The sequence below is a fragment of the Rhopalosiphum maidis genome, chromosome 1 (assembly GCF_003676215.2).
Source record: "Rhopalosiphum maidis isolate BTI-1 chromosome 1, ASM367621v3, whole genome shotgun sequence".
In the NCBI taxonomy this organism is placed as follows: Eukaryota; Metazoa; Arthropoda; class Insecta; order Hemiptera; family Aphididae; genus Rhopalosiphum; species Rhopalosiphum maidis.
In genome coordinates this window covers 88,434,361-88,578,539 of record NC_040877.1, presented here as the reverse complement: position 1 = coordinate 88,578,539, position 144,179 = coordinate 88,434,361, and the positions used below count along the sequence as shown (strand labels likewise).

General features: G+C 30.0%; 5 protein-coding genes across 12 annotated transcripts; 2 read left to right on the top strand and 3 right to left on the bottom strand.

Moving 5' to 3' along the window:
* Nucleotides 1–24,828: 24,828 nt before the first annotated feature.
* On the top strand, nt 24,829–38,182 carry LOC113557013 (forkhead box protein J1.2-like). Of its 5 annotated transcripts, none has more exons than XM_026962283.1 (6): nt 24,829–24,914; nt 30,960–31,072; nt 35,841–36,057; nt 36,122–36,297; nt 36,373–36,508; nt 37,154–38,182. In XM_026962283.1, exons 3-6 carry the CDS (start codon nt 35,847–35,849, stop codon nt 37,552–37,554), a joined length of 924 nt encoding a protein of 307 aa, XP_026818084.1. In that variant the 5' UTR covers nt 24,829–24,914; nt 30,960–31,072; nt 35,841–35,846; the 3' UTR covers nt 37,555–38,182. The 5 variants fall into 5 exon arrangements, with proteins under 5 accessions (XP_026818084.1, XP_026818082.1, XP_026818083.1 ...); XM_026962281.2 differs by lacking the exon at nt 24,829–24,914 and adding an exon at nt 26,538–26,970; XM_026962282.2 differs by lacking the exon at nt 24,829–24,914 and adding an exon at nt 26,538–26,974.
* Nucleotides 38,183–38,382: 200 nt separating this feature from the next.
* LOC113557703 lies at nt 38,383–43,529 on the bottom strand. Its single transcript, XM_026963261.1, has 7 exons — nt 43,513–43,529; nt 40,715–41,012; nt 40,467–40,622; nt 39,192–39,337; nt 38,937–39,057; nt 38,712–38,828; nt 38,383–38,604 (listed from the first exon to the last, which is right to left on the bottom strand). Exons 1-7 carry the CDS (start codon nt 43,527–43,529, stop codon nt 38,383–38,385), a joined length of 1,077 nt encoding a protein of 358 aa, XP_026819062.1.
* LOC113555936 (multiple inositol polyphosphate phosphatase 1-like) lies at nt 43,033–50,586 on the top strand. 2 transcript variants are annotated; one of them, XM_026960566.1, is made up of 10 exons: nt 43,033–43,188; nt 45,995–46,178; nt 46,399–46,530; nt 46,595–46,773; nt 46,870–46,995; nt 47,109–47,241; nt 47,331–47,431; nt 47,504–47,613; nt 47,708–47,914; nt 49,382–50,586. In XM_026960566.1, the coding sequence occupies exons 2-10, from the start codon at nt 46,013–46,015 to the stop codon at nt 49,632–49,634; spliced, it is 1,407 nt and encodes a 468-aa protein (XP_026816367.1). In that variant the 5' UTR covers nt 43,033–43,188; nt 45,995–46,012; the 3' UTR covers nt 49,635–50,586. The 2 variants fall into 2 exon arrangements, with proteins under 2 accessions (XP_026816367.1, XP_026816366.1); XM_026960565.1 differs by having other exon boundaries at nt 43,034–43,188; nt 45,695–46,178.
* Nucleotides 50,587–70,673: 20,087 nt separating this feature from the next.
* Nucleotides 70,674–74,888, bottom strand: LOC113557436. The gene is made up of 5 exons (XM_026962960.1): nt 74,774–74,888; nt 74,336–74,597; nt 73,916–74,200; nt 72,632–72,919; nt 70,674–71,689 (listed from the first exon to the last, which is right to left on the bottom strand). Exons 3-5 carry the CDS (start codon nt 74,156–74,158, stop codon nt 70,682–70,684), a joined length of 1,539 nt encoding a protein of 512 aa, XP_026818761.1. The 5' UTR covers nt 74,159–74,200; nt 74,336–74,597; nt 74,774–74,888; the 3' UTR covers nt 70,674–70,681.
* Nucleotides 74,889–77,432: 2,544 nt separating this feature from the next.
* Nucleotides 77,433–127,643, bottom strand: LOC113555769 (hemicentin-2). Of its 3 annotated transcripts, none has more exons than XM_026960299.1 (12): nt 127,231–127,643; nt 85,537–85,723; nt 84,899–85,359; nt 83,111–84,286; nt 82,436–83,019; nt 81,918–82,070; nt 80,775–81,069; nt 80,518–80,692; nt 79,611–79,780; nt 79,288–79,458; nt 78,924–79,106; nt 77,433–78,838 (listed from the first exon to the last, which is right to left on the bottom strand). In XM_026960299.1, exons 1-12 carry the CDS (start codon nt 127,268–127,270, stop codon nt 78,660–78,662), a joined length of 3,774 nt encoding a protein of 1,257 aa, XP_026816100.1. In that variant the 5' UTR covers nt 127,271–127,643; the 3' UTR covers nt 77,433–78,659. The 3 variants fall into 3 exon arrangements, with proteins under 3 accessions (XP_026816100.1, XP_026816101.1, XP_026816099.1); XM_026960300.1 differs by having other exon boundaries at nt 79,605–79,768; XM_026960298.1 differs by having other exon boundaries at nt 77,434–78,838; nt 79,605–79,780.
* Between the last annotated feature and the right edge of the window lie 16,536 nt (nt 127,644–144,179).

Below are 144,179 nucleotides of genomic sequence, written 5' to 3'. Positions count from 1 at the left end.
TCGTTATCTTAAAATTAAATTTTCCGAAGAACCGATTGAAGAATTTTGGATATCAACGAAAGAACAATTTTCAAAAATATCAGAAAAATCAGAAAAATCTTTAATAATTTATTGCGATTTTCGACTTCATACCTTTGCGAGTTAAGAATTTCTATGCTAACAAATATTAAACCTAAGAAAATATAAAAACTTCTAGGATTAGAAGAAGAAATGAGAGTAGCACTGTTGTCTATTCGTCCTCGTATTAGTCTAATTACAAAAAACAAACAAAGCCAAGTATCACATTAAATTTTTAATTATATAATATATTATTACCAAAGATTAAATATAATTCTAATTAAAATTAAAATGTCTTTTTTTTGCTTCTTATTACTTTATTACTACAGTGTTCCATTAAAATATATGATTATAAGAAATCTTCTGTAAGCATAAAAAGGTTGAGAACCCACAGGGCCATAATCATGTGACTGTTGGGCGGTTACACTACGCGCATTTGTAAAGAAACGCGCCAGGCTCGCCTCAAGTGCCAACAAATGTGCCTCGGACGATTTTGAGTCGTTCGTTTGTGGCAACGTTTGAAATAGGTAGCTACCTAATAATTGTATATATTCCCTCTGGTGCATGGTTAGTTGGAGCCCGTTAACTTCCCTACCTACCAGCACGGTCGTTGTGTACGACTGCTCTCTCGTACCTTCCGTTAATCCTAAGACCAAAAGTTGCACGAAATTGTAGCGTACGTCCTCGTAAACGTGAGTTTTACGCGATTTTTACGGAACGAACTTGTTTACGTTTACGTTCGCGTAAATGAATAATCAGCTGTTTACTACGCCCACAAAGTGTTCCAAATATATCGTAATATTATATTATTATATAAATATATATATATATTATATTATTATATAAATATATATATATATTATATTATTATATAAATATATATATATATTATATTATTATATAAATATATATATATATATATAATATTATAGTACTATATATGCATGGGACGAAAGGTTTGGCAGGGTGGTGTTATGTTATACAATTACTTTCTACAGCCGTTTAAATGGTTATTCGCAGTTGCGCGGAATTATCCCCACGTACCAGAATACGTATTACGTAATCCTAACTCGGAATTCCTAGCTAACCGGAAAACACACTCCTGGTTAAATATCTTAATACTAACACAATATAAGCAATTAATCCGAGGTACCTATGTGTCTGCGTGAAAAAAAAACTCTTACCTTTACGTTGACCGGGTGATTCCTGTGGGGGGAGGCCGGGGAGCTAATTTGACACGGCTACGGTGGTAAGTGCTCGGTGATTCCGCGGTGAGTACTTTGTATGTACAATCCTGTTGAGCTAATATCGTCCAATTATGTTGGCAAACTATGAAGGGCCAGAGATGAGACAAACTGTCTACGTAAATGCGTCTATGATGCCACCGACCGCTGAAGAAATGAACACATCACCGACCGACCCATCATCGAATTCATTCGTCCGACAGAAAGGCAATGGGTATCAACGCCAAACATGCATATTAGCGCGATGGCCATAGAAACAGAGAGGCAAAGAACGGTGGATGATATGGAGACGTGCCAATGCCAGCACCGATGAAAAATAAACGGGCTTCGCTTTAGAAGCGCACCAAACGTGTTTTTAAGCGAATGATTATCTGCGCTTGACGGTTGTTAATAGTAAATAATATTTAAAAACGTTTTTTTGTTACCTATGTTATTTAATTGGTTTTTGCATTATTAATCGATATAGTATTGTGATGTTCTTTAGTATACCGTCATTATCAAGCGCAGATAATAATTCTCAGGAATGCACGTTTCGCGCGCTTCCAAAGCGAAGCGCGTTTATTTTTCCTTGGTAATGGCACGGGCGTCTCATCCTCCGGAATTGGCGTTTCCGTTTCCATGTTCATGATAGCCTTATAAGTGTTGGGTATCGATAATACCCATCGCCTCCTCGACGGACGAGCAAACTCGATGTCCAACTCATGTGATGGGCTGATTTCTTCAGTGGGCGGTGGCAACATATACGCATTAACATAATTAATTATGCCCCTCATTTGAGGCCCAGCATAATTTGATAGCATAATTGGACGATATTCGGGATAGCTATTTGTCCGTCTGATGTCTGATGATTTAATCGATGAGTCTTGTTGCGGATACTTCTTCTCGATCGGCTTGACTGTATATTTTGCATCACTTGTCATTTTGTTTTTTGTTTTTTGACTTTTAACTTTGATTAAATATTCAATCTGAAAATTATAACCAATCTGAAAGGCTGATCGAATTAAACTGAACAATTCCACAAAAATATATCACACAGAATTGTTTAATGTGTCAACAATCTATGTTGTCACTGGCAACCATACTTTTTTAATTACTTTATTAAATTGCGCCCATTCGGTCAAAATCTTATATAATAAGACTTCTCGTGTATTTCCATATATATTGTATACGTACGTATACGGTATCTACGACAACCATCCGTGTAATATGTTTGCTATTACGTACACATTTCCGTACGCTCAAATTTGCTCACTGTTTCTCAACTTTTTTTTTTTTTACTGCGTTAGACGTTTTAGAGACCGGTGAGTACAATTTTTATTATTTAAAAGCTTAGTTGGTGCGTCTACCCTGTGTATAGGTATATTCATTTCAGTCGCCCAATTATATATTTACGCACAACTCGGACAGCGACGTTGATTATTACCCCCGAGCATGCGTGTAAAAAGTGGTATTATTATTATTAATATATAATGTGAAAAAATGCAAAAATATATATTATAATAGAACGAAAGAATAAAAAAAAAAAAATAATGCTGATTATCAAACACATGTATATAAGAATCCATTACAAAAATAAAATAATATGAAAATTGCAAAATAAGCTCATAATTGCATTTGAAAATATAAAAAAGTATATTTTAATAATATGCAATTGTTCAAAAAAAAAATGTTGTTATAAAAATTATTTACATTTCAAAATATAAATAGGTATGTAATATGATAAATCACAACGATACTATTGCAAAATAAATCCAATAAAATTGGTATAGCAATGATGGCGAAAAATATACGAGTTGTATAATAACAACACTTGAAATATTACAAAAATATGATTAAAAATAAAATCGATTAAAATAAAAGCATATACAAAATCATATGTGGATATATAGTTATAATGATGATAATATGATTTCATTATATTATGTGTTTATATTTATATTGAGCAGTAAATTTCGCTGATGACTTATGCATTTTTTTGTGGTGTACTTTTTAGATGTTTTTCATAAATCAAAATTACTAATAAACAAATAATTTATGAATATTAAACATTGTACAACATAATTTTCATTGTTTTTAAAATACTTTGATGATTTTTGATAGAATATTGGACTCTAATCGAGACCGAAATCGTTTTAGAAAAATAAAAAATGTAGATTTATTGTGGTCTTTTTTTCTGTTTAGAGAAGGAAAAAGGTCTGAGATGAGAAAAAATTATATATTATTATATTAATTATACGGTCGTAACAATAAGAATATTGCTTGTACTTGATGTGGGTATGTATGAAAGCTAATAGCTATACAAAAGACGCGAGTGAAATGTATCTATGTATCATAAATCTATTCAATGATACATAATTCATAACATTATTTGTATAGCATAAAGAGTTATTATTTTTTCAACTTTTAATAACTAGGGATTTACTACTAATTATATATATATATATATATATATTAATGGTAAAATTATTAAATTAATAGATATTTATCTAGGTATATGACTATGTTATGAATGCATTTTTAAAATAGAACGATTAAATAGGATTTATACATTTTTTGTTTGTAAAACTGGTTTTAACCGATACTAAATTGGGAACAATTAAAAAAGTTCGAAATAATATCTGAACGCTAATAGAATTTTTTTCTTTACCTTATTATACGCATTTACGTCATTTACTCCATACGGTTTATCGCCAGCTACCATTAATTACGGTTACGGCTGCCGCCACCACAACAACACATCTTTCTGCCGACACTGAGTATTCGTCTCCACAGTGCCGACATGAAAGACCTTCGCTTAGGTGTTTGCGGTTCTGCTACTATTTCCGATGTGTCGTTCCCGGTTTCCGTCGCTTCTTCTTCATTGATACTTATTTCGTTTATTTCCTCTCGAATTGATACCGTTATATTTTCGTCCGATGTTGTGATCATTAGCGAGTGCGAAGACAGCCTTAGTTTAGAGTCTGATGGCGGCGACTGTTGTTTTAAGTCTGATAAGAAAGACCTGCGTATAGGTGTTTGCGGTTCTGCTAGTATTTCCACCGCGTTGTTCTCTGTTTCCGTCGCTTCTTCTTCGTTGATACTTATTTCGTTTACTTCCTCTCGAATTGATACCGTTATATTTTCGTCCGATGTTGTGATCATTAGCGAGTGCGAAGATGGCCTTAGCTCAGAGTCTGATGGCGGTGACTGTTGCTTTAAGTCTGATGATTCTAATTGTTCATTACTCGTTGACCCCTTTTGCGTCGAGTTCGATGCCGACCATAGCAGGTCCGAGTACGATGCCGATTTCAGGTCCGAATCCGATAGACCATCGTTCGACGACCATTTTGATTCCGTTAGTAGTAACGGCCCCAGATCTAACTCCGCCTTACACGCCCGCATGAATTTTGACGATCCGGGCGGTTCATCGCTTGTCCACGATGACCAAGAACTCGATGTCAACTTTTGTTCGGAATTCGATAGCCATGTCCGCACCAAGTTTGATTTTTGTAATTGTTCGTCGTCGCTCGACCTTACTGACTGCGAGTGCGATGACGATCTCAAATCCGAATTCGACGATCGTGCTATGACTGACGGCTTCAATTGCTCATCGTCACTTGACCACTTCAGTTCCGAATGAGGCGCCGACCTTAGATCCGAGTCCGACGGTGGCCTTAACTGTGAATCCGATGGCAACGTCTGTTTTATGTCTGATAGCTGCTCTAAGTCCAACGACTCCATGTATACCGATTGTGATTCCGAAATTGACGTGTCTAGGAATTTTCGGCGGACGGATCTTGTTGCGATTGTTTTTACAGCGGGCTCTAATTGCATTTCTACCGTGTGCAACTTTGTCGATTGATGCATCCACGGCAACCGGACCGGCAGTTCGTCTTTTTCATCGTCGTCGTCTGTAGAATCGTCGTCTGAATCACGTGTTGCAGAAATCGATTTGCCGCGAATTTTCATTAAGTATTTCGATTGAATCGCTTCCGAACGTATATGATCGAGTAGCTGATTCAATCGACTGGTTTCCACTACCAATGGTCCGTTTGTAGTAAGTTCCGTTGTCATTTTATCTCTATTGCATGAGTCAGTTTCCATGTTCGTTTGCGCATTACCGGTGGTGCTACGTTTTGATATCGACCTTTGGGACGCGCACCACATGCTCCCAACTGCCGTTTCTGAGTCATCCGAATACCCAGTTTGGTTTTCATTTTTGTTTGTGTTTTGCATGACTATCTATACAATTATTTTTGTACGAGAGAATGAAAGGTAGAAATAAACTAATACTGACGACTAACGTTTTGTGTCGTATAATTCGGAACCAGACACATATATTATTATAAACATTATAGTGAATATCTCCTGGACAACAGGTCAACGTACAAAATTCAGTAGGAGTTTTGTAGATTTTTTTCAAAGGAGATTATATATATTTACTTCATATGCAATCTGCTCGATGTCAATAATTTTTATACTTTATAATTTTAATTATACGATTACGTGTCTTAATAAGTTAGGTAAAATTAGATTAGACATATTTTTTTATAATTGTTTTAATCAAGTTAATTATAATTTATTTAATCAATAAAAAGCATACGCACATCTGATTATCGAGAAATAACATTCAGATTGTATTATTTGTTATTTCTTGTATTTCTGTGTTATAAATTATAATATAGCTATTATAATATTATACTTTGTAATGAATTTATTTTTGTAAGACTCAGATATTAATTCTAAAAGCAAGTTTACACAACGGACCAATTTTTGGTAAAAATTAGTCCAACTTCACATACCTATTGGCTATTACTATAATAAATAAGTAAATTAATACTATAGTACATAAAATAATACAAAATTTAAATTTTGATTAAGGAGGCACATAAAAATTAGTCGTAAAACGAGTATTAAAAACAGAAATATGTTAGTTTATTTTTGTAAATTTTTGAGAACGAGTTTTTTATTATTTAATAATTTATGATTAAAATATACATCATTGAATTTACATCTAGTCGTACGAGTGGGCAAACCAAGTTCGAATCCTAGAAGTTATCAACTGAAATGTTTTATCCAAACTCATAGAACAAGTGTCTGATTATAATAAAATACATATGCAATACCTGAATGAACGATAGAGCGATATAGAATTTTCAAGAGAATAATATTGTTTAAGTCTCAACATTGCCGAGTTTAATTAATCTCACGGATTTTGAATCGATATAGGCTATGTGTTTACTTTATATGAATCGTCAACAGACGACTTTAAACCGAGATCTTCAATTCATTAGTTGACTAGGTGGTAGGAATTCAAAAGTTTTTAACAATAATATAATATGCTGTACATAAATATTATTATAATTATTAACTTCTAATATAAATAATGTAATGTTTACAATAAAAAAAAAAACTAGTAGAATTATAAGAAAAATAACAAATCATGAAACGTATTCGTGTTATATAATCTGTTAAATTATTTTGTTATAATGTTTTGATTTAAAACTGTTACTGAGTTTTGCCCGTTTGAATTAATAAAATATGCGAATTAGTCGTAGAAACATTTTTCGCATACCTAAATCATTGAATTCAAATTTAGCACATCTGTTATAGTAACTCACTCTTCACCAAATGTACAGTTGAACGGTTAAATGAAAACTATATAACGATTTTATTTTTATTAATATTGAACTAGGTTTTTTTCTTTTCACTGCTTCATTGAACTGCCTGATAAGTTGATAACTTATTTTTACGACAGGTATTATTATTATTATTATTAGTAAGAGTGCATAACAAATAAAATATAACTAATAGATATTTATAAGTTATTACTAATATTAATTATCAACTATTATACAATACGGAGTCAAATTATAGTATTCAAAAATAATACTCATACTTTTTCCATTAACAACACATATTGTTTACTTTTAGTAGATTTGAAATAATTATAACTCAGGTTGGTCGTTGGATATATACACAGTAAAAGATTGCATTACAACTACAGACACATATTTTTCAGATTAAATGCATAGTATAAACAGTTATTAAAATCTATTTATCTATATATCATAGGTAAGTTCTAACTTTTAAGTTAATAATATCAAAAATACGAATACCGATAATTCCTGGGCTTAATTGCTATTTTTTTTTTATTTTATCTGTGGAATTTGTACGAGAATATTATTAATTATAATATTTATACTAATTAATAACAAAATTATGTTTTCAGTTGATCGTACAATGCAGCTCAGAAGAATTATCAAAAAAAAAAAAAGGAGTGTGGAGTTCATTTAATAAAATAAATTAAAAAAAATTATTAGGTATTAGGCTTAATTAAGAATAATTCGTTACGTTATTTGCGTTAAATTATTAACAACCCCTAGCAGTTCATGCATTCATGCATTCGGTTAATATTTATATGTTATAATAAGCACTGAATTTAATGTTATTCATTGGTTGAAAGTATATAGAATTCGTTCGAGCTGATAAAATCTTTACAAAATGGATTTAAGTCATATTTTTTTAAAAACAATTGATTTGTTTTTATTTAAGAATGCAGGCACTGCGAAAAAATGCACGACATTCCAATCTTAGTGTTAATCTGTGCACTGTCTACTATGGTGCAGACACATTTTAATATGAAATTACCCATCTGGCCATCTAAATACATAAAATTACGTTGTTAATAATATTTTTATTACAATGGTGTTTCACACAAGCAATAATACAATTTGTGAATACAAAAAAAAAGGCATACATCTATAATACAACATACATTTTCAATACTCGCGGTTGAATCCTTGTAATTATTATAGTTACACATAATATTATAATATATAAAAATTCTTGGCAGTTTATTTTTATTCGTATAAATCGAAGTTAAATACAAATGTATAATAAAAAAACTATAAAATATTTATAAACTATTTCTTTATTTTAATCAAAGCTTGGAATAAAGATATAGCCGATATAGGACGAATCATACGACATAAAATACATACTAGTTAAGTAGTTGTTTGTTCCTATCAACTACAATATGATACACAATGTTACAAATTACCTACTTTAATTACAAGTATTTTTTTTAAACAGTTTTGAATTGTTATCATTATTATTAACAACACCAACGAGTATATTGTATTAAAAGATTTATATTTTTAAATTGAAGTTTTTATTTCATTTTTCATTTTTTGTCACGTAAATATTTATATAATTTAAAAATATTTTAATTATTGATTTGTGTTTTGTTATTAAAATAATTATCTACAGGAAAAAAATGTATAGTTGTTAATAAGTATTATATTATAATAATATTATCATACTTGTTTATATCGATTGTAAATTGTCAACAATACACGCGCTTTATCACCAGCAATTTCGTTTCAAAACACACAGACCTGTATATACTAGTATAATAAATTACACTATAATAGTATGTGCATGATAGTGATTGATTAGTATTGAATTACTGAACTAAAAAGATTGTTTATACTTGTTAAATTGCAATGTATTTACTTCGGTGGGTGTTACCAGGTCTATCAACAACTGCAGTGATCGGTGTTTCCGAACAAATTCTGTTGAGCTTATTACGTCTCGACTTAGGTCGATTGATACATCAACTTAGGAATGAAGACATGGTGTATAAATGTTAGTAAAATCTTTATTATACGTTAAACTTGATACAGAAATACTAAACATAAGGTGTTGGTGATCGGTGTTACGAACTGACTTCAAATACTGATAAGCAAGACTTTGAGTGGTGTTACGACCTGCGTCTAAATGTCTCTTGGATATCCCTAACCGCCTGCAGAGCTTTAATCTTGGTCACCCTTACATACGGTCGATTTGCAATAGACTGGTGGTTATGGCGATGGTTACTCCGTTAACACTACGGGCCTGGTATCAATATTAATATTGTCGTAGTTCGTATCGATATCCGTGTTCACCGCGAGTTTCAACTTTTCTGAGAAATGGACGACGTGTGAACATCTCTAAATGTTCAAATTAAATGGTATACTGTATATTGTTTTATCGATATCCGTCCTAGCTTTCACACTTGTGTTATTGATTTATGAAACGGGCTATGTGTCACCAAAGTAATATAATATTAATAAACAATATTAAGACATAAGAGTTTCTATACTTTATAAATTATGTAAATTATGTGCATGTGTGTGAGTGTATGTTTTTTAAATATTTCTAAGACCTATGTTTTAAGACACTGATGCTAATGGAGAAACTACGCTATGGTATAAACAATGTGAATATTAAAAAAAAAACAAATTCTAAAAACCCTAGACGTGCATTGAAATACTCATATTGTAAATAAAATAAATATCTATATGGTTTAGTTATCATCACCACTATAATACTCAAAAATTAAAATTATGGTCTCTGGTCCGCGCGGGAGTGCGGGAAAGAGTAGGTTACAGCGACGAGCACGACACGTTCGTCAAAAGCCACCGTCTTCTCGTCGTCTTTTTATTACCAATACCGTGAAGTCACGTAATTATTATATAATTTTGTAACTTGTAATATTATTATCATGAAGACTAGAATAAGGAGACCAAACTCCGCTTATGATAACATCCTGAAATGAGTCGCACGATTAAACGGCTATAGGTGGCGCTGCGTAAACTATAGGGTTGCTACTTTAACCCGCGTATAGTATAGAGATTATTCACGCTATTTTGGTTATTTTTGTAAAATATATACGTTATTTCGAACCATGACCCTTAATACATTTTATAGCTCGTAAAATTACAAATTCATACATGTGCATATTACATGTATGTGTTGTACTCTACATAGAAGTAAGTATCAGACCTATTTTATTCAATTCCCGACATCCGTAAGAGAATATATAGGTCATAGACTACTAGAGAGTATTAACTAGATGAGTAATGAACCGTAGTGCACAGTGTACAATAAGTTAATCTGTTGTGAAAAATATTGATAGTGATAAAGGATTGATTATATAATAATAAAACATGTTTAATGAAATATATATTATACACGGACATGAATGAATGCGTAGTTTTACGAGCTATAAAATGTATAAAGACTCGTGGTTCGAAACAATGCATATATTTTACAAAAAACGCGAAAAACGTGAATAATCCCTATAGTACACGGGTTAAAGTAGCAATTACTCAGCGCTACCTTTAGCCGTTTAATCGTGCGACTTTCAGTACGTTTTTTCATACAGGCGGGCGTACGAGTTTGGTCTCCTTATTCTAGTCTTCATAATTATTACTATTGTTATCATTTGTGTAGGACTTATATAATTATTATTGTGATAGACCTTTTAGTGTTAAGACGATATTAACATAGCATTTCCTAATTGGCTATTTTGCCCTTCGATATTTCATCGTATAATTTGTACACGACTATTTGAAAGAACGTGTACTCGTAAAACATACAATGGTTAAATATAAAATTACATGGCCATATAACCTAAAATAAAAATTGGTAAAAATTCTGATACATTTTTAATAATGATTAAGTATAAAGAAAAATTTAAATGCATGCAATCACGTATCTCTGAATTCTGATTGTTGTGATCTAGAAGTCGTATTTTAAGAAATTATGTTTATAATATTTTTATTGATATCGCAGTTTGTCATCTGTTATACAACGATCATCACTCATGTCAGAAACGATTCAAATGGTGTTACTTGAAAGTTGAAATCAGACTACTAGAGAAGCGTCACTGACACTGTAGCTATATATCGAAGTTCAATTTATTTGTAGACTATTTGTCTTATACGACTTAATGTCTCTTACAATATGCAATCGTTGTAAATATTTATATAAGTCCTTAATTTGTTACTATTGATTAATATCTTCGAAAATACGAAAAAAAAAACAGTAGTTCATTGTGTTGATATGATTTTCAATTTATTGATATTTATCTGTATATAGATTAATAATACAACAATTAAACAGTCCTGTATAATATATTTATGTCCCATTTTTTAGTATAGTTGTTTCAGCCTTTCAGATTGTTCATAACTTCCAGCTTAAATATTTAATCGAAGTTAGAAACCGAGAGACAAAATGACAACTGATTTAAGATACACGGTCAAGCCGACAGAGAATAAACATCAACCGGAACAAGACGCATCAACCAAATCGACAACGGACATCAGGCAGACAGACATCATTACCTCCGAATATCCCGAATATCGTCCAATTGTGTTGTCAAATTATGCTGGGCCTCAAATGAGAGGCATCATCAATTACGTAAATGCATATATGATGCCACCGCCCGTTGAAGAAATGAGCAAATCACATAGTTGCCACGGGACGGATGAGTTGGACATCGAGTTCGCTCGTCCGTCAAAAAGGCAATGGGTAACACACATAAGACCATTATGAAATTAGAAACGGAAACGCCAATTCCAGTGGATGATACGCCCGTGCCAACACCTAGGAAGGCTAAACGCTCTTCGCTTTGGAAGCGCACGAAACGATTATTCCTGAGAATTATTATCTGCACTTGACAAAGTATACTTCTGTTGATAGAATAGCTATTAAAAACTTAATATGCAAAGGCCACAATATCACCAATTCCATCGTCATCTGGACGTCAACCTATTACAACAGAATTATTAATAAAAATAGTACTACTTTTGAAAGTTACATAATACATAATATATTAATCATACCAATCAAAATTACAATTATTAAATTAATTTAACAGATTATTCACTATTAGTAATGTATAAATAGTGCTAAATAATCATAAAAAAAACTTTAAACACACAGGTTTCCCAACTCCTATCATGGAAGTTTCTAAACTTGTGTAAATCTGTTATTTAAAATAACTACATTTAAAAAGATAAAAGGTAGATTTTGTAACTGTATTGTTCTATTATACATATTTCCAATATGTAAGCACTCAAATAGTAATACTTAAAAAGTAAGTTTTTTTGTATTTATGTATTATGCAAAACTAAAATTTTTTTTTAATTGATGAATATGCTACTATTGCTACTATAATAATTATTTCAACAATATGCACTTTTACACTTGTACAAAGTATGTTATTAAATAAATTAAAACATCCTATTTTTAAAACGATTGAATATTTGTCTGTTTTACAACATATTATGTAATATGTAACTTTAAATAGGGACCTTGCATCTATATTGATTTATATTATATAAATTATTTGTTATTTTTTAGCTGTTTCAAAAATCAACGAGTTTTCAAATAAAATATCAGTAACTTTGAAGATATATAAAATACTTAATAAATCATTAATTGAAAATAATCATGTCATCACACCAAGTATTTCATATTAGTTTTACATTAACGACAATTTTTAAAAGTGGTAAGTTATAAACTAGATTGTATAATATTGCACAGTTATAATGAAATACATTTGATTGTTATAATATATATGTACTATCTTTTTGTCTCATCACTGAGTTGCAACTTTACATCGATATTCGTGATTTTACAAATGATATTTTATAAGAAAATCCTATAATTTACTCGCGGACTACGGTTAATTCGTTGTCATGTTAACCAAAATACTGATATATCGGTTAATAAACATTCATTTTGTTTTTATACTTAATTATTGTTGGTTTAACAATATTTTTGTACGAAGATATTTTTTTTCAATAATATTCATAAAACACTATGAGTATGAATTTATAGCGATCTTCTACAGCTTTAACAAAGTCGTGTAAAAATTAAAGCCAGCTTATCGCCTTGATAAAATTAATTAAATAGAATTAAGATTTAAATCATTATTATAAGTTTATCCTTATTTTATTCCTTAGTTTATCATTATTATTAGTTGTCCCTCGACGACTCATACCATAACTGCGGTAACAGTTAGTGTTGTAGAGCAGACTATTCCTTTGGTACGGGATTGTAATGTATTTTAATTCCCCGTTAGAAAAGCAAGGCAGGAATTCTCCAAGCCAATTTTAAGTCTTTAAAATAAATTACCGTATTTTTTGGGGTTCCGATCGTTTTGTAGATTCTATTCGGCACAAAGATGTCCAAGATGAATGTGAAAGACTCTTCGAAGTTTAATAATTACGGCGGGTATAATAATTGGATTATGCCGAAGCGCCGAGTTCTCAGCTAGTACTTTACTACGATCAACCGAACAGACTCCAAGACCAGATAACGTTGAACGTCCATAATTATTAATGTATGCGGCCGACTTGACGCTGGCCGCGAATTTCTTTAACATATACAAATCTACACAATTGAATACACAATTAATCGTTTTATTTGTTGTTATAAAATAGAATAAATATTTCGTTAGACGTTGTTATTCGCATTTAATGTTTTACGCGTTGATTATAAATGGATAAATTATAATATTATAATATTATCGATGACTGTAATAATATTATAAATATAAAAGGTAAACTACGATTATAAACAAATTTAAAAAAATCATTTGTATAGTTTATGAAAACAATGTCTAAAAATGAAAAAAATATTAGCACTCACATCAATAGTGGAATGACGTTTTATTGACTTATATATATTCTTGTAAGAGGTAGGTACACCTAGAAGAAAATGCTTTCCTTCATACGCAGGGTGGCTTATGTTTATAATATGCGTGAATTCTGCTATATAATACATTTTATTATATCAAATCATCGCTGTTGGTTTGATCCAAGCGGAACAACTCTCCTTCGCTATAGCGACACATATGATCGCGTAACCGTTTTTACTAATTTTCTAGTTAGATTTCCGATATAACCGCGTGGACGTTTTAAACCAATATTATTGTACATCTCGAATTATCATGGACACTTGGTCTGATATCTGTAGACGAAACAATTCAAACCGACACATACACATAGTATGTATATCGAGAAACTAATTATATCCGTTGTGCGTACCGGACTATACAGTCTTGTAAAAATTTGTGTCCAACAAAAGCAGCCGAACGAAACTTGCAAACACAAATCATAATATTATATCGCGATGCAATATAGTTTCAAGTAAATGTGCGCTGATTGAATATCGCGGTATACTAGTACTGTGGTGAAGGCAAACTTTTGAGGGTCGTATGCACTCGTAAATTACACGAACCGGCAGAAAGTTGAGCGATCGTGGTCTGTAGTTGCGGTATAATGATATCCTCCACCTACGATGCATACGATGTATTATTACGCAACTATATAAAATAATACGAGACATCAGTAATGTACAAATGTTGGCATCCCAAAACGAAATAGACGATAAAGATAGTTGATTTAAAACAAAATAATGTTTATGTTGAATTAATAGCTCTCATTAATTATTTTTTATATTATTATATTATTATTATCATCGCCGTGGCTGTATACATTATGAGCATTTTTAAATAGATAGAAAAAAACAAAACCAATAAATACAAATGTTTTAAACATGTACACAATATTATATGGATATAATATGCGTATTAGATTAGTAAATTAAAAATCGTTAGTAATTTTTAGAAATTATAAAACATTGATATGAAACAAACAACAACGACGACCAAACATATACGCGTCGTCATGATAACATTATATAGTGCGTTACCTATCAATCGAGTGGGATTATAGCCAAAATACGAATGCGTAAAATAATATTTATTTTATTAAACTGACTTCAGTGCCCCTTGCAGTCATATTGTAATATAATATATATAAACTACTATTTATTTTACTGGAAGATATTATATACATTTTCACACAATTAATTTTTCCATTTTTATTTCGGGGGTTCGTAATTGACAAATATTATTGTTAATCACCGTAAAAAACCATGTAACGCTAATCCACCATTGTATTATAATATGTTCAATTATAAAAACAATCAATTTTTTTTGGAAAAAATTTTTATGTTGGTGTAGTTCAATCGAAATGACTAGTGTATTAAATTATAAAATGAAATAAAAACAAACCGTAAAAAAGACCATCTAAAAGGATGAACAACAGATATACAAATAGTACAAATCAAAATCTTCGTTTAAAAATATCTAAATGCTGGCCGATTAGATTGAAAAATATAGGTAGCTAGTAATACAGTCGACGCTATTTTCGTCATTTGGGAGATTTTCGAAATTCTCGGACGATATATTTTTCGAGTTCACTATTAGATTAGTATTTAGTCTTTTTATGTCTCTAAGCGCAAATTACACATTAACTTAAAACTACTAACAGTATTGGAAACCGCCTCTAAATCCTACAAACGCTACCACAATTCACTTCATGATCGTTCAAACATTCTTTCGAAAAATATTTCCAACCCAATGTCTGGAAACCCCCAAAAAGGTTAAAGAAGACGGGGTGCCTACTCCTTAACTAACTCATAAAAAAAAAAGAAAGCCGGAGCGTCGCTAGTAGGCGGCTTCTCCACTCAAGCCCTTCTGTTATATTTTGTTTTTCTCTTTCTAACCATCTATCATGCTTATTATACTAAACATTGTATAGATTGTATAAGTCAAATAAACGTTAAAAACAAAAAAAGTATTAGTTCGAAGTGTATAAGTGTGGATCTACGCCGCATAATGCAAAACGCATTCAACCATATAAAAATAAAAATGTTATACACGGCTAGAGCCTATTATTTCGGTTTTGGTGAGTTATTATTCTTTTTGGTTTTCATTGAGTAAGATTTAATTCATTAGATTTTAAACGTCACAATATAATTAGTTTAAATCACTAATAACACTTTTATTTTAGGTTTTTCATTAATGCTCGCCGGGTTCTCGGCAATGAACCGAATATTTTTATAAGACCGCAGCGGAATCAGTGGTGGAGTTGGTCAGCCAAAAAAATGGCCAACTCCCATTTGTTGTCCACACATGGTCGCCCGAGGACGTTCCGGTCGAGGGGAGTATACGGGTGGATGTTCTGGCAGGTTAACCGGACCCGCACCAAGCAAAGCACTTGTGCGGCTGCTAGGTGCGATGATATAAGGCATCCGCAGACAACTTCCCTTTCCCCAATCGTCGAAGACATCGGCAGGATGACGGTGACAAAACCAGGTAAGGATACGATACAGAGCACGGACGGTGCGCGGTAGTATGTTGTCCGAGCACGTTTTCCGACCACTCGCAGACAGACGGTTTGGCGGGCGCCCGGCAGCTTTCGATTCGTGTGCGGAACGATGGTGGACGTTGACGACGACAAACGGCTAACGGTACCGATGTGGGCAACGATCCCGCCCCGGAGGTACTCTTGCATGAGGCGAAGGCAACGACTCGCTACGACAGAGGTGGTGGAGACTAAAGCCTCGCCTTGCCGTCTAGTGGTAGTCGTATCGTGCGTCCGAGCAAAACGATCTCGTGTCACTTGTCTGTTCGTGGGCCGGTCGGAAAATGTTGTGAAGGTGACCAGTAGCCTGTAACACATTGCATTACTTATAGTTAGTGATATAGGTCGACTGACCGTCTCGGTATCGCTTCTAATTTAAATTTAACACTATTATTACAGTTATCTACTTAATACCTAATGTATAAAGCAGCTGAAACCACTACCTTAACTTTAATTTAATGCAATTTTTGATTATTTTGTAAAATGGTACTGAAAATTAAATTCCCTAAAGCACTGACTAGGTACTATTTGTTCAAGAAACCACGATAAAATAAATGTATGAATTTGTTTCTATTATGATAGGTCGTGTCTTCAGACACAAAATCTACAAACAAAGGCAATTGCATCTAATGTAATATGTAAGGTTAAATTAAAATACTGTGTAGCTAGATTCAAAATAATGCAGAAATAATAACTCAGAAACATAACGCTATGAATCATAGTATTTTTTTAAAAAAATTTTTATAATATAATTATTTTTGTTTAGTTTACTATTTTCATAGATTAAATTAAATAATTTGTAATCGTCTACATTAGAATAAAATATTAATACTTTGCAATATCTATAAAGATTTGGTTAGTTAATATGTTTCAATTTTACGTGTATTAAACATAGCTAGAATAGAAAAATAGATCGTATAATATCACAGTTCTATAAAAAAAAAAAAAAATTTATCATGTTATAATATTCGTCATCTGTGGCAAACGACAACTGACGACATTCGTCGGAGACGATTAACAATTCTATAATAGTTTTAATGAACTGCAGCCGTTAATTCGTTGTCAGTACATGACGAGTTATCTCATTTTCATTTCGTGCGGTTTATTTTAATAAAATATATTTATACTCTCATTTAGAATATTACAATGAAGATCGATATGAAGAAAATTTACAGTTTCTTCGGTGGCGGTGCACCACTATACAGTATACGTACATAGACCGTAGATTGACACAACTCGATTTCCCGGGAAGAGTCGACGATAGCGTAAGTTTTTTTCTTATTTATTTGGGGGAATTAAATTTACTTTTTAAACTTAAAATGAAATATATTAATTTATGTGAACAAACCGCTACCCGGATGATGTAATCGATGTCGACACATATTTTATTCTCCAGGGTTCAATGAAAAAATAGTACACAATGCCTGCTTATTTTACTCATTAGGACAAAAATGTGCGAGGTAACAACGATGTATTCGTATCATTTGCGATTACATTTTATAAAAATAGAATATTATGAGCAACTATTAACATATGCGCTGTGCGCTTGTGCCTTAATTTAACGTTTGTTCTCTGTGAAATTTACACAGTCGTGTGTCCGTATGAGTACTTTATATATTGATGACTAGCATTGATAAATAGTTTTATCGTTTTCATTATTAAATACAATTCAAATCATTCGTATTGTTAAATTGTATTTATTTAAATTATATAAAACTATAATAATTATTAAAAAACCTTATAAAAAATACTCTAAATACATTACCAGGTGCACCGAAAGCACTATTACCCGATCTACGCGTGGCATGTGATGTGTATATTGTTAGACCGTTACAAAAAGTCATTTATTCTTATATAATTGTAGATACTTTATTGGTTAAAAGTACATTTTTGCCAGTACTAGTTATCTATATAAACGTATGCGTATCAGAAAAAAATGTATAGTTATTAATAATTATTATATTAAACTAGTTTATATCGACGGTAAAATGTCAACAATACACGCGCCTAGTCCACCAGCAATTCCGTTACAAAACGTATACAGACCGGCTGTATATTATATACTAATAATCATTATACAATTTCAGTGGTACATAGAGATGAGTGTTTGTGCACCACTCCGATGACCGTCGCGACGGGCGTCGAACGTTCGCGAAGTTTGAGCCTCTCCTCCCTGGCACCCTCATCGAGCGTCACGAGCCGCGGCCAGCCAGCCGACGACGCTACGTCAACCAGTTTTCTTCGTGTGCACCTCCGCGCTTGGTCGGCCTAAAAACATCGCGCCACCTGCCTATACGTTCTCCCGGACCCGTTATCCGAACACATTTTTTCTGTAAACCGTCTGTCGTCTTGTTGTGTGCCTTTACATCGTTTAGTACAATTTTCACGTTTATGATCTAAGGTTGTGCCTCTTGCGGTGCTCGGCCGTTCGACCGTCATCGCGCCATCACCGTTCGCGCGTGCCGTTGAAGTGCCCCCCCCCCCGGTGTACTTTACAGCCTTCTGCTCGTTGTTACGACGAGTGCTTAACTTAACCGCCCCGCGATCGTACGTTTTTTCGTGCTCACTTGGTTCTACTCGAATAAATTATTTCATCATAGTTCTACCCGCGGCCCGTCATCCACCGGTGCGCCGAGCGTACAACGCGTCGACTCAGCGATTGCCAGGAGTGCCAAAAGAGGCTGGGTCTTATGAGCCGTTGCAGTTTCAGTCTGGTTGGCAGTAGTGTTCTCCGCCGCCGCCGCCGCAGACCAGGCGTCAGCAGCTTGCTGTGGTCGTATTACCACCGCGGACTCGGATAAGATTGTTGTTTTTGTCGTTCCTTATTATATTATATATTTTGTCCGGCACCTTGTATGATCATACCCTGTAAAATTGTATAAATAATACAAAGAATTTAGTGACACGTTAATAGTGGTGGTTTTGAGGGTTAGGCAAACGAGGCAGTGCCTCACCTAACCTAAAATTTGTAGTAAATAATATTCAAAATGTGAACTTCTTGGTTCACTAATATCACATATTTCGCTAATAGTTTTTAACGTATTTATGATTTTATTTGGGAAAAAATTTATCTTCATAGTTCATTTAATTTTAATATATTATATATCATAATACATTAATACATATATATTTTTCTATATCATTCTGTGTTTATTACCAAAAAAATCGATAAGCCTATAATAAATACACAAAATAACTAATAGGTACGTAAACGTCGTTATTTCAGCTTACTTCCAATGACGTCAAAGAGGCACTGTTTAACGTCGCCTCTGAGTTTGTACTTGTGTAAATCGAGGATATTGATATGAATAAAAATATACCTTTAGAAAAAAAATTTCCTAAAAGCTAAAAATATTATAAATTTCGATAAGAAAAACCAATGTAAATGATTGAAGCAAAAAATTATGTTCAGAAAAAAATTTGCCTTATGGGCTAACAATAATTTTACAAAAAAAGTCGAAAAAAGTGTATATAATTGAAAAACAATAAACTGGAAAAAATGTTTGCCTTATGCGTTAAGAAATATTTAGAAAATAAGTTGAACAAAAAAAAAAAAAAACAAGGATAATTAAAGAAAATTAAAGGGGGAAAACAAAGTACATCGGCAGAACAACACAAGACTAGGTGTGATCCTAGACGTCGAACCCTTTATTATAATACTTAATAATTTATTATGTTTTGTATTTTTTTTTTTTTTTACTTAAAAATCATGCTTTTAGAATTAATCTTGATGTTCAGACGACGATTGAATTGGTGATATTGTGGCCTTTGCATATTAATTTTTAATAGCTATTCTATCAACAGAAGTATACTTTGTCAAGCACAGATAATAATTCTCCTGAAGAATCGTTTGTACGCTTCCAGAGCGAAACCCGTTTATTCTCCATCGTTGATGGCACGGGCATGTCATCCACCGGAATTCGCCTTCCTGTTTCTACTTTCATAATGGTCTTATATGCGTTGGGTATCGATGATACCCATCGCTTTTTTGGCGAACGAGCGAACTCGATTTCTACCTCATCTGTCTGATGGCAGCCATGTGATGGGCTCATTTATTCGGCGGGCGGTGGCATATTATACGCATTTACATATTCGATTATACCTCTCATCCGTCACATTTGATAATTCATCGTCGAAATATAATCGTTAAAAATGGAGAAGAATGGTCCCAATAACTTCAATAGTATACTTGCAATCAAAACAATTGATATTAACTCTAATGACGCGTTCAGTATGTTATTTAATGCTTGGAATTAACAATTTGAAGAAATTTATTAATTACTTTTAATATTTAGCTATAATTTACTATATATAATTTTTATTTTCTATGGATTTATACTATATACCATATTATCTTTTATTAAGATTCATATTTTAATACTAAAAACAAAATATACAATTCAATGCAGTTGTCCTGTTAATATTAAAAATACATTTATCTCATTAAAATTGGCTGATAAGATATTATTTTACTTTTTATTTGGTACATACTTTATAAAAATATATTTTGTGTTTTTCTACTCTAAAAAATAACAAGTTATAGCGTATTTATTTTTCAAGTCTTTCTGACTCGCTCATAATTTTTTTTGTGTCTTTTAATTATTCATTCTACATATTATATTTTACACTTCATTATAAAACCTAACAGATTAATTAATATATTTAGTAATTTTAACTGCAAAGAACTAAATAAAAGCTATTATTGTATGAGAAATACATTTTGTTGTACACGTAATATAAACTATAATAGGTACTTAATAAATTAGGTTAACCTAACCTTTTACTCATTTAGGGCTACATCCGAATTGGTTCCCGACATTCCAGGCAACACACATCTGAATTGGTTCCCGATAAAGACTTACGAAAAAGCAAAATACGATATAATATAAATGAAAACATATATTTCCCATCATTACTAGTACATAATATGAAACAGATATTAATTCGAAGTTCGAATAAACTACAAAACCTAAAGTCTAAAAATAAAAAAATATTCATAAAAACAGAAATGGACAAATATAAAAATAACGAAATCAGTAAATTTGAATTTTTAAAAAATGTTTGTTATAAGTTTTTACATCGATAATAGAAAATAACACCTATAAGAAAATAAAATTACGAATTAAAAAAAATGATATACCTATATTTATTATATTTATTTTATATTTTTAAATTAAGATTTGAATTTTAAAAAATGTATGTTATAAATTATTTAAAAAGCCACAATTTTTAACAACTCGGGAAACAATTCGGATATACCCTTTATAACAATCCGGGAACCAATTCGGATGTACCTTTTGAAACAACCCGGGAACCAATTCGGACGTTTCGGAACCGATTTGGACACTCCGTAATTTAGTTCTATTAGACATATTGATTAGAAGAATTATAAAGATTAAAGCAAATCGCAAAGCATAACTCTTCAGCATTCATGTTCTTTTGATCATATTCACACTACCATTACCGATTAAAATAAAACAACAATTGAAAATGTTTAGCAAATAATGTCCATGACGTTTTGTTAATTAAAAATATTATATTTCAATAATAAGTTCACCAACTGATATTACATAAGTGACATTTTCAAGCTTTGTCATGAGACTTCAGCTTTGTTTTCCCGTCTAATTTATATCAAAAAAATATATTTCTTTCAATAAATATTTAATGTGAACTTTACTATATTTAGTTAAAACGCTTACGTAGGATCAAATTATATTTATTTACCATCAATCTTTTAAAAAATATTAATTAATTTAATAGCCAAACTGCCTTTAATTATGAATATAAATATTATTTACGCATGTATACATGTATTAATCCATACTGTATAGTACATATTATTATATTATATATACTAAATATACAGTTTTATCATTAAAAATGTAGATAATAAAATAGTCAGGTATTTTAATGTTGAATTATTTATGTACTGTCACACAAACATAATTTTTTTTGTCTACATAAAATGTTTACCATTTACTTATAATACATTGAAAAAGCTTTTATCAAATTGATTGAATATTTAATATTATGATATTATTTTAAACCTTGTACCTATTTATGTAAAACATTTAGAAAAATTTGAAAATAATATATTACAATAATAGTAATTGTACATATTGAATCATTATATCTAGTTTTTAAACTTTACTATGATAGGTACCATACAATTCTTGTGATTTAACATTCATTTTTAGGAGTTAATATTTAAAATTTAACATTATTATATTATATTAATTATTTAATACTCGTACATTCTTAATTAAAATTTGTAATCATTGACTATTGTTATGACTGTTATGAGTTTCTTAAAAAAACACTTTCAAAAATATTAAATAATTTAATCAACACTATAATATAATATATGTTATACTATATTAAGGTAGGTAGAGCTATATTTGAAGGTATTGATTTATTTAACTTTCATTAAGCTTCTATATTAATTAATAATTAACATGAAATAAAAAATCACAGTGCCGATTTTATTAATATTAACAATTTTGATGTTAAAATGGCTGTCATAATGATAGTTATAAATAGTATCGTTTATTTTTCAAACATTTAGTTCTAAAAATTGTCAAGAGATGGTAGCATATACCATCGTTTAAACATACAAATTATAAAAAATTATAATCAGAGCATGCTAGGTGGCAGCTGCTTCGTAAAATTTACGAATTATTTACGTATCATACCTTTTTCGTTAATAGTTAAATTTAAGATACGTTGGGTAGTAACTCCTATATAACTGTGTATAGTTAAGTCCTAAAAAGAAATAAATAAAAATAAAAATCATTGATCTTTTTTACTTTAGGGGGAAACTAGTGTTTAGTATAGCCTACATAGTGATGTATGAATTCCCAGGAATTTTATTAAATTTTTAATTAAATGTATGGTCGTTTTATAGCAGTTTCAAAAGAATATTACAATTTGTAAGAAATAGACTCAAATATATTTTTTCCATTTCTATTTTTTTCTTGGTAGTATTGAAAATAAGATTTTATTATAATAATATACACATGCAATGCCTAAATGAAAAGTAGAGCAATAAATGATTTTCAAGCAAATAATATTGTTAAAGTTTCAACACTGTCGAGTCTAATAAATCTCGATATACACATGGCTCTTGGATAGATATAGGCTATGTATTAAGTATATCATAAAAAAATCAAGTGACGAGATTATACCAAAATCTTTCATTAACTATATTTGTACACTGTTCTATGGCGGGCAAGGTGATATATTAGCTCAACAATTATTTATTATAAGGTATTAGACATTTTTATTTTTATTTTTATTTTTACTTTAAATACAGCTAAGTTAAAAATAATGATACTTTATAGGATTTATCCTAAATAAGGCTGAAATCAAGTTAAAATATTATTTTTCAGATTAAAAGTTCACATAAAAGATTTGCAGTCCTGCAATTTTTTTGTGTATTAAATGAAAAAAAATAATTAAGTAGATTTTATAGATGAATTTTTTTTAATTTGTATAAAATACAAACATTTTTCAAGGCATTACATTACATTATACTTATAACAATTTGATAATATTGACTATATTAAATTTCAATAATTTTGTAATAAAAAATATGAAATATTTACAATTTTAATAGTTATAATTTTATAAAGCTTAAAAATGTAATTCAAGATGCTTGCTCGACACGTACAATACATCAAAGGGATTTTTTGGTGTTTGTATCACAATTTTATGGTATTATAAATATATTCAGGAAATTGTATCATTTTTATAACCTTTACACGTATTATAAATGATACAAATCTCTTCTTCCATTTATCAATTTAAATAAAATTAAAACCTAATAATGGAAACAAAGAGGTCAACCTGTATATCTAATATATTTATTATAACTTATTGTTTATAGTATTTATAGATCGAATGTAGTCATTATATTATTGCATATTATAAATTATAATGTTTATTATTCACGAACTAAAACGTTTCGGTTTACCAAACCGCTATGTATACTTACATGATCGAATATTTCTCGTGATAGCACGGAAGGTAATTATTTTTAAGATTACGGGGCTTAATATCGGCTAGGGTGAACACCTATTGCAAGGGACGAATTTGTTTTAGTGCCAAACCCTTGCTGCACGTTATAAATTGGAAAAAATAAAGCAATTGTCTGACATGTAATTAGGGGCTCGTACTGCTCGACTTAACATCAATGCTGCGTAACGGTGGGTGCCAGGTGATATATATTATTTTTCCACTTTCAAATTCACTGGTCGAATGTCTGTTTTTATTATTATTATTATTATTTTTTTTTTAAATAAAACATACACCTGGAATCGGTGGAATAGTATATAGCCGTTTAATAGCGGTAACTATTTACAACCTACAGCTGATTCGATTCGGGACGCTGCCACGGACATTTTAGTTGCTATAATATGATAATAATTGTATAATATTATAATTTGAAATATTGTTGGATACGGTATTGAATTAGAATTAGTAGTTTAAACTAAAACGTTCTAAGAAAAAGTTAACATAAAATCACGCGTAACTCGTGCAAATACAATTGTATAAATTATCACGTCTACGTATAATACAATCGATGGTAAGACTTACAAATTAATCAGTATATTATAAGTAAAAATCGGTATAATGTGTGTTTAATATATTAATTATTTTGTTATAAAATGCAATGTATCTCATGTATTTTGTCATTTAATGATACTTATTTTATGTATCCGCACTTAACTCATTACATATTGGATTCAAATGAAATAAAGCGAAATTCTATAGGGCAGGTTCACGAGTCATAGAGACGAGTGATCTAAAATAACTCAAATAATTTATGTTTAAATTACCTACATATTATTGTACAAACAATTCTACTCGGTTAATAACGTTTTAGAGATTTATCACAATAATGATACGATGTGCGATCAAACCATAACTTACCGTAACTATAATACTCTTGTGGATCTCTTTCCTTGAGCGAATTTTTTGTAAAACGTGTCCGTCTTCATGCCTCAGTAACTCTGTAAATGGTAAATATATTATTTTGAATATTATTTTATTTATTATTATGTATTGTTAAAGAATTGATAAAGGTATAGTCTTATGTAATATATTAGGTAACCATTTAAAATCAGTACAATATTATTAAATAAAGTATATTAAAGTAATTGCAAAATTATAATTTGTATACATAATATAATCTCTTAGTTAACGAATAACTACAATCAATGGAAAAATCAAAATTATAATTTTTATTATTACAATATTATTAAGAATGACGTGGTATTCGGGATATTTCAGACATAGCCGAATGTAGTAAATGGTGTATTTAAAATAGTCTTATTTGAAATTAAATGTCCATTTTTTACATCTGTTAGTCGATTTTATCATCTAAGTAACTTGGTACTATAACAATCAAGTTCTAGTGTTTACGGCGTTAGTCTAAAGATTCCAGGCCACAATGATGTAAATCTGCTTCAGAAATAAACGTGGCAAGGCATTTCCATTTCTAACTTGTGCTCACAAATGTTAATTATTATAAGATATAATGTTTTTCCACTGTGTTTTAAATAAACACCATCTAAATTACTTGTTTATAGTATCGATTCTTTGACGACGTGCAAAGTGTGTTATAAGTCATAAGTAAAAAAAACTCTCGAGCAATAGTGTCATTCGTGGTGTGTACATTGTGTTTGACGTTCCGCGAAAGAGATAAATTCGCACGTAAACAACGACAAAGGTGTTCGTTCTTTGAACCCGACTTTTCACCAAACAGGAATTCGCCATAAGCCACACGACGAATCGTGACATTATTATACAAATCAAATAATACACCGAACATCGGAAGAACGATTCACCGGCTCACCGCGCGTTCTCGATAAGATGACAATAATAATAATATGTGCGACATCTGACCGAAGTCCGCATCTGATTTCTTTTTTTTCACGTCCTTCTCGCGGCCATTCCTCCGCCGCACACACATCACGCGAAATGTATTCGGCCGAGCTTCGTACGGAACGCCATCGTCACGATATAATAATAATAATAATAATATAATATCGAATACAGTCGGGCGCGAGGAAAGGGGTTGTTGCCGGTTAGACCACCACATGCGTTCGGCGGCGGCGGCGGCGACGGCGACTTGGTGGGGGGCGAATACGAGCCCTGTTCCGGGCCGATAAACGTAGAATGCCCACAGACCGGTCGGAGGTCGCGTGCGGGCGTTCCAGTTAGTAACAACGGTATTCTCGGGGGTAGCACGCACCGCAGCGCAGCATACATAGTGCACAATATATTATTGTAACGGAAGTTTTTCGTTATTTTAATTATTTTTTTCGCACATCATTCGAATTCGCGTCCCGTAGTTTTTCTTGAAACGTTTCTTTTCGTCGGGCTTTCGCCCCTCCTCCACTATCCGCCATCGTCGAGTCGATCCGCGACGCGACAACGCGGACATCGTAAGTAATCGTACGGTTACAATATTGTAACACTGCAGAATCGCCGGTCGGTCGAGAATTTGGTCCCGCAGATACCGCCGGGAAGATTGGATTTTGAGCCACGTAATCGCGCGTTGAGTCCGGAAGAAGATTGCGTTTAGACGACGGAAGTCCGAATCTGATGAATTGTTCCTCGAAAGTACAAACAGTACAGTAGGTATAATAGTTGTACCTATGATATATTTAGTATAATGCCTACGCGTCGTTAAATTGTTATACTGCACATTGTTACGCGGGTAATACAAACATGTGTAGTGTATAAAAAATACGAATGATGACTATAATAATAATGTTAAGTAATGACAATGTTTCCGCACGTTATAGACGTGAATATAAATTTTATATTAAAATGTAATAATACCTACTACCATTGATTATAGAACAGACTAAATAATATTCTATAGTCAGTGCTACTGCTTTAAATTATTGCGAAACTCTGTACGCATCAGCTCGGCGAGTCGATCGAACGACTACCGAGCTGCAGACTACAATTTATTTATTCGGCATATTATATTTTTCATGTATATTGTAGGTATGTATTACGTTGGCGCGACTATCAGGTGTATGAGTTTGTTTAACACCTAACGATCAAATTTTTGCAACGTTATAGCTGATTAGTTCCAAAATGTTAACCTTAACAGTAAAAAAATTATTTTTCTTTTAACAATATCGACAATTATATTCAATATTATTATTACTATTTTATCGATTTTAATTAATATATAACTTATACTATGAAAATGTATTAATATTATGATACTAATAAATTATTTATATTAATAAAATGTTAAGGGTTGTATGAATCTATCTATAATAGGTATATACATAGGTATAGTAAAAAACAAGAATTGTATAAAGAAGAAATAATACGATGTTTTTATTAACTTTTAATTCTTTAAATATTTATAACGATTAAACTATCGGTGTAAATAATAAATATTAGGTTAGACGGAGAGGATGAAATATTGAAGTATGTAGTTAATTACAATTTTTATTTCAAAAGTGGAAAAACTAATGTTTAATATAATTTTTGAAGAATATCATCGTATTATATTTTATAGACTCTTGTTGTCTTTAATACTAACTTTTTTGTTATTTTAAATATATTATATAATATGATACATAATTTAAGATGTATTTAAATAAGCCAAGCAGCTATATATTTAAAAAAAATAATACTTTTTATTTATAATATTTATTTATTGAATACATTATTTTATAATCTTTGAATAGGTAAAATGTAATAATATCACAGGTGCAAATGACATCTAATAAAAAGGTCGATTCGACCATCATGGTCATAATATTGCGAATAAAATTACGTGTAGTGAACACGACCTTAATCTACTCGCATATAAAAATTGCAAGAAAACACGCTTAAAATACAAAAAAAAAAGTGAAAAACAAATTATTGTTGTATAAGATTAATGTAGTTTATAATAATATAAATATGTTTAAAAAATAAAAAAAAATAAAGACTATAATACCTATACTATATTGTATAGTACCTATCAAACTATAATTTTTTTATAAATTAGTTAAAGATAGTAATGCCTTTAAAATAGAGTTACATAATAATTATAGTACTCCCTACATATCATCTGTAGTTGTACCATGATGTATAACGAATTAAAATATTCATCATCTGTGACGCAATAATGACTGCTGACAGATGACACCTATGTTTATATGCTCTATTATAATTATTGTATAGGTACATCAATTGGCGATTGTATAATAGGTATACGACGGTAGAGTAAAAAATAAATTATATCAAATAAATATTACACTATATTATGATAGGCACTATTGAGTTTACAAGAATACGCATTACCAATACAGCCTTGTGCCCTAATTAATTTTTTTCCAATTCGTGCACAGCGAAATTGTATTTTAATTGATCTTAAGTTTTCAATATACTTATTCGTGTATAATATTATACACTATAATATTTTAACAATTTATGGATTAATATGTCGGATATTATTATACTTTTATGTAAGCACGGTGTTTATAATTTATGTATTCACAGTTCGATGATGGTACTTCAAATTGAAAAAAAAAACGGCGAAATAACAATTTTATCAATTTTACAAATTATTTTTAATACGATTTTAGAAAACACCACGTTTAAAAAAAAATCTATCAAATGTTGAGATACTTGCACCGAATGGTAAATATAATAGGGTTTTTCTTATCTCTACGTTATATTAACATTGCACTCGTATTAAATTGAAACAAATATATTTTACTCGTATTGCGTGTAAGGCACAAACAGATCAAAGCGTGTTTGGTTGATAAAGCACTAAACTCCAACCGATTGAACAAGGGGGCATAATTAGAGAATGACGGCCACACGTAAAAATATATTCCAAAAGTCCTGCTGAACCGACAATATATAGGTACACTGTCCTTGATATTACAGACGAAAATAATACGTTCAAATGTACGACTATTCCTGTATCGGTTTATAAATTATTGACCTGTTCCGTATCCCGTAACAGTATAATGTACAATTATATTATTATCATTGAGTTTAATCGATATCTTTAAAGTTTATTTTAATGACATGCTCGCGCTTTATTTAACGAGTAAAATGATTGATGATAATTTATTGTCGAGCTGCGTATACAATTACATCGATACCACTCCAGAAGAACACTCTTAGTACAACGCAGTGTTTGATTTTAAAATAATATCGTTTTATTCGGAAAAATAACTCGTCGCTGAAACCAAATCGTTAAATTCTGAATTCATCAAATTGCGGCAATGCCGACCCACTATAATATTTTATACTCTGCGCGCATTCGCTGTGTGCAAGAATCCATTAAAACCTCCGTGTGTGTGTGTGTGTGTGTGTGTGTGCGTTTTTATTTTTATTTTTAAAAATTGGATGTTAAATTACTCGGTTTTTATTTTTTGGTATACATATAATATTATGTACCAATAAACATTACGTTTTAGGTAACCAAAAAAATAGATAAAAATCTGTTAATTTCGACATTCGCATTAGTCGGTAAATCGGTGGCGGCAACGACGGCTACGGCGGCGGCACATGTAATGGGTGTATATATCGATCGTATAGGTGGTCAGCGAAAGGGTCACAGGGGGTACACCTACCTCGCGTAGATATTGTATCCCTCCAGCAGCGGCAACTTTGGCGGTGGCGGAGGAGGTAGTGGTGGCAGCGGCGGCGACCAGTGGAGGTCGATGTCCATTCAAACGGACCGGCGGCGGCCATTTGCCACTGAATATTACATAAGACTCGAACAAAAAAATAATAAACCCCGTATTAGTCCTAGCGGCGAGTGTTTGCGCATATATATAGGTATTGAAGTATAATTCGAATAATGTTACGAATATATTTGCGTACGACCACAGACTTTTCAATATCGCGTCCTACATTTCTTTTTTTTTTTGTTCACTGAAACACCAGATAGTATATTGATTCAAAGTGTAGTACGAAATTTACTATATGTACTCAATCGTTTTCTATAATATATATATATAACCCGATAATAAATGTTATACATCATACGACATTCTATCGAGAATGTATTCGAAAGAATATTTTTATAACAGTTCCGTTTGGAAATCTGCACAAATTACTGTTGAATTAATAATGAAAGTATTTATAATTTAAATGGCAGTTCTATCAATTTTACAAAATTATTTGTTAATTAATTAATTTGACGAAACATTTTTTTCGCTGACAGAAAAATTGACAGGCTGCTAATAATGTCGAATTAAACAAGATTTTAAGCAAAATAACAATGCTGTTTGTAAATCTGTAGATGAACAATATGACAATTTTGTCGTTAACAATGCTTTTGTTGATTCAACTGTTAATTTATAGAATACTGTGTCTTTTCGCAAGACGTGTATTTAGGTTTAAGCACTATAATTTTATATCGTAATAACAACAATAATAATAATTTTGTACTGAAATTTTAAAAATATACACGAGAATACTATGTATATAATAGGTACAACCCATCGGCCTTCATGTATTACTTGTTTAGGATACAGGTGACTAAAATACGCACACACTATATAGTTTATCCCTGTTTACTAAATGTACGTAAATTTGAACGTGATATTTATAAGTCAGCTATTTAATTTAAAAAAAAATCTATTTTCAGGGAGACGTGGACAAAACATATAAGCTCATATTTTGAGGAAATGTGTTAAAATAAGAACCAAAACATTTTTTATAATCTACACAGACGAAAGAAACTGAACCTATTCCCGAATAGTAAGTACCCACTGTCTATGAAGTAGTAGAATTAAAATAAAAATCATAGAAAATAACTAAACTACTATTTCGAGAGAATATTATAGTTATATTGATCTCGGTTAAATTTCCCATCACATCACATTGCTCCTCAATTCTAGATTATCTACTGAAATGTTCAATTCCGACTTTATTAAATACCCTAGCTTCATTGTCTAACTAAAATCCATTAATCAGTCATATTATACAATAATTTATTTTTTTAAATAACATGTAAAAACATAGAAGATATAAAATATTATATACGTATAATAGGGCAATAGAGCCGAATATTATGTTATTATGGATTATGGAAATGTACGGTATAATTATTAGGTATAATCATAAAAAAAGTGTCATTATTTTTATAAAGTGATAATTCTAAATTATACATAATTTTGATTTCCTACGAATTTTAAAAATATATTTTTAGAATTTTAGATATTGATTATAATTCGTTAAAAACTTTTTTTATTTAGTTATAGTTTTTTTAGTTAGCAGATATATTTTGGGTGGAATTTATTTATGATATATTATTGAAAAGCATGCAATTAAACTTCTATTGAACATTTAAGAAAGATAAAATTGTTTAATACTTTTTATGCTTATTATGAGTAAATAGGTTTAATATCAATATTAATAGCTATTGACATAATATTGTAAAAAATTATATTACATGCGTATATTTCTGTAAATAATCTATTGAAATTGTACAATAGTTTTTATTTAATTATTATGATTGCTATTGTTTTAGATTTTAGATTGAAATTGATAAAAATATGAAGCAATGTAAATTTACACATTTATTAAAAATAACAATAAATATTAGTCATCTTATTTAAATACATATTCGTATGTCTTAAAAAAAAACATATATAAAATGATCAATAGAAATACGAAGTAAAATAATTATTATTTATAATTTTTATAATATACAAACATACTGTACAATATGGTGTCAAACATTTAATTTATAAAATTACAGTAACTTAATTTTTTATATTGGTATGAGCATTAATATTATATTTATTTGAAGTCTAATTATTTTTAAATATTTGTTAACAATAATGTAAGTATGAAAAATCGGTGAATTTAATAAAAGTTTAATGTTTCTAATGTTCTTATAGGTATTAAGTGCTCTCTAACAAACTAGTAGTATTAAAAGGCAATAACCAATAAATCTAAAGTGAGTGCCGGCAGCAGTAAAATAAAATGTAGGATAATTTTCCACTATAATATTTTTAATTAATTTTAACAATTCTTCAAATTGAGTAATAACTTTTTGCCTATTACGTCATATGCAATTAATATAATTTCATATTTCTCATGTAAGGCTTTCAATATGTTTCAAAAACGATAAAACATTTTCATTGGTTTTCGCTGTAAAACAATAAGTTTCTCAGTGCAATAAAAAGATTAACACATACGACAAGTGATAAACTAAGCACTATTTTATGTACCTGCATAAAAATACAGAGTGATTCACTAAGCATATTCACATTCATTTGTTCTTTAATAATGCATTTATTCGAATTTTAATTTTTAAGCGCACTTAAAGACTAAGTCTTATACTACTTTTTATAAAAAAAAATAAGGAGTATTCTTAAGTGATACAATTTTCATTTTTCAAATAAAAACCATTATATTTACTGTAAATTGACAAACAGTTGACTATTTTAAAAATGTTGATGGTTTATAGATAATTTTAAATTTAAATGAGTAGTTTTTGAGCTAAATTAACTTTGTGTACCAAGGATAAAATGTCCATGATCATAGCCTTAGAAGATATGTGTGCAACGATTATTTGAAAATTATTGTAAATAATATTAATCTATTAACATTTTATAACTTGTAAAAATTTATAAGTGCTAGATCAAATATTAAATATATTTTTTATTTTTGTCAAACATTATCAAGAACTGTTATCATAAAATATAAGCTATACACATTTTAATTACTAGGAAATAAGGTTAATCGTTTAAACGATTTAAAAAAAAAACTTAATAATAACTATACACGATAACAAATTTTGGCTCTTATTCGAGTAAAAGAAGATTGTATCGCGCCAGGACAGTTCACTCCTTAAATAAAACGAATAATTTAAGTATTTTAAAGACGGTCTTTTAGTATACTAACTTATAAATTTCAAAATCAAAATTTGAAAAACTAAAAATAAATGTAAGCTTGATTAATTAATTCCCCTATATATAATAATATCATAATATATTATGTAACGCACGTCCGCGAAAAAACATTATTTAGTTTTTAGTTTGTGTTTTATCTACATTTTTATTTTTGTTTTTTAATAATCCATTGTTGGTTCAAACAAAAAGAGATATTTAAATAGATAACCGATAGAAAAATTATTTTAATCATAACGTTCGTGACAGTTGGCTACGTATTATATCGTATTGGCAATTGGCTGTTTATTTACATTTCGTCGGTACACAACGATACGGCAAACACACAGGAAAGGCGTTTATGTTTTATTGTTATGCGCATAAAGTCAGGTGATGTCCGAGAAGTCAATAACGCGAAGTACGTGGCAAATCAGAGCAACCGCTCGTCGGGAGTATACGACCTATTATACGATACATGCGAGTAAACTTATAGATTTTATTCCGAAGACGTTCGCGTACGACGGTATAAGCGTCAGCAGTTCTCGATATCGTTATAATCGTATGGGCACAGCGTAGTGTAATAATAATTGCAGTTTTATTTAGAGAAAAAAAAAAACGATAATATCGTCTCCAGTCGCGTCTTCCGCGGTGGCGCCGCCGTATGCCTAACCGCGTATAGTATATTATATTATTACGAGCACGGGAGACGACGGGTAGGCAGTACTCGTGCGTAGGCGGTTTGTGCGCGCGAAAATGTTTTTCGTCCATCGCAATAATATACGCGGGGCAATACATGAATATAATAATACAATATATATATATATGTATGTGTGTGTGTGCACGTCGAAAAAGCAGCTCGACGCGAACCGAATACAGCGGGCATTAGATTATCGACGAAAACCGGGCGCTTGCGCGCGAAAAGCCCTTTTTCTCGTCCGGACACGCCCACGCGCCCGCCGCCCAATCCATTCCGTGCGCCGGACAAGGGTATATGTAGTCTGACGGAACAAACCCCTGAATTATTTATCCCCCGGGCCGAAATTCATACGCACGTAGGTACGGCTTACAATCGGTCGGTTGGCCTCGCCGTAGTATTACTCTGTACACACACGCACACATATAAATATATATATGTGTGTGTGTGTGTTTTATTCGATGACAGTTTTCCCACGTAAACATACATATTATATATATATATATACCTACGTCGTGTTCGTAACCGCGCCTGCATAATAAAACGCACGGGGTTTGATATTTCTGTCCATCTTTCGAAACTTATCAAGGGGGATTTTTGTTAAATCGATACGCGCGCGCAGTGCCATCCGACTGCGATCTATTATAATATTATATGTTTACCCGGCGCAGCAGGCCATTATATAAAATATTATACAATACAAATTACTAATAATAATATTATTTCGTTCACGAATCACGCGAGCGACATTTCTTAATGGCTGAACAAATTTTTCGTAAATCAAACTTTGGAGGGGGGGGCGGTTTGTATATTGTCGTTATTATTGTTATGATTGTACTACGAGATAAATGCAACATTACGCAAATCGCCGTGTTCACGATAACACGCTGATTCAATATAGTTCACTGTATTTCATTGTAACGCTCGACCTCTGTTCACGTTACGATAATATCATACAAGTCTATCGGCGATCGCGATAATATATTTATTATACATATAATTACAATATGAATACGCGACGAAACACACACACGTTCAACGCGACTATAGTTTCTAAAAAATCATCTAATATTTAATGAATTGAACGTCATATATTATTATATAGCTAAAGCTTAAAGTAAGTTAAGGTCGTTTGTTTATACACACGTACACAGGACAATTGAGTTAAGCTGAGCCGTTGAGGTCGTAAAATTTATACCGAAACATCATTTTGTGATTCGCTTCGGCATTGATATTGCATGAGTTCAAATCAAATAAAAAAAATCATGTTAGACATTGAAATTCAATGATTGAATAATATTATTTGCTCATGTTTAAACAAAAAACGTGCATTTTTTTAAAGTTTTATTGACATTTTTAGATTATTTATTAAATTTTCCGTGCATATTTTGTAATAAATGTTCATAAATGATTTCGAAAATAAGCACACGCGTACAATGGTGAGTTGTGTACAGGTTGATAAGTTCCCACATCAGAACGGTTAAAGGGCTCGTGACGCTTCCTATTCATAGAGAAATCATTTTTGTAAAGCCAATAATACGCACTGGGTAGGTACAATACAATCGTTTCTCCCCTTCAGAAATACTGCGGGCACCTTTACGACGCATAATAATATGTAAACCATTATCGGAGTGTGTCAAGTGATTAATAATCCAACAACACTCAGGTAAACGAACCCCTTTGCATGTATAGAAGGGGGAAAAATCGAAAACGAACCTGCCCCGATATCCTGCACGCATGTGCCCGGAAGTTGGTTGTTAATCGGTCGGAAACGATCTTGGGGGAACTTGATGATCACCCCCTAGACAAATGAGCACCCCTGGGGAGAAGTTAACGATTTTTTTAAATCTTCGACAGATCTAAAAACAAGTGTAAGCAATAAATAAATAAATAATAAAAAAAAAAAAAAATAGAAAATATTCGTTTTTGATTGCAGTAAAACATGTTGGACGTCAAGAGGTCGATTTCCATGCTTCCAGCACCGGTAAACTCGGAACCAGACACGGATCTGACCAGTCTGAACTGGTTGCATAGTTTAACAAATATACTTTCGGTGCCATCTTTGCCGACTCCTCCCGATTCACCTAATTCGCCCACACGTTTAGCAGATCAGAACCCCAAAAAACTTCCGCACAAAATCCGTTTCCAAATGAGTATGAGGATTGTCGTTTAATGGGATTATTTTTTCAACTTTGATTTATCGATTTTTCATTCCAGGTTTGGAAAGTGCCGAACAGTACAAAAACAATGGAGACAAAAAACCGCCATTTTCATATTCTACATTGATTTGTATGGCTATGAAAGCTAAAGGGAATAAAGTTACGTTAAGTTCTATTTATGGTTGGATCAGAGAAAATTTTTTGTACTACCGTAACGCTGATCCCAGTTGGAAGGTAACGGTTTATATTTAATCAAACATTTAATTAAACGTAAATATTTTACATTTTTTGTTTTTTTTTCTTCTTAAGAACTCAATCAGACACAATTTATCGTTAAACAAATTCTTCGTAAAAGTGCCGCGATCTAAAGACGAACCAGGTAAAGGAGGATTTTGGAAGTTTGACGTCGATTGCTTAGAAGGCGGTGCTCGTCGTAAACGAACAAGTAAACAGCATAACTTATAATTATTTATAAAAAATATAAATAATCTATAGATGGAGGGCTAGATATACGAGTGTCGGAAATTGTTTTGATGATTCACTTCACTTGATGCGTGACAGTGTTGTGTTTGTTAATTATAACTTATTTAAATAATTAATAATTCTAATAGCAATACTCAAGTCGACTTAACTGCGATAAAGTATTGCCATTATTATTATATATATATTTTAACTGCAATCGCTTATATGTATAGATTTTTGGTTCATGGCATTTATTTAGAATATTATGCTATACTAGGTATATGTGATTAGACATTAATTGTAACAATACTATATATCGTACCAAAAATATTACTCATTAGTAATATTCTCTAAAAATAAATAATACGAGGAAGCTCGTACGTTTTTGCAGTGACAAAATTAAATATCTATATCTCCGATTCAAGTCTTGATAAATTAAATATTATTAAAATGTATAAATTACAGTCTAAAATATTTTTTTTTTGAAAATTAACATCCTAATAATTGTTAAAATAATTCATAAAGTAAGCGTTAACTGCAACACTCCAATATATAAAGACGCCACGTCCAACAATGATCATTGCACGTATACATGTCGAACTTAACCATCGATCGCGTTGCACTACAGGTAGCCGGAGGCGGGCAAGTCGGATGCAGCAAAAGAACAACGCGAGCAAGAAACAACACGGAGAGATGACCGTCGAGGACGAAAAAGCGCTCGAGTTGGCCGTCCAGTCGCTGGAAGAGGAACAGCGACATATGGACAATAATTTGGACGGTTTCCACCAGCATCCGTTGATACTTCCTGTCGACGAGCCGATGGGCGTACCCGAGTTGGTCTACAGCTGTTCGATAAACGCAGCCACCGTGGATCCGTTCATGTCTTCTGTAGTCGATTACACGATAATCGACATACCCAACGACCATCAGCCACAAATCGCCACGGACGAAGAGCTAACCATGCTCACGAACTTGACGTGGGATGATTCGCAAATGGATCTACTCGATTCGTTGCTAGACTCGTTGTAGACAGGCTTTAATAATAATTATTATACTGTGCAGTTGGTATGCGTTATTGGATCCTATATATTATATACTATATCATTTTCATTATTATACTATATATGATGTTATAATACCGAATCCATTCCGGCATTCCGTTTCGAGTGTTTTGACGTGTCAAAGTGAAACTAGTCTTTTTATTTTTATTTTACATTTATTAATTTTTTTTTTTTTTTATTACCATTGGATTTAACGTAGAACGAAACGGCGAGATCGAAAGTGTGATACAAACTGTTTGGATAGAGCTTGATAACTTTAGTGTTTATTTAGACGTTTAATCAACCACAACCGTAGGTGAGTCTCTGAAGACAACATATAGATACCTACCTATCTTACCAGTTTGCAACAGACTTTCCGTTTCACCCTGTATCGCGAACGAGAATATATTTTAAGTACTAACGACTTGTATAGAAAAGTCACCCAATTAATCCTATAATATCGTATTGTAATAATATGTTTATCTTTTCTTTTTACGTACCTATATGATATGCATTACTGTATGTGTTTGTTGTATTTTTATGTTTATCTTCGTTTCAACGATTTCTCGATGTGTTAACAACAAAATAGCGATTTAAATTGTATTATTTTTTTGAATAAGCACGAAACTATGTAATGTTTTAACAAACAAAAACTTAAAAAATATATATGATTCATAAGTAATTATATAATATATATATTATAAATATATATATATATATATATACTAATAACTATTATAATTAATAAAAATCGTAATATAAACTGTACGTAAACAATATACGTAATATATATATATATATATTATAATCTACAACGTTATGATATTATTAATGTCGTTAACTGTAAATAAGCGATTAACGTCACCGTCGACCAAGCCATACGACTCGTGAAACATCCGCCGTTTAGTACTGCGCCCAATGTATTCGCCGTTTCTTGGATGGCTTTGATCTGTTCGCGATCTAATGACGAACGCTGTGCATACGTAAGCGCGTTGACGGCAGACAATGACAAATGCGATAGCTGTTCTATTGACATCGCCTGCGACGGACACGTTCGAACATTTATTTTTCGATACACCATAGAAATCGCAATGATCAGACGCTGTCCTGCATGTGATTAGAGAGTTTTTGTCGGTATGTGCTCACCTGTAGTACGTTGTTCGATAAACATTGCATGTTAGGAGCGGACAGTCCTTCAAAGGCGTCGGGCTGAATATCACGCACAGAATCCAATCCGACTATCACACACCCGATCAATGCTACCTAATAACAGAAAATTAAAAAAAAAGAATAATAACGCAAAAAAAATAAGTCTTTTTAATTTTGCTCAACGTCATCGCTTATAACATTATCACATAAGTAGGTGCCTACTTGTATAGCAGTCCATCCCGAAGGATCACCGAATGCGTCTCTGTTGGTAGCTAGTGAAGCAAATTCTTTTATGATCTCTAGCGGACAATTGACGAGATTTGATATATCAGCCGCCGCAGCCCTTATAATTATTTTTGTCACATAGTATATTTATAAAACATACTGTTTTTATATACGTTTTTAACATTTCTAACACTAGTAAAGATGTTATATATTTTTTTAATATCACTATTTAAGAAAAAAAATCACTATTACTTGTATGCTATTGGTTTAATCGCAGCTATATATGATTTATTGAACTCGCACAAAACTTGACCTAAAGCAGCTAAGTCATAACTGCTCAAATCAGAAGGTCCTTTGTAACTCCATTGGTCTTCGATCGCTTGTTTTAAAGACACGAGCTGGACAAAATTACACCAATCAATTAATAATTATAGCAGTTATATTAAATGTGTGCATTTATATATTTTGTTGTTAGGTATAAATGAATTTATTTAAACGAAATTATATTAAAACTTAATATTGTCCTTCAAACTAAGCATTTTACTACAAGCACTTTTAATGAAGTTATTTTTTATTTTTATATAAATTGAAATATTGAATTATTTTTACCATAATATTAACCATTATAATTGATCAATTATTACGAATATTTTAAGATAAAAAAAAATGATAAATAATTTTAAAACACAAATTTAGTTGTGGTAACTTCGCTAAAAATAAGATTAAATTTAAAACTATTAAACATTACATACATTAGGTGTAAAGATATCTTACATATTATTATTTATTACTATACATTTTTTTTTATATTGTCATAAACTGGCAAAATAGTTCCAAAATTTATCAGTACATCTTTAAATTTTTAGATTATCAAATATTATTAATTTTATATTTAAATTTTAAATATTTATTATACTTAAAAATTATTATTAATTTCTAAGTGTCTATGTACAATGAAGTGTATTGTTATGGAGTAAAAATATAACAGAAAAATGCATCTCACATACTTTATGCATTGACTAGTTTTGTCACTTTTATGTTAATCTTAGTAGGATATATATGAAAAACCTAAGTTTTTATTCATAGTTTATATTTAAGAAAGATGACCTTCTAGATGAGTAATAGTAACTGCCGACTGGTAATGATATAGACGATATAGTATTAATGTTTCATAAATATTGTCTTGTTATTTATTATTACTACTCCGTTATTAAACATAATTGAACATCATTACTAATTACAGTTAATTAAAAAAAAAACTTAAAAAAAAACCACTAGGACAATAGATATTAGGCTTAGTTGAACAATAAAGATATTTTCTCAAGGATATTATTTTTCTAAAGCAATGTTATTTAAATTTTAAATTCGTCTACTTATACTACTATTTAAATACAAAATTTCAAAATACTACAATACGTATATATGAGTATTAAATACCTATGACTTTCTTAATTTTAAAAATGTTATTAATCATTATTTAAGTATGAGTACCTACATAATGTGTTTGTCATTAATCGTGTGGCAAACCTGTTCTTTAGAAAAGTTTCTCCATTTCCCGAATGATGATATCGTGTCGATATCCGTCAAAGACAAATTCATAAAATCTGGAGCAGGTATTCCGGTCGATATCCACCCTAACAGCTGTAGTTCGTCTTCGGGAATATCATTGGCTGTTTTATAAACCTAAACATTATGTTACACGATTATCGTTTTATGAACTACCGTTAACAAAACAAAACATAAAAAATATTAATTATCATATTTGTTTGTTTCACTTTCACTAAATCTCTCCATAACAGTTCAGCGATTCCCGTTTCCAATGGATGTTTTCCGAGTACAACCAAACACATTTTAATCTGTGACTGATTGTCAACAGATATTAAATCAACAATGTCTTCCTTAGACAACTTTCCGTTATTTTTTATCAAAGATTCGCCATCACACACCTGTTTTGCCACGTCTTTATGTACTACCGATAAAAATGAAATAAGCAAATACGCCCATCGTGCAGACATCGTATTACTAAACTGCATACAAAATAGAGAAATTACAATGTATTTATTTAGTATCTGACTATACTAGTACGATATAACCAACGCTCCTCGGACAGACATCGCGTGCAAAAATAAGGTTGACTGTGTAAATAATTAATCGTTAGTTAAGGTTTATTTTCAATAATCGAATATTTCAATTGGTAGGTCATTATGTTTTTTTTACTGATAGAATATTTTTTTTTCTCAAAATCTATTTTAATTATTATATATTGATTTGGAAGTATGTCCGACACACCACACACATCACTGTGTGAATGCGAACTTCTCATTAAAAATGAACATTCGTGTTTGTTTAATGTATACTTATACTGATGAGACAAACCTGAACAATATTCGTAATAAATAATAATTTGATTAGTATAAAATCAGTCAAATTAATATTATTCAGTAAGTCGAATCTGTTGATAATTATAAAATTTTCAATACACCTTATAAAAAAATAATCTCTTTTTAATATCCATCGTGACACATGTAATATTTTAATAAATATGTTAGATTATGGATTTTAATGCTTTCAAAGTCTTAAGAATGACTCGCACGCATCTAAAAATGTGAACACGATATAATATGCCTATATTATGACGAATAGAAACTATAAAATAGGTACGCCATCCTACAAAAGTAATAATACTCTTATCGTGTATATAATTATATCTATATAATGACAATTGTTTTTTTAAGTAACAATAAGTATTTAGGGAATTTGAACACAAAAGTTAAATATTAAAATATAATAATGGTATCAACCGAAACACGTTTACCACGAACAAAATTTACAATGCCTACAATGACAAAAATATGAATCACTTATGAATCCTATTATACTAAAATTATTTTTGACAAGTAAAACGTAACAGTATGTTCGATTAGTATTATTAGGAATAATAAGGTGCGCTATTAAATATGGGAAATATGGTGTGGACATAAAGACACCACTACAATACATCACGGAAACGTTTTCGTTTATTTTCTAGAGCAACTAATGCATTTTAAATTACTTAACATGATTCATTTATTATTTTGATTCAATTACGCGATAACAAAAAAGTAGGTTATATACATTTTCCGAAATTTGAAAACAAGAAAATGGAAGCATCAAGAATATTGATTCACTCATAAGTAGATTGTAATAATTATTGGTTTATTATGGACGCGCAAGACTTGAATAGCTAGGACTAAACATAATTCTTTTTACACGAGGATATAATGTTAGGTTTTTTTTTAAATTACAATAATTTTAGATTAATCTTTTCATCCAATCAAATATTCATACAATACTATACGTAGATAATATTATGATGGGTAGGGATTTTATAATTTGTGATGCAATTTTAAATTTACACGAGCACTAATATCCATGTTTTTGAATACTATGGAAAATGCATTTTGCTTATAAGCCAATTTTATTATAGTATGAACGTTATGAATACAGTGTTATGAAATAATACATTCAATCGTTTTTAAAATAAATATTCTAATGATGAGTAGCAAAATGTATAGTAATTTTACTTAGGGTAAACTAGTTTGGGCGGCGACGATTTCAATGGCATGCAATACATTAATAAGTTCTATATCAAATTCAAAACAATCATGATAATTTAAATATTCTATTTGACGCGAAATAATATTTTATTAATAATTATAAAAACTAATAGACGTGACTGTGATAGATATAGCATATACGTAGAACAGTAGTAGTACAAAAATTAACGTTAAGGCCGCCGCTATATACAGGCGATCAGTAGATGCCATTACTGCAGTACAACTTATGGTCGTCACGGTTGTAACTTGTATTATACATGCGCTTGTCTAGTTGTTGGTTTTTTTTTTTAATTTTCACCTTTTTAAAATAGAAATAAATGCATAAAAACGTAACGTAAACATATTTTTAGTCGACCTGTTGTACCTATGCGTATAGGTACGTTATAGCTAGTAACACATACGGGACCAGCTGCGAGTGCATAGTGCAGTGAACTCGCGTCTAGCTGTTTGGAGGGGGTTTCGGACGGCAGGCGAAGACGTAAGTACCAGTACACTGCGGAGAACCAGTCTCGTTTTGTAAGCATTCATCTCACCGTGGACAATGATGTGTACTAAACCCAAATAGTGTCGTAATAATTATTAGTATTCCGTCGTGACGATGTTCGTATAAAAGTTATATTTTTAGTGATATCCATCAACATAATTATTGCAAGGTAAAAATACTAAAAATTACTTAGATATTATTCAAATAGGTGATAGTTTTTAATAATTTGTTTTGTGTAGTATCTACCTACGTGGCTGAATTACACGCAGAGTGCATATACTCAATTATAACCAGTTGACTTGTTTGTTATTATTTTTAATGTTTATTGATATTTGTTATAACTATTTAGACTTTTACGTTATTGTTGGGTAGGTACGTGGATTAAAATTTGGAAATTGACTGTATTTAATTCAAATTTAATTGTCTGGTAATGGAGATAAAAAAAAATGTAATAGCCGGCTACCGCATGAATAGCCGTGAAATTGATATTTACTCGGTTATCACCGGCATAATGACATAATTTTGTAAATATTTTAATTTTTTTTAACGAATCAGCTAAAGCACAAAATATGTTTATAAGTTTGTAATCAAAAAAAACGAAAGTCTCGTGTATTAATACATGTTTAAATACATAATTTATTTGAGCATATACAACGTATGCATATAAATTATAAATAGGTACATGACTATACAGTTTATTTTTATTTTGAAATATTTTGTAATTTGATTATATTTCGCAAATATTTGAAAATATTTATTTGTTTAAATATGACACCGAGAACGTATTTATTTATTTTTTTAATTTTCACTAGGAACTAAATATATCAATGTAACTATCAACAACATTTCGGAATGCTGTTATTCTTTCAAGCAGTATATTTAGCTGACCACAAAAATTTCTTCAGCTATTGTCATCCACATTTAGGTTAAATTACAGTTTCTTTAGATTACTTTAAGTGTATCAGTAAATCATATTACTATAATAGTGGTATGTCACTAAAGAAATCTTGTAGAAAAGCATTCAGTTATTCGATCGTAACAATATAATAATAGTACTTGTCTACCTATTATTGCATCTGTAAATAAGTATACATTATTGGATATATGTATTTATATTATACGAATAATAAACATATAATATTAAACATACGTAAACAAATGAAGTATCAAATAAATAACGTTAACAGTAAAAAACATTTACCACGTGTGCATATGCAACAGTTAACGCGCATTAGGGAGCGGGTTTATATGCACCTAAAATATTAAGAATATATGTTAAGTAAAATTAAAATTCAATGCAAATGTATTTTAGTCCATGATTTATACTTAACGATATACTCCACGATTAAAACAATTATATTATTTTATAATTTGACATTTTAAAATTTAAAATTAATTAATATTAAAATTATTGTTAAAATATTAATTCACATTAAAACGTTGACATGCATTTCTTAATCTCGGAGTTCTTATTAAGTTCTTACTAGATTTGACGAATCGAATTAAATAATAATTGCGCATTTCCGCATCAGTTTAATACGAATTAAAAATGTGTTTATATGCACCCAACTCTCAATGCTAATGACGAACTCAATTCGCATTAACTCGTTAACTGCTGCATATAAACGTGTTAATTATAACAATGATTACTAATTATGACTATTATATGTTTTTTTATCAAGCATTTTTAATGAATTTAAGCTGATTTATCATAGATATTGTATGAACGCAGTAGTCAGTTCTATAATATAAAAAATGAAAAAGATTTTGAATAAATCTCTGTAAGTTTAATTTTAACTTAGTTTTACTTTAAATGTTTGTTTATAACTAATTTTAGTTTAAATTAAAATGTTTAATACATATAATATAGTCTATACTATAGACTTTATAGCAATACACCGCTGTTTAACGCTATAGAATTATAATAATGTCAAAAAATAGCTTTTTGTGTGACGTAAAATATTGAAATTATGATGTTTAAAATATTCAAAATTTGAATTTATACAAAAAGTGTACTATACGATTCAGTTTACCAAATTTACTGCTATTATTCTATAACAATATTTCATATTCAATACAAACGTTAAGAAAAATTTTATATGATCTTATCCATAAAATTTATATTATATAACTTTATATACCTCTATATTACTATGCTAATGCATTCTACATATTTAGTACGTGTATATTATTTGTATCGTCATATCTTGCTTATGTACATTAATTGTCGAGCCGTAATAGTTTTGTACTAATGGCTAATTAAAATAAAATAAAAAAAAAAAAAAATCAATGTACCTAAAGGTATATAAAATAATAGAGTTCGTGTTAATAAAACTAATGTGAAATTGATGGACAAAATAACTGCAGGCACTTCCTATGACCTTTCTCCACGTACAATATACAAATTATTGAACTACCGAAAATAATTTTAAATTTTGCTTTGATTGCCATTGATGAACATACGTTCGCCAATTAGTTTTGACGTAAACTATACAGCGACCGCTACAACAATAATAATATTATTAGACGCGTGTGACCAGCTGTGACGTGTATTTGTTGTACTTCCCACATGGCCACATAATATTATAGTATAGGTAGTTGCGGTACCCATATAAATATAAAAAAAACATAGTTTTACCAGCCGCATAATGTTCGATTGTTTTTTATTTTTTCAGTTTCATACCGTACCGACACCGATATAAACGTTTATACCGTCGTTTATGTTATACAATAATAAATACTAATCCGCGTACCTACGACGTGCAACAATGACATTACCGTAAATTCATAAATTGCCGACTTGCCGAGGTTTTTTTTTTCTATGACCATGTATTAATTTCAATGTCTTTGTCCGCAACTCTATATGCAATATTATACGCACACCAGGATCATCTGAAATGACATTGTCTTTAAAACGTGAAAGCATACGACTAGTCTAGAATTTCAATTTAAAGAATTAAAAATAATTTATATAGTTCACCGACCCGTGTACAATGAAGGGTCAATCATCAAGAGTACTGCTGTTGCTCGCGTTCTTGTCTGCTGATTTGTCCGGCGGCGATTCGTGCTACGAACCAATCGACCAGGATCCATATCTGTATTTTTCGCATAAGACTGCATATCAGCTGATACTAAACTCGAAGTTCAAACCAGTGCCTTGTAAGTTTGTAGATTTTCGACAATAACTAAGTAACATAATATGATTTGTTTAAATTTTTTCTTTTTTCCAATCGTCGTTTGACTCGTCAAAAACTTGTTTACATTGTATAACCTGTGTATTATAATGTATAATATTAGAATAATAAATAAATAATTATTTTACGAATATCAGAATATGCGTGGTAAATATAATACTTAATCAATGCGGTTTTCAATTTAGATTGCCGTCCGACATTTGTATGGATGTTTATTAGATCGGGTACCAGTTATCCGAATACTAACGAATCCTTGGCCATTCGTCAGTTGCATCAATTCAAAGATAGAGTGATAAAAAATCACGAAGAACGTAGAAGTACATTTTAAGGTATTTAACTCTTAAAGTTTAACATTAACATTATGTTATTTAAACTATACAGATGGACATCTATGTAGAAACGTATTAGACAGCCTAAAACGTTGGGAATTTGAAATTAATCCTACTTCAGAAAATGATATTTCACCTCAGGGTAGAATGGACATGCAGCTACTTGCAAAAAGGACAAAGGACAAAATGAGTGAAGTTTTAGTAAAAGATATCAACAAAAATACTTTCAAAGTAAATAAGTCATTATAAAAGTATAATTATACTTGAAACATTGTAATCGGTATAGGTATAGTATTATATTATTGTTCGATTGTTTTTGTATGTTAGATTTATGCCAGTGAAGACCGGAAAGTTATGAATAGTGCTGAAGAATTTTCTAAAACCATGTTCGGAGATGACTTTAGATACAAAGTTCCAATTGAAAAAATTGAAAACAACTCAAGTTTTATTGGGGTATTAAAAAAATAAATATATACAATACCTATATAAATATATGTGTGTGTGTGTGTGTAAAATACTAAATTACGTTTTACTTGTAATTTAATTATGAACCATAACCTATACAGCTAGAAGCTTGTCCTAAATGGACTGATGCAATCCAGAATTCTGAAGCTTCGCTATTTCGTAAATCACCGGAATACATTGAAATGGTGAGCCAAATAAGTAAAAGGCTGGGTTTTCTAGACAACATAACCGACAGTGAGTGTACTACGGACTACAATATTTGTGGAGAGATTATTATTTATTTTCACAAGTCTTACGTGCTTTTTTAATATATACAATTACAGGTATAGTCCACGCGATGTACGAATCGTGCCGATATAATAAAGCACTCGTGGTCGAATCTTACCCGGCATGGTGTGGCCTGTTCACTAGACAAGAGTTACAGGTGTGTGTGTGTGTATAAAAAACCGATCCAAGTTTTATTACAGGTTTTAACGTGTTTAATTTTCGTGCTCAGCTTTTAGAATATTACGAAGATTTGGACTATTACTATAAATACGGTTACGGTTCTGAAATTAACACAAAAGTGGGATGCCCGATCGCTAAAGAGTTGATGGGATATTTAAAGTAAGATTCTTAAAGTGCCTATAGTACATCATTAATTATGGGTAACTGATTAGTGAAATTTAATTATTATTATTATTGGATATTTTTTTTTAAGTGCTGTGGCGAATAACGATTCCGATAGACCTTCGGCTGTATTTAGGTTTGGCTCATCGGCTGGATTGTTGACTACGTTATTGGCTTTAGGCGTGGCCAGAGACCCGATTCCTCTGACCCATTCCAATTACCACGCTCAGTATCGTCGTCAGTGGAGAATGTCACAAGTGGACCCATTTTCCGGTAATTTTGCCGCCGTATTTTACAAGTAAGCACGATATCATGTTTGATTTTTAAATAAGTTTAGACCAATCTTGTTAAGTTAATATGTGAGAAAAAATACTGCCATTATTTGTATACATTATAGCCGCGAAAGCGTATTTTGCAAAAACATCACATAAATATTATTGTAACAATACTTTATGGTAATAAATAATAATTGTTGCATACAATAAATAGGTATTATCAGTGCCGTAGCCAGGGGTGACACTATAGGGGCACGTGCTTCTTAAAAATATACATATTTATATAATTTATTAAGGTAATAATCTATGATAACGAAAAATTATTTGTAATATGTATTCATAAATGTCAAGTAGTAATGATAAGCACGAATTTTCGATGAACACAAGTGAATCTCATTTTTATTGTGAACACGATCATAGTTTGATTATTACGTATATCATTTAAATTTATTTAGCTGCTTCATCATAATCTTCTTTATTTTTAACTATCCAATTTTTGTGAATTCAGTTATAGTTTTTTTTTTTTTTTGTCATATAGATTTGATAAAAGTTAAATGTCATGATATTGTGTTCTTGTTAGTAAACAGCAAATAATATTCAAACAAAAAATGAACTTTTGTGTTAACAATACATGTTTATAAAATGTAAATATGTAATATACTTATAATTAATACATTAATTTATGGTTTACAATAATAAGATTAATATTGATACATTGTTATGTTAAACGTATGCCGGTACCATAGTTGTTAAAAAAATACATTGTATTCATATAAAAGTAGGTAGATGTTTAGTAAACACTATATTAATAAACAAAGAGGACATACAGTAATAGTTGATAAGTAGGTATTTTAGCATTGCAAAAATTTGAGAAAAAATTTAAGTGCTCCCACTTAAAAAAAAAAAAAACAATTCTGGCTACGACACTGAACATTATTACAGTGCTATGTCGTGTGTGAGTAAATCTGACATTCCCACAGTATGTATAGTGTTTCCACAATGAATTCCAATTAAAATATCATAAAGTTTCGGTTCGTGAGCACGTGCGGGTTCATCGATTTAGTCTATACACATACATATTATTGTCTTAGTAGTGCACAAATGCAGTTCGCTACATCGTATTACAGCGTTGTCCGTACGACCACGCGGATCACCTATACCTGACCATACAACATATTATTATCATGTGTGCAACAATGTCTATATGCACTAACCTACCGCATATTATCGTACAATTGATTAATAATCCATAGAAAATATGTAGACAGGCACCTCGACAGTGTATCATATAACTACGGACTACAGTACCTATACAGTATGCGCATAATGTCGTATACAAGCGTACTCGTTACGATCACAATACCGTCGGACGGTGTAATCGTTGTCTACATTGTTTAACCGTTAACATTTCGATTCTATGCGTGCCAATAATAATAATAATAATAATAATTGATATCATATTATTATAACGTTACTATGTGTCGCCGCAGGTGTGATCAAGGCGACGAAGAGAACAAAGTCATGTTCTACTTGAACGAGGGCGTGTACGATTACCCGGGCTGCAACGTCGGCCTGTGCTCTTGGAAATTCGTCGAGAGCAAATTCAAACATTATCTCGGACCGGACGGCTGCAACGACGAGGTGTGTCACGACCGAAGTCGAGCGTCGGGCGTGCGGCGCGCCGGTTATTTGGTCGCCGCGCTGATTCCAGTCGCACTCGCAGCGTACTTACATCGCGTTTGAACATTATTATACGTTTTTCGTTTGGCTGTGTCATAAACCATACATAATACATATAACTATTATTTATTACATATTGACGATATACTGTGTTTCAGTCGTGGTTATTAATAGTGAAAATAGGTGAAAAAGTATAATATCATATTCCATACAGAACGTAATATTTTAATCCTCGTGCAATGTCACGGAATTTCGTGAACGTCGTATTACGATAGGTACTTTAATGTCGTCTCGTCCAGACGGCCCGTGTAAACGTTTCTCGAAACATAAAAGAACAACACTCCCATCCGGCGAAATCCAACTGCAGTCATTATTATCATGTAAATGACTACGATAGCTGGCATGTTACATTTTTCTTTTCTACCAACGGGTTTCAAACTGAAAGTCACATTGACAATAATGATGTACTTGTTAGTTAATATATATTTTTTTATCACTATTTATTACTATTTTCATTTTTATTTTTTTATCATATCGGGTATCTGCTTTACAGACGCGTTTACAAAAAACGAGATTAATAATATCGTATTACAAATAGTAAAATTATACAATTTAAGCGCAGCAGATCGTATTACTATTGTTATTAACCCGTAGACTGCAACTAAGTAGATTGAAACATTTGAAATTGAATGGACAATAAAAAACGATACTTATTTTCCGTAAGGCCATACGTCTCGGAGTAGAATAAACTATTAACGATGAATATTAAGTTTTTATTTAATAAAACACATATTAAGCTTACTGTTTCCTATTTATATATTTCTTTACTGACTGTATTTTTATCATACGTCTGAGATCTCACAAACGGCGCATAGGTACGCTGAATTAAAGCTGAAACCTGGGTTGATTGTAGTTATAATAATATATTTATATAAAATAATGTGCCTAAGTACAACGGTACACATCTTAATGATAGTTATTTTGTTTTAATAAATTTATATTATGAAATAATAAACGTTTTAAGCTTGTAGTTTTATATAATAAATTGTACTTAGTGAAAAAAAAAATTATAATACTGTATTTTGTAAATAAAAACTAACATCGCAAACATACCGAAATATTGATTTAATAGTAGCGGGTAGCTAACAACCATATGGGTCTATTTATTTTTGTAATACATGAGACACACATTTTTGAATAAATGATGTTACATTATATGTATATTAATAGTAATTCGACATTTGAAGTAAGTCACTCCTTAGATTTTTGTGTCCAGATTTCTAGAAAAACAATAAAACGTATTAAACTGTTTATAAATCTGGGAATATAACGAATCGGCATTGTATTCTGCTTTAGCACTAGCAACGAAATGGTTGTTTTGCCGTGTTAAATCGATATTAAAAATAGAGCGATGTCATGTTAACTGTAAGCTCTTGCATAGGTTACAAAAATATAAATATATAAATATTATTGCAGCAGTATTAATAAAAACAACACCACAACGCATTAATAACATATGTTCTACAGAGTATCAGAAAACGCCGTTTTGGCTTTTAAAACGATATAATTGTTATAATAATAATATAATAACTGAAAACCCGAATTTCACATTGAGATTCGGTTACATCAACATAATTGTGCAATAAAGATATCAAGATTCGTCAAAATTTAAATCTCAAAAGTTAAAAACCGAACTAGTATTGACTAGGTATATACAATAGTTTTACTAATATAATTATTTAGTACGTTTTGTTCGGTTTTTGTATAGTTGTTAATATTCGATTGAGATACAATGTGTACCTAGTCGTTTCTATAAAATAATAAACTAATAAATAACGATTGATTGGATTGATGACAACAGTCAGTTTTGTTCCGTTGGCTAAACAACGGATTATGATATTATGCTTAACGCAATCCAGAATTGTCTGTCAACCCTTTCGCCATATGAGTCCGCTCACTACCGTAGTATCATGTCTTCGTCTATAAATTGACAGACATTTTAGATCACTTGAGCTCGTGTTGATTCATTAGAAATAGAACCAAATCGAGCATAATATTGTTTTTTTTTTTTGTACACATTGAGTCTTCGCGTGGTATAGAATAACGAAAACCGACGTAATGACGCATAATGATAATATTACTGCGCGATTCCCGCGGATTGTTGTGCGTGTCAGTTGTATCACCTACATTGACAATACTGAGGGGCAACTACGTAATATTTGAAATAAAGAAAATAAATAATATTGACTGCAATTATTGCAATTATTCAACTGGTGGTTAGCCATTGAAATAGTGAAAACTCGGTTCATTAGTAGAATTTCCCGTTAAGGCTACTATTACCGTATAGCGTGTGGTTCGTGTTCAGAATTTTCTTATTACCTATTCGCCAATAAATAATAATTCAATAATATTGTCGTTTAGATTGAACGATTTCACTAAAGTCTTTATAATAACTACATTTAAAAACCACCTGACCACACGGTAAAGTAATTCAATATTTTCAACCATTCGGTGTGTTATGGTAACGGGCCATAATCGCGCAGTGTATACGGAATGTGGTGACTGTACAAAGTGAAATAGTATACCTTTACTGCGTAGTTCAAAAATACGACAAACACTAAATATTGGTGACACGTTAGTGCGTTATACCAACCACTAGTTGAATACAACATGTAAACAATAGTATTAATGACGGCGACGCGTGAAAGCACTTTAAATAACATTTAAATCATCAAAGTATGTGCGGTAATATTTCAGTTATTCCATTTTCGACATAGTACATAATATTATAATTCTTATCGAAAATATTCTTATCATTATAAATTATAATACAAGTATAGGTTAAAGTTTTAAAAAAATTACATAATTAAAAGAAACAGTTTTGACAAAAGCGTTAATTTCATTGGATTTTTTTTTTTTGTAATTACGTCTTCTGTAGTTTTTTAACGGTTTAATATTTTTTTGTGGATTTTTTTACATTATTATTAGCTCTGTTAATTTCGATAAAATATTCTGTCTGTATTGTGTCTTTAAGTATTTGTAATAATGTAAAAAATGATAGGCGTGCTTTATAAAGTTGTCCATTGAAACAAGAGTGGAAATATTCACAATTGTTGGTCGTTCTTTTTAATTTCGCTGTACGAGAGGCCCACACATATTTGGCGGAAATTTCGAATTTTCCGGGATATAATCAGCGTACCTACTACCGTACTTGCTGCCATCAACAATAATATTGTTAACGAAGATTATCGCTGTATATATTATTGTTGTACCTATATGATGTTTGCAGCCATTAACAAATGCCATTGCTATTACCTAAACATGTTACATTACTAAATTTTGCCACTAATAATAACATACTGCCAATATAACTCGATAAAAAAATCATATTTTATTTTATAACGCGTTAATCGTCATGGGAACGCTGATGGGACGGAGTATCGGCAAAAGCTCCCTATGCAGCACGAAAACGTCGAAATATCCGTGACATATTACAATATTAACCGCAACACAATACGCGTGTACCGGTCGTATAGTGTGTCACATGGTGCCGTAACGGCTGGTCACTCATGGACGGATATCCGGGTCGCGACGGCCGACCGAAAAACGTGGCGTCCGAGTTTCGAGTGCGCGCTCGGTTCTACGCGATCCGCCAGGCGGACGGCGAACGGGCGTACGACTGGTACATGCGGGTGCGGGCGGCCGCTGAGCCGTGCGGGTTCGGCGACGCCGGCCGGCTGCAGTGGACGCCGATCGCCGACAAGTTCGTCACGGGGCTGCGGCCGGGTCCGGTGGCCGACCGACTGCTCGGCGAACGAGCGGACGGCCGGCTGGACGACTTGCTGGCCGCGGCGGTCGAGGCCGAGGCGGCCGCTGAGGCCGACGGTGAGATATGGCGGCGGCGGGTCGCGGGCGCTGAGACGGCGGGTCGGCTGCCGGCGGGCGGTATGGCGCCGGACTTGCTGTCCGAAATACGCGAAGGTTTGAAGCTGTACCGGTACAGCGGCGATGGGTACGATAGAAGTGTCGTCGGCGGCGGAGGCGACGACCCGCGGGTAAGGCATTTGAATCGCTAACTGCGGAAAGGCGACGGTCCGCTTTTCATCGTTTATAAATTATATTATTATTGCACCAAATGTAACTCAGTCGACTCAAAAATGTCATTAAATTTGGGAAAAGTTTTATTATTTTATTTCTTTTATTAATAAATTTAAGTCAAGGACATGTGCATCATTTCTGCATACATAATATATTGTAATCATAACTTGTCGATATAAAGGGGGGTATTATCGAAAACATTCGAATTATGAATTTTATTCGTCAATTTTTACTAAAATATATAACTCAAGTAATTATAAAATAAAAAATAAAAAAAAATGTAAAACAACTTAGAATAGATATATCGATTTAAATCTAATTATTCCCGCTATAGTTAATTAAACAATTTAGATCGCTTTATGAGTAAGACGCTCAGACTCAATTATCGTTTTCCAAAACCGATCATATTATAGGTACTCTACCGGGCAATTTCAAAGTGTTTTTGATATCATCCAATTTTTGTTTGTTGATTGTAAATTTACCATCGTGTGCCTTGTCGATTGGAAACAAAAAGTTCTATGCGGAATTTCGAAGACGATACGAATGTTCAACCGGCGCATTTATAAAACCTCGAGTTTTAAGTTTTAATTTAAATTTTATATACATTTTATGTACGACCGACATCGATTGCGTAGAACTTTTTTTATTTGATTTGCATTATTCCGCGTTGATGTTTGACGCGTGTTGATTGATTTAATGTTGAGCCGGCATTTATAGTATAATAGACGCGATTGGTGACGAAATGACGGATCAAAATGAATTTGCTAGTTCATCCTTAGTCGATCCTTTATGCCAAGCGTTTTTTTTATTACATCAGATTATAGTGACTTTGTACTACCTACCTATCATATTATACAATATATAATTAAGTATTTATAATTAGTCGACTACCACATTTTTCTAGTAATGTGTGTTTAAAGTACTTATAAAAATTGCTAACTAGAGTGATCGTAAGGTACACATTGGAAATTTAGACTGTTCAGTGCTTACATACGAACTCTGGTCTTCATTTAGTGACAATACAATTTATTGGTATTATCCATGATGCAATAAATTATCATATGAAGTTATTATAAATAGGTAGCTACATAACAAAACAGTAGATATGTATAATTAAATACTCTGTATTCCTAAAAAAATCAATATATACTATTGTACTTTATATATTACTTAAAGACTTATTAATTTATTGTTACTCGTTATGCACTTAAACGTAATTACTATGATGTATCAATTAAGTACTATACCGACTAAAAATTATGAAAACAAGTACCTACCTACTTAAAACGATTGTTTTTCAGATTAATGATAATAAACACAAATTATCACAAATGTCCAACGTAAAAATGACTGGTAATATGAAATCAACGCTTAATGGAAAATCGTGTTGGGAAGAAAAAAACGATTACACACCTTTGACGTGTAAAAACTGTTGTGAGTTAGCAACAAAACTGTTGGAACATTTTGAAGAAAAAACTCATTTGTATCGACAACCGAGTACAAGTACAAACCCAGAAAAACCTTTTAGTGATTACAAGTCTACCAGTTACTATCACGACGATTCAAAATGTTACTGTTCATTGCCCACAAATAGTGACCGTAGGATAAATAATGTAGCCGCAATTGGAGTTGGGAAATCTAATGACACTCTCTCAATTTCAAATAGTTTAAATTGTACGGACAACATCCAGTGTTGTATTTGCAACGTTAGTGACTAGCCGACTAAGTGGTTGATGAAAAATGTTCACGATAATAATATGACTTATAGATGTATGAATTTGATATTTTGTAAATAATAATTTAATATTGAAATCTATAATATAATTAATTTATCACATCATTTTGATTCCCGGAAAAAAACCAAAATTTTAATAAAAAAAAAATACATTTCATTATTCAATACAAATTTAAATTAATAAATTTATTGATTTGCTTTACACATAATAGATTATAAGTTATTAATATTTTAACTTTTAACTTTTTCGTCTGAGGGGGGATTTTTCTGTTTGCTGTGGGAGTGATGCACGGGGAAGGTTCTAGATTCTTCTTTTCCTTTCTTTTTATCATTCTTATTATTCTTATTTTTCTTCTTAATATAAACATTACTATTTTTATTATTATAATTATCTTATTCTTATAATAACTTTTATTCGAATTGTGCGTTTATCAGCGATTGCACTATTGGGGTTTCGACGGTTTCTTGTTAACTGACACAAAACACGAAACCGGTTTTGTGTAATCGCTAATGATCCAGGTATAAAAGGCCCTGCGAAACGACCAGCATTGACATTCACCGTCTTTCCTCCGTCGTAGCAAGACCCACCCGGGCAGACTTGCGCGATTATAGGAAAGGCATCTGGTGTCTATTTTTTTTGTCAAAGATTTTTTGGATGTCTTCGACGACACGCGTAGGGCTACGGCTGGTGAGTCGCGCGTACGTCGGATCTGGTGAGCAGATGACACAGCTCCAGTCAGAGTTCCGCGTTCCGAGTGTATCGCTCTCGTTTGAGCTGCCCGTCTCGTGTGCCACTGTAATGATTTGACAACGCGTGCGATTCGATTCTGATCCGATTATTCGGTGGCTGCGACGTCGTTGAATGTCGTACGAATCTATTCGAAACATTGTTCACATTACAAAAATGTTAATTTCTTTTGAGTGTTTGTGACGTATAATAATTGTCCATTATACAAGATTTTTTTTTTTTTTTGTAATACATTTATCCACGTTAATATGGTTAGATTTGTTGTTTATAAGCACCTGGTTATGAATTTATTTTTTTATTTTTTATAGATTTCCTATAAACAATGAGAAATTAACTGAACTGTGGCCAATCGCCGTTACAAAGTAATTTGTAAAATTTGTTGAAAAAACACTCGTACATTTGGTATTTCATTTTTTTTTCTTTCTCTTTTTATATATATATATATATATAATTTCTCGGCCGATCGACGTACGAGATATTTATTTTATTGTTTTTGCTTAAATTTACACGCATATTATGTACGCTTGATTCGAAGCCCATTAATTGTCTATGTACAATACTGGTTTTTTGATTCAATAAATTTCATTTTATCGTATTGTTTTTTTGTTCTCCGTAGCTTAACCTTTACATCATATATCTTCAACCGCGGGTTGTGCTGTATAACATTTTTCTGAGATAACAGAATAATAATTATATTATGTAAACTAATTAGGCTTCCGGAGTGTAATAGTTATCCAACACTTAGATAATAAAAATCAGTATATAAAGGTTATAATGTATTTTTGTTATTAATATGCAGTATTAAACAATAATATGATATTACATTTTTCTCAAGAGTAAATGAATTATTTTATAATTAGTAATAATAATGAAATTTATAATCATCAATAAGTTTTAATTTATAGACTCAATTGTTTATTGTTATATAAATGTTTGAGTATTATTCTACAGGTTTTAGATTTAAATAATTATATTCTTATATTGTTGAAAAAATAGGTACCTACCTAACGAAACGCAATATAATATGTATTAATATTTAAAATTTCTAGGTATTGAAATTATACAGATCATGTATATAAGCATTAATATTAATTTCTTTGAATGAATATGGTACATTCAAATATTGTATTCATAGTATGAACTATGAATGTAATTAAACACATAAATCGGTAATTGTTGACATGTGTTAAAAAGACAATTAATAAGAATATCCTAGTTTCATTACACACGAATTATATAAATCACATGAGTGATACAGTGCTGGACGCGAAATTCTTCGCAGCCCAGAAACGGTTTAAGTGCTCGAGATTCAACACTGTAAATGCATATTAATTCAACTATCAAATATCATAATATTTTAATATGTATAATATGTTATATACACTAACATGTGTTTATATAGGAACCTTACACTATTCGAATTTCGAATGTATACAAAGTTTGATTTCACTTGCTACGTGTACATCATCCGCCTACCTGTGAGGTTAAGTTTCGTGTAAATGCATTTTCCCCGATAATATTTGACAACTTAATTTATTTAAGTTTTAACATGTAATACTCGACTTTAACTTTTTATCCTACATAACAACATTAGATTTTCGACTTCAGAAGTACAGGTTGTATCCGTTTGCATCTGTTGAGGGCTGATAGTTAGACCCCTAATTACCATTTTTCATATTTATATTTTTTTTTTATTCATTCAAAAGAAAAAAACCTGCAGTCATGCGACGGGAAAAACTTTTATAGCGATTTATCACTAGTTAGTTACCTACCTGTAGAAAAAGTGATCTCACAAATACGGTAATCGAATTTATCACATCACAATTTTAGCAACCAATTTCTAGACATCCGATAGCCATTTCTTACCGAATTTCTGGTGAAACGATTTTCACTCAACCTTCTTGAACGGCTTCTACTCACCGGAATCGAGTTTCAACAGTCTCTAATCTAAACAAATAAAATTAGATCAACGTTGTTAATAATATTTTTATTACAACAGTGTTTCACACAAGCAATAATACAATTTGTGAATAACAAAAAAAAAAATGCCATATATCTATGGCAGTATTTCCAATACTCATCATGATTGAATCCTTGTAAATAGTATGGTTATACTATGCATAAAGGTCCTTGAAAGTTCATTTTTGATTGCATAAATAAAAATTATAAAGGTAAACTATAAAATATTTATTTATTGTTTCGTAATTTTAATCAAAACTTGTAATAAAGATATAGGGAGAACTATACAACATAAAAACATGAAATCAAATTATATTTAACTGGGTAAGTAGTTGTATCTATTAAAAATAATATTAACATGATATTAAACAATTTTACACATTATTTTAATTACAAGAATTTTTTTTAAACAATTATTACATTGTTGTTTATTATATTATTGTAATCAACATCAACGCGTATACAACGATTTATATTTTTAAATTAAAGTTATTATTTATGAATTTATGATTTCATTTTTTTTTTTTTGTTACGTAAGTATTTATATTACTTCAAAATATATAAATTATTGATTTCCGTTTAGTTATAAAAATAATAATCCACAATAAAATAGTTTATAGTTATTTATATCCTGTTTATTTTGATTATCAACGATTCAACCGCCTAGTCACCTGCAGCTATTTCGTTTCAAAACGTACAGACCTGTATATTATCCTAGTATAATACCATATAGTGTGTACATAGTGATTAAAATTAAATTACTGTGGAACCTCGATTAACCGTGTCCCGATTATCCATGTTCAGGATTAACCGTGCTCACTCTTCTGAAAATTTAAAAATAAGTGTGGATTGTACATATTAAAAAAAAAGTTATAATCAAACATTTTATATCACATAACAATATTAAAAAAAAAAGAATTTTAATTTCCAAAACGTTATTGGTTTAAGAAAAATAAGTAGTGAAATGAAGTAATTGTTTTTAAACCAAATAAAACAAAGGCTGATAACATCATATTTTAAGCCCTAATAACTTGTTATATATAATGTGTATGGACGTATAAAATTATTGTATTTCTAACTATAATTAAATAAAAAAATTCAAAATTTCATTATTATTAAAAGTCTCGATTAACCGTGGTTTTAATTTATCCGTGTGACTCCCCTCCTCACCATTACCACTAGTCGACGAATAATCGAGGTTCCATGTACTGAATTAAATAGATTGTTTGTACTTGTCAAATCGCAATGTGTTTGGAATACCGGAGTGGCTACACTATACAAGTATTTATTGTTTATTTGTTTATACGTTAAAAAGTGACAAATTATAGATTCGCATATGCAAGTAATATCAGACGATGTGAATAATAAAAATTTGATTGCATTTAAATATTTTTATTATAAATAAACTATAAACCTAACTAAACTATCACTACCAATAGATCAAAAGGATTCAAGTATTATATTATTGAATTAAAATCTATATCATAATATTAATTAGTTGATTGAAAAAGAGTTTTTATGTTTAACTGAATTTGAATAACTAGAAATATTGCCGTCTTGAATAATAATGATAATAATTGCCTTAAATTAATTTTATGAAATCCGCACAACTCAAAATGGAAATTAGCATGCAATCTTCGTAGTGAAAAAAAAGCAATCTGAAAAAATGTATGGAATAATGATAATCTGTTGTTCGGTTGATTATGGATTATTTGATCAATATTAATAAACTTACCTTTCGACGAACCATGAGGTTTTCTGTAATGGCTCTTTTGTTTAAAATCAAAGTTGTTCGATTTATCTAAAATACGAAAAAAAAATAATAATAATAAAATTATCAAAGTGGAATGCGTCGTATTATGTAAATGTTTTCCTACAGGTATAAAATTAAATATTCTTAGTTTGAGTGAAATAATTATCATCTTACAAATAACAATAAATAATACTAAATGTAATTTATATAATCTTACCTCTTTTTCAGTGATCTGACAAAGATAATACAAAATAGAGATGTCGAACAGTTTCATTGACACGTGAAGTATCGGGTAAAAATGATGAACGTCGTATTTTATAAACAATCCTTTGAATAGCACATAGTTATATAACATGTAGACGATTTTATACATGGTTCCCATGATAATATTAATGAGCACTGGTGCTCCGACAGTGAATCTGTTTATAAGATCCAGATTTTCCATTGTACTGGTATACATAATTTCCAATTGGCTAATAGGAATTTTGCCATTCGATAATTCATCATTTAATTTGTACACGATTATTTGAAAGAACGTTATTAATAACATGTACTCGTAAAACATAAAACGGTTAAATATAAAAATACACGACCATATAACCTAAAATAAAAGTGTTATTCGTGATTTAAACTAATAACGGGACGTTAAAAATTTAATGATCTAAATCTTACTTGTTGAAAACTAAAAAAAAATTACTCACCCAATCAAAAACAGAATAATCTGGAACTGTGCTTAAATAACCTGATAGTGCCGTAACATGTGCCATAAAATGAACTACTATGAAAACAATAAATATCCAAAATATTTTAGCTCTAAGCACAACACCACTCTTAAACTTTTTCAATACATCAAGCATGTCCATTAACTTCTTCAACACATTTGATAATTCCTTGTCGAAATATAATCGCCAACAAATGGAGAAGAGTGGTCCTAATAACTTCAATTGTACACTTGCAATCAAAACAATTGATATAGGTTCCAATATGTCCAGTACGTTATGTAATGCCTGGAATTAACAATTGGAGAATTTTAATAATTCTTTTTAATGTTTTACTATAATATTATCTTTTATTAGGGTTCATTTAATGTTAAAAACAAAATATACAATTCAATACAGTTGTACTGTTACTATTAATATTACATTTATCTCATAAAAATCGGCTGATATGATATTATTCTGGCATTTTACTTTTTGTTTATAAAAATGTATTTTGAGTTTTTCTACTCTAAAAAATAATAAATAATGGTGTTTATGTTCTTCAATTTCTGACTCTCTCATTTTATACTGCATGTTATATTTTACACTGAATCATAAAACCTAACAGATTCATTAATATATTCAGTATTTTCAACTATAAAGAAATAAATAAAAGCTATTTTGTATGAGAAATACATTTTGATGTATACTTAATATTATAATACCTGGATACTTAATAACCTCACTGTACAAATATATATATATATATTTTATTATACCCATTTAGTTCCATTATACACATTGATTAGAAATATAAAGATTAAAGCAAATCGCCAAATATAACTCTTCAACATCCACGTTCTTTTGATCAATCTCGCACTACCATTACCGGTTAAAAGAAAACAACAATTGAAAATCCTTAGCAAATAAATAATGTCCATGACGTTTTATCAATTAAAAATATTATATTTAAACAATAAGTTCAGCAACTTATATTATACGTGACATTTACAAGCTTCGTAATGAGACTAACTTTAATTTTTTTCCCGACTAATTTATTATATTAAAAAAATACATTTCTTTCAATAAATATTTAATGTGAACTGAATTAAGTTCAAACATATTTATATAGGATAAAATTATATTTATTTTCCATCAAACTTTTAAAAAATATTGATTTATTAATTATTTTCTAAATTGCTTTTAATTATGGATATAAATATTATTCATGCATGCATACTATAAGTAAGTATTATAATGTATTAATTATAATTTAATTTGTCATTAATAAAATAGATAATAAAATAGTCAAGTATTTTAATGTTATTAATTTATGAGTTGTCGCAAACATAATTTTTTTTTGTTCTACTTTAATGTTTACCATTTACTTATAATACATTTAAAAAGCTTTTATTTAATTGAATATTATAATATTATGTTTGTACATTAGTAAGACATTTAGCGTAGCTGAAGAGGATATTTTTGGGTTCTAAATCCTGATACTCGTTTTGATTATTACTTTAAATACTTTTCTCAAAAATTAATGAAATTAAATAAGTTAATCTTCAATATTGGGTAATTAAATTGTTTAAACTTTATATATAGGTACAGTGGTGTATATAGGGAGGTAGAGGTTCAAACCCCTCCCGAAATGTATGGTTGGTACGGGCATTAATTATTTGATTGTATCATTAATTGGAATTTAAGAATGGAAATTTCTGTAATCCCCCTGAAATTAATTTCTATATACGCCACTGTATAGGTACTTAAAGATAATTAAAGATTATCTTTAATCGTAATTGCTTCATTAATTCCTACTTAAAGAATAATGTTGGCTACGCTTCTGATAAGGACAATCAATTGGCTTTTCAAGCAATAATATTATTAATATCTCAGCACTGTCGTCTAATAAACCCTAGTATACGACATGGCTCTAGAATAGATATGGACTCTATGTGTTAAGCATATGAAAAATCAGCAGACGAGTCTCACTGGAGCGGATTATTGGTGAATTGTTTTAGATCGGATAATATTGATTATGGATCAAACTGGCTCATTTTTTAATAAATAATTATTATAACAATAATAATTTAAATTTGTTTAATACGTATTAGTTAAATGAGGACTATTAACTACATTGAATTCAATATACATTAAATATTTAACAATGATTAAAAATAAATGTATGTTAATGTTAGTTAATATTGAAATAATTCAAAAAATATATTTAATAAATATTTACAATAAAATTGTATATAAATAATATTTAAAATTAATTATTTGATTAAAATTAAAATTACTTTGTGTCTATATACTTAGACATGTGCACGAGAGTGTCAGAATGAGCAGCTGCCTGTCTTGCGAACTTTGAGACCATTGCACTTCACTTCATTACCTACAGCGAAACATTAAACTAACTAATAAATAAACTGAAAAACTACTCAAATTTAAAAAAGTTTTAATTCAAAAACTAATGATTTGCGCCAAGTTCTGACTTCACCATATTTTTTATTATACCTAACTATACAGGTTCAAAAAAAAAAAAAATTATATCCAGTAAAGTAGAAATCTGAAATAAATATACTACATTATTATTGTGTAAATACTATATCAATGTATATTATTAATTCGGTAGTAAAAAAAAAGCCCCGAAAAAATCCCCGATATAAAAATACGATAAAAAAAAAAGCCCTGTACCAACTAAATACATAATGTCAATATTTTTTTTTTTTGTTCTATTGTACATTTTATAATTTTAAATTTTTAAACAATTAACTTTTATTTCAATAATTATTATGTCACGCTTTTTTTAACATATCAATAACCATATATTATAGGTATAATACAATATTATTTTAACTGTGATATAATTAAAGTTATTATTTAATGTCATATACTACAGGTAATTTTTTTTATTGTTACTTTATTAATAAAATAAATGTAGCACCTAGTATAATGAATTAAGTGCATAATCGTTGAATATAATAACTATAATAAAATAATTTAATAATTTATGAAAAACAATGATATAATAAGTACCTAATATTATTAAAAGTGTATTATGTAAATGTACACTAAAATAAAAAAGTATTATGTATTTAGTTGGTACGGGGCTTTTTTTCCACAATTTGTCAACAATTTATTTTTATACTATGTATCTATACGCGATTGCGGATTTTCGCGTCATATTATATTGTGTGATTCGCTAGTTCGAAACGCCTTCGTTACTTGCGAGCATCAATCAACAATCCATCGGTAAAAGACACTGTAAATGTATAGTTTGAATACTGCTGCTAAGTGCTCCATGTCTATATTGCCACCATTTAACTCGCTGTTGTTTATACGATGTGAATTTTGGCTCGTCAATTTCAATTTTCATTTTTCATCGCGATGTACCTATCTGCGACTACTGTGACTAATTTTTTTTTTTTTTTGTAATAAAGTATTCTCGAGTAACTAAGTTGCTAACACTTGGATAATTGTCACCGGCTTCAGGTTTGTAATAATATAGTTCTTAGTTCCGTTTCACAGCCTTTTGTTTTTCGATTTAAATCTAAGTTCGTGAGCATACAAATTTTGCAACTGTTGACGTTGCCCGTTGGTGCATACGAAATTATACAATATGAATCGAAGAACTCGCATATGAGATATGAATATATGATACGTATACGTGGCTGTAAAAGGTTCGTACATATTATATTAATAAGAATATAATACTTTTTATTTTTATTTTATTTTGCAATATTTCTATTATTATTTCAGTTTCAAAACTTACCTATAAGTTTTTGATTGACGTCTGATCTTTTTTAACAATTTTAATTCCCTTTGCATATTATGTTTTATCATATGGTTTTGTATAGGTATGAAAGAGTGTATGAGTGTATTTGCTTTTTATTAAAAAAGTAACTATTTTTTTTATTTATACTATAGGAGAATTTTGCATAAGATAATTAAGCTGAACAATTGTTCTGTAATAATTTTAAATCTAAAATGATTGAGTAATATTAATAAATAAAAATATAATGTAAATCAGAAGTATATTAAAACAGTATTAGATAAATAAAAGTCAATATTTACAAAATATTTGTTGAATACGTGTACTAAATATTGGTAAAAGAATATTAACTAAATGTTAATTTACAATATTAAGTAAATAAATAAATTTGGTTCATTTAATATTTACTTAATATTGATAAACAGGGCTCGGATTTTATACCACTAAAAATAAATGAAATATGCCCTATAATATGACCTAAAAACATGAAAATTAAGAAAAATAAAAATGTATTCTGTTCATAATTAAAAAAAAACTTATATTTATTAATTAAAGATTATTTATAAATTAATATGTACATTTATAATTAAAAACTAATATTTGTTTACATTTTTAATTACTGTTTGATAGGCCAATACGCCGGGCTATTTAAAAATAGACTAATATGAACGAAAATGTGGGTATTTTTCAAATGTATTAAAAAAAATAAATAATTAAAATAAATGACAACATTTTTATAATATTCATACCACATAATTAAACTGTAGATTTATGAAAATACAAAATAAAAGTTATATTATTATGCAAATTAGCAAAAAATAGCACAAAAATTTGAAAAATATCACTAAAAACCTAAAGTATTCAAATATGTAAAAAATAGCATAATACAATTTCATATTTGGAGTCTTTGATGCATAAGACAAATTTATAGCTCACTCTGCTATTTTAATCTGTATCCTATAATAATTAGCAAATGTTATAAAATTCGAGCCCTGTCGATAAATGTTAAAAAAATTATCCTTAATCAATACTTAAGATTTAATTTACGTTTTATATTTTTTAACGTTTAAAAATAAATATTTGATTATCAATAATAAGTAATAATAAATATACCTATTTAAAAATCTAAAAGGATACTTTTCTGTTATCCCGACTACCAGCCGATTCCGCGACTACCGCTGGTCTAGTTCCATTATCTAGACCAGCGATTCTCAACCTTTTTAGTCTCGTGACCCCTCAAAAAAGATCGTTTAAAAAATTGTAATATTTCGAATGTGATGGGACAGGGGAATGTACGTCATTTTCAAAGCAAACGTTAAGACTAAGACTAAAAATATAAAAACAGTACCTTTTTATTATATTATGTAAATTATTTTTATTGAAGTATAATTTGTATTATATATAGCTACAATGAACATTTGTATTTACATTACAAATCACAATAAACTTTCTATCATATTAAAATGATAGCGGTCGTGGAAGACAAGGGTGTAGCACGATTGCGCCTACCCCGCCTTGAAGTGGGTGATACAATTGCGATTATTAATACACACTTTCAAAACATATTCACCAATACTGTAGCTACCTATAACATATGTTTGACAAACACCTGTGACATCGAAACTATAGGTTGCTGTGATGGGAAGTTCAATACTTCGTTTAATGTTTTCGATTTCTGTTGTGTTTAGTTTAAGTTCCGGTACATATTGAACATCTGAGCTTGGTAACGAAATATTTTTATTATATTCGAGAGCGACATTTTCTGGGCTTAAGACTTCTCAGTTCTCCGTTACATTCTATAGTTTGCTTAACGTTTTCAATATCTGTTGTGTTTAGTGCCTGCAGCTCCAATACACATAATGAACATCTGCGCTTGGTAACGAAATATTGTTATTCTCTTATAGAGTGACACTATCCTCTTCCAGGGTGACATTATTCTCGTCTATAACTCTTGCGTCCTGCTCCACGCCGTATATATCCTTTAAACAATATATTGATTGAATTATTTTCAGATATTGTATATTTACCACTTTACTAGAAGCGCGATCTACAGGGTTACCTAAAAATATGAATTCGGCATGAAGTCTATTTGAGATCGATCGGACTACATTTTTTAATTTTGACTTTAAAATTCCACAATTTTGATTTAAATTGTTTAAAAAGTATTAAATGTTGAAGCATTTCTTAACAGATTTAATATTATTAAATGAAACTGAAAAGTGGCCCGATCGATCTCAAGTATACTTAACGCTGAATTCAAATTAATTTTCAGGAGTGTTATCGCACCAATACAACGATCAGACAGATCGAAAAGTAGTTTTTGACGGAAAAAATTGTATGAATCCTGATTCCTGAACAGTAGTTGTTTTAAACTTTTAACCGATTTGTGCGTGTAAGTATGAGAGTCACCCTCGCTGTCTTTTCAAAGATTAAGTTACGCGCTTTCCGATAATGCGATATCCGGTCTTATTCACAAATAATGTACATCATTATTATAACCAATTGCTCTGTCATAACAAATATAAACAATAATATTATTGTGTATGAATTGAATTATTGCTATACATTATAAAATATAATTCTGTGGTCAACGGCAGTCGACGTTATTCACCAAATAAACAGTAACAACATTCAAAAAATAAAATGTTATACCATAATAAATATAATTTTACAAAAAAAATTTAAAAAATTAAAAATTAAAAAAAATATAGTACTTATAGATAATGTTTAATAATTGTATCTAAATTGTTATTAAACGTGGAACAATGAATTATTTTTGTTGATTTGTATAGCAATCACTCAATGTATACATAATCATTCCACAAAAACTTCTGCCATTACTTTCAAAAGACAAAAATGCATACGTAAAACTCTCCATTCTTTACCCTTCTCCTTACGTACGTACAAATTTCACACTTATAAATATAAACTGTAGTGTCGCACAATAAATGACACACTGGTACTGAGTGACCGAGTCCATACTTTTACGAAATGTCGAAGAATTTTTATTGAAAGTTACAAAGTAAAAGACCATAAAGAATAAAAATAAGGTGTTAAATTAAAAAATTTAATTTTTTTATACCACATAGTTGTCTCCGTTAGCTATAATACTTCTGATTCACTCTTCTGTTCGGTTTGAGTGAAGTTCTTTTGGCACTCACGGCGACATATCTTATGAGTTATGATAATCAGTGCATTTATAAATTGTTTTTAATAATTTTGTTTTCTTGCAATACAAACATTTTCTTAATCAAAAAAAGTTCATTTTCTTCAAAAAATTATGATTTAAATCTTTTTTTTAAAGACTATGCGTAGAAATTCTATGGAAGCTAAATCAATGAATAATATTATAAAGCGTAACAAACAGTGCACTAGCCACTTAACAATTTATTTGATACTAACAAAGTAAAATAATAAAATAAAATTATAATATTAGGTCTATTCTAGAAATTTAATTCTATATTCAATAAATCAAATTTGAATTTGATTTTCCTTTAAGAGGATGACGTTATACCCACATGTGTTGTCTCTGTCTCACTAATGTAGATCATAGCAAATTTGCGTTCAGCAGAACACATTTTGTGAAGTTAGCTTTAATATTAGAGTACATTTGCCTATTATCAAATATAAAGGTAAAAATATTATCTAAAAAATGTCTTATGCTTTTATTGATGTTATCATTTTAAAGTGAGTTATGAATATTTTAAAGTTGTAATATTATTGTTATTTATTAGTATTTTACATAGCTATACGATGAATTGAAACTTTCTGTAGTTAGCGGTTGTAGTGTTGTACCTACGTATATATAGATCACCAGCAGGCAGCAGCATAGAAAAAATATTATTTAATATATTTGGTATACACAAAATGAGTTGATGATAGTGTATAAATTATAAAGTGTCGACTTATTAAGGGAATATTAACATGTTTAATAAGGTATGTTGCTTGCTAACCAACAGCAGGCATATTGTAATCTATAAATACAAAGAATACCTATCAAATCAAATATTTATTATATTTTATATAAATATTTTTGATTACCTATTTTGTTATATTTTAATTTATTATTATTTATTATATTAAATATTATAATAAATAATATTTGAATATTGATATGTAATCATAAAACATAATAAAATCATGATTGCCGACTTGCCGACTAGGTAGTATGTCAAAATGACAAATTCGCTGACTAAAATGAACCAGGTACATTAAGTAGTGGGAAGGGGGTAACACCCCCCACTAAATACGGCCCTGTGAGTATCTACTTTAAAAGTATTTGAAATTTGAATATTTAATTACTTTACCTAAGACTACAGGCGAAAATAAGTGCCTCGAACTTACGCCCGGGATGAACAAGCGTCATTTTTTATGTCTGACGATTTATTTTTTATACCTACGCGACAAAAAAAGTATCCAGAACCTAATAAATCATATAGATAAACCAATATTACTCTATAGTAAATCTCCTACATGACATGTATAAAGATATAAGATGTCATTTTTATCTGAATACACATCAATAAACGAGCGTATGTAATTTGCAACACCACATCTAAAAATTTGCTAATTTGTGCCACTTTTAAATAGCTAAACAATTTTTTTTTATTTACAGATTAATGTATCGTATTTTTTATCATTGATTAATCAAGTTAATTTTAATAGATATACATTTCTAAAAAAGTATTAAATAAAGTACAAATCCGGTTATGAAAAAAATCAAAAAAAACATGAAAATCAATCATATTAAAATTATAAATAAATGTATACAAATACTTAGTACACTTAATACCAACAATGTAAATTAAAAGTGAGACGTAGATTACATATTCCATTTCATTTTCTGTCGTGGTGCAAATTACCAAAATTAATTTTTAGATATAGCGCAAAATACTTGTTCCATTTTTAAAATTTGGGCCAAAATACCATCTCCCCACTAAACTACCTAGACTCTAGGTCCTAGAGCCTGGAATTTCTCAAAACAGAAAAATATAGAATTTATATATATACAATTTAATTTTTAATTAGAACCAACATATAATTAGGTATATGTTGTGTATGAATTTGATATTTTTTTTCCATTATTTTAAATAGGAAATGCATCATCTGTAAATTTAATTCAATAGCTCAGAACAGTCCCAACCAAACCTTAACATGTAACCCGCCATAACTTAATTATCTTTTTTTGAACCAGTGCTTTATCTTACTCAAATTATTTAGCCTAACACTTAAAAATAATGAATCTTGCCTTACATTTTATCAAGCTTCTTATTAATCACAGAGTACCTACCTAACATATGTTACCTGTGTTGAAGACTAACTTTAATTTAAAGTTGTGGCAAAAGAAAATACATTTTATTTATATTACTAGTTTTATACATAGATACCAGTTTACTTGGTGTCATTCCAAAATCTAAATACTTAATTATGTTTTAAAGACAGCTAAAAAACATAGTAGGTACTTACTTGAAGCTTGGACATTTATTAATTGATAGAATAGTAGGTACTAAAGTAATAAATCGTTAATTTATGTATAAACAAAATAGTCATAACTTCCATAACATTAATTTACTCTTGATATAGAAAGTTTAGCCATTTAACAATTATTAGGTACCTACCTAAATTATTAAAAAACATATTAAAATTTAATTTATAACTATGATCTACAATATAAACAATGTGTTTGGTTACATTTAATAAAGAAAAATGTATAATCCAAGCCTTGCAGAAGCATTATGCAAATTGTCAACATACAACACCGCAAAGCCAATGATAAAATATCAAGGGAAGAGTGTAGGTGTAGTCATGCGGTGATGTTTTATTTATAATAAAGAAGCTATAATAAAATAAAAAAGGTTTCTTAGTCGCTCATTTAGTAGTCCACAAGAAATATATGGTTGCTAAACCACAACCCCATACTCAAGAATCCAAAGAACCAAGCTAAAAAATGAAGATAAAACATGGAGATGAAAAGAACTGAATTACAATTAATGACCTCAAGTATCTTAAATGTATCTTATAGTGAATGTCACTGTGGTGTTTAATAGAAAAGGTGTGAAATAAAAACCAAGATATTCAACAACCTCCATACGTTGAAAAGTGGAATCGCCAAGAGAGTATTACATTATACATATAAATAAGCAATACTTAATACATAAAACAAAATTTATTAATTAAAGTTAGTTGAATAAAATAGTATTCTGGAAACATAAAAAAAAATTCTTAAACTTTTTTAATACACAATGCTTAAACAGAAAATAACAATAGTAAAAAAGTTACATAAATAATAATTAAATAAACAGTAAAATATTAAAATGTAATAGATTTATAGTTTAGTATACATATTACTCATTATGCTTATAAGATGTGCTTAGAGATACATTACATTTACAATTACCAGGCTTATTCAAATTTGATCTTTTACATTTGTTACAAAACGAAAGATGTGATTTAATTTGTCGAGTGGCTTTATGCACGTTATTAATAACATTTTGCAAGTTCAATTTTACCGAAGCATTAACTTTATTAGTTTTATGATATTTTTTGGATGTATCATTTTTACTGATCAAAGAAGTTAACTGATTAATCCAAATATTTTTTGGAGATTCAGTATTAATTAATGATTTTTCACATTTATAAGGTGGTATATTTGATTTGTTCAAATAACAGTCGTTTGTAGCAGAAATAGAACCAATAGTATCTGGTACATTTGAAAATTCCATATTATAATATGATTTATTGTGATTTAAATTATCACTTAATGCAAATAAAAGATTATATGCTGCCGATTGTTTTATCGATAAGCTAGTCACAGTTGTACAATACTTACAACTACATGAAGATGGTTTAGTTAAAGGTATTTTTGAAATACCAACAATACAATTTTTATTTAAAAGCTCAAATATTTGCTTTCTAAAATTATTTTCTGTTCTAGAAATAACTTGATGAACACTATCCTCAGGTACAATTATTGTATTGTTATTTGCAGATGAAAACATAGCGGTACTAGAAATACTATCTGTAGAAATAAGTATAGGGGTATTAGGAATACTAATTTTAGATGTAACAATAGGAATATTATAAACACTATTTGTAGATGTATACAAAGAAGTATTAAAAATATCAGTTCCAGATGCAAGAAGGGAAGTATTATAAATACTATTGGCAGATGTAGCTGCATTAGAAACACTTTCTGTAGACATAACTGCTTTAGAGATATCATTTGTAGATGGCACTGTACAAGGAATATTTTTCCTATATACAGATACATGATTAACATTGTGTGTAGGTGTAAGCTTGTTCTTGACAACACTAGTTGTTTTGATTGATTTGTCATCTATTTGTTGTTCAACCTAAAAAAACAATTATTATGTAGGTAGTTTAATATATATATATATTTTAATTAAGGTTTCAATGTCAATAATAATTATTTATTACTTACTAGCCTGTCATTTAAAATTTTACATTGGTTTATATTTTTTTAAATTATATAATTTACACTATAAAATTGAATATTAATAGGTAAGGAATGTTATTATTAATGATTATCAAGTTAGTTAGGTAAGATAACTACTAATCAGTTTCTATCACTTGTTAATTTTATTTATCTTTAAATACATAAGCCGAGCTACAGAGTGTGCCCGATATGCTTTTTAACACACCCTTAAAAAACAACCGTGGGTCATCTACTCTTCTCACTTTATTTAAATCGAAGAAAATATTTTTAATTTATTATTTGTGTTTAAATCAATAACTAGCCAAATTAAAAAAAAATAAATAAATACAAATAATCTCCAGTTATTAAGTGTATTGATGGTAATTCGTTAAAATAATGAATTGCCCAATATGATGATGCTGGTCAGTGTCAGGCGTCAGCATAGTGTGCCATGTATATCGTACAGTCATTGTTTATTGTGACAATGCAATAAGAAAATAATATAAAGTAATAAGAAATAATTAATATACACTAGTACATGAAGTGGGTCATAACAATGGTGGCCAGATTAATAAGTGATAAGCGAATATTGCTGTCGATATATGATTAAAATATATTAAATCTAATATAAATTACATAAAATAAGTAAAAAAAATACATTTATTAATCTCTAAAGTCACTATATTCATTTATCCTAACAAACCAAATGGATCTTTAAATCTTCTAATTACGCCTATGTATAAGTATAAAATTAATGTTTAAATTATAAAATGTTATACTTTCATCAATTAATTCTATAAATAGGTAATTTTATAAGTACTATACAATTAATAATTACTATAAACTTAAAAATAATTACCTTATGAACATCAGTATTCTCTGCAGACAGTTGAATTGGCAAAGCTTTTGTAATTGATGGTGCTATTTTTGGAACATTTTCTGTTATATAGTTTGATGTGGATTCTAATTTATTCAGATTTTGGATGGAAACTTTTGTAGTATTTAGAACTTTTAAATTGGATTCTTTAATATTAATTTTATTGCATCTATCAACCTCTTTCAAATGATCATGTTTGAAGGCATCATTTAAAAGTTTTTCTTGATAATATTGATTTGATAAAACTTTAAGACCATTATCAAGTTTATCCTAACAAGAGAAAGAAAACACTATTAAAAAATATAAGCATTTTGATTTAAATAATGTTGAAAAAAATGGCAGTTAGGCAGATGTATCCATTTCAACGACCCTGTATATATGCCACTGAATACTAGTCAAACTGGCAGGAGGCTGTCTATAGTCTATTTATCAATATTTCTAAAAAGTGAATAAATTATGAAAAACTAATAGCAATCAATTATTAGTATTCTTGTTTCATTTTTCTTTTATTGTTTAGTGTTGACATACCGTTATCATAAACTAATTAACAAGTGCATATTTACAACTAATTAGAAATTACGTTTACTGTTTAGTAAATGAAATACTAAAAACAATGCAATATGATAATATTGGTTAATAATAAAATATATGGATCGAATTATATATTAAATCAATACCTAACATAAGTAGCGTGATGAAATAAATGATTATTATGTATGAATTAATTGAAATATTGCGTATCCATTTAAAGTATTAAGTAGATACTTCTAGTTTTAATTTTCTTTTAACTGTATGCTAATTTAGGCATTAAAATAGATTATGTGTCTGATTGATTTTGAGAAAAAAAAATATTATAATCAAAATTTAAATGAAGTATTAAATAGGTTTCTACTTAGTTACCAAATTTCAATAATGAAGGTATATATTTTGTTTTAAACAATTTATATCCAGAGCCCCAGACTACATCAAAGTGGAGACTGGAGATATACAAGTTTCGAAAACTTATGAACTTATATTAATACAATCAATTAAAAACTGTAAACAGATTTTCAAACATTCATAATGTTACTAAGGCAGACCGAAATTGCCGTTGAGGAAAATTAACAATGAAAATTCATTGAAGATTAATGCCAACCGCCGCGAGCATCAATAAATTAATAACGAACTCATTGCAAATAGTAAACGGCGATTAACATTGTAGGATATAAGCTCGTCGTTTTTTAAAATAACTATTGTACAACAACTGAAAACTGCCCTTTTACACACTTGTTTGCTCGCTTGTTTGTCCTCGACAGAATTCGATTTTTCCGTTTTCTTGAATAGCATGAGCAAATTGTACACGATCGAAGGCAGCAAACTCCATTTTATCGGATCCTCCACATTTCTTATTTTTTCCACCGTCGGCAAGAACTGATGAACTTCCGCGTCAGTTTTCAGCTTTTTCGTACCGTCACCGTCGTCGGCTTCATCCAACGCCCGTTTAGGAGCTTCTTCGCTGGCGGTTTCCATGGTTGTCGACGTCGACTGAAGGCGAGCTCGCAGCCGCCTAACCTGATTTTAAAAGCGAAAAATTAAAATCTCAGTACACACCTACGAGGTGAAAACTGAAAAACGTATCGTATTCTAACAATAAGTGTTTAAATATTAAATATTATAAAACATGAAATACAAAGCAGTAAAGCTTACGGCGAATCGCGTGGTAATGTAGGTCGTCGAGCTGTCGATATTATTGTTAAACGGTTTCCACTGGCACGGGAAGTGCGGGTGTCAGTACATCCGTCATCCGTGGCTGTTCGGGACAAAAATCGACGACGACAGTTGTGGACCACCGAAGACCGAACGTCGTCGTGCCATCAACGCGTAACGCGTATTGCGTTGTGTGCAGACGTTCAGTACTGCAGTGTACGACCGACGGGCGACGGGCGGTAGAGTGAACCATAACAAAACGCTATTTTTAGAACATTGACGATATTATAATCACCGAAATATGCCTAATTATAAGAATTGTATCGCGCATAAATCAATAAAAGTATTATTATTATTCGTATTTTATGAAAATATATAATATGCTATAATCAACGGCTCCGATGGTATTTAAACGGAATCGATAAAATATATCATTACCCATATTGTTATTCGTGATGATTTCGGAATTCCGGATTTACGACATTTCAACTTCGATGATCGGGCACGATATGGATTGTTGTTGTTTCGTTATCGTGACGCTTGTACAGATTTATAACGAGACCCGTAGGTAGGTACACAATAACACGGACATATACACTGTTATTACTGCACAATAATAATAATAATATTACGATTTGCCACCATTCGATGACGATAATACAAGAATATAGTAGATATATAATACAATATACGAATGTGGACAATTCGTACAAATATTATTGCATTTTATTAATGTACAAGTTAAGTTGTATCATACAACGTGATGATGTCACAGTGGTCACTGGTCGGTGGTGTTGTGCGTCGGGCATTGCAATGCAGTACCTACTTCCTATATTAATAAATTATATTATTATAATAACTAGAGCAAGGACTCTCATGGTTTCGTGCATTTGCATATTTTCTGGTTAACTATGTCGTATGTTTAGTAAGTGCAAAATGCAATTCACAACCTTTGTGATCAAAATACTCTAAGTTTATAGTGCATAATTTTGCATTTTGAATAGGTACCTATTTCGAATATTTCCACATTTTTGTGATTAAATTGTTTAAATGGTATAGTTGTTGGTTTCTCATACTAGTTTTACTATTATAGTCCATGCTTTAATGTTAAGTCTATGTAGGTAATAATTTCCCTGTTGTTTTTTGCAACATTAAAACAAAAGTATACGCCTTAATATAAACACTTAAATTAATTGTATATTATAATAGTGATGTATATTAATATTATATTGTATATCTAGTATCTACAGTACCTACGTACACACTGTTTTGTCTAGCTTAATCAAAATATTTTCTTATTGTAATCAATCCACACATAAAGATAGGTAGGTAGGCAATTAAAAATATTTGAACTCATTATAACCACAGGGTTTAGTAGAAGATACAAAACCAAAATACAACATGTCCCATCTAGTATTCAATCGGGGCCAGATGAAGACACGAAACAAAAAATAAACTCAATAGAGTCTACATAATATTATGGAATGTTGACATATTTAATCAGGGTTGTTTTCAGTTTAGTGTAGGTAATAGGCAGTGTAGGAGAAAATGTGTTCATACATATTTGGTACAGTAATTGTAGTTACAATTTTAAGTTTTATAAAAAACATTAATTAATTAATAAATTGGTAGTGCAAGTTTTCACATTTATTAAAGCATGTTGTCATAAATGTGCACAGATATTACTGGTAGGGTGTCATTCATAAGTACATACTTAACACGTTTAACATTAACAACAAATTTAGGTGGGATAACCTCGTGTAACTGCATTTCCATATTAAAAAAGTATTTTATAAAATCTAATGTAATAAAACTTAGTTGATAAGTAAAAATTTATCAACACTATTTTATATAATAAACATAGATTTTTCTAATAACTCTTTACACCATAGACCTATGAACTATAACTTAGTTTATAGGTCTATGCCATACACTTTTGGGCTGATGTGTTGATTTTTAAATATTCGATTACTCGGATTACTTAATCTACATCTATGTTATATTATGCTATATCTTGTTCTATGAACATAGAAGTTCATTTAACCGATCTCGCCCAATTGTGCTTTGTACTTTTGATTTCACAGTAACTTGTTACTGGTGTTGGTATGACTACAAATTATTTAATAGCTATGAAAAAATTATTAAATATGGCTGTCCTTCTACCAGATTATAACTTGTCAACCTTATACATATAATAAATGATAAAAATAAATAAGATAATGTTCATTTTTTAATTATTTTTGTATTCAATATATTATTACCGTAGTTATAAAAATATTTTTAATATTTAATATTCGAACTAGTAAAATATCTATTGATTCTAGACTTACATATATTTTGATAAGACATGCTTAAGATAAAATTTTGACAATCAAAACAATTAGTTTGCCCATATGTCTATACTTGACTTGAATACCGTATAGAATAAGGCTTTCAAATTGAAGAATTTATTTTCACACATGGTATACGACTAGAGAACTGCACTAAAATACCAAGATTCACTTAATCTACATTGATTTTAATTATGATATTTTATACTACCAAATATGAATCATGTAATGTATTAGCTAGCATTATCAATTGTAAATCTTATATTTGCAAACAATAAATAATTTTTGTTGTCAAGGAAAATATTTTTAAAAACTCAAATAATTTAGACAGTTATTTAGTACATAATATATTTCTTTTTCTTTTATTTCGATATAATATTCCAAGAATTGCACAATGAAGAATAATGACTAACAGCAAAATCAATATGAGAAAAAAACAACAAGTCATATTTAAAAAAATCAATACTTTTGGGAAAAGTATACTTAAGTAATATTATATATATATATATATATTATGCAACTGGTTATGGGCTGTGTGATAATACAAAGCAGACCATTCACAATATTATTTTGTTGCTTACAAAACGTTATTTTAATTTTTCACATTTTATACACAAAAATAAATTTAAAGTATAGGTACTAAAAGGCTAAAATAGTATTATAATATTTATGGGACTTAAATGTATATACACAATACCTATTTTCTTTTTGTTTTTTTTTTTTAAAAAAACTAAAATATAAATACAAAATAAAAAACAAAATGTACAAAATAAAAAAAAAAACAAATTTGAGAAACACTCATTCTTGCAGCAGTCAAATTATAACTTCATTATAAATGTATTATATATTGTATCATTAAAATTACTTAACTCTTCTATTAAAATAAATATACTTAAGTAAATACAATGACAGTATGAACAAAAAAAAATATATATATATATATATTTACATGGTGTTTATAAGCACATTAATTTATAATGGCACATACCTAATTTGTTCTGATAATAATAATATTCAACGTCTTCTTGACCTATCAATGTACGCTCATGTGCCATTAAATTATCTTTCATTACTTTGAACTTTGTTGAAAATAGGAACTAGGCTCAAAACTACAAAAATACATACACTATGGAGCATATGATCCGTGACGGGTTTATTACAACTTTTCATGAGTGTACACGAGAGGTCAAGAAATTAAGTAAAATACCGGACAGTCTTGGGTCTGTAAACAACCAAAATACAAAACATAAAAAAAAAATATATATAAATAGAAAATTGATCTTTTATAATGAAGAAAAAGTATGAGGAACATGTGTCTTTTTATCGATGTGCGTTGAAATTAATACTGTAGTAGGTTTAATGCCGTATTATGTTATCACCATACAAACGTTTCAATTTTTTCAAAATTAGAGATTTAAAAAAAAAATAAAATTTGAACGAGTCATAATAGTTATACAACATAACACATAGTTTATGTATAATTGGAAATATTGAAACAGTAAATGAGAAACTCTAACGGTTACACAAACTTATGGTGTAACAAAACATAATACAAATAATAAATATTATGTAAAAGAAATATTGTAGTAAAAATGTTTTACATTTCCAATGTTATCAAAATAACTAGCAATACAATGGTCAAAAAAAAAAAAAAAACACAAACAAATGGATCACTTTACAGATGATCTTTATAATAAGTGCATTTTGTAATTAAGTTAAGCCATACGCGTTCATCAATTAAATGAAATATCTCAACGCTTGTCAAGATTTCAAAAATAAATTGTTTACATACATAGATTGCATGTTTATAGAACACAAAGGCAGTGTAATGAAAACGGAATACAACTAAAGTTTAAAATATGGTCTAAAGATGGATGTTGAGCACAAACAAAATTTTGAGATCTGATGACACCTTAACAACACAATGACATTTGTTTATGTACAAGAAAAATGTCATATTTAAAACACTATACACATAGGGCAATGCAGGGCATTTAGACGATAATTTCTCTGATTATGCGTCGCGTCCGTGAATTTGGTGTAGAATACCCAGACTCGAGACTTTCGTCATATGACATAGACAGATGTGGTTGAGGTTTCATGTGCTCCTCATTGTCAATAAGCTGCTCAAGGTAAGGGTCAGGCAAGCCACTCACGTCACCATATGGTGATTCTAAAACAAATAAATATTTTCAAATTAATATTGTAGGTGTTGAAACGTTGATTAGTTAATAACTTTAGAAGATTATAGTACGTACCAAGATGAGGGTCCCGTCTACGGGTCTTATCGGCTGGTTGTAAATGACCGCTATGAATATAGTCTTGTCTTGAAGGTGCATGGCTATGAGTGCTATAATCGGGGCTAGCTGATGTGAGTTGAGGATAGTGTGCATAATCATCCATATTTCCATAGCCACCATGAGTCAATGGATCATAACCTCCTATACAATTAAATCAAATATTTAATAAAAATTGATGACAAATTATAACATAATGCTAAAAAATTTGAAAAATCCTAGCAGATAATACAATATTTAAACTTTAAAGTGGTCTTGAATCCACGTACATTTAAAATAAACCTTTAAACATAAATAATATATTATAATTATAAAATATAATCACCATAGTGGTTCATGCGCTCAGCCATATGTAAATGATCATCACGAGAAATGTGAGTACCACCAGTGCTGCCATTGCCACCCATTTTCAATTGCCATAGAGAATCTTGAGAGTTAACCGAACCACCATTATTTGAATTTGAATAACTGTTTTCTACGTATCCAACATTGACCCCTAAAAAATAAATATATACATATTAGTAAGCCCATGATAGTATATTCTTTGTTTGTATCAAAAATCTCTCAATTCCAAATTGTCATTCATTACTGTTTTAAAAAGTCTCAAACACATCCATTTAGTCGTTATTTAATAAAGCTTACATTCACCATTCGGACGCAATCCGTTGCCCGTGTGATAAGTGTTGTAGTCGTTTTGGGATCCATACACACCATTCTTAGTAACATCGTGAACTAGATCTACAGACTGCTGTAATGCTTTGTTGTCAAGGCCAGGTTCAGTGTAGGGTGGGGGTCCATGTATAATACTAGGGTGAACGCTGAAAAAAAAATATATTATATGAAAAAAAAAATAACCAACAGATTTTTAATATTAACTGATATCATTCAAAAGCACCAAAAAATGTAACACTAAAATCTAAGAATAAAAAAAAAAAAATCTAAAAAGCATTGTCTAACCTAAATGTGAATGGCAAATGGCCAAAAATTTATTATACTCACCAATTACAAAAACGCCAAATGTAGCGTGTAATCATAGAAAGAATAATGTAAAATATGAATAATAGTGGTTTACAAAGAAGATATAACAAATTTAATTTCAAGTTATATACTACTAAGATTAGTTCATTAGACATTAACATCAATATCATTTAAAACTAAGAGTTATATAATATATTATTGCAAGTACAAAAATAAATATTTTTTAAAAACTGAATCAAACTATTCTAAATATATTTGTATATTGAATTATTAAATACTAAAATAATTTTAAATACATTTATTATAATAATGTAGTATGCAGTATGCACTATATTAGTCTTGTAAAAACCTAATTAAGTTTAGTAACTATATTGTAGAAATCTACTCTGAATATTCTGATACAAGATAATTTGAAAATGTTAAAATTCAATTTAAATTAAAAATTTTTTGAATTTCAAATTAAAGCATTTAATAAAAGTAAATGAGTGTTAAAATTTTAGTAACCCATTGGATATACATTGTATTAGTTAAAAACTAAAACTAGGTTTAATTACAATAGTAGGGAAAGAAAACTTACGTTGAAGAATCCATTTCATATTCTTTGCCTGTAGTTTTCTTGGCTGTTTTGCGCTTGCAACGACAGAAAATAAACAAAAGTGCTACAAATAGAATGAAAACAGCGCATGATATGACCAGAGCAATTAATGTGGGAGTAGCCATCGCTTGTTGTTCTTTTACAAAATTTGCACCAACTAAAAAGAAAATAATAATTAATATTTTCATTCTTAAATAACTTATTGACTAGTAGTGTTTTTTTTTATTAAGATTACTTACTCTCAGCTTCTGTGTAATCACCACATGTGGTCTGACTAGACCGAAGACACAGACGGACTCTAATGCGAACATCATCTGCAGGTTTATCAATTAGATCTTCATCTTCACTACCCGAAATTAAGTTTAGATCATCTTCATCTAATGAACGAGCGCCAGTGCTTTGGCGACGTGAAACTAAAGACAGTATGGTAGCTTCACGATGTGTAGATGTGCTGCCACTAACTGCCAGAGGCAAAGTTTCAATCAAGTGCCAATCTTCACGAGCACCTCCCATAGATGCTTCAACAACACCAACCTAATAGAAAAAAAAAAATTATTAACTTATTTTAAATAATAATAATTTAAATTTAAGAAGACTACAAAACAATTAATAAATAAAAGTATTTTTATAAAAATTGTAGAAACATTCTAAAATAATTAAAATAATTTTTAAGATTTAAATTTTTTTTTCTATTTTTAAACTATCAATTTGTTTCAATAACCGCTATTGAGTACAGAACTTTTAAAATATGATTAATGTGGCTCTTATTAGTATGACATTTTTGTATGTCTAAAGTACCGATTTTGTTTTGTTTATTGTAATAAGTTATTCGATAGTACAATTTTGAAAACAGATTTGAATTTGCCAATGACTTTACTATAATACTTTATATTTTTTTTTGTAGTATTATTTAAAATGAAAACGCATAAATATTTCTCGGCTAAATATTGAAATTTAAGATATATTTGAAAGAGGAATATGTAATCTGTATAAAGTAGAGTTGTTAGCAAATTTAAATCCGTTTCAGAAATCTTATTTGATAAATAGATATGCTAGAAAAAAATTATGGACAAAAAGAAAAAACTTTTGGCGAAAAAAAGCATTCTCATACTCAACGGTGTAAGTTACACATTATATTTGGATATGTATAGTGTACGTACACATTTAATCCTCATATCTATTACTTAAAATGAAGTTCTTAAAATCAAGCGTTTGTAATCCTTTTAATGTAACTTTTTTTACTTTCAAAATGAATGCGAATAAAAATTAGATAAAAATATATTGACAAAGAGTAATAAACATTTTTACGACACTTGGTTTAAACTTTTTCCAAACTATAAAATGACAAAAATTAAAATTTCAGTACACAAGTTAAATCTTACCAGTTGTAAACAAGTTGCGCCGATGTTAATAGTTAATGCATGAGATTCAGGATCAAATGTTACACGTTGAGGCGCTGGTATACGATCCACTTTAGTCATAGCTACGGTCTCTTGCGAATATTCGCTATGCCCTTTAGCATTGTAAGCTTTTACCTGGAAATAAATTAAAATTTTAATTGGGTTTCATATTCAATTCTATAATATATTTAATTATTATAGTCTACTATGTATATAAAACCAAAAGTAACAAAATATTATTATATATTTTATTACATGATACGCAATTAAAATAATAAGCTTAGAAATTATCTCAAAAGCATAATTATTTATGGCGTAAACTCGGTTCCGTTTGACTTCACCGATAATCAGTTTCTTTCACTACACCTACCTCTTTGTTATACATTTGTTCAACCATGATGTCTTTACTCTTTATTTACCCAACTCATAAGTTTATTTATATGTTTATATATATATATATATATGTATTTTACGTTTTATATATATTAAGTAATATTTACCTTAAATAAGTAACTTTGATGTTGTTCCAAGCTAGTCACGTTGCAGGGGTTTTTGGTTTGGCAATCAAACTCTTGCCATCTTTCTGGCTGATTGGACCTCTTGACTGAGTAACAATCACTGTCGAATTCGTTTTCGTCTACGGAAACCTTTTTGTAGCTCACAAAGTGTTTGGTGCTGAGAACACCGCCGTTGAATCCACTGTTCCACTGTAACACGACATTGTTGTGGCCAATATCTAAAGCTGTTACGTTTTCTGGATGGTCAGGTGGCCCTTTAGGCTGCAGCTTAATTGTGGGCTTTACGCTTCCCAAAGTGTTGGCTACACGACAACTGTAATCGCCATAATCCGTCTCTCGGAGGTTGGATACTTGCAATACGCTAGTGTAAATGTCACCACCGCTTTCGTTTATGGTCGTGTTTATTTCGTAGTGACCATCGCTGCCGGCCAACAGAGGAGCCATGTGGTTATTGTAACTCCACTGGAATTCCGGTCGAGGATACGATTGCACCCGACAAATAACTTCGGCAGTCTCGTACAAATCACTGGCTACTTTGTTGAATTGGTGGAGTACGATAGGTTCATCTGTATTGAGGGTAAAAAATCAATAATATTAGAATACAATAATAAATTGCAAAGGAACACACGTCGTCCGATAAATAAAGGTACAACTTACGTTCGATCCTGAGGAGCATGCTGGACTCGACTTTCTTAACGTCGTTTTCGAACGCGCAGGAATACACCCCGCGGTCCGACGGCACCAGCTGGTTGCCTCGAGGTCTCTCCTTGCCGTGGAACTTGAGCGTACTGTGCACAGTGGTCACTCCGTTGCTGCTGTCCGTCTCGTCGGTGCTCACGTCGAACCAATCGGGCAGCACTTCTTTGCCGTCCTTGTACCAAGTGACCGCGGGCTTGGGTTTTCCCTGCGCAGCGCAAATGGCCGAGAAGCCGATGTCCGACGCGCGCCTGGTGACGTGCGGCTGCAGCTTAGTGACGAATTTCGGGGCGTGGTGGACTGTGAGCAACACCGAAGACGCGTCGCCCGAGCCCATCTCGTTAATCGCCTGACACCTGTACCGGCCCTCGCTGCCCAGGTGCACTGACGGAATGGTGTATTTCGGGCCGGTGGACAGTATCGTGGCGCTGGTGGACGGGTCGGCGGAATCGAACTCGCGCCACCACTTGTACTGTGGAGTGGGCCAGCCGGGCGGGGACGCCGAACACGTGAGCGTCACGCCGGTGCCCTCGGTGGCCACGGGCCGGTCGGGAGTGATGCGGGCCACGCCGGGACGGTGTCGGACGAGGAGCGTGAGGGACGCGTTACCGATGCGGTTGATGCGCTGCCGGGACAACGACGACGTGTACAGTATGTTGATGGCGCGACACGTGTACACGCCACCGGAGTCAGCCGTCACTTTGGGTATGCGGAGCACGTCACCGGATTGCCGGAAGTCGGGACGCCCGTCCCGGATCCACTCGATGGATATCGGCGCCGGGTTGGCGGAAACGTTGCATTGGATGGTGATGCCGTCGCCCTCTTCGGCCTCGCGTTGCCTGGCCGCTCCCGGGCCCACGTCCACCGTTACCATGGGTGGGTACTGAACGTCCAACACCAGCTCGGCCTCGCGAGTCTGTCCCAGCCCGTTGTCGGCCATGCACGTGTACGTGCCCGCGTCCTGGGTCGTCACTTTTTGGATGACGTGCGTGAAAGACGTGGCTATGAAACGGTCGTCACGCATCCACCGTACGTTGTTGACGCGCGGCTTGGCGTCCACGTTACACTGCAGTGTGATGGATTCGTCGCGTTCCACTCGCAGCGGGTTCTCCGGTCCGATCTGGACGCGAGGGTAGTCTGAAACCGTAAATTCCACCGTTAAGAGAACACATAGGCGAGTTTTTGGTACATGCAAACACGTTTAACACAGGTCGATTATAATTGATTTTACGCAGAGAAGTTATAGAGATAAAAAACACTTGTCACAAAAATGTAAGATAATAGAAAAAATATAAAACAATATAATATAATATTAATATTGTTATTATTTTTATAATATTATATTCATATAATATTTTAGAGGGCAAATCGTTCAAAATATTATAGGTACTAAAAATAGCGGGCCATTTAAAAAATATCGGTAAGTATTTATAACGATACTGACAATGATTAGTCGGAGAGATTTTGTTGCTCCATCTATATTAGGAACCGTCAATAAACCAATACCAACCATCAGGCGGCATTACTTTAATCTTTAAATAAGACGTCGAATAAATCTATCGTCACATATTTTAAAAGGGCCGGCAATGCAGTGTGGGTGTTACATTTAAACATATGTTTGTACATCGGCATGAAATCGATACATTAAACTATTTTCAGAAATTAAGAAGCCACGTGCTTTTCGTTCGTCCTGAACACCCTAGAATTTATTTTTAGATCTTAAAAACTCTATAGATAGTAGGTACTTACAGTTTACACTCAGTGTGGTCCTAGTTTCGAACTTTGTGCCTTCGACCATAGCCCTGTTCCACACCACGCACCGATACACCGCACCATCATCTTCACGACTTGGTGTCACTTGCAATACAGCTGATGTAATGGATTCCTTGGCGCTAGTACCACTTCGTGTCACAGATTCTATGGGATCACGAACACCTTCACGATACCATCTGACAATAGGTTCAGGACTGCCACCAGAACTTGTGCAAGACAACTCTAACGCACGTCCTTCAGTAGCCACAGGATTAGTTCCGGGTGAGATACGTGGTGGACTAGGTGGTGTTAATACGGTGATTTGGAAACTCTGTGAATGGATTTCTCGGCCAGTACCAGCTTCCTTCAATCGGCATTCGAACTTGCCGTTATCCCTCTCATACGTCGAGTTGGAAATTAGCAAATCGTAAATTCCTAGTTCTGGACGGAAGTCGAGTCTAAAAAATATATATAATTAAATATAATTTATAACGTAAAAAATTCATTAGGTATGAAGTTCAATTAATATAATACTAATATTTTTTTAAAAAATATAAAATTTCAATAGTTTGATATTTTTTATTAAAATAACAGTACCTATATTATTCTAGTAAGCTCTTAAGTTTGCTACTTACTTATAGTTGCCTTCCAACGGAGTCGATTTAATAGCTACATTGTCTTGGTTGTGCTTGTTAGTCCTAAGCCAATAATATTGGGTATCTGCAACGGTTGACGGCAATTGTCCGTTAAATCGACATTTTAGTGATATATCTTCGCCTTCTCTGGTGTCGGTCAGTCCTTCTTGTCCCAGGCACGACCACCCTGTAGACAAAATAATAAAGACTCCATAAGTAAAGATGTATATTGTACATACGTATCAACCATAATATTATAGTATACACTTTAAATGTGTAACCATATCAAAATAATATACATGCCGGTGTGCAAGCGTTGGTAATTTTTTGTTTAAATTATCGTGTAAAACAATTACACAAATCATTGTTAGTCTCCCACTAGGCGGGTCCCGCAAACGCAACGTGAGTCTTACGCGAGCGTTTAGTAGGAGATAAAAAATTCACCGACTATACTGGACCCGTTGAGGGGGGGGGGGTGGCGCCCAAAACCTGAATGTAAGCTACAGGCATCATTCTGACAAACGGCCGGCCGGCACATTAAATGGTAATCAAGAGAAATGAGTGTCGTCGTTTCGGAATGTGGTACATAGGTAATACGCGCATGTAATGCCCGAAGAAATTGCTTGTTTAATACTAGTCAGCCAATGGTTACGATTTTATATACTTAATTTGCAACCATCGTAGAACGTTCACTAATGGAGTTTTGCGAGTATTTTACACGAATAAATTAATTAATAATAAAACCAAACCTATTTCATTGGTACGACAAACAGTAAATAAGAGGAGTGTGGACTTCAGACAGTCGTATATTTATCTATTATATTAATAAGCTTGATCAAAACTTATAGCGTATTAATTCAAATTATTTTAAAGGCGAATGGTTTGTTCATTAAATGTGTATGTAGGTAACTATAGGCACGTATATTGCGGACAAATACTGCAAACGAGCGATGCCTACTCGGGGATGGCCAGACGTAATTATTTACATGGAACTGCGGCAAGGGGATAAGATAGAAAATTTAGTTATCGTTGACTGGACACGGTGAGACGAAACTGTCGATGAACCGGGAAATTTATCGGTTTAATGATTATATATTATGATGAACAGACAACGATGCATTGATGGTACCGTGGTTTTTTTTTTGTTATAGGTAATGGAATTACAGTGGGAACTGTAAATACATCATTTTCCATTACTTATACACGATCTGTCTCGATTGAAGCATTAAACTAACATTTGTCGGAAAAAATCACAACAGTTTATTATATTCCATTTGAATATTTTAAATTATTTTTAAGAAAACTATCGTTCGTTACAGACGAGTTCAACCATCAACCGTATAATTTAGATACAGTTTTGTTTCGCAATCGCACGCTAACCGCTCTTCGGTAGGAAAAAATACCCTTTTTGTGTTCTTATAACCCTAACATGCGTGTATACACAAGCTGTCACAGACTTTAGAAGAACCATCCATTACCAACTAAGGGAAAAGGGCACAATTTTAATTATTTACAAACAGCCCTCTCCCCACAAAACATACAACCAATAGTGCGTTACTACGTATTGCATGATGCCAAATAATAGTCCGAGAAAAACATATAATTCATCTAAAATAAGCACTCATTTCACTTCGTCTTTCATTTAAATGAATACCAATATGAAAACAAAAATCGTTATTATATTTAAATGTAAGTGGACACTAAAATATTCGTTAAGATGAAGTAAAATTATTCTAAACACGTCGTGACTAGAAAATATTAAAAATAAAAGTAACGATTTATAAATATTATTATACGCTGTAGTTGCAGGTCGATTTAAATAAATAATATTGTTTTATGGATTTTCTGTTAAAGAAATCTTGCCGGTATTGTTATGATGACCAACACGGCAATACGTCATTCAACGTATGTACATTATAATATATAAATAAAGAATAATATATTATAATTATGTGTGCAAAAGTAAAATGAAGAAGATAAACGACCGTGGCATGTGGGACACAACGACGAATTTGACTGGCAGTAAACGACAACGATCGGATTGTAGTAAGAAAGAGTTGGGCCGAGAAGAAAAATAATAACCATAAAATATATCATTCAAATTAGAAGCGACGTAGGACGAATAGTAGACGCGGATAACAATAATGTCATCAACGCAGAGAGGATAAAACGTGGCAATTAGTGGCGATTGTGATTTAAATCCAGGAATCCCGCATAAATCGAACCCAGTAAAAAACACAACAAAAGATGCTCGCGACGTTGAACCTACGAACCGCAGCATACGGCGGCGATCGTTCCGTACGTGTGGGCATAATAATGAACGTATGTGTTCATGAGACGATAAAGGAGTAGGTACCTACGTGCCTCGCGTCGACGACGGTTATTGCGCGATCAATTTTTTTTCGATCAGATCCGTATTCCGGTGGACTTAACGTTTTACTCGATGTTTCGAAACGCATCTAATGCGCGTTATATATTATCGTGTACGCGTAATTTTCGTGTGTCCGATAGTCGATTTCTTAAGCTCATTGTTATTCATAATAGACGAAGGTAACCAAATCAGCTACGGTGGCGTACACACAAACACATAGTATGCGCGTGCAGCGTACCGGTATAGCATAGGACGTGTGAACGTCTTCTACGGACGAAACGGAATCGTCTTCACACGGCTGCCATTACAAATTCGTCATCACACGCACACACGCACACACACACACACATACACTGTGAATATAATACAAATTATTATTATCACAAGTCGGTATATATGGTTAATACGGAGTGGACGGACCGGGGACAACGGCGATAATGAGGCGATGACACATTCTTCGGCGGCGGAGCACATGCGAACGAGAAGAGGACAACAGGTACCTTACTACGCGTATATAACGAGAGACACGCACACACAGCAACTGGAATAGCGTATTAGTGGTAGCCATTACCGCAACAAAAAGGGTTACCGCGGTCGATGTGCGACGGACGACGGGTGGAGTGTGGTTTTGATATTATTATGTTATACCTATGTGCTATAATAAATAATATAATATTATACAGCGGTCGTTGGTGCCGTGCGCGCGTAAGCCACTACGAATTATTATTTCAATATAATATGTATATATAATGTATTATACGGTTTGTCTCGTGTCGGCGGACGCGCGCATGAAATATTATATATTATTATACCGCATCGCGGGGGGATGAACCGGCGTACGCGGAGGCTACAAAGGCCACTTCATCCGCCCCATCGGCAAAAACACCCTCGTGGGGGGATGAATGTCACAAAGGTTACACGCGACTACGCGAGTGTGTTTTACGTCAATACGCGACAACATTTGTACGAGCGCGATAACAATAATAACGTACATAACGCGCGTACGGCTGCACAGACGCGCACGGCGGAATCGCATACAGTAATAATATTTATATTATATACGTTTTCCTACCCGCGACGTGCACGCGCGTTGCAAGTATAATAATATATATAGTGCGCTACTGTGCAATATTATGTGGTACAGATGATGGTTTTTCGCACGGACCGAATGATATTATATCACTCTTGTCGGCGGATTTCTTTCGGTTTTTACCGCCGTCCACGCGATTTCCTCCCGCGGTCCGTATGGCGCAGTAATAATTAATTAACATTTTCTCCCGACCGTCGTCACACGCGTTATTATCGTGTTCGTATCGCATTAAACGTATGGGGTACGATGTCGGCACTTCTCCGGGCCCTATACCTATATATATATATATATAATGATTTAGACTGTAACGTGTAATGAGTTGTGTACTCTTCGCGCCGATTCTTTTGGTTTTTCCTTTGTTCGGTTTGTATAGGTTCGTCGAGTCTCCGGGATAAGGTATAGGCAGTAAATAAAAAATCGTCTTCCATATAACATTACCTAGATTCGGTGTCGATAATGTGTAATATATATATATATATATATATATATGTAGGTAGACCGAACCTTCTTCTATATTTTCTCGTAACGATTTTCGAGGTCATCACGATTAATCAGAGCCGCCACCGCCGATGGCTCGCGGGTCGGACCGGCGCGGCGCTGAAGGGCAGGTGGCGGCAACACGGTAAAAACATCTGTCCGGGCGGTTATTTCGACGCGCGGCCAGTCGGTTTCACGCCCGCCGCCCATGCCGCCAGCCCGCGCGATAACGACGATGACACGACGAGCACCTGTTGAGCACCACGACAGCAGTTCATGCCACCTCCTCGCGCTTTTTTACTCTCTCCGTCTTTATTTTAACAACAACCCCCGACGGTAATGAAATGACCAAAACGGATTGATAATTATTGTTATTCGTTTGCCCGCCCCCACCACGACGGTACATTGTTTGGTTTCCGAGAAATTCGAACGCCATCATCATCGTCGTCATCTAATGTTGGGGTTTATTTTACGACTTGGGCCGCGGGCGCCAAAAAAATAATACCAAAACCAGCTATCGGTAGATCGGACGACTATAATTACACACAACGGATAACTACATACGACTCCAATGTAACTTAAAACAAGGTTATTTCGAATATAAAACTATACCAATACCAGTTTTAAAGCGTTTTACGTTTTCCTCGGAAACGTCATGATATGATCATCTGCAGTGTAAAACTTAATATAATGAGATTTCCTCGCATTATCTATAACACCTACCATTAAACACGACTAAAATCGTTTGTGAAAGAAGAAATTGGCGAATTAAATTTAAGGTGGTAAAACTAGGCCGGATGTGCGATTCGATAAAACGTTGTAATACTCGAAATACAGCAGATGCTGACCCTATTTAATATTTTTCAGTTGGTACAATTTTCATTTCAAAATACAAACCTAAATATAATATACATACATATTGAAATATTAAAGTTATTCATCATTCTTTATGATTAAAATAATTCAACCAATAAGCAAAACATAGGGTGCGTAAAAAATAAAAAATATTTGTATGATATCTATAATAACGACTTAAATTAATACGTAAGAAATTAAATACCTAGTTAAAAGTATACACAGTGTAATCTTCAAATTATTTTTGTATAAAATATTATGTAGTCTTCAGTTTTTAATCATCATATTAAACTCAATGATACTATATTATATTCGCCATATTTTTAAAACATGTACCAAATGATAAATAGTTAAAAGGTATACTAATGTCAGCGGTAGTGGGTTTTGGGTATTGTTAAAATAATTTTATATGATCTCTGAAATGATTAGTGTGACGGGCCATCTTTTAAATATCACCCCTGCTGATTACAATAAAGTTTTTGGATGACAACACAGGATGAATATTTAACTGTGAAAACAATAATAATGATAATCTTTTTGACTTTTATAGTGGTTCGAAATTAAAACTTTCCAAATAACCCCCACTGCCACAATTAAAATTGAACCGCCGGTATTCATTTTTTGACATCCACTTCAGCCATGCTGCGTGTTTTGAAGTTTTTTTTTCTGTTCAACATGAATTGAGATTCCGCCCTTTTTGTTAGGCCCTCGCTCACAGTCACCCAAGAATCTTAATTGTACCCTAAGGGTGGTGGGTGGGTTTTTATTTTGGAGAGGAATGTGAATACAAAAAAAAAAAATTAATAACTCAAACACAACCCTCCCACTCTCGAGAGCGAAAAAGAATCTCAAAAGTCATTCCCGACATAGTAATTACGAATAAAATATTTAACAACATGTATACCCTTAGAACCTTTATCAAAATTAAACGAGCACGTATGCTATAGGGTAGATTCTAGCGAGTTTTGCGATTTGTGTTTACTCATGAGGCAGATGTGTTTGATTTTGGTTAACGTTTATTGTTATATTGTTACATTAAAAAATGAGGAAATTTTTTATGACTAAACAGTTTTTGGTTATTATTCATTACTAATAAGTTTTTAGTGTATACCGTGGTTATATATTTTTATCATAAATCTCTTAAATAGGTACTATACTTGAAGATTTAAATTTAAACCTATATTAATTTTAACTTGTGTGTTTTAATATATTTATAAATAATAATAATATTTAGTCATTAAAAGTATATATTTACTAAATTAGTTATTATTATTTAAAGGGCAATAAATAGTTCTAAACAATCTTCTTATTTTATTTTAGTTTGCAAATTTATAGTTTTACAAAAAAATTAAACGTAGAATTGTAGACAGATATCGATCTATCAGGTGACTAATCACAAATACAAACTACGTTCGAGAATTGTTTCACTAGTCTCATCAATCAAATTTTAGGGGGAAAATACGACCTAATAGAATTCGTTCATTCCCTTCCATTTACCGTTGTTCAACGGTTCAAAACGCATTTAGAATGCATATAATATAATTGTCTAGTAATTATTATTATGACGATTATGACGATGTAGATACGTTTTCCTTTCAGCAAAAACATCTGCTTATAACAGTGGCCTTCATGGTCTACCGGGCACTGTCCGAATTGGATGGTATCATCAACAAACACATAATACACTTTCGAGCGTGAACGCAGAGTTCAATTCTATACGATGAAGAAGATGGCGCTTTCAAGTTCACATGATCAACGTATACTTGTATTGTACCGATTATTTTAAAGATAATATTAATTGGCTTGTAAAAACTGTTAAAAAACAATTTTACAGATGATTTAAAAATATAATCACTATAATTAGATTACGTGTAAGTACATTTTTAACACGGTGTAAACTTTAAAATATATTATGAAATACTTAGACAATAATATTTAATTAAAATAGTGATTTCAAGTTAGGATAACTTTAATCGTTTATTTTTAGCGCATAAATATATTTTTATTATTATAATCTTTTTTTTTTAGAAAAGATGGAAATACAAACTTAAAATTATGATATTTATATTTTTTGCATTGATATATTTTTATATCCAAAAAATGTTTATACAAAAAAAAGTATAGAATAATAGAACATTTTGTCGTGTCATTGTCCTGGTGATGGACCGACCACGATGATTTAATACTAGAAAAGTAGGCTAAAATGTTGTTAAATAATGTTTAACAACATTATATAGACGAAATGAAAAAAAAATGTATAACGACAGAATAAACTCATGGCCATGACTAAGCAAGCACAGAACAGGTGAAAATGAACGTTGCAAAACAAATGTGAGACCAGCAACACCGTTATAAGAATGATATCTGATTTAGTGATAGAAAAGTCTATGATGGAAAGCTGATGTATGTTTAATAGATCATTGTTGTTTCTCATGTGCTAGTATTTGCAAAGATTTCTAAGTATTGTATTTTCAAATACAATAAACCACATACGTACCTATATATATATATATTATATATATTTAGTTATAGATTTATTACAAATAAACCATATCGAGTTTTACAAATAAAGTAATTATCAATAGTAAAAGTTTCATTTATTTTTAATATATAATATAACGGCTTGTTATTTTAACTTGACTTTTTTTTTTTGCGTAACAATTTACGATCGTTTTCAAAGGCTTCATAATCTCAAATAAGTAATGATTTTGAAATAAATAATAAATAATCAATAACGAACAGTAGTAATTTATGGGTATAAATGACACAATTAAATAAATTTGATAATCATTGTTTTAAAACAAAAATCCGTATAGATCGTTTTAACCTATACATTCAACTGTCATAGAAAAATGTCTAATTCAATGATTTTGATATATATTCTATTTCAGAATTTTAGGTTTGTTGATCAATGAATGGCTATTTGTATAACAGATAATAAGTTGGGTTCAGAGAACGTGCCAAAAGTCGATAACTGGCAAGATATTTGATCAATGTAAAAAATACGCTATTAATACATTTAAACAGCAAGCGAAACCTCAAGGGATAAATAAATTGATGTTGGTGTGAGATTTAAAGAATTCTAAGATTTCTACGGTTTTATCGGTTCTATTGTTGTTTTTTAATTATACTTGAAGTTCACATTTACTACAATCACGTTTTCATTAATCGATGTAACTAATAAATAAAAGCGATTGAGCACAATGTTCAACATTTAAAAATTGATAAATTTCATGAAATTATTAATTAATTATGTAAATACAATAGACATCAAAAGATTATGTATTCCTATACTAGTTAAATAATCTTTTTATATCTAAAATAACTAAAATCTATATTATATATTAATACCATCGCTAGAAATCATATTATTAAAATTATTATGATATGTTCATTTAAAATTATCAAAATGCCAATTAAACCAGGAACATATAACATTTTTTTTTTAATCAAAAAACATGTATTTATATGTACGAATGTTTACAATACGAACATATGCATAGTTTATGGTGTTAATATATAAAATAAAATATAAAATTTATTGAATGATAAAAACGCACATGTCAGTAATTAAATGAAACTGTTACAGAAATAATATCTCCTGGGTAAACATTTATTATTTAAATTGCCTTTAAAATAATTATATTTCAAAGGGTTTAGTGAGATTTAAAACTAAGTATATGATATTAACAAGTAGGAATAAGAAGAGAGAGAGAAAGAAGAAAAGGGGTTTTATAATTTTCGACAACAAAACAGAAGCCCAACCCTTTTAAAAATGCACGAAAAAGGTAAACTAACGGATTAATATTACGCATGAAAAAATACACATACCTATACTAATTAAATAATAACAATGTATTTCTAGAAAATATAAATTGACGAAACAGTGATGCTCAACTTGAATGCATTAGATTAGAAGGCAATGAATTACTATCACGTGCAATTTTGAAATAATTTGAATCAAAATATTGTAAAAACGAGAACCATTATATTAATAATACTTGAATTTCTTTGTTTTTATTATTAATTATTTGCAATCTGCACAAAAGTAAAATTTTACAACGGCGATCCATCGAAGAAAATAATTTAGGTATCACTGATTTTGATAATAATAAATAATTTTGAATTATTATTTCATAAAAACCTATATTAAGTATTTTTACCTAACAAATTGAAATTGAGTTACATCAATATAATGTAATTGATATAAACATAAAATCATTATAAATTATTTATTTTTTAAGGTAGATTCCAATAATGAGAGTAGTCTCATTTACATGATAAAACTTCCTAATAATTATATTACAATTATATAATGTTCATGTATGAAAAACGTTAAAATTTAATGGAAAAATATGTTAGTTTTGTATTATTATTTAATTTATGAGGAGTTATAAAATAACACAATATTATAGGTTGCATGAAGTATTACCATGACTATTATTAAGTCGATTTATTTTTGTAAAACTGTTTTAAAATAATATTTGCGTGTTGCAATGAAAACTTGAAAACCTCGTGTATAGTAGTGGAAGCGATTTATAAGGAAAATAATAATAATAATAATGGTATTGGCGTTTTTCTTTGCTCTGGATAAACCGGTTGTCCGTGCCGGAGGACTGCTGCGTGTACCACTTACCAGACCAGCGTTTGTCTCGAATTTACATACTCACAACACCGGTTGCACAAGATTGTCAAATAAGTATATGGATTTTACCTGAAACATTGTAAAAAAAAAACCAATAAGAAATGTGGAAAGTTAAAAACAAACAATACTTATATTTGAGATAAAGTTTATCTAGTATACTATCAAGATTCATAAGAAGTTTAAAATCTAGTATTTTTTTTTTTTTGTAAATATGTTTAGAAAAATTATTTTTTTAATCATTCATATTAAAATATGCATAGAAGTAATGACAAGCATAGTGGATAAGGTAAAAAAAGGTAAGAAAGGTTCGCGTGCCAAATGGTTTTTTTGTTAAAAATAAACCACCTGCAGTTGTTATATACAATGTGAATTTCACACGTAGTAAAAATCCTTTACTCCCACCTCAACAAATGTACGAAAATATCATGTTATTTCCGGTAATACTTATTACCCCTTCTCGTGTTACTGAATTGGCCTTATTTAATAACGAGTTAAAGACTTTTGAATGGACATACAGTTTATTTTCTACAGAAGAAAATGAGGGCTAATATATAAAATAGTCGTTATGTAATGGTTTCAAATTTAGAATTAAAAGACAGTTAACAATACACAATATAAAAATTATACGGGTAAATATTATATTTTTTTAAATTACTGCAATTTCTAACTATATTTGTATTATAACATAAACTTAATAATAATATAAACTTGAATATTAACTACAAGCAATACCTTTAGCTACATAATTTATTACGGATAAATGAAAACAAGACATCAGTAATTTAAGATTATTTTACATATACATAAATAATGCAAAGTAAATTAATTGTTTTAAGGAGAATACGCTAGAATAATTTGTACTTATAAAAAAAATAAAAAATAATTTTTAAAGAATCAAGTTTCAAAGGGTATAACCTTTTGGAATAACCCCTATATAATTCAAATTTGATGACAAACGTCTCGGCGATTAAATTGAATAGGCTCCATGACAATAAAAAAATTACCGAACCTAAAAAAACGACATACTGCGTCGTGCGCGTGTAATAAAAACATATCAAATCAGTTTAAAACCATAGGGGATGTGCAAAATCCATGGCCAGATGGACCGCGAGAATATATAGGCTAAAGGGTGTATACACACTTCCCACGACACGCATCAAAAAGCACGGGGCGGCCAGCGGTTTAATGACGAGCACTTGTTAAAATTTAAACAAGTGCAGAAGGGGACATCAGCGCACAACGACGGCATATCATGCGGCGAGTTTCAAAATTACCGCACATGTTCCCGCAACATCGGCAACGGTTTTTTTTTTAAATATTAAGTTCGAAACAGAAAAGTACTCATTCTCACGTTCTATTAAATCATTATCAGTTCACACGATAATGAAAATAATTACAAAACAGAAAGAATAAAAACGTATATTATACATTATTATTTGCACAAAGATAGTCAGGAGTTTAAAAACCTGTATGTATACTTTCGTATATTATGGACATTGGACGTACGTCGTTTATAGAATATCGCCTAGTAAGTTCTTTCTTAGTTCTCGTCATTTATGGGTATCACCGACTAAGTATGATGCGTGCTAATAGTGTGCTACCCTATAAGTGTTTAATAGAATAATATTTGACAGGGGTTAGCCGTCCCTTTTGGATATCCTGAGAATCGACACCCCGACCACGATACATCTTTATTCGATTATTGGTTTGGTGCAAAGCACGCTCTAAACGCGGTAATCCATTTATAGGGTTCATACTCCCTCTCCCTTTACTTTTTTGTTCCTTAGGGATTTCGATTTTTCCCACAGATTTCCATAGCTTGGCAATGGCCAACAGCAGATGCATTTGTGTATGTGAGTAAGCAAAATAGAATTCATAATTACCAGACCAAAATTAAAAATTATGTACAAACATATTATTTTCAAATACCATTTTCAGCTCTGTCGAGTATATTACTTAGTTTTAAGAATGATTTCTGACGTGCGGTATGAAAAGTTTTCAACAATATTTAAAAGTATTAAAATAGTGATATTTATTATACACACATAATATCGTTAGTTAGTTATTTAAAAATGATTTCATAATGTTTGCATACAAATGTTTTTAATTAGTTAAATAAGATATTCAATAACTCACAAAGTATAGTAATTTAATCAAATTAGTAAGGTAGTTAATTAGTTAAAAAAATAAAACAGCTAGGTATGTTATAGACAAGTTCTTGAAAAAATCAAATCTGAGATGCCCGCGTTACGCGTATATAACTATGTCATATATAGATTTAACATATATTTTTATTTTATTTTACATCCGATAACCTAGATCCGCCTATTCAAAACAAATAAAAACTCGGATGTGTCGACGTACAACAACAATTTGTCTAGCTTAAGTGCTGACATGTGGACAAGTCTTGGCGGGTTGACAGCTGGTCTTCGAAATTCCTGGGTACATTTCTTTAAACACACACACCCGAAAAAAACCCACACTTTGATTCATTGTTCCATTTCAGTTCCTATTTTTTGGTAGCTTACGTTTGTCTTTTTATTTTTGTAATTCAAACAGAATACATAATTAGACAAACAAAATGATCATTCGTAACACTCGTCTACTGACCCTACAGTGATATTCACTTATTTACAATATTTTTTTCTGTTGGTTAGTTATTTGTGTGGGATGAATACGTAGGATGCGTTCTGTTGTCATGCAGATTTGAATACGACAGGTGAATTAATGCCCACTTAACAGCGCATGCACATACAGGCACCAAGACTTACCGAAAACAATAGGGCGTTCGTTTTTGTTTTAGCACGACTATTTTTAAGAAAATAATATTACGCAAACGTATTTTTTTCATTTGTTGTAAAATTGCATTGAACAGAATAAGTAAAAAGTACTTTGAAATATGGTAAGATTGTCAGAACAATGTAAAAATCATAATTTCTAGCATAGAATAATAAATTATAAAATATGTCACGCAAAAGAAAATGAATATTACCCAAGGGTCAGGAATTTTAATTGAACTTTTATATGAATTCATCTTGGAAACTTAAATCAAAAATATACTTTACTATTATATAATTTATTATGTGTCATCGTGTACAATAACAGTAGGCAATTAAACGATCAATATAGGTATATCATATTTTTTGGCGTAGCTATATACTTATAATACATAAACCGTTACACTATAGGTCATTGTACATAAATCATATTTTTAAATAAAAATTTTTAAAATAAATAAGTTATTAAAATTTATTTTACGTTTAATAGTATTCAAGTAAAAAATGAATTTAAACTAATTTTTGAGAACCTTAAGTTATACTTAGTATTGAAATAAAATATATTATTATCTGAAGCGCTATCTATAAGCATTTAAGTTTAACAGTTTTAGGGGAGATATATCTTTATCTTACTCATCCTTTCAGCTTTATCGACGAGACACATTTATTTTCGAGCTGAGTAGAGAGAATGTGCGTTAATGGGCTAAATACCACGCCGGCATTCTACGTATCCTTGTCAATGTGGTGATTTATAAACGGACCCCTTTCGCAAAGGCCACATATTTGACTTGACGCACCCGTAAATTCGTCAAATTCAGAACGTAAACCTTTTCTTTATATGTCAGTAAAAAAGGAGAATTTATTTTATTTTTGAGACGTAAAGTGATGAGATACGTTTATATATTATTACTAATATAATTTATTCATAAACATTGTTTTTTTTTCTTTCAGAAAATTAAAATATAAAATAATATTTATTTAGTTTAATAATCATAAGCTCAAATTATTTATTACAGCAATTCAAAAAATAATAGTACCTAACAACTTAAAAAGCCTTTATATAACTAAATGAAAACAAGTTTTTTTTTTGATGTTGAATTGTATTTTGTACGCAGTAATTATTGGAATAATGAAAATATCACGAATAAATTACAAAAAAAAAAATATATATTTCCTATAATCACTTTAGTATAAGTAATATATATTTTTATCTAATTATAAAAAAATAGAATTAATTTTAATGAAGACAAACATTAGATTTTAAGTCGGTAAGAAAACAGCATTTTAATGCTATTAAACACCTGGTATTATATTATAAAAGCGTTTAAACTATCGGTAGAATGGAATTATTTAATGAGAAATAATTACTTTATTAAGATTTTTTTTTCTAAATAGGTAAACAATTTTACAAAGTTATACGAGTACCAATGTTAAATTAAGTTTAAACAATTGTTTAAATGAAAATATTATAAACCTAACTATAGTTAATAATATATTCAGCACTTTATACCTATACCAAAAAATTTCGCATTGTTTCTTTATTTGTGATGAATTACAAAAGCTGTATGTTGGATGTTGAACGAAACCTTTTCCTGCCCTAAGGGATTTCTAGACAATTTGGATTACATGTAGACATGTAGTGACATTGCAAGACCAACATGATACGGAAGAATTATACAACATAATATACCTAACTATATATAAGAGCGGGCTCAAAAGAATATAAAAACAAAAATAACAATAATAATACAAATTATTTTTTTTTAAATCCTTATTAACCTTATTTTATAATGCATAGGTATAATATAATAATTAACAAAACAATTTTTGAAAAAATAAATTATTATTTAGTTTAAATTATATTTAAAATAATTAGTTATCTATTACCAGTATTTTTTAATAGGTTTTTTATAACATGGAAATAAAATGCAAATTTAACATTATTGAAAAATCATATTATTTGAATATTTAGAACATCGTGTTTATAAAACAAAAAAAAAAAGAAGTAAAATACATAACAGTTTATAAATTGTATACGCAAAGCATGTATTAGGTTATTTTGAGTATACGATCGGGAGTGATTACTTATCACTTTTCAGTTTATACATAAAAAATTATTTGTTTTTTGTATTTCAGAAATTATATTGGTTGTTTCAAACTATTTGCAGGCTCGTTGCGGGGCGATAGAGAAAACGGGGAACCACATTCAAACACGAAAAGTAGCACAACGGGCCCCTAAGGCAGTGATATCAGTATGCGGCACACATACACACACATACACACATACATATTTGTACATACTTAGGATACACATACTCGTATATGTACTATACATATAGTTTGAGCAATATGCTAGAAAGAATAATCGATTATTTTCCACAATAAATATTTTTAACCGAATATAAAAATATCATCAGCGTTGCGTTTTCCCTTTTGAAAATACCAATAAAAATACTTGACAAATTCTTTTTAACATTGCACCATGAAACACAAAAGAAAGAGCAGCCACCAGTTTGCACGGCACTTCAAGTGAATAAATCGATATTATGTGCATTGTGCATAAAGGTGGATTTTGGTTAACATAAGATGCACAGCATGGGGTGATGTACGCCCAGGTATGAAATTCATTTTGAATTTCATAAAGGCTCTTCTGATATTTTACAGACGATTGGGCACAGACATCTATCAAATAAAATAACGTTTGTCGGAAAAAATTAATAGCCATTGACTATTAAATATTATACCCCCTGAAGGGATGTTATAAGTATCATAAACAATTATGTTTATATATATTTAAAAAAAACACATTACATTTTGAATAATATATTCGAGCTAATAATTTTATGCACGTAGTGAAACGATTTTTGCGATTTCTACTAAAATGTTAATAACATAGCAATACATTTTTGTGTTTTATGGGTTTAGTAGTCTTTAATCTTAGTAACATCTAAAATTGTTTCGGTTATACTTTAGTAATGTTGTGCAGAATTTGGTTTTAGGTAAATGGTTTTAGCCTATATCAAATTAAATATACGCGCATGACTCTCTAACAATATTATGGTTCTATTTTATAATAATTTTAATCAATTAGCCCAAATAAAATAAGTTTTATACTTCATTTAAGTTGTAATATCAAGAAAATAAGTTAAAATCTGTAAACAAAGAGAATTATGCATACGCATTTTTGTTTTACTTAGGGGGAGGGGGACTTAAAATTCATCGTGTTTTAAGTGGACTGTTTTTAAATATGTATTGTGACATATTCAGCGTATTTTTTTAATTCTTTTTTTTTTTATACAAAAGCTATGCAAGTATAAGTAAAATGAATAATCGACTAGCAAACGACAAACACTTTTGTTTCACTACCCTAAATTTGTTTGCATATAAAATACCGTTAGAAATTAAATAGAAGCAAAACCGTTTTTCTACCCACTGGAATACAACTTAAAAGATTTCAATTTTCGATAAAGAATAGATTGAAAAATTCAAGTAGGTACTCAAAAAGTAGGTGTTTTTTTAAAGAATAATCACGTAGAAAATAATATGTATAAATGCATCTGCTCTGTTGTATAGCGATTAGGGGGTACGTTATACCTACCATGTCTACAGCACAACATGGTCAGCATTATGATATTCAACCAGTAAAGAATCTATTGTTGTTATGAGGCGAGTAAGAAAATTACTCGGGTCAACACTGTATAAATGAGTGGGGTGAAGTTTTTTTTTCTTCGTCTTCTTTTCAAATCCATAACAGTGAAAGAGAGGGCACGGCAACTGGACACACAAAGAAATCAAATTTCCTCACCCCACATGCATAATGTTGGGATCGATTCTCGGGGTTCACACTTCAATGAGTACGCCGGCTATTCAACACATATACTTATTATTTTTATTATTATTGAAAATAAAATATTCCAAAATTCGGTACGCACCACTTGAGAGGAGCCTACTATATGTCAGTTTAATGACAGCTAAGGCAGGGACATGGATTCGCAGCTGCCGTGTGGTGGTATATTTTTTTTTTTTTTGAAAATCAGTGTTTTGGAACAAATTCTAGCTATCATCGTCAGGACTATTTATGTTTGTATGTCTACTTGAGAAGTAGTTGAAAGCCGAAAACAATTAAAATGTTTCAGCAGTTATTATACATAGTTTGTAAACATTAAATTTTATTCGTTTTGAATTGCACGCCTACACATAAGTATTCGTGACGATTGAATATAAATAATAAAAGAAGGTGAAACTGTTTGAACAATGAGCGGAAAGAAATGAGCAAATCAATTTAACGACACGCGCCAGTATGAGAGACTTCGATTTATAAGACATAGCGTAAATCTGATTCACGGTAGCTTTACGTATAGTACATTAGTAAATGTTTACCATATAACATACTTTATACGTCAACGTTTTACGCACCAAGACTTTAATATACGTTAGATTTTGTCGATGGGAAAAAAAAAATTTACCATCGACGAAGAACACGCGTGTGCCAACTGCGTAAAATGTACTATAGCGAGAAGTTTTTTGCGGTTTTTATGTTCTACAGATGCAAGTCAGACACAGTCACTTCAGCTCGCTCGCTGTGCGTTACCTGGTGAAAATCATAATGCAATATACATATAGGTGCTTTACACCGTTCACGCCGTTGTGTGTTATCGTGCGAGGGAGTATGCAGGCAACGTGGCGTAGGTGTTATTCGCTCAGAACGCAATCGTCATGTACCTTTTCCGTCTGCGGACGACCCATTGTTAGAAAACAATTGACAGTTTCCTCATACGTAAATATATAATATAACATAAACACACACACGCGCGCGCCCGCTGTATTTCTGTTGTACGGCTGCGGTGAACAGGGCGCGGTCGGCACACTCTGGCGCAAGGCGCGCCCGCGACGCTGATCTGAACTCTTGACCGGGCGCGGTAGCGCGAAAACTGGTTCATGACCACGATTCTGTACCACCAGCGCGAGCATGATATATTTTACACGAGTGCGCTGTCCAAGTTACTTTTAATTTACTGTTGCGGAAGGCGATAAAAATATTGGCGATTGTACAATCGGTTAGCCTATCTCCATTGTTTTTTTTCTTTTACTTACAGTGTAATATAATGAGGAAATGCAAAAATATTTATTTTGTACACCATAGTAATGTTGTATTGTGCATAAACATACTTGACTTTACGATTGGATTTATTTGCGAGGTTAATACAATTTTTAACGTGTCTTAACACTAGTCACAAATAAAAATTATGTATATTATATTAGGTATCTGAAAGACCATGACGGATTCAATGATAAATAATATGTGTACACGTTTATTTGAATGAACGATATGAAAAGCTCACTACAATTTACATTTTAAAGTACATGACATATGTATTACATCTGTTTAACAACTTCCAGTCGTTTTAACAAAAATAGCATCGAGAAAAATAATTTCATGATGAAACAATGTTTGGTTATGGTTTCCGTCTTGAAACATTCATTCAATTTTATGTTGATACTTTATATTACATCGAATTGGTATTTGGTACCCAACAACAGTTTTAAAATAGTTTTCTATCTATTTTTTTTTTTGAAATTATTGTCATTTTTTTTTTTAGAAATACTGATAAACAAAAGTTCTAACCAAGTTTGTATATAAATATGCATAAATGTATTTAATCGAAAATAATTGTAACTCTGTAGTTGCACATTAATAAAAACAACTTACAATAACAACAATTTCATAAATTATTATAACACGGGGGAATATATTGTTCAATACAAATTATTAATTTTCCAAAACATCAAAAACCATCATCATACTTATTAGAACTGGCTGTACAGTATTTGGATTTCCCTGCACTCAGCGACCGTGGAGCATACAAAACAATATTACTCAACACTGTCGGTTGGAACTCCCGGGGGCCACTATAATCCTTGGACCGGCGCCCGATAAATATTATCATACGCTTGCGACCATTTATATAACAATATTATTATATGCGTGTACATTGGGCGTGTATAAACATATATGTATATGAAACTAGAGCAGTTTTTTCCTTTCTATACCAGCTCTTTCTCTCTCTATATATTTATGCATATTTCAATTGCTACACTCCATTTGGTGTCGTTCCAAAATGCTAAATAAAAAAATTCGACGATAATTGGACCGATACACATTTTGCATGACGATAATGGTCGCGGGTACGTATATGACTGGGTAGTGTTAATCACGTCCGATGATCCACTTCCCCGTCCAATTGTGTACTTATATGTATATAAATGACATGCACATTTTCACAAGTGCAGATTTCTCTTCCGCACGAATGTGTAGTGCTTGGGACAAAATGTAAAACTAATCTGCATAAATTAACTGAATTGTTACATTTACTAACACAATTAATTTCCATGTGCCCAGTTAAAAATTTAAAATAATAATTTAATATCTCAGAAGCAGTCAATAGTCTGTCAATATTTTATATGTGTCATTAAATTTATAGAATGTAAAATATAGAATCGATTTATCAGCAGATTGTGGTTATACATTTTTGTTAACTTAATAAAAGTTTTATTTAAGTAGAATTATAATAATATATGTTCTAAATTAAATGGATCAAATGCTATGATAGTCTTAATATAATATTATATAGTAATATAGTCTTAAGTAGGCGATGATAACTCTAGAGGGTAATAAATATATTTTAATAAAATGCATTATAATTATATAATACCACTTGTAATCATTAAAGTAGAAGAATAGTTAAATTATACAAACAGTAGAGACAGTTAAAAATTATTCATTTTATACGTTAGTACATAAGCTTGAAAAAGTATTTTTAATTGCATTGTATACAAACAAAAATAAATTAACGAAAACATCAATATGGTGAGATGTGTTTTAAGCCATATATTTATTTGTGTTGTTTGATTAGCGAGCAGTTATAATTGTCTTGAGAAAAAACAAAAAAATTATCAAAAAAAAAATGAAGCAATTTAGACGATGGCTTCATTATTCCCCGTCAAATATTCCACCTTGTCCTCTCGGCATAAACTTTTAGCGCGTTTAAGTTTTTCACCCTCTCTTGGCACAGTAAAACTCGTGACAGTCATTAGGTATATACTACCTCCCCACTCTACCATCTTGTGATTGTCTCCGGAAATATTTTCAGGGATTTTATTTCTCGTCTAAACACAACGAACTTATTGTTTGCACTTAACGGGATATATATAAATAGCTATACAGTGTGCAGGTGGTAATGTTGGTTTTTCTTTAATAGAATAAAAAAAAAAACGATTTTAAAAATATCTTAAATTACAGCATTATAGTTTTGCTTAAAATCTACCTGTAATATTAATAAGTATTGAATTTTCCTATAATAACTATTAAGTTTTAAAAAAAATCATCAATTAAATCTTTACAGTTCAATTGAAAGAAAGTAAATTTATAAAGAGAACAAAAATATTTATTTTAGTTTGTACAGATTCCGTAAAATAAAATGGTAAAAATCATAAAAAGAACGAAAGCGTTATTAAAAAATAAATATAAGTTGGTAAATATGGTGAAGTAAATAACAGAAAATATTAATGTTAATGGATGCTTTGTTTAAGGATTAAATCGTTTTTTTTTTTGTTTTGACATGAATTTTTTCATAAGACCTACGTCATGTTAAATTCAATACTAATAATATATTCTTGTAAGTAAACGTTACGCCGGGATATTTGCTCTTGTATATAAACCCACATCTATCTCATATTTTGTATAATAATAATTTATACGTGCATGTAAAGGGGAAATATCTTTTGTTCTGTAGCTTACTAATCCTGTTTGATATTCCTGGTTGGATTTCTCAGGTCCTCTTCGACTAGGAATGATTTAAATTTATTTTTCATAAAGATAATTTTTATTCATTACTAACCCACCCATCTAAGAAATGTTTATTACCTAGGTATCAATTATGCATACTTTACGATTGAACATTGAAAATAATTTAAAAATAATTAAAATATTTGAATACAAAAATAGTTTTACATTATAAATTAAACTTTAAAGGAATTCATCGTTAAATTTAGTGTAAGTTAATAGTATTTAGAAGATACAACAGTTGTATAAAAGATTAACGATGAATTTCTTATTAAGTTTAACAATTAAATTATTTTATTTAAAAAAATATCGATTATTGTTGTTTAAACTTAAACAAACTCGATAGTAACAAGTGGGGCCACTTACCGGGGCAGCGGGTTTTAGCAGCCTGTAACTCAATATAATGCCAAAATCTGATAGTGTTCTACTGGTGTCGTATATAAGTGAACATTGACACCCAATATCGTGAGACAATATATTACCCAGGGCGCCCGTATAAAATATTATGATCGATTGGATTACAGCCAACGACATATAATGTCCAACTAGAAGGAGGCCACCAACATTTTTCTAGTTAATTACTAAGTCCAGTAACTAGATTATGTGTGATATTGTGTGTATTGAGTATGTGAGTATACTCGTTGTTAGGAAACCGCAAAGAAAATTACACACAAAAAAGAGTTTTTTTTTTGTTTTATTACATTATAAGTTTCAAATTTTAAGCTATTAATCGATTTGCAGAATTTGAATTTTCTGTATACCAATGTAAGTAAAAAATAAAAAGTATTAAAAAAAAATAAGAACAAGATTATTTAATGTTGGACTTTTGTTGTGTTAAATTTAATTTTATAAAACTTTTTAGTATTTATATCAAGTACCCACATATAGAATTATATATACTTACATTTAGATTGCTTATTAAAAAAATTTAGGTGTAACTGTTAACATACCTGAAACAGAAAAAAAAATAGTTAATTTGAAGTAAATTGAAAAATGATTAAATTTATACATCAAAACAAAGGTTCAGCAAAGTAGAGTCATTGTATATAACTAGATAATTGTATTACCATAGTTTATATAGGATAGCTAGGTTAGCTGATAAATACTAGATTAAACACGAACTTTGTAATCTCACTGAGTGAGCAATGAACATGCTTCGATGACTCTCAGTTAAAATTTGATATAGGTACGTCCTTTAATTTTAAGTCATTTAATTTAATTTGTTCATACTTATTATTTATTAATATATTTTTTTTATCTAGATTATTTTTAGAATTTTCACATAAAATTTTAGAGAAAAGTACAAACTCGTGTGTGTCCAAATTAATTACATACGACAGTGAAAAAAACTAGCTAAAGTAGTTATGAAATGGGTCGACCAGTTCACAGGAAAAACTTTCTCTTATCCACTAGTAGTACTCTGCGAAAGGATAATATTATAACGCGTACTTGAGGTAGACACACAAACAACGCATATAAAATGTCGTGTAAATCTATAGAATTCGTGATATCGAAAACTACAGTTGACATTATTAGGAAATTGAAAGTGACGCATGCACGCACTTTACCACTACGTAAGTCATATGTGGAGAAATAGTTAAGCTGTACCATTAGCAAGGCAATTGATATTTCTATGTATAACTATTATATGATTCATCTTTGTTTATGTACAATAAGTATAAAAAGAATATGTTTATTGAAATTGTAATATGTAAATGTGTAGTTTTGAATAAAATTATTAAAAAAATAATAGGTACTCTATAAATGATTTTATGAATGTTAAAAAATAATGATAATAATAATTTTTAGATGAATGAAAAATATAAAACATTTAATCATCAATTCATAATTATTTAATTCTCTATAGATATTAATTTTACTAGTTTAAAAAATAATAATATAATAATAAATTTAATTCCACTTAATTGCATTAAGGAACATTGAATATTAAAATAATACAGTTTAATATAAAACTAAATTAATTGCACTTGAAATACGGATATACACATTTTAAACGTAATTGTAATAAAAAACAAATAATTGTTTTTGTTCCGTGAAATACACACATATTATGATGATATATTGAGAAGTTTACACATAATAAATTTAAATTTGGTCATCTTGACTCTTGAGTGACCCAAATAACAAATATGTCAATGATCAATTATAGTTTTCTTATCGGAATAAAGGGTGAAAAAAGGTAATAACAAATAGGATAGCGTGACCGTAAATAATAACTATAACAAGAAAGAACGAGCTTTGGAATCGACTTTTTTTTATTATGTGTATTTCTATTTTTTTTTTTTTTTTTAATAGTTGGGCGATTACAAGAAAAAACATTAAAACAATTAGCTATAAAAAGCCATACATACAATACACACACAGAAAACCTTTTAAAAGTCGATCATTTTGCACGGAACTACTAAAAATGGCCAAGAGTTTGCATGACTGGTAGTAGGTTTTTATTATTTTTTCAACCCAGTAGCAATAATTATCTGAATTTTAATGAAGTCCCATTTTTTAATCGCCAAATAACCTCTGCACCAACGACTACCACCACAACATGACCAGTCTGTCGGTACATACGCCCATTTTTTTCTTTATCAGATAGAAATATTTACTGTGGTATTCATATAGTCGTTGATTTTCATGTTCAATGCTTTGTAGCTAATAACTATATACATGAGAAATATTTTAATTTTTCGTAATCGACACACACGCCAATGAACTAATAAATCATATTATACTAAGTCACAAGTTTAAAGCTATTGCCATTGTGAAGTGACCACAATAAAAAGTTAACTAAGTCACATTGCGAAAAGTATTAAAAAAACTTCGATTTTTTTATCCCACAAGCGTATAAGGTAAACGTTTTGATGACTTTCCCATCAAACAGTACCCAGCCTAAGCTTATCTTTATAATTTTGTAGCTCAACCGAATGGATACACGCCCATTTATATATAGGTATATATTATAAAACTCCCGATCAAGTTTTATTTTTCCCCAGGATATTATGACAGTTGTTTTTCATCCCTATTTTGCAGCATTCTCTAGGGATTGCCATTTCAACATGACGGCAAACAAGACAATCCCTTATACGTACGTATATACATGTAAACGATAGAAAAAATATACAATTGAATGATTTACCAAGGACGTGTATTTAGTTAAAAGAACAATTCAAAACACGTACGAATTTTCCCATGAACAGTTCCTTTATACTTTATATAATATTCAAATTATTTATCGCAGACTGTACATGTATTTTTAAAGTTTTCAAATGTCTAATATTTTCAAATAATTTTATTCAATATTATAAAAATTAAAATTATATAAAATGTTAAAAGAAGTTATAACCATGTGAGATAACTCAAGTATTTCACATAAACACATAATAGAACTTAGGTGTGCCAAAATCCAGTGGCGAGCGGAAAATAATTCAATTTATGCGGTTTAAAAGTATAAAAATAACATGTCGTGAACACATTCATGGGATAATTGAATATTTCAAGTGATCTGCAGTGCGAGTACACATACATATAAATAATGGACGGTGGCTGTCAGAACAATTTGTTTTATAAATTGGCTTCGATCTTTTTAACGCGATAATAACGCGTACAGAGTTTGAAAAAAGAGATGAATCTATTGTTGATGTAGTATAAAAAATGAACGCTTTGGAATAATAATGAACAAAAAAAAATAGTTTATAAACATAAACAAAATCCAATTGAACGAGCAAGTCCGTGAGCAAATACAATTCGTCTCGGTTATAACGTGCCCGCGTGTCTGTTCTCTCCATCTCTCTCACTATTTTACTATGTTTAGCTCTTGGTCGATCTACATTTTTATAAGCTTCATACACTCTTCGTGTGAAGCAATGTTATTTTATTCTTCTCATTTTTTTACTCTACTATGTTAGATATTTTCACGTTCCCCGAGAAAATTAATCGCCATTTCAGGCCATTGATTCCTGAAACGAACGTGAGCGAGCTAATTGAAAGTAGCTGCCAATAAGGAAAATCCAAAACGATTTTCCACTCGTAGTTGCTGATATATTATCTCAAATTTCACAGTATTGTCCACCGCTATAATCATAAACGTTCATATAAATATATTTTCGTTATAAAGCGACTTGACTAATAAAATTTACAATTACAATTTACCTTCAGATATATAAAAATATTTACACCATTTACAAAGCTAGTCTATCATAATTATAGAATATTCACAAAAACTACTAATAAAATTAACGACTATCTAATCTATAACTTAATATTAGATAGAACTTTTACGAGTGTATTTATATACATAACATTCGACGAAGTAATGGTTCAAGATTTTATTTAAAAAATATTGTAATTTAATATCTTCGAAATATGTTATGAGACTTTTTTAAATTATTCTATGAGAAGATATGTTATTATTATAACACATTTAAATAAAACCAATAAAATAAAAAAAAATATTTTTCCAATGTTTATCCAATATATTTGTATAAAATCATTTGTATACAAATTCGCTATGTAACTCATCAAACCTCTTTCTTATTTTTCTATCAATCTATTCTAACATGCATAATAAGACACTATAATATAGTATATGTCTATATGTATATACGATATATCTTCCAACGCGGTTTGTTTGAATATAACGTTAGAGACATCTACCTATATAGATACATGACCACAAATTGTGGTTTTCACCAACATAAAGCCACTCCTACTGCAAGAGAAAAATGCAATAATATATAATATACGTGCATTGTAGTTGCTACTGCTGTGTATAATATATTTTCCGAGGCTTTCTACTCATGGTATCATTTACACGCAAAAAGAATCAGATGACCAGTAGACATTTATTATTGTATTACCATTTACAACCAAGTGCCCTCACGCCACCACGTTGATTCTCTATGATGGGCACATATTTCTCATGTACTATGTAAATATAAGAAGTTATAACTATTATCATAATAATATGATTATGCTATGAAAAATATCGGAGAGGAAACGTACACGCATGTGTTATGGTTATTATAGTTATGACAAGAGGCTGTCAACGGGATACGTTTCTTGACGACGACAGTCAGATGACCACTATATAAGTATTATACAACGGTATGCATTAAATATTTCGCAAACAATTATATAACAATACTAGTATAAATATTTTCAAATATATTCAGAAAAAAAAATAGATCAATACGAAAAATATTTAAATTTTTTATGACATAATTTAGGTTTTTTTTTTTAAGAATTAAGTATCATGTTTAAAAAGCGTTATTAAATATCAATATATAACTTTGAAAATAAGTATTAGTATTAATAAATATTAGGAGTATTATCATAATTTTAAAAATGTTCAAAATGTTTCTTTTTTATCTTAGTATCTTACTATGTTTTAATATATTCTTAAAACATTGTAAGTATTAAACATCTTAAAATTAAGAGCAATAGACTAGCTACCATTGCAGTAGGTATGCAAATCCTCCACCACAGCCTCCGAGCAAATCTAAAACCACGTTAATAATTAATTAAATTCCTATACATATCTGCCGTATTCCACCCAACAGCCCGGAGACGTTTTATTATTATTATACCTTCATACAGTATTTACCTATAAACAACGGCAGACAGCACCAACCACTGTAGCCGGCACAATGACGGACCATAATTATTTTTTTCTTTTCCATCATAATCAGATAGCCAAGCAAAATCACATACAAACACCAGAGTCGTTATAATAATTATTATTATTATTTTACTATTTTTTCCCTCGTGTAAAATTACCCGGGAGCCATACGTCAGGTGAGGGGGGAGGATACTCAGTCTGTACAATATATAAACACAACGAACGAGTCGCCGCCATAGTACAATTAAAACGCTTCTGGAGGCCATGCGGACGGAGTGGATGACCGCTCGCTCATATATTGATATGCCTGTGTAGTTAATATTATATACGCACTCGTGGCTTCTAGGTATAACGATAGTAACCAGTTTTTCTACGTAACATGTGCACCTGTTTTTTTAAACTTTTTTTACTTCCCCTCCTCTTTATCACGTTGTCGTCTCGGTTTATTTCTTTTCCATCTCGATGTTACATATTATTATTATTATTATTAACGGACGATGGTAATCTAAAGTCTTGCTGGCCCATTAGTATCTTCCCCTCCTCTCCACTAAAGCATACAACTATCATTTATCTGTTTCCTTTCCCTCTCTCACTGTTTCTCGTTTTCAATATATTTATATACAATTTAGAATCGGATGTATCATGGACGGGTTAAAAAAATAAATAACCGCCTCGAGCACAAAATGTCAGAGAAATGTTTGTCTCTGAGGAGCAGCCACCAATTAATACATATAGTAACGAGTATATATAGATACATCCAAAATATACATAGATTTAGTGCGGCCCTTATAAATTATTCAACTGGCACGTTAATGTATAGGTATAGTTGAATTGTATGTATGAATTAATTTTCGTCTATCAACCACTTTTATAAAAGAAGGTAAAATAATACATTAATTTAGCAAAAAAATATGTGTGAGGATTAGATGCGTTTATAAACAGTTCATTCGAAACAGCTATAGTATAGCAAGTCTTTTTAAAGAGGTATTTTGGAATGGCTCCAAAATGTTTACGTTTCCTATAATAGAGACAACTCACACAGGATACAGGACCATAACAATAATAATACAACAGGGTGTATACCTATAGGAGAGGATGAAAAGATGTTAGACTGCAGTGAATGTGTGATCAATATATACTATCCACAATATATTTATAAAAATTGGTTGGAACAGTGCCTTTAATTAAATAATATCAAGCGAAACAGCTTCATACCGCTTACCGGAACCATGGTTCCCGCAGGATCTTAAAAAGGGGTAAAGGTCGTTCTTAAAACTCAGCCTATCATTCATATATTTTTAAAATATCAATTATTATTTTTGTTTATATTATTATACATTATTTGACTTCTAATATTACGCTAATGCCAAGTACAAAGAGAACAGCATACTTTCATATTTTATATATAAAAAAAAAAAAATTGTTTTTATTCAATAAATAGAAGTATAATGTTTTCGTTATCTACGATAATTCAGCTGTAAATTTTAAATGATGATGCTTTGTATTAGTATATGACGTGAACAAGCGTATAAAAACTATCGTTGAAAATAATTAAAACAAGTAAATTATTAATAAGGCTATTGTACTCGGGGATTATTTTATATTATATAAATTATGTTTGATTTTAGAATTATCATTAAGACCTAGCAATAACGTTAAGAGTTACATTTTCAATTCCAAGAACGTGATAAAACATTTTATACACCTTTAAATTACGTGGTTATTCGGAAAAAGAACTACCAAGCACAATATCGTGGTAATTTGCAACATGCCAATGGGTCACACACTCAAACGTGCTCTCAACTAACGCTACGGTTTACAGCAGATGAACTCGTGTAATAAGATTTTCTATCAAATTAGACCAAAAACTACATTTCAGTATAACCTTTAGGCATTTTGAAAAATGAAGAATGAATTGTGAGACAAACATTTCAAGTAAGTACGTGATACATAATAATTTTATCTGTTAAATGTCAGTGATACGTTTAATTTATATTATTATTATATACTTTCATCATAGTCTCATTACATTTAGTATAATATAATACAAAAAATATACAATAAAACTTTAAAATAAACAAAATCTAATACCATATCTCTATCAACTATAATATATTATTATGGTGTTATTTTTGTTATAAGTATATATATTTTATTTTTATCATTACCTATTTTCTCGTACAACCTTTACCGTCAATAATATTAAATACCATGAAATTGTAACCGGAACATTACTAGAGTTGGGAGCAGTAAGTGACTATTGTCATTTGATATCACTACTTGTTGCTACACTGACCAATATTGTTTTTTTATTTTACCTACTGACCGAGAGGATAAAAAAGAAGAACAGATTTTTTTTTTTAATTTTATTCAAACAGCAAAATCATTACTTACATTTAACAACTGTTTGATGATATAAAAAACAAGTGCGATGAGAAAATTACAACTGACTACTGCGAATCATATTAATCTTAACAGTAAAACATTTGTTATAGTTTTTTACATATTTACACTTATACAGTTCGCAATTAAAAAAATAACGGCACAGTTCAAAATATTTTTTTTTACATAAATATTAAGACCACAGATCATTAGAATATCGTAATATAAAATAATACAATGGTATGCTGTTAGGTAGAAATAACCCTATAAATACCTGTGTTTAAAAAAAACTAAAGTTCTTTTTTAATATTATAATAAAAGTTACTGTATCTTAGGCGGATTAAAGTATAACTTGAGCGTTAAAATATGTCAGTTTTTGAAAGTTTTCAAAAAAAAAAACTATACATATATTGGTAATCAACATATTTTATCGTTAAACAGAAAACGATTTTGAATCAAGACGAACCTTTAAAGAAGAAAATTTAATAGTTTATGGAGTGATATATAAACCATTATTAACACAATGGTTTTCTATATAATGAACGGTTGAAATAAAAACCACAGTACCTACATATACAATTTATTTGGATTGGTATAAAGTAGTTAATAGTAAGAAAAAGTATGAACTGTTCTTCAATTAGTTGAATTATTTATTTCAAACTTATTTCATTTCATACAAACTAACCCAATGTTTTTACTGACATGTTTGTTTTCATTAAAAAGTTGTTTTCCGTTCAGCTTGTTATATTAGATACTGGCAATAGACTTTAAATTTATCACTCCGACCAAAGAAAAGTGTATATATTATATTTTTAATTTTAATTTAATTGAATACAGCACTTGGCATGGCTGAACATGTTTCGCTGTTAATAATTTCAGATAATTTAATATGTTGTCATTATCAAGACAACGTATTACCACGTAGTCTGTTTAGGATAAAGCCTAAAGCGAAACATTTTGAAAAGTGACAATTAAATATTAACAGGTAGCAGCGACATTAGATATATAATAATTAAATCATAATATAGTCTTTACATTGTTAATTTTAATAAACTAATATTTACAGTATGACATTTTATAAAAATAACTTGTATAATTAGGAATTAAAAAACACTAAAAATCTGACTAAATATAATATATTTTATTAAAAAATATTAAACCAGACCTACATTGTCAATTTTGAATTTGATTAAACATCTCTTTATTATCAACCATGTATGTGAAAAAGTTTCTCACTTGTAAGAAAAACTAGAACTATACTTAATAGCAAGTAAGTATTTAAGGATCAACATAATGTCATTGAATATTTAGCAAAGTTTTTCTATCAAATCATTATCACCTTATGACTGCGATATCATGTTTATTTCGTAAATTAATTTGAAACGGTATGCTTCACCCTCCAAAATGTATGAAGCGTAGAAACATTTATAGTAGGTAATAAACCAAGTATTCGAAAATTAATTATAAAATAAAGAAGATAAAGAAAAATTTCAAATAAAATGCGTTTCATTAATGCATTAAGCTGTTAAAAAAAATTAATTTAAGTGTAGATATGTATGTTTTCTGTTTATTTTATTTATTTAAAATACCATGCAAATTATTTTGTTTAAAAAATATTAACAAAATACCGAAAAAGTATGTTAATTTCCATTGATTAAGTTAAATTATATTAGTCATTGTGAGTATAAAATATTTTGAGATCATGAGAAAGTACCTTTATAATTAATTAAAATTATCGTTATACATTTTACATGCCAAATAATTTAAATCAACTTAATAATAATTAACAAAATAATTATCGACATTGTACATATAAATATTAAATGTTACGTTTAGTCAACATATAACATCTCGGAGCTATCGAAATTATATTTTAGTTGTTGAAAATAATATATCCCTGTGTTATTTTTCCCTCCAACAAGGAACCGTGAGATGAATAGTACTATTTATCAAGTGGGAAAACATAATTGTTGACGGTATTATCACAGCCCATCGCAAAAGGCATGGTTTATCCCTATAATATCGAACCCTCGTAAATAACAACGTCCATCGATATTATTCTCCATTTTTTTACGCGCCAGGGGGTGTCTCTTTTGTTCTAAATGGGAAAAAATTGTAAATATTTCTATTTTATCTTTTATTATTATAATTAAATTTTTACATGTTACAAATAATAATAATAAAATACAATTTAGTATTTATTCAAACATTCAATGAGAATATTATTACAAGGAAAAAATCACAATAGTCACATCGTCATTATCAAATAAATTGATAAGTAATAAATAAACATAAGTAGGAAAATAAATTACTTTTGTAAATATAAGAAGTGCCAAAAAGTTACAAATGATATTTAAAATTATTCATTTTGGGTAAAAAAAAAAAAAAAATAACCGCAGTTAGCATAGTTAATCAATATAAACCCACCCTAAAATAATTGCCAATATAGAAATATATACCTTAAAACTTATATTATACAAGTAGATTTCTCATTTAGATACACATATCATTGGACTATCATTGTTAAACTCTGTTTAATAGACTACGATAATGAACTTTTTAATGTAGTCATTTTTTTTCCTAAATGGCAAATTCTTATATTTTTCACTCACGACACGAGTAAATCATTTAAAATAAATTCTCAACCCGAAAAAATATATATTGTGTATAGTACCTGCAGTATATGGTGTTGTTAAATGTTGACAACCCTAATACTTAATGTAAAAAATAAGTTTAATATAAAAATAAGCATACTACTAGTTGTCCGAGTTTCATAAAAAACGGTCATACAAACTCTCTCTTATATGACCACAAAACCAGATTAAAGGGAAACCTAGTAATTTATTTAGTACTCACTTTTTTGCCATTATAATTTTAGTGGGTAACCGAAAAACCATATATTCATACGTGATAACAAAACATACCTGCAACAAAACAAATAATAGACAATTAGATAATATATTTAGTGTGCGATTAACGTGCATTTCTTCAAGCCTACATTCTGCATAATCTGTTTAAGTATCAACGTGAGATCATTATATACAACTAACACTCTAAGTATCCAAGTGTCATATTTAATATTTTAAACATAAATTAAGAAACACCTTGTAAGTTTTAGGGTGCACATCAATCTTAATTTTCAAACCACTTACTTTCACTTCGAACTGCATTTTTAAAACTCAAAAACTTTCCAATTGATAACGCATATACGTACAAGTTAAGAATAGAAAGTATACGTGCTTAACAATAGTAATTTGTTTATAAACATGTAAAAATGACGCGTGTTTAGATTTATCGGCATCGGAGGCTGCTCGCCACATATTACAACCATTTATAACGGTATTCCGGGGCGCACAAATAATTATATGCGAACGTGACTCTTTTAACATGTAATTTTGTAGGAAATCTTATTTTTTTATGTACGAATCTCCATTTAGGTTTATTATTAGTAGCATATTTTCTTTCGCAAGCTCTTGTGTCTAATTTAATTATTATTACCCAAGATGGATAGTCCGAAATATGCGTGGTCGGTTTTAATTCATGCGAGTGGAGTGTCACGGATTATACCTACATCGTAGATAGCTGTTCTAGTAAATTCGAAAACCGTAATAAGCTTTATTTACAAATTAAAACATTATTTATAATCAACAATTTCAATTATTTTTATTGACACTTTTTTCATGATACGAGTAATACTCTGGTACCTATATAATGTGCACACTGCACACGTTTTTCAAAATATTAATAGATAAATGACTATAACCTTAAAGTTTTGGTTAAAACTTAAAATGAGTATAATATATATATGATATTATGTACACTAACCAAGACAAAATATCTCCCTTCGCTAATTAACACCAAAAGTTGAGTTATCTCATCCGTCTAAATTTTCTAAAGTTACTCAGAACTTCCTTGCTAAACATTTTACGACAAAATAATGTAGTTAAAAAATAGTCATCATTTAAAGTTCAGAAATATTTAAAATAGATAGCCAAATTTATATTTAGTATAAATATAAATTTATTATTTATCAATTAATTAATTTATTTATTGTTTAATTATAAATTTAGTATTTATTATTTATATTTTAGTAACTTGAATATAATTACACATCAGAAATATAACCAATATTTCATAATATTGAATACAATTAAAGTAATAAAGAATTTTAGTTTATTTTTTAACGACTAAGTTGTTTTTCACGGCATAATAAATGAGGTATATCATATAACATTATGTGTAAAAATATATTTTTTAGATGAAACTGACCCAAAGTACTTGACCATAATATTATATTTGTAGGCTCGTGAGCCTCAATTAATGCATAATATATGTTTAGCCGGATCTACGTATGTTTTAAAAGTAACACATGACCGCGGGTCAAAGTCAATAGGATAGGTCTCGATGTAGCGGTTTGGGTAGCCTCAAGACATGATATTATATACGGACGACGCGAGCCGGCTCCAGCGCTAACTCGTTCCACTGGTTTCTATTTTTTCTTTCTCGCACTCTTTCACCAAGTCTCTTGTTCACTCCCATCCGTCGAGTACGGCAGCAACCACTTCTGTTTTATAACCTCAAAACCGGGTATCGAATTATTCCTCTCTTTCTATCTACTACTTCTGTTGCATCAAGCGCATGGCGTGCACACACACATAGATATAGATATATACGAAAAGAGATTAACAGTGGCCGTAAACTTGGTTGTAGTTGTAGTTAGGTCAACGTCCTGGGGTGTCCACAGAATACTATAAAATAATTATAATGGTAATTTCGGAAATGTAACGTACGTGTCTTATAGAGCCATATATTGACAATAATTATTTATAGTATGCAGGTACTTCCAGTTAAACAATAATATATCGAAAGATTAATATATAAAGCATTTAATTTTGCATGGTTATTTATAATTGTATTATACTCTGTAGATATTGTGATACCACTTGGAATTCATGAAATATCACTATTAATAAAAGTTGATAACGACTTTTTTAATGTACTTGTTTACTTTATTTTTACCTGTTTGCAACGAAACAACTCTACTAAACTCATTTCTCAGGGGGTAGAGCCTAGTTTTTTGACAAAGCACTGCTAACGACCGAAAGATTCAAACTAATAAATTACTAAGGGACTAAGTTATTGCTATTTTTTATTTTACACTCCTGTTGGTTTTTTTTTATAAAAATTAATCCGTTACGTTCCCAAATCCCCGAGTTGAATGCTTATTAATGAACCAGGTAAAAATATAACCAGGTCAAAGCGAGAAAAAGCTACAAAACAATTCATATTTTTTACTTGTATGTTTTTGTATAGTTAAATGCTAAACATTGCGTGTAATTGCCTAATAGTTCTACAGTCTATAATATATAAATATCCTATATCTAAATGTTTTTTGAATTAAAAATATAAATTTACAATAATCAGATTAACATAATTATTTAATTGCTAAAATATTGTGGTCTGGATTAGTATTACTGTATTATATACTATTACAGTATAAATACAGCAGAATAATCTATATTCAAGTGGTAAACATTAATTCATAAAGAATAATGCATTTCGATAAATATATATAAATGATGCAATTTTTATGTTGATTTATTTGTAGGTCGGTATAAAAGTTAAATAATATTTTTTTTTTTACTTTTACAATTATAAATATGTTATTTACCAGATGCATACAATAATTAATGAAGGTATGGGCAAAGAACATTGCTTTAGTTCATCCTTGCATTGGTTACAAGTGATTAAACTGGAACGTTAGACGCCTACTGTAGAGTCTGGGGTAAAAAAATGTTAATCAGACTTATGGTGGTGTTAAACATAAACAATAGTGTGGGCTGCACAAAGAACGCATCTGGTCAGAACCGGTTTTATATAGTACTTATATTTCAGTCTAAGTACAAAACAAACAATTTTTTTTTAATAAAAAAGCGATTGTTTCACAAACATTAAAACACATAAAGAAGTCAAGACATAATCATCGTAATCATGAAAGGAATAAATTATTTTGAAATTTCGTATGATAAATCGATGCCCTAAACAATACATCTATGAACCCCTCTATTGATTATAAAATATAATATACACATATGTATTTCAATAATAAATAATAATAATGAGGATTAGACTTTTAAAATAATACCTTTGAAGTAATTTAAAGTAATAACATATTTAACTATGCATTTTAAAATAAATTCCTGTTTTTATAAACACTTATTAGGTAAAACAAAAATTATTAATCGCAAGATATATATTGAAAATAAAATTGTCTCCTAAAAAATTATTTATTTATTTTAATAATTTATTATTTTTAGGTAAGTTTTTTAAGTATATATTAATTTTTTAAATTAGTAAAACAGCGATACAGATTTAATCATAATAGTGAAAAGTGCTTTAAGCTGATTAATTTCTATTAAATTTTCCAATACCGTATTTAAAAGTTGAGTATAATTTCTTCGGTTTCTATAATTTTTACAATATACTATAATTAGTTTAAATTATAAATTAATAGTTGTTATAAATACTTTTAATAACATTTACAAAATCTATTAGCAATAAATAGCTCAGAATAATATAAATTAATTAATTGACGATAAGTATCTCTTTTTATGGAATTGCAAATTAACCTAAATTAAATCATGAATATAATAAATATAATTGACATTTAACATTAAAATTGCAAATGTATATACTTAATCAATCACAAATATTTATATTAGATGTAGTTATTATAGATATTATATGTAAATTCAAATTAATAAAAATTGAAAGGTAATGATAATGAATATTTTACATATCATTTAATACCTATACATCACAATAAAATTTATGACTATTATACTAGATTTATAACTCTATAAATAACCTAAGATGTATGCATATTCGGCAGTTTTTCAAGAATAAACGACTTTGAATATTATTATCACGTGTATAAAACAACGAAAGTTGCTTGCATGAATTCACAATTACATTAATTCAATGACAACTGAAACCAGCATCAAAAAGTAATACGCGAGGTAATACATTTTTGTAGAATAATAATATTTAATTTTACAGGAAAATGTCCGATAAAAACGGTCTTTTCCCTTACGCGCAGGTTTCAGACAGGGGTGGTTGAGGAAAATATCCCAGAGAATCGCTGCAGGGCCGACATTAAAAAGCAATCTGGCAGATGGCCGCCGTTTTTGTATACGCGTTGTGTGTATATGTGTCACATACGTATTATTACGGCCCCGCAGGATTTGCAGACCGACCCCGAGAGCCAAAACAGTTGAAATTGAATATTCTAAAAGGGCATAGTAAACGAGAAAGAAAGTGGTGGTGGTGTTTTAGTGACACTAAGGGGGAAAATAATTTTAAAAAATCCGAAAATCCCGAGACGGATAAACATGTCAACACACTTTTCGTCCAGTTTCCATAGTTTTTAATTACATTATGTATCAGATGTACAATGTGCATTTAACTTATTATATCTATACTATAGTATACTATAAGTTAGTATAATATATATAGGTAGTTGCATATTTAAGCCTAACCGTTTATTTCGTCAGCATAATTTGCATAAACATACCTATATCAATATGAAAAAATAAAAAAAAAAATGGAATTATTCATGGACGATAAATGTTCTAGTCATAGCAGAATTTGACACTCGCTTCGGCCAATCGTAATAATTTGAGATTATAACGTAAGGCTTTGGCTGATGGCAAGAGAAAAACAAGTTTTCGGTTATACATAATAATATATAATATTATAATACTAGCTATACCTAATGTAATATTAATATTATTATTATATTCAACATATTTTTTGACAACTTGCCAGATTCTTAGCGAGGCATTTGTAGGATTATACTGAAAATCCATAATCTTATATATATCAACGTACTACCGGATAGAGTATTTTACCTAGGTAAAACAATTTACACGGTGTTTGTGTGTTATACATAAGCATTTTTTTTTTTTTTTGATAACTGCTTTTTAACAAAAAAAATTCGTCAACGAGAGCCCCCTTATATAACGTGCAAATCTCAATTAGCACCTTTTTTCAGAGTATTTTATTACTCAAGTCTACGTAGATATTGTCGCCAGTCACGCATTGGGTCGGCTCGTGGCACGAACAAAACCATTATTATTTCAATTTTTTTCTTTCCATTCTTCGTACTCCTATTATTATTATTATTATTATTATTATTATTATATATTTTCTTCTCTTTGCCACCGTGTTTTTAATCGTCGTGTATACACTCTTAGAGTCTTACCAACTACGATGATGGTTAATGGACGCAAACTGGTCGTCCGCCGTCGCCGCCGACGACTGGGTGGACCGCAGACGTACTGCCACTGTCCATTGTTTCCCAGTCACGACAAGTCGTGTGCCTTCGCCGCGGTTGTCGTAGAGTATACACACGCGCGCGCGTTCGCGTTCGACCAATGCTTTCAAAATACAAATACACCGCAGACGACCACAGAAGTAGTTGTTGTATCTGTTGCTGCGATTGCACAACTTTGACATTTAAAAAAATCGTGCGCACTCGCTTATATCATTCCGGTCAACTAATAATAATAATAATCTAAATAATGAAATATTGGTCAGAAAAACGTTAAGGTATGCGTAATAATAATAATAATTTAAGAAAAAAATATTTTGTTTCCTCAACGGTGCGAGGTGCTTATCGTTAATATGATTTATTTATAATATTATACATACTTCAATTGATTATTAGTTTGTGATTTGAACGATAACATAATATATTATAATATTATATATCTATATGTTTCATGGGAAAGACAGGCTACTTCTATCAAAGTGAAAATAGTATTTTAATATTTAATAATATTAATGACATTATATAAATACGTCAACATTCGTTGTATAAAAAAACAACAGCCACGTTTAACATACGATAATGTTTGCTCATCTTCGATTAGAATAAAAATATTAAGCAGCGAGACACAAATTAATGTCATTAGCATAGAAAACAAATTAAGCGAGAGGAAGGAGTTAAAAAAATTGTCTTGCGTTGGGCGCCTTATCGATCATAATTTTGCTGCTGCTGCTGCAACGGCCCACGTATATGCGTGTGGTGTGTCCGCTATATTAAAACTGGTTCCGATATCGTGTAAAACCAGTTTCTCAGCAACATTTATTACAATATATAAATAAAAATAATAATAAAAAAGACGACAAAAAAACTAAAAATATTATACCTACACTATAGTACGCCCACGGCTTACACGCATTTACAGACATGTGTCGGGATAAAATATCATAGCAATAACGTTCCGTAGTTTAGTGTTATGGTCCGAAAATTTATTCGATGGTAATGAGATTCGACATTAGTGCCGACAGTATATTACGATGGGGACCTCTTTGTCTTGTACACAGAAGATAGTACCGTAGAACCCGGCTGTATGATTTATCGCCGGAAAAATTGAATATTTACACGCATTTCAACCCCATCGACCTCAAACGGTAGCCGGGGAAGATAATATTTAAATGTAACTTGCAACCGGTTTTTTCTCATCATAATTATGCATAATAGCCTTGATATTAATTTATTTTATTGGTAGTTTTTAACAATAATATCAAATGCGCAATTCCAAGAAAAATAATATGTTTATAAAGATTTGGTTATTACCAGGGCCGTTACATAAGTACTGCACGTTCCACGAATTCCAAATAGGTGTACATGAATACATTGTCCTAAAACGATTGAGAAATATGAAAATATAATATAGTATGTAAATAACATCACAAATAACGGAGTTTATATACCATTACTATTGTCGAATAACCTGATACGCCAGTACAATTTCTTCATAACATGTGTGAAAACGATTTAGGCCAATTGCCATTTAGAGATTATATACATTTCAAAAAATGTTATAATACACCAAAATTGTTGTAAAATATATAACGTGAGGTTATTCTCATTGTAGACTAAGTTCCTTGTGACAATAATCGTAATACTTTCACAAAAAGCCATATATCATAACAATAAGACCGATCTTATCCGACGTTGACAATAAACAATAGACAATTAGACGTAATAGATGTAATCGACCGTGGAAATAAAATTAACACGAATCATAATAGTAAAGGTAAGTAAACAAATAATACCAATTAGGTACAGAATTTAGAAATAAATTCCTGTAGGTAACAAAACTGTTTTTTTTGTTTAATAAATTATCATTTTATGTAACATTAAATTATTATTTATTCTGTCAATAGTTTTTTATCACTCAATTAAGCTTGTCAATTTCAACAGAATTAATACAAAACACAAAAATAGGTTTGAAAATAGATGGTATTATTAGTTTATTATTAATATTGGGCCATAGCCCATAATATATAAGTGAAATATTTTAGATTAAATAATATAGGATAATAGATCACCATATCGGAATATTTCGTTGCGGGTAGTAAACGATCTATTTTTTGTACCCTAGGTGAAAGAATTAGAGCGCCGCCACCATGGGGGCCCAAGAACAATGTCGAACGTTGTGCAACCAGCGAAAATATATAAACGGCCGTCATGTGGCGACAATAATTAAGATGTCTGAAAACAGAATTATATAGAGAGAAAAAAACATAGAGCACTGACGGCATTTAAGCACAACTGTGCGAAAGAATAGTTTATTATGCAATAAACTGAAATAATTTAGACAGTATTGCCGTTAGTATAGGATAAAAAAAAATTTAAAAAATCGTTGAAATACAGCCAATGATATACTGTGGTTTATGAGTCTTGTGTTCCTGTTATTTTAGATAATCTAAACAAATATTTGTATGAACGAACAGGATAATATGTAATCAATTCGTTTAATATTTCGAAGAAAGATGACGACGATTCATAAAAAATACCAGCTGCAGAGAAAGTATCCAGTGTCGAACAGACTCCACTATGCTGGATTAAGTGCTTTTTCTAATATAATAAAAAAAACAAGGTGACTAAAACACACTGAAGGAATAAAAAACCTATGTGTCACCGCACTACATAATAGTAATCTCACGATATTACAAAAAACCTGTAGGTCATGTAAATCGTAATAGATTTAAATTAACCTGGTACTAACAAAAATAAAAATTATGACCATATTAACTTATTCAAAAGGTATTACCTATTTGATACAATATTTATAAACATTTTATACCTAGGGAATGGGTTATAGGTGTTATAATAACTTATAAGCATTCCAATGCATGTTACCTAATTGTTTAGTTGTTAAAACTTATCAAATATAAGCATTAAATTATTATACTATTTTTAATTTTTAACCAAACCTAAAATTATTCATGATGATTTTAAAGAAATGTCTTAGTCGTCTAGTGAATATATTGTTAAGTTAAGGTACACGTTAAAATATTTTTTCAAGTAAAATGTTATATATTTAATACATTAATACAATATTATTTGTGAATAACATAATTTAGAATGTGTATAGTGTATGAGTAGACGTACAGATTAATAATACTACTACTTCAACACAGTGCTTATACCTATATGTATCTATCGACGCAAAGCAAATTAATTTTTATCACATTAGCACCAAAAAATAATGAGCAGAAAATTATTAAATTATCATGAGAGATTGAAAATATAATGATTGAATTAGTTGAATTAAAACATTTTTCTAAAAATTCCAATAAAAACACTACCTATACAATATTATGATTTCATATTATTTGAAACGTACAAAAACGAGTCTGAGGTCACAGCACAAACCACCCCGGAGGTAAACAATATTTTGGCTAATTTTGTCGGCTTCGCGAAGTTTTAAAGAAAAAATATAAAAGTGTTTTAACCACCAGAACGTGACTGCGATTCGAGTTTGCATTTACGCGTGAATACATCAAATTCTTTAAACGGTCATGCTGACGTCTTGGGTCAAGTCCAAACATTGACGATTTATTGTTAAACAAATTACGATACATGAATATACTTAATTATTTTACGTTTACATAATACGTTTACACATATTATATTATTTTTGAAATCCGCCCCCTTCGGATTTTATATGCACACGCGGGACGCCTAATCGCACGATAGAAAACAGGCTATTCTAAATGCACGCATACAAATACACAATATTATCATGGGTAAAGAAAAGAAAGTGAAAAAAAAATATCGAAATATTAGTTTACACTAAAAGACCTTCGGTCGTCCAGACACAATACACACAGGAGCACACAACCGGCCTGTCAATAGTATGTTGCACATTCAGAGTAACACTACACACGTTTTACCTGAGAATTTTCACATCCCCATCATTATAAAAACTGGATAACCTTATCCCCTAGTCCCTACAGTGGTTCTCAACAATACATTTATTTAGACTATCAGTTTTGTAGATCTCGTTCGAACGCATCTGATTTGGACGTCCGAGATTTCAACGATACGCCAAACATTGCATGAATATACCAATAATAATAGTCCGACGAATATTGAAAGAAAATAAAGTATCTAAGATGAAAAAATACGAAGGACGAGAAAAATGTGTACAATCGGTAAGAAACAGTTGTGTTTCCGTGACAAGCGGAAAATCGGTTTCCAAACTCATTAAAAATTCAACAACATTACACCACGAATTTCTGCAACTACAATTCAAATCATAACAGTTCAAAAATATTTGCCTATACAATACCTACAACATTATTTCCTATATGTATAGGAACGTAGAATATAATACATTAATACCTACTATTTTTATTTCGAATAATAAACTTTAAAAAAATCTGTTTTTAGATAAACTGTAAGAAATATAAAATAATAAAGAAAAAAGTTTATAAAAACGTTACTCACGATTGTGAGGCATTGTTTTTATTTATTCAAGCCAAAGAACAGATAAATATAGTCTTTGTTTAATGAGTTTCGTCTCAAAAGACGCATTAAAAAAATGTAAAATTAATTTTTTATTGTTTATATTGAATAAGCATTAAATCTACTCGGGTTTTTTTTAACGTTAGTTATCAACCTCTTAGTATCAAAAAATAATAATAATAATAATAATATTATTATTATATACCAATACTGCATGGTTTTATTACATTTAAATATTTGAAATAATAAAAAAAAAAAGTATCAACGAAACGAAAAATATAATAATATATTTTATGAAACATTTGAAATTGGGTAGAAAACGGTTGGACTAGATCGGAAAAAAATGCTTATACGTATCGACGGCAGCCGATCGTTTCGAATGTCTCATACAACTATCCATAATGGCACAGCGGTGTCCGATCTGTTTTTTCCCGCTGTCGCGTTATCCGGATTGTTGCGCCGTGCCGTACTGCTGTAGTATTATATTTAATTCAAATAAAAAAAAAAATGTGGATACGAAATAAAAGAACGCACATGCACGTACCATGAGGGGTTTTGCCACATAAAACAAAATTTATCGTTGTCGGTCGAATGTATATTTTTTACCTGCACACACACACGCAGATAGGATTTACCGAGCTTTATACGATCACGATAAATTTGGAGAGCATACAACCCCGCGGGGCCGTCGGGTCGGTCGTTTATGAACTACATTATTTTTTTTTTTTGGATGGAGGACTGCACGACGAATGATCGTTAATAATAGTAACGATAATACCGAATAAAAATCACCAACCTGATAAGTAGACGACGAAAACGCACAGGAGAATCCTCATGGCTGCGGCTCTGCTGCTTTAGTTAATCGTAGTCCGAACGAGATGTGATCAACACCACCACATCATCGTGGCGAAATGGAAAAAACCGATTAGTCGCGTATCAACGGTCGCACACATCCGGCAAGAAGTCTTACAAAAAAAAAAAACCGCCACTAAAACGAATTCGAGTAGGTATTTGTTATTAAATTATCAACGTAAATTAGTCGGCGGCACGTCGCGAAACGTTTTACGAGAGAACCGAAATTTTCAGCCGATTCGTTACACGATCGTATGGTTTTTGTAAAAATATTTTGATAAAATATTATGCTCGCGGACGAGTTGATACGGAGCGGAGCGCACGCACAATAACACACAACAAACAACACACGTAGAAAGCCACCGGCCGAATGCTAGTCCGTCGGACGCGCGCTACACGCGGACGTGGTGGGGCCGCCGGCTGAGCCGGTTTTTTCATCGCTTGCCGCCGCCGCCTGGGCGCGCGACCGTACCGTGTCGACCTCTACCGGCCGGCAGCGATACCGTTTAAGAAAAACAATTTAGTATTTAGTATTTACGCGTTTCCCGACAATACATACGATATTATTATTATTTATTTATAATAATATAAAATATTATCCTCGTACAACGGCTCATTGCGATATTGTTCTGTGTTTTTCCAACTCACAATCGATGAAATTATCGCCCGCGTATTATTATTTTCATCATCATCAATATTATTGTATCAGTTGTTTAGACCCATAAAATACATTAGATAATATGTAGTATGTACCTATTATTATATTATTATTATTAGTATGTACAGTGGGAAAATCGTTTTCGTTTAAAAAAATATAAACCTTACACATTTAAGTTTAAAACCACCGGCTTTTGAATTATTAATCGAAGCGTATAGGCATCTATAAATAATATAGATGCGTGTAACACGCACATTGGTGGGTGATGATAATTTAATAAAGTAACCGAGATCTTGAATAAATTGGAACAAAAAAACTGCAAGATGCAATATTCAAATGATTGTAAGAAATTAGAATTATTTATCAAACCGTATAGGCAACTGAAGCCTAAAGTACGCGAGTTGTATTTACATTTTACGTTATACATATATAGACATATAGTAAATAGTAGATTGCATAGGTAGGTCAACGAATCAAAGTATGAACTATTTTAAAATGTCAATATTATTAGCTTAGTGTATTGTAATGTTGTATTATATTTAAAAATTATATTATTTTGTTTCAATTAAATAATAAAGCACGTATTAATAGAAATCTCAACTATTGAAATTATTATTTTTTAAATTGTAATAATCATAAATCAGTTTTCTATAGAAGAAAAAATATATTTAATTAATACATCTACTTATTATAACTTGTTCATGTCCTATAGTCATATTATTATAATACATACCCTCTACATGAGATTCGTTAATAACAATATTTGTGTGTTTTGAGATAAGAGTACTTACTCATTTTAATAATATGTGTATTTGATCAAAAATGATGTAAATATGTTTAGAATATTAAAAATAAATAAATAAAATCGATATTTATTAAATTAAAAATATATTAAAATAAATTTATTCTTAAAGCGATCAAAAATATATACTCGTAAACATTAAACGTTGAAAAACTACAATGCAGCGATAGAAGTGTAAATACAAATCTATAAAAAAAAATAGTGTGATGCTTATAGGTACCTATAGGTATACTAGGTTTATAATTGATTAGTTATAGTAATTACAAAATACACGAAATTAACCGTTGTATTCAAATTATACTTTAGTTATTGACAGTGATTTCAAACAGTAAATAATTTTTAGCTACATTTGTAACGTTATAGTACTAATTTAATCAAAAATAAAACTAGTTATAGAAACAATAATAAGTTAGGTAAGAAAAAAACCATTATAATATTATTTTTTTTTTTTTTATTTAAGTATAACCTTTTGTTTATGAATTATATGCATTTTATATTTATACGAATGTTTTATATATGAATATAAAAATTTTGTTAAATAACTATTCAGTTACAGGTAGCAATCATTTGATCTAAAAATTAAGTTTTGTAAAATCAAAAAGTAAAAAAAGTATACTGATAATATTCTCAGTCAGTATTTTTTTCCACTCCTTTTATAAAATGTTCACGTTACATTGGTAGAATAACATGAACTATTATTATTATTATTATTATATTATAAATGCGTGATATTGAAACTTTCAGAAAATTGTTATCATGCTACAATCTGTCTCTAAAACCACACTGGTGAAACACGCAAAAACATACAAATTATTACTCTATGGGCATTTTATATACATATATAATTGTTTTTTTAGTTACTGCTTGGGTACTTTATTATAGTTTATTGGAAAAAATATTTATTTTTAATTTCTTTAAAACTGTGATATGATATTATTATGATATTATGATCGATAAAAATAATGTAATATTGTAGGTATATACAAATATAACGGATTATATTAATTATTTATACCTGGACATAGTTTATTATTGCTATCTGAAGTAAAGAACTACAATGACTGATTTAATTACTAAAATAAATAACCAAATAGGGTATACATTATATTATTGTATTTACTATCTTATATCTTATAATAGACAATATTTTTATTAATTACTATTAATTTTATATATTAATTTGTTATGTAAGTTTCACATTAAAGTTAAGTTTTTTGTTAACAAAACTTATTTTTAATTTTACCAATTAATTTATAGGTTAAAGGATTTACCGACTAGCAAACGCTTGAAATTCTGGTTGTAAACATATAATACCAGTTAGGTACCTATTTAATGTGTATTAAAATACTTAAATTTAAGAATTAAAAGAACAATATTATGTTATAGGTATATTTAATTTTAGTTTAATAGAAAATGATTAATAATCGAATAATGTGTGTAGTGTGTTATACTTATATATGCATTTATAATTGTTTATACACAAGGAAGTAAGTATATAGTACAATAAAAATATTAAAAAAAAAATTGCATACAGAAAGTAAAAGAGGTTATTTGTTTAATTGTTTGTTTAACGATTTTAAACACTGAATAAATTGTGAAAACACGTTTCAATTGATGTTTGTATTATACATATTTTATACATTACCCACTGGAAGAATATACCTAGTACCTACATATTGAATATTACATAGGTGTTGTAGCAGACGCCTTCAGACTAAGAGATAGATATAACTATAAAAGTAGATTCTTTTTGTTGCTGCAAATAGCTATTGTGGAAAGTCCATTATGTGATGAAAAAAGGTCAAAAAAGTATTATTGTTAGAAAATATTAATTTTAAATGTATCCGGTATTTTAATCGAGTAAAAGAAACTTGGCAATGTTCCTAATGCCCTAATGGTGTAAGTGAATTATTATTTTTTATGTGTGTATTTTGAAAAATATTTAATAATTCACAATGTGAAAAAAAAATATATGGATTATGATGTAAGTATAAATTATTAGGAATATTTTTCATCATAATAAAAACGTAATGCATGCTATGGAATTAATATTGTTCTAGAAGAAAAATTAATAAATAAATAAATAATATTATCGAAAAATCTTGATTAATAAGTACCTACTACATTAAACGTGTAACAAATGGTGTAAAACAGTTTTTTAATAATAATTTGTGTGCATAAAATTTGTACTACCTCACCTTGTATCATGTCATATGGTAACTATCTCTATGAAAATATACTACGTAATATTATCATCATCTATCGATTTTAGTTATTGTAGATACCTTAGATATAATGTCTATTCATAAACACCTCCGATTAATTCTTACTTATATATGTTTTACGTTATATCTACAACATCGTAGGCTTGCACTTATGGGTATATACATATATCAAAAATGCATTGTTATTTGTTGCTATTTTAATGGGTATTTGAATAGCTTGTGATCGTTTTCTGTAAGCAATAAAGCATAATACTATTTACCAATGCCCATGCGAGTCGTCACGTTTACCTGTGCATAATATTATAATGTGAGCATAGTTTCTCATGGTAGACTACTATTGTCAGTATTGTCACGTTATAGATGTATGAATCAATTTTTTTTCGTCCACTCATTATTAATTTATTTATCAACTGTCATTAAAATGTGGGAATTTTAAGAAATAATAAACACATTGGAAGTAAGCACTTTGTTATGCTTAGTATAATAGAATTAGGTTGTGACTAGTGGTACATAATGCTTATTGCTTCTACACACTAAATAGCTTAAACGGTTTATTGTTATTTAGTTGTTTTTAAAACAACTATTTCTATTTTATTACTATATTTCAAATACCTAAGCAAATATTAATTTGAGTTTAAAGTTTTAGTTTAAGGTTTTATAATGTAATTTGTATACCTACTATTATACTACAAATAAATTATATTTTAATCGCTTAATAATTGTTTCAAATTATGGTATCTTATTCTCATGGTTGATTTATTTTGAGAATAACTATAATATTGATCAGCTTATTCCATAAATTCAATTACCAAAAATAAATTCCTTATTTAGTTTTTGTGAACATGTTATTCTGAACAGTTAATCTGAAGATAATGTATATTGTGATTTATAATATTAAATTTTTAAATATTTTACAATTATGATGTAGATATAGAACGTTTTACATTTTTAAAAGCAAGTACAGTGAAACCTCTGATTAGTGGACTCTCTCCATCACCGAAATTTTGTTCGCTATTCTGAGGTATCCATTACTAAGAAGGGGATACATTTTTGAAATATGTAAAGGGTAATGTGTAAAAACAAAAAAATATTCGCTATGTTAAATAAAATTATAGTATGATTATCTAATGATTTAATGATGTAATAATTTTAATATTTTATTAATACATATTTAAATAGAAAAAAAATGCGCAACAACGTGCATAAATACAATTCAATTTGGTGTGATAAAATCGGTTTTAGACGAATTTGTTAACGATATATTGCATGGTGTAAGTAAACGCGTGTTTCTATCGTATTATTATTTTTAAATTAAGATTACTTAATTTGTTAGCTAATTCAGCCTGTTTGTTAACTACTCGAAAAGTCCGTTATAAAAGGTTTTCCCATTGAAAGTTAGTGAAAATGTCCCCATTCCAAAGAAAATCGTTCACTATTGGGAGGTGTAAGGGAAGATTTCACTGTAAATGTTTAATGTGTGTACAATAAGACAAACAAAATAACATTTTGTTTTACTTTAATATTTATAATTATATGTTTATATTACGTTTCTCATAAGTTGTTTATTTACCAATAACAATTGTCGAAAATATATGATTACAATATTTTATTACAAGCGTTTAGTATAGTAAGTTCGTAAAATCTTGAAAATAATCATATTATTTTATAGTTAAACATTTTTGTAAATGTTATTTTTAAATCTATGGTTTTAAAATTTAATATAAAATTCACCAAAAGTTTTTCTACCCATAATGAAAAACAATTTACCCATAAGTTAGTATAGTTTCTTATGAGCATATTTGAAGTGAAATATTTTACTACATTGGATATAGTCACACATAAAATACTTATTATTTTTCTTCAAACGATTTTTGATATTTTATTGTAATTCAAAAACGAATAGGTATTACTAAATATTTTTATGACCATGTTTTATTCATGATCAAATTTTTAAAACATTTTGACTTTTTTCGAGTTATTTATTCACGTTTTAAATTTTATATTTTTAAAAATAGCATTTATAAGTCTAAATTATATCGTTGAATTCTAGTTTAACATATTATCCAATACAGTAAAACCACTTGACACCTAATGTACAGTATAGAGGAGTACCCACTTTCTCACCTTTTTTAATTTAATTTTACCATGGAAAATTAACTTAAGTAAATAATAAAAAAAAAAGGTAATTTTTACCTATATTTTTTTTAATATTTAGTTATTTTTTTTAACATGATAAAGGGTATACAACTTAGAATACATTTCATAAATTTAATGAAAGTACGTATTCAAAAAGTGGAAAAACGAGATTCAACTAGATTATAATATGATTTAATAATATTTATGCAAACAACACTTCAACGCCTGTCACGCACTCTCGCCCAAAATAATTGATTATTTATTATTTCCAATCGTTGTGTTTATGTAAATGAATATGTTGAGATCCAGTTGAAATGAATATAATTTGTTTTGTTTTGTTTCTTCTGAAATTATAAACATAACACATTAATTAATATTTCAGGGATCAATTCTGACATGCAGTATATTTTTTAATCGTGTAAATTCGTATATACCTACCCGTTATAGTAATAAATAAAGTAATACTAACGTTATAAAAAAAAAAATCATATTAAACATAATCTTATTAGATCTATTTAAAATGTTAACATATATAAACCTTGTTCAGTTTGTATTGCATAAGTTTCATGAATATATTGTGTTGTATAATAGATCCTCATCCACTTCTGTTATACATATTACATAACTGTTACAGCTTATTTCACCGTGGTATTTATTCGATTATTCGCGTTTATTCGGAATGATCAAAACTTATAAACCAGTATATTATTATAGTAATACATGATGATTTGGATAATGGGTGTTTTTTTTTCACAATGATGCGTGATGTTTCTGTAAGATAGTCAAATCCGTATAGAGTTCGTTACATTTCATCGCACTCGAAAATCAACGAAAACTAAAAAAAAAAATGTAACTATTTATTTATTCGCATTTCGCATGCATGCATAATGGACTCATGCCAGGCGTCTTGTTATTGGGTCAAAATTTCATTTTGGAAAAAAAAAAACAACGACTCGAAATCGATAAACCTTTTATACATCGATGACCGGTTTTTGGTAATACATACTCACATAAAAAAAAAACCGTTTCGATCATTTCATTACGCGTCTCAAACGGGAGTATATAATCATAATTTATGTTTGGTCTTGAAATGTGTGTGCGAGTTGCAAGTGCGTGCGTTTCTTACGAGTGTGTGCGTGTACGACGATGCATATATATATACATAGTAGTTCCGAGACGTCTGTAGAATATTAATTAGTGACGGAGTAAAGAAAAATAAAGAAACAGCGACAGCAGTTATTATTATTACTATATATAACTACAATAATAATATATTATTCTCTTCTCCTATATGTAGCAGCCTGTAGTGACCATATAAGAAACAGTCTGTTCCTCGGCGGTTACCGCTGGATTGTGATATATATATATATATATTATACATTTAGGTTCAGTCACAAGTCGCAGGTGTACTCGCGAGTATACGTTCGTATTTATATAACAGCCTGCCTATTGCCTACCTACCATGCCTTATTCCTTCCTTCCTTTCTACCTACCTACCTTACCTACCTACCATACCTACCCACATTAACTACTATCGGTTACCCGCCATTGCCGCACGACGTGCGTTTTATCCGCCGCAGCCGTTCGTCTTGCCCGCGGGTGTGGAAACGAAAAGTGCCCTCAAGACGTGTTGGACACTGAGCCAATCACACGTGTACGGCAGTCGACGTGTGTACAATATAATGTAACATTATGAATTATAATATTAAATTTATAAACGCATAGTGCATACGTCCGACTGCAAAACATACATATCATATCAATAACGATATATTGTGTAGGTATGCATAATAATAATGTAGGTAATAAATAATAATGTTACAGAATATCATTGAACGGGAATGGATAGGTATATCATACTTAATATTATATATATATATATATAGTTTAAATAAATTATCTACTAAATTAATTGTCTTTATTATGTTCATTTAATGCGAAATCAGAACGACCATACCGTGTCATATAATATATTGTATTACATAATAATTTGTAGGTACTTGGTACACCATAATCTAGTGTATTCCGATAGATCATTAGGTATATTATAACATACCTAATATATCTATCTATTATTTATTGAGTTATTTTGTAGACTGTTCATTCTTCGCGTTAACATAATATTATTTTCAGTGGCTCGTTTTAAACTTTTTTCTGGATGAGAATCCTAAATTATTTTACAGTTAAGTATTCACTTATGTTGTACAAGTATAACTATTGACTATTATAGTTTATAACATATACCTACCATTTTTTTTTTATACTTTTAGCTAATGGGTATTGTCTGCTACATATAAGTACGTATATAACTATTAATTATTACATTAAATCTCGACATATATTATTTAGGGCGGCAATGCCCCCATGGCCCCGTCCACTATAAATGTGCAACTGACAATGATTATTTTTATTCAAAAATCAAATATGAGGATATCGTTTAACTATCAGCACGTATTCCGTGAAATATCACAATATAATGGAAACAAAGCATTGCTTGTTGTAAAATTTCTTATAAAACAATAAAATGTAAATTAAATTGAGTTTAAATGAATAAGGTGTATTATTACAATTATTATTCCACAGTAGTTATCTTAAATGCTAACGGGGAAACAGTGGTTCAATAATACACGTGAGATTCTGCGATAGGAATAGCGGCGGCCGACTGCAGCAGAAGCCAATATTATTATTATCGACCAAATCACCGTGGTTACCGTATAAAATGAATTATATATAAAAAAATCACTTCAGTTTGTTATCATTAAATTACAACAATTCTGGTAATGTTATCAATTCCTTTACTATCTACGGTCCACGAGTCTAATTTGTATACGCAGTCAGACTATATGCTAATATATACCATAATATATACACAAAAAAAAAACCTCGAACGTATAACAATAATATGCTATATTATCCCATATTGATTATGTATAGGTACAGTCAGAGATTTTTTGCCGAGGGTAGAATTTATTTTTTACTCTACGAACGTCGTACATAAAATTTAATATTTATAGGACTCGATGAAAATTGTGTTATGATGAAATACAAAAACGAAATCGAATGGCACGTATTAAAATATATATAAACGAGTCTTCCATTCTAGTTTCTACCTATATGATATTATTACACGTACAATATTATATCATGGTATTTGGTTTATTACTATTTACTGTGCCTTGCTTGTTGTATGTATGGCGTACAGAACGTATAATAATATACAGTGTCTGGTGCGGATTACGGAAAATTGCCATTGTAGCCGCGCCAGAAATACGAGAACAAAATCCAATCGCTGCGCGACGTACCTACAACAAATCTGTATTATATAATATTATTGTTATTATTGCGCTTATGTACGAATTCGGTCGAGTTTTGCTCGCGATGAACCTACGCGTAGCACAACTACTGCCATTTGTGTAATTCGTTTCGTATTTTTCCGTAATAGGAATATATGTCATATACTCTCAGACTATTATTAAAGAACCCGTGTCATATACCATTGTTGTTTGCGTTTATCGTACATAAATTATTATGTAAAATGTACAAAAAAAAAAGTAGAACGCAAAATGTTTGAATGAAGTGTTGTTATTAATAAATAACAAAAATAAAAAAATAAATAAATAACAATTTGTGTTGGAAATATGATTTTTTAAGAAAACAATTTTGGATACTAAGAAGTATTGTTGTACCTAATTCATATTATTTAAAAAAATGATTCTTAGTCTAAAAATTAAACAATGCACACTTATGTTATTAATATAAATTGTCAACATTCAAAATTGTGTGTTGAAATTATACGGTTTATGGGGTTATAAGAGTTGAATCCAAGAATAATTATAACATGTCTATTTTATGAACACAAAGATTTTGCAGTAGCCGGTAGGTAATTATGAAAAATATAACAGTTTTTGGTATACATACTATTTTAAAATTCATAATAGGTACTTTTCATTTTAGTTTGATCTCCAAAAAAATAATTTCCCCATCAGGTTTAATGACTTTTAAAGAAAAATTTAAAATAATTTCATGGAATTTCTCAGTTTGTTTCATGTTTATAACAAGCGTTTCATGCTATACAAAGTCCAGAGATTTTATTCGGTTTACGTATTCACAAAGTCTTCGGACAATACCCTATGAATTATTTCCATGGACCATAAAATCCAAAGCCGTTTTAAACCGCTTTAATATATCCCGACAATTATTCAAAAAAACTCGGTAGTCAACAAAATTTAAATTTCAACAGATGTAATGAAATATTCAGTCGGTCCAGTTCATCATTGTCTACAGCATTAAATTTTTAAGTTTTAACTTATGACTTATCATAAATAATATAATTTTGATACACGCATTGATCAGCTCGACTTTAAAAACGGCCTACGGCTACTACCTGCAATGGCCCATGGACATTGAAAAGTACATAGTGTAACATAAAGACAACGGTTTATTATAATATATTATAGGGATACGAGTATACAACGTAGGTATATAAATACTTATTAATTTATCATCATTTATTATAAAATACTATATAGCAGAGATTCCCAAACTGTGAGTCGCGACCCAAAAATGGGTTGCGTTATATTTTTAAATAATACATTTTTTAATTATTTATTACTTTTCGTTGATGTTCAAATTCAGTTTTATTTATTAAAACAGCAATAACAAAAAAAGGTCATTCATTGATATTTTGGTCGCCAAATTTTAAAAAATTTCCAAAATGAGTCGTACAATAAAAAGTTTGGGAACCTCTGCTATATAGTACTATGATAATATTATGATATATCTACGAACTACTTTATAATATATACGTATAATAACTGCAATGGCGGACGGCAGCAGTTGTGTATTCATAATAGTTTTAATATCAATTCACTAAGATATTTACCGTGAATATATTGTGCACTTAGCTATAATGTGAATAACTATAACTATTTTACATTATTGTGTTCTTAGTAATTATTTATAAAATAAGTTAAATAAGTTAAATATTTTAATTAAATATATTACAACGTGTTGATATATTGCTTATCGTAAATATATATATAATAATAATTAATTTAAACGAATTCCGTTGTTAACTAGATATTGTGATTGTTGATGATGAGGTCAGTTCGGACAGGTGGTAAAAATTAAGTTAATAGCGCAAATTTATATTGATGTAAACTCTATGTTGACCAAAGTTTAACACTTTAACATTAATAATTTCGTCAGAGACTAGATGAGTAATATTGTACATGGGTAATATTGAATTTACCCGAGTAATATAGAAGACATTACCTGGACATTAAACATAGATATCCATATTTTATATACATATATATTATACTCTAGTACAGTGGTTTTCAAGCATTCGAGTACTCATTATAAAAAATAAACGCCGAAAAAGAATATAAAACATCAAATAATGACCCTAATAAATATCTAAAAAGTTATACAACTTTATAACTCAGAACTCTGGTTCGTTAAAATTATATAAATGCGTGCAATGTTTCACAGTCGAAACTATCTATATTGAATAGCTAAAATATTTCTATAATAATAAAGTTTAATGTACCTAAATATAAATTTTGATCGTATAATATAATATAGGAGAAATTGGAGTGATCAAAGAGATTAATAAGATAAGATCTTTATGAAAAAAATTATTTAATTATTATTTTGAACTGAAAAAATATAAGTGTGTACCTACAAATAAGTATTATCTAGTAATATAGTTTATAAGTCGACTGCACGAATATTTTACATTATTAATCATTATTAATTAATGTCAAATTAATGTGAAATTAATGTAATTCATTAACAATTACATTTAATTGTTAACACTGAACGGTAGGTATAGTTAAGGTTTTTGTTTACTTGGTTTTAATCTACAGAGTTTAATGAATTTTCCAGTTAAGTATAAAAATGGGTTACTTTTTTGACTGGACAACTATAAATAAATGTTGGCGGGCATGTAGACGAGCGAAAGAAAACTTATCGGCTGTTCTTACTAATTCATCATTTTGTATAGGTAATATTTTTAAACCGTGTACGAATAACACCGATATAGCAATATCATAATATTACGATGTAATGCAAATTACCGTTTAGGAATACATACCGTTAACCGCTAATACAGTATAAAAGAGTATTACGTACTAATAATCCTGATTATTTTTATTTCCACACCAGGGTAATATCGAAGAAAAAACTGTACATTTTAGATACTTTATATCTGGCGAATATTCATAGGCGCAAATGGCGTTTGAGATTTCGTGGGGGGGGGGGCTGAAGCCACAGCTACTGAACGAAACATTTATGCAAGTAATCAACACCTTATAAAAAATGTTTTAATACAACATAAGGGAATACGTATACCATTGGTCATCAAATGGCGACCCGCGGGCAGCACACGGCCCACAGACAAATAATAAATAACACAAATTACGACAACACTATACGTATGTGTTATTATTGTAAATTATTATTTTTGTTAACTATTGTTGGTTTTTAAATAATGTAAGCATGTATTTAGAATTTTGATGGCCGGTGAAAAATTTCCAGATCCCTGATGTGGTCTTTCAAAAATATTGATTGGGGACCCCTGCGTGTACGGTGTATAGGTAAATATACAATATACCTAACAGGTATACCTGCTATTATACGTATAAGCGTATACAGTATGACGTATATTTACGTATAATTAGCTGTAACTCAAAAACGAATTATTGTAAATTCTTAAAATTTTTACCAAATATTTATATTAGCGTTATCTATTTAAGATTAATTTTTCAAAATATTTTAACTTTTTTTAAGCTATTGATAGACAATTGAAAATCTCGATTTTTCTGTGTTTTTTTTGAAATGCCTATAAAAAATTTGGCAATCAAAAAAATCTTTAAAATTTAATACAAGGTTTGTTATAAGTTGTACTTATCGTAGTAAAAAAAAAAAAAATCAAAAATTGTTAGTTACAATTTTTGTTTATAAGCATTTAAAGTTCAGATGTTTTTATATCAAAATCGCGAAAATTTACAAGGAAATTTGAAGTTGGAAATTCGTAAAATTTTTGTAATTTATATCTAAGGTTAAAAAACCAATTATTCAAGGTTATTCATAAATTGTCCTTCAAAAAAAAATTTTAGCGTCAATATAGAAAACATATAAAATTAAATTTTTTATGAAATTACGTAAAATAACGATACATTACAATTTAAATATAGGTAATAATATAATATATCCAGGCCCTAATTTACGTAAGTGCAGATCGAGCACTTGCACTTGGCCCCCAATTTCTGGGCCCCCCCAGGCTCTGTAAGTTGTAGAAAATTATTTTTTTTAAATTAATTCCACAAAAATGTATTTTCTAAAATGTAATACCAACTGTCAATGTTTAGACTTAAGTATAAACTTATCATCAAATTGTCATTTGTCAGTTGAATTTTGGTTATTTTTGTCATTCTATACCCCAGGGCTAATAAGTTACCATCACAAAATATTAAAATAATAATAATAGAAAATTAATTCCCGTAGTTATTATTAAATATAAGCTATGTTAAAGTTAAAAATAAGATTCGAAATTATAAAAAAGAATTTTATCTAAAATTATGTATAATAACACTCGATACCGACTTTAATTTACTATTTCACATTACAGATATTTTAGTAAAAATAATATCGGATCAGTGTGTGGTGCCCCTAAATCCGTGGCTATGTTGGCTGCAACCTACACCGCTTACGTCTTAATTCGGGCCTGCATCCACTAACAACACTCCTGTAATATACATTTTGTATACTTATATGTATTTATATTGTTTAATTAAACAATATATAATAAAAGTCCATTCATTATTGGGTTCTGTAACTTTTTCTTATATGATTTAAACGCATAAAACGCATATGTTGGCTAAAATTTTTTGATATTGAGCTAATCATTTTTTTTTAGATTTATATTTTTATTTAGATAAATTACTATATATCTAATACATTTAAATATTTTTTTAAATATAATAAATTGTTTTTATTTCAGATGTGATGGTCGATGAACCCTCAATGGTTCGGGATTAGGAGATCACGAAGAGTATATAGATGTCGGTTCGTCAATCACCATCCGCAAGCACGATGACCCTATCCATCTTTATCGTACACACTGCGATAATATTACATGTAAGCAATTCATAGTGTACACTCATTTTTGTTTTTTAGACGCCACTATCATTGGAACGCCAAGTACGAGGACAGTAATGATGGTGATGTACCGATTGTACCATGCATTTTTTAAGCTATTTGAAATTTTAAACCTCCTCATAAACTTTCTATGCGTTGTGTGTGTGTACCACTGGTGGGTATGACAAAAAATTGGGAATGGTTGACGGTTTTGTGTATGTACCTACTGCCTACCCTTTAGTTATGTTGGAATATTTAAAGTATGATCCATAATTATTTGTTTCTCACTCTAGTTTCGTGTCATACAGATATTAAAACGAAGAATAGAATGACAATAATCGATTGTCAGTTGAAGCACATTGCTATTATATAATATCATACTATAGTGTCGATAGTTAATATCGTTATGATGATTTGATTTTTATTCAAATTATTTTATAAAATTATAGAAGTTTTTTGTAAAAATCAGAAACTAAAAACATTGTATTAAAATGTCAATCACGTAACGGCAATTGCTTAAGCTGTCTCTGGCTACATAATACGACATAGCAGCGTCACATAATATACGTATACCACGTCCATATACATAATATAGTAAAAATACAATATAGTACATTATACATATTATATTACTGCTATATACAGGTAAAAAAATATAATAAAATAAAATAAACATATTCGCAGTGTTTGAATTGATAAGAGACGACAAATTGAAATGGTATTATTTTGTATTAAAATATATTAAGAGAATGCTAAATTCTTATAATAATTATTATATGTGTAGGCTAAAAAATTCCGACACAGGCATTTTTTGTACGGAAAAAGAAACAATCGATTTTAAAATGTTTAAATGATACTGTCGTCAGTGTGTCAAGTCGAACCTTGGTAGGAATGCAACGTGTCATTTTCGTAAACCGACTACCAACACAATATAAAAATTAATATCAAATTACCATTGAAGTAGGTATACGAATAGTGCTAACACGGGGTCGTTAAACAGAAGATACATCAATTTGTATACCAATGTATGTATTATTATATTCGTTTCGGTAATATTATAATATTCATTGTTCTCGGTTTTTTACTTTTAAAGAAAAAGACAAAAAAAAACTTCTTTAAAAATAACAGTAAAGGTACGTGATCATTTTCATAGATTCCATTATTATAATATTTTAATATTTACTAAAAGAGTACAAATACAAATACAACAATACTGAAAAAAATAATGCTTTGTCGTGTTGTGTGTATGATTGACAAGAAGGTACAACGCATTTCGATGTGGTGTAATTTTAAGTATTATGTAAAGAATGTTTTATCGAACGAAATATAGTTATTTTAAAATATTTGTATATACATGACAATGTTGATAAATGCTGAAATAATGTTGGAATTGTTTACCGCGAGGGAGGAAAATATGATAAATTTCAAGTCACAAAATATCGTAAAGGCTTAAATTGCTACACATATATAGTATGACAAAGTATGATATTTTTTCTACTCACCCCATTACATTGGCAAAGCTCGAAAAGTCGCAAACACCGTTTGTCGATAAAAAGAAAAGCCAATTTATCACCTTTATGACGAGCGATATTTTGCTCTCTTTTTTTTTTCATCTCCGTTAACCACGAACAACACATCCCCTCATACTTCCGATTTTACGAATCTATATGAATACCAACCGGAGCAATAAACTGAATAAATTTTATATTACAATTGAATCCATAGCGAGTGTGTTGTGTACTTGTGTGTAAATTATTTAAATCGTGTGTGTATGCAGTGGCCAATGAATTATTATACGGAGTGTTATATAATAAGTGCTCAAACAATAAATATACACCTACCACTAAAATAAAGACATTTAACTGTATGTTTAAAAAAAAAAAAAATAATAAAATTTTGGACAGTTTATGGAAAACATTTTTAATGTTATTATTTGTGTGCAATTATATAATTGTATTATTCTATTTGAGACAAGTAGGTGTTACCCTAATATTATTATTATTATTATGTAGAATGTAAATGTATTTATGTAATACTGTACTGTAATAAATTGTTTTGCATTACATAACTTAACGTGATTATTAAGTATACAAGTAGTTATTACAATTATCAATTATACTAAAATACTAAATTTTGAATATTATGCAGTAATATTTTGTATATTTAAACATACTATACACATAATCAAAATTAACTATTAATGTAATGGTTTATTATTATAGATTTATTTAATGCTTGAATCGTTTAATAAAGTATTAAAAGTTTGTTTAATAAAGTTAATAAAGTAAATAAGTATTTAGCCTTAAAAGTGCATAGCTTTAATAAATGTTACTATAGTATCCTTTTGCCTATATATCGATACGAAGTAATTAGGTATAAATATAAATTATAATATAATATAGTAAATAGTTACTTGTTAAGTAGATATTATACTCATGATAAAAACCAAATAAACATTGATTCAATTTTAATTATCAACTTGTTATATTAAGTTCCTACTCAATTAAAATATCTAATAAATTACCAACGTTTAAGAGTAAATTTAAATTAGTATTTCTATTTTTTTTTTTTTTATCATATATTATTACAGTTACAGATATGAGTTTTGTTCATCTCAATTATAATAGAATGGTTATACTAATGTTGTAATGTTGTGTATATAACAAAATATTATTTCATATATACGGAGCGGGAGTCAACAAATGCCGATTCAACAAAAAATAATAATTAAATTGTCGACGGCGACGACAAGAACGGAGCGATCGGGCGGCAGTCGTGGTGTGTTACGGCTGACAATTGTTTTATTTTAATATCTTTAATTATTTCGTTGTACTATTATAATATATTTATTTTATTTCGATTAATATAACTATTTGTTTTCATTCTTATATCGAGGTATGCACCAAAGTGTTTGTAGCGAGGAAATACTT

Coding starts and splice junctions, on each gene's coding strand:
- LOC113557703 (XM_026963261.1), bottom strand. Junction 39,058..39,191: donor ATTAAACCAATAGCATACAA/GTAATAGTGATT, acceptor AATAATTATAAG/GGCTGCGGCGGCTGATATAT. Junction 38,829..38,936: donor CGGGATGGACTGCTATACAA/GTAGGCACCTAC, acceptor TTCTGTTATTAG/GTAGCATTGATCGGGTGTGT.
- LOC113555769 (XM_026960298.1), bottom strand. CDS start 127,270: ATGAGGATTCTCCTGTGCGTTTTCGTCGTCTACTTATCAG. Junction 82,071..82,435: donor ATCAAAGTTACTTATTTAAG/GTAAATATTACT, acceptor ATTTATTTCCAG/GTAAAAGCTTACAATGCTAA. Junction 79,459..79,604: donor ATTGCGTCCGAATGGTGAAT/GTAAGCTTTATT, acceptor TTTATTTTTTAG/GGGTCAATGTTGGATACGTA.
- LOC113557436 (XM_026962960.1), bottom strand. CDS start 74,158: ATGGAAACCGCCAGCGAAGAAGCTCCTAAACGGGCGTTGGATGAAGCC. Junction 72,920..73,915: donor ACAAACAAGCGAGCAAACAA/GTGTGTAAAAGG, acceptor TTCTCTTGTTAG/GATAAACTTGATAATGGTCT. Junction 71,690..72,631: donor AGAATACTGATGTTCATAAG/GTAATTATTTTT, acceptor TTGTTTTTTTAG/GTTGAACAACAAATAGATGA.
- LOC113557013 (XM_026962283.1), top strand. CDS start 35,847: ATGTTGGACGTCAAGAGGTCGATTTCCATGCTTCCAGCACCGGTAAAC. Junction 36,058..36,121: donor CAAAATCCGTTTCCAAATGA/GTATGAGGATTG, acceptor TTTTCATTCCAG/GTTTGGAAAGTGCCGAACAG. Junction 36,509..37,153: donor TGCTCGTCGTAAACGAACAA/GTAAACAGCATA, acceptor GTTGCACTACAG/GTAGCCGGAGGCGGGCAAGT.
- LOC113555936 (XM_026960566.1), top strand. CDS start 46,013: ATGAAGGGTCAATCATCAAGAGTACTGCTGTTGCTCGCGTTCTTGTCT. Junction 46,996..47,108: donor ACAACTCAAGTTTTATTGGG/GTATTAAAAAAA, acceptor TAACCTATACAG/CTAGAAGCTTGTCCTAAATG. Junction 47,242..47,330: donor TCTAGACAACATAACCGACA/GTGAGTGTACTA, acceptor ATACAATTACAG/GTATAGTCCACGCGATGTAC.